The sequence below is a fragment of the Chiroxiphia lanceolata genome, chromosome 15 (assembly GCF_009829145.1).
Source record: "Chiroxiphia lanceolata isolate bChiLan1 chromosome 15, bChiLan1.pri, whole genome shotgun sequence".
NCBI classification, from domain to species: domain Eukaryota; kingdom Metazoa; phylum Chordata; class Aves; order Passeriformes; family Pipridae; genus Chiroxiphia; species Chiroxiphia lanceolata.
In genome coordinates, this window is record NC_045651.1 from 586056 (window position 1) to 708073 (window position 122018).

Consider the following 122018-nt stretch of genomic DNA (forward strand, 5'->3'; position numbering starts at 1 on the left):
ACATTAATCAAAGGTTAAAGAAAGCATAATCAAAATGCAGTTAAAGTAAAAACAAATGCACAAGGTAACTGTAGTAGTGATATTAAATTCTCTATCTAATTCAGTAATCAAACTGCCATGTGAGTTTGTCAACCTCAACAAGCCAGTCAAGGATAGACATCCCTTTATAAGCTACCCAGGTGAGAAGCACACTGAAATCAGGTGTCAGCTGAAGCCCCGTATTTGCTTGTCTCCAGCTAAGGTGATGCAGACTTATGTGTTCAGGTGATGGTCACCCCAGCCTGCCCAGCACAGGTAAATACATACAGGTTTCCAGTGGTAGTTTCTCTCTTTGAATTCTATCCCAAAGATGTGCATCTTGCAGGTCAGGAGTTAGAGTTGGGGTGATTTAGATGGAGAGGATCAGGCACTGTCACCTCCCCATGGCACTGTCCTGTTCTGATACACCAATTGCTCTCTAAATTGTCAGCTACATTTTCAGCTGCTGAAATAAATCAGCTGGGGGATGGCTCTCAAATATTTAAAAAAAAATATTAAGATAAATATGTTTCTACATAAGATCTGGATCCTTCACCTGCATTCACCTTTAACAAACCCAGGTGTATCATATCTGTGTATATGTGTACTACACTGATTTGAAAAAAAGAAGAATCAAATAGAACTGAGCAGCCTCTTGTTTGCTCTAAATTACACTGATTTTTTTTCAATATCGCCATAATAATTTTTAATACTGCTTGTATATTGTCATAGCATAGACTCTGGTGTCAGGTTAACTAACAGGAGCTGTCCCAGAAATGATTCTTACTCCTCTCAGAACATGCTGGGTGCCATGTAAGTGGCACTTAGCTCATGCACTGACATTCAGCCAGGAGAACAGAACAGGTTTGTTTCTGGAAAAATCCATTACCCTCATCATAACTTACAGCACCTGTTTAACTAACTTGTTTAAGCAGCTGATAAATAGCTGTCTGGATTTCATCAACAGAGGTGTGTGCTGCTTGATGGGCTTGGGGAGAACACTGGATGTCAACAAGATCCCTCCTCGCACAGCAGGACTGGACAACGGGGCAGACAGATCCCAGCCTGGTAACTTTTTGTTGTCTGTGGGGCAGATACCAGGTATCACACAGCACTACCTTAACCACTGTCACACTTGAACACCTTTACAGTTGGCTTTGAGAACTAGTTGAAAAAATCAGGTCCATGTAATACTTTCATAAAAATAGTCATTAAAAAGGTGCCTAAAAATGTATCTAAGAGTAGGGAAGGTAAACTTCGAAGAACAAAATCTAAAGAAAATCAATTATTTCTAATTCACAGACAGAGAACTGAAGCAAAATTTTGTGTCTTTTCATCACATCCCACCGTGTGGGATCAAGAATGGGAGCTGCATGAACAGAGGGGAGAAAGGAGAGCTGGTGATGGACCCGCCCTGCTCAGGAGAGGCTGGTTCTCTGCAAACAGGACACCTGACTCCCTCACCCTCCAGGAGGTGGGAAGTGAACTGAAGATCTCAAGAGCCTCAATGGATGTGGTTATTTCCAGCCTGGTTTTTTTTAACTTTCCTTTTTGTCTTGCAAAAGAGAAGTATGACTGTCCATCTGTTCTTGTAGGGACTGGGAATCACTGAGGGGCTCTGGCTGGAAGCCCACATGGCAGGAAGGTGCCTCCTGGCAGCACAAGGGCAGTTGTCATATTGACTGTGACATTCCCCTGGGGATTCACCTGCTGTCCTGTCCCTGGGGCTGCATCTGGCCAGCACACAGCAGCCAGGGCCAAGGGGGTACCAGAGTGATCTGCACTCCTCCTTCAGGACAGGGGCTTCTGCAAGAGGTGAGCAGTGCACAGTGGGGAAATGGGGATGTTTCCTTCAGAAACCTGGGACACTTCAAAACTTACTTGTTGGGATTTGCACCTACATCCAGTGGCCATGAAATGGAGAACAGGAACAGGGCTGCAGGAACAGGAACACTGCCATGTTTCACTTGCAGGAATCAGCTCTGGGCTCAAGTCTGGCTGCAGAAGATAGGCCTGGATGGTTACTGCCCTCACCCAGATGTGAGAATGAGCTTGAGCACTCACAGACCCTGTGACCTTCCTTCCAGGCACCACAGGTTTTCTCAGGACTGTGTTCCCACTGTCTCCAAACCTAGGCCCCAGCTCAGAACCCTCTGCCTGTGACTGAAGGGGCACACAAGTGATAAAGCCCCATTGCCACTGCCCCAGTGTTTTAGAGTCTGCACTTACTCTTTATATTTGCAGAGAGAGCCAAGGAGCACGTACACTGATGTTGGGAAGAATGGAGGTGAAAGGACCACTGCTAGTAATGTACACTCATATCCTTTGTTAAAATGTCTGTGGAAAGCTAGTGCTGATCCAGAACTTTCTAAAGGGTAGTAAGTTATTGGAAAGTGTTGATTTAAAAAAAAATCAAAGATTGATTTTGGATCACAGGGTTAAATTGACTTTGTTGACATTTTCACTGAAACTTATCCAACCTTTGTGTTCTAATTATCTTATTACTTATAAATCAATATAAATTGAAAATATACAACAGTGTAAATATACAAGAAGATAAATGTCTGCAAAATGTTTTCTGTCTGAACAGATATTCTAAATTTTAGAGAACTCAGAATATGAAGAAGTACCAGAGCCTTATGCTTCCTTCTCACAGCATGAGCTGTTACGGAAAAATATATGTTACCAACAGCTGTAAGAAAAAATATACTCATTATAGTGGCTGAGCATTGCACTGGTGCAGGCAAGACCTGTCTGTGCTGTAACTGATAATATGTAAAACTCTCTGGAAAAGCCCATGTGTGTGTATGACAAACTGAGTTGCAAAAATACTTCTTAGTTTTTCTTAATTTTTGTTTCAGACTTTTTAAAATTTATCTCATGTTATTTGCCTGATATTTGTTTTATTTTGCACTAAGCTGTGATATCTTAATGCTAAATCTTTAAGGACATCTGCTACAAACAAGTTTTTGAACTCCTTTCAGTTCTTTTGGTAATCAAATGAGGGAGCAGGGCACAAGCAAACAAGAGATGCTTTGAAATGCAAGGAGGGTAAGAGATTTCTATCTCAGCAATACCTTGTAGTGATTTCACCAATAAAATAAAATTAACTGAATATTTAAGCTTTTAATTTATGTCTAGCAGTGAATATTTAGTGTATTGCATAAATAAAAAATGGGAATATATGGTGTAGATTTTGGCAGCTTCAAAGTCCAAAAGCAGAATTTCAGAACTTGAAAATTCCCTTTTCTGAGAGCACTTTCAATCCCCATTTGGAACAGAAATCTCATTCCAGCTTGTGAAGAGGATATTCCAGGGCTCAAGCAGGCCCACTCAGCAGGGCCCAAAGAGATCAGTACAGAAATGGATGTGACATTGCAGAGACCTGCAGGTAATTTTAGATACAGTAAAAGTCATGCTCAAAGAGGTACTGTTCCTTTACTGCTGCTCTACTCTGGGTTTGGTACAGATTTACTGTTCCAGTGGGAGCTCTATGCTGACACTATGTGAGCACCTGGTCAGCTCCTGTGTGTAACTCCAGAGCCCCCAGCGAGGCCTGGAGGAGCTGCCTCATGCCCACCTTCCTGGCAGAGCTGAGTAGAGCCATATGACTGTGGAGGGAATTTTGACAGAGCTGGTAACTAAGATAGTCTTTCACATACTAGATGAGTCCCTGTGCATCAGCTATTCCTCTCCTACAAGGGCAAGTCCCTGTAGTAAGAAGATGCCCTGTTGTGGGGGTTTGGAGAAAGTTAACAGCGGTGTGCTAGAGCTCACCTGGGGAAAGAGCCAGAGGTGCCTCATGGCACTGACACAGTCTGGAAGGGACAGACAAAACCCTTCCTGGGTCTGTTGTTAGGGAGCAGAGAAAACACAAAAATGTGAGAAAGCTGGTCAAACCTGTTCCCTGTGCTGGCATTTTTGGGGGTTTTTATCACTTGACAAAGAGGGGGTGATAGTGTTTGGCTGGTCTGTGGTTGCACGACAAAGAGGGGGTGATAGTGTTTGGCTGGTCTGTGGTTGCACTCTTGAGGTATTTTTAGCACCCTGCTCTGTGGGCACCTGGGCCCTGGCTGTGAAGGTTTCTTCGATGTTCTCAAGGAGAGGCAGCACTGCAACTCTCAAACCCTCAGCTTCCACCTACTGCACGTGCAGAGTTGTGAATTAACCCAGAGGAAAACTGCCGTTCAGGGCACAGGAAGAAGCAAAGGGTCTGAGACTTCCATGGCGAATAGGCTGTACCTGTCCCATGGCTCCAGACACTTCCAAGTGCTCCTCACTTCCTGCATGGAGCTGGGAAAAATAGCCAGTATTGTCATTATGTGTCTAACATACTGAAGTATATGGATGTAAGGAACATAAGGATGATGTAACAAATTCTGTAGTCACAGGCTATACAGGCTGCTACAGGACATTTGGAGATCAAAGAGTCTGGAGTACTAGGAAAGGAGTCTCCAGTGAAAGTGGTTTGCTGTTGTAGAGCAGGGGCTGGCTGTGCCCTGTACAGTCCCTGCCTGGCAAATAGAAAACAAAAAGCCATGGGGTTTGCTCAGCACTGCTCAAAATGTTAATGAAATTCAACTAGAAAAAATGTGGTGGTAAATCCCCATGTATCCATCTTTATTAGACTTACATTTTCCATTGCAAATGTGACATGGCACCAGGTTTCTGTCTCTAGAGTATGTTTTGAGGGACATCACGGGGAAGAGTGCACAGTGTTCCCAAGGGAGCCATCAGTTTCCCCCAAGCACGTTTAGCACACACCCTGCAGAGATCCAGTTGGCCCCAGCCAAGGTGGCACCTGAGCCACCCCTGGGAGTGCCTGGGGATGCTGCTGGGGACGCTACTGTCACTTGTCATTCTCACCACGTGATGCCACCCAGCAGCTCTGAATGGTGAGTACAGTTCACCAGGGTTGCCAGCCTGAAACCAAACCTGTAGAGCATGTTGGGGGGGGTTGAACTTCTGCCATTAGCTATTGTTATGTGAATGGTGACTACTTGGATGTAGCACAGAAGCAAACTGTAAATAAGTGTATGAGCTATTCCTTCCCTCCAAGAACAAGGCCAAAATGGCACATCAGTTTTATTCCTTCTCTTGGGGATCTCCCTCCTGGTACAGTGCACACGTTCACTGGCAGGCAGAGGTATGGCCATGACCCGTGCAAATTCCCTGTGATAATTTCATTGGGGTTCTGCCAGGGCATCTGGGTATCATGGGGGACTTACTAGTCAGTACTTTTCCAGACGCCATATAACTTCTTCAGAGGTGTGTGATGATATGATGTGACCGTAGATGTAGCAATAAATAGGCTATAGGTCCTTTAAGGACACCAAATGTTTTATCTCTGTCAGATAGTTATCAGTCTTGTACCCAAGGGCATGTTCTCCATCAGCTCACAAGTATTTAAATGACTTTCGGTTATTTTACTTGCACCAGTGCTGAAGGTGCTTTATACTGTAACAAACATAAACTAAATCATGAGTGAAAATGTCAGATTTCTTCCTCCTTTTTTATGAATTCCCTTTTAGTTTCGTGTGTGCCTTCCCTGGCAGACAGGTTTATGACCCTGACACAGATCAAGACCAAGATGCCACTCTGGCATCAATCTGGGCCCAGCCCAGAGCCTCTGGGAGGCCGATGCCAGCTCTCCCACATGCAGAGGGGAGGGATCTGTGCAGGAAGCACCTACTGAACTGTGGATATGCTAAGACCTTTTCTATCCTCTGAAATGCAAAACTGAGGGTAAGTCTGCAATTTCTTTATATCCCTTTAAAGTATTTTCACAGTCTTTTGGGAAACCTCAGTCATATAAAATGTCTTTACTTCTCCTTATTTCCACAGTGCTCAAAACAATCTACTCCAAAGGGAAACATTTCAGTGAATGCTTCAGTAAAATGAAAGGTGTGTGTTGCGATACCATTCAAACTTATTTTTGAAGACTTCTCTGTTAATGCCCTCAAAAGAAAGTGCAGCAGTGTTTTTGTTCAGGTTATTTACATCCCATCAGAGCTCACAGCTGAGTTAATGTTTCACCTTAGACCGCAGTAAATTAGATAAAACAGTATTTCCTCATTCCCAGAGTAGCAGCAGTTACCCTTTTCCTTTGTCTGCACTGCTCTGTTGTGCTGATAAAGGAAAAAAACCCATTGCTTAATGCCTTTTAACAACAGTCGAGACTATTTTTAAACACAAAATATGTTTCTTTACTGCATTGCCTATTGCTGAGGCATTTTTAAGGCTACTAAGCCTTAACCCATGCTAGGTAACAAGAGCTGGCAAACCTACTACCACTGTTTTATAAGTTACATAGAAAGCTAAGCCCATGGAAATCTCAGGGTGAGTTTTCCACCTGCTTTTTTTTCACCCAAAAGCAGGAAATGCGTAGTCCTTGGACATTAATGTTGGAAATTCCTGAAGTGCTCTGTAAGTAAGCTTTTCAGAAAGGTCCTTTCCAGTGGAGCTCTCACACACACACCTGGGCTCAATGCAGCTGACAAGCCTGTACCTTTCTCCAAAGAGCATCTCCCAAGCCTGCTGTGCTGGAGCTCCTCAGCTGAGCAGCTGTGGGACTGGAGTTCACCTGTAACAGGGTGCAGGATCTTCAGGTAAGGCATTTATCTGCTCCCTTTTACTCATCTGCTGGTAGAGCACATACCCCATGGGAATAACATGAAGATAAGGTCTTCCACAAGCCAGAACTCCTCAGTAAGAATTACTGTTCTTAAATAGTGAAAATAACAATAGAAAGTGTTGTCTTGTAACCGACATCTGGCCACCTCAGCAGCCAAACGTTGGGATGTGTCCCTGTCAGCATTCTGTGACTGTTCAGGACAAAATGACAACCCAAAAGATTTAGGATTGGGTATATTGCTGCAGTGCTTGATGAGATGCAGAGAGGTGTGGAGGTCCCTGCTGCATCCTTCCCTCTGTGGCTGCTCCAGTGGAGATGCTGCTGTGCCACAGGGGGGTGGATCCCACTGGTCAGTGCCATCTCACTTGCAGAGGAGCATGAAACACTCAGGTAGTAAAGTGTTCATCCAAGTGTTTTGGCTTTTTTTTTCCTTAAAATATCGCCACCCCCCACTCCAAAAGAACAATGTAACAACATAGGCCTAGATCTCTTGGGGAGAAAGGCAAATATAAAAAAAGGTCTTTTTGTTAGGCTTCTTTTATGCTTATGGTGTTCAGAACAGTTCAAAAAGCCAGGTACTACCAAGAGATAACTTTCTATCTCTTGAATACGCAAACTAGAAACTAGTTTTTACTGCAGCTCATCAAATGAGTACATCTTGATCTGATCTGCTGTCTTGGAGTGTATTTCATCTTATTAACATAAAAATATGCAATTATTTCCAATAGATCCTAATCTACTGCAGTTAAAATATCTGCCCAGCTTTTGACAGCTGAAGGCACTTGTATGGATGAGATATTTATTTAAGAAGTTAGGAAGCAAAAAGGAATGACACCATATCAGGTAAGAGCTCTGGCCAAAGATTAAACCACATCTGCGCATTAATCTGAGATAATAACAAAAACATCGTCTACTGAAAACTGAGCATTCAATTAATTGTACGTTCCCAAATTCATTCCTATATCCGACAAGAGGAGCAGTTAAACCAACTTTTTTTTACATTCAAAGTGTATTCTTTATCTTTAAAACCAAGTTAAAAAGCTGTACAAGAGCCTAGGCATGAACACTGGGTGATAATGTGCACACAGATAACAAGTTCTCATCTTCTAATAGGAAATGTCACAGTGGAAATAATTAAGTGAGGTTTCAGATTGGAAAAAAGCATGACTGGTACTAGTTCAGAACTTTTGCTCTTGCTTGAAATGTTGCTTGGGTTCTGATATCAGCAGTACTCGCACATCAGCCCTGGTAGTTTTGGTGACAGATCCTTTGCTGTGAGCTTGGCTTGTTTCTCAAAGAGCAGCTGGAACCTGCAGAGTTTTTCACAGCAAGAGCTGCCTGGCCATGAGTAATGGGCAGTGGTGGGTGAGGTGCTGCACCTGGCTGCTCTGAGGGCTGCCCAGGGCTGCCTGGGTATGCTCGGCTGCTCCTGCAGACACAGCAGCTGAGCAGACCCACAGCCCACTTCCTCTGTGCCCTGGGCAGCTCCTGCCCTCCATGGACAGTGAGGATGGCATTTGAGGCACAGGGACAACAGGGCTCTGTGTGTGCTTGGTTTCCAGTTAAGAAATAAAATACACTGTCAATTATGGGGAGAAAAAATTGCTCTGTTGGCTCTACCACATAAATAATAGGAAAAAATAGAACTCCACTAATGGTATCTCTTATAGCTCTGGCTTTTAAGCTGTGGGTGGTACCTGCTGCATCAAAGTCCCTTTTTGAGTGCAGGAGAAAACAGCAGAGATGATGTGGGGAGGAGCTGAGCACCAAGGGTGTTGGTATGTCCTGTTCTGCTCCCATCGGGCACATGGGGAAGGGAAGGTTTGGGAAGGGAAGGTTTGGGAAGGGAAGGTTTGGGAAGGGAAGGTTTGGGAAGGGAAGGTTTGGGAAGGCTTGGGAAGAGAAGGTTTGGGAAGGTTTGGGAAGGGAAGGTTTGGGAAGGTTTGGGAAGGGAAGGTTTGGGAAGGGAAGGTTTGGGAAGGGAAGGTTTGGGAAGGTTTGGGAAGGTTTGGGAAGGGAAGGTTTGGGAAGGTTTGGGAAGGGAAGGTTTGGGAAGGGAAGGTTTGGGAAGGGAAGGTTTGGGAAGGGAAGGTTTGGGAAGGGAAGGTTTGGGAAGGTTTGGGAAGGTTTGGGAAGGTTTGGGAAGGGAAGGTTTGGGAAGGTTTGGGAAGGGAAGGTTTGGGAAGGTTTGGGAAGGGAAGGTTTGGGAAGGGAAGGTTTGGGAAGGGAAGGTTTGGGAAGGGAAGGGAAGGTTTGGGAAGGGAAGGTTTGGGAAGGTTTGGGAAGGGAAGGTTTGGGAAGGGAAGGTTTGGGAAGGGAAGGTTTGGGAAGGGAAGGTTTGGGAAGGTTTGGGAAGGGAAGGTTTGGGAAGGGAAGGTTTGGGAAGGTTTGGGAAGGGAAGGTTTGGGAAGGGAAGGTTTGGGAAGGGAAGGTTTGGGAAGGTTTGGGAAGGTTTGGGAAGGGAAGGTTTGGGAAGGTTTGGGAAGGTTTGGGAAGGGAAGGTTTGGGAAGGGAAGGTTTGGGAAGGGAAGGTTTGGGAAGGGAAGGTTTGGGAAGGGAAGGTTGGGGAAGGTTTGGGAAGGGAAGGTTTGGGAAGGTTTGGGAAGGTTTGGGAAGGGAAGGTTTGGGAAGGGAAGGGAAGGTTTGGGAAGGTTTGGGAAGGGAAGGGAAGGGAAGGGAAGGGAAGGGAAGGTTTGGGAAGGGAAGGGAAGGTTTGGGAAGGGAAGGTTTGGGAAGGGAAGGGAAGGTTTGGGAAGGGAAGGTTTGGGAAGGTTTGGGAAGGGAAGGTTTGGGAAGGGAAGGTTTGGGAAGGTTTGGGAAGGTTTGGGAAGGTTTGGGAAGGGAAGGGAAGGGAAGGGAAGGGAAGGGAAGGTAAGGTTTGGGAAGGGAAGGGAAGGGAAGGTTTGGGAAGGTTTGGGAAGGTTTGGGAAGGTTTGGGAAGGGAAGGTTTGGGAAGGTTTGGGAAGGGAAGGGAAGGGAAGGAAAGGTTTGGGAAGGTTTGGGAAGGGAAGGTTTGGGAAGGGAAGGTTTGGGAAGGGAAGGTTTGGGAAGGGAAGGTTTGGGAAGGTTTGGGAAGGTTTGGGAAGGTTTGGGAAGGGAAGGTTTGGGAAGGGAAGGTTTGGGAAGGGAAGGTTTGGGAAGGTTTGGGAAGGGAAGGTTTGGGAAGGGAAGGTTTGGGAAGGTTTGGGAAGGTTTGGGAAGGTTTGGGAAGGTTTGGGAAGGGAAGGTTTGGGAAGGGAAGGGAAGGTTTGGGAAGGGAAGGGAAGGTTTGGGAAGGGAAGGTTTGGGAAGGGAAGGTTTGGGAAGGGAAGGTTTGGGAAGGGAAGGTTTGGGAAGGGAAGGTTTGGGAAGGGAAGGTTTGGGAAGGGAAGGTTTGGGAAGGGAAGGTTTGGGAAGGTTTGGGAAGGTTTGGGAAGGGAAGGTTTGGGAAGGGAAGGTTTGGGAAGGTTTGGGAAGGGAAGGGAAGGTTTGGGAAGGTTTGGGAAGGTTTGGGAAGGTTTGGGAAGGTTTGGGAAGGTTTGGGAAGGGAAGGGAAGGGAAGGGAAGGGAAGGTTTGGGAAGGGAAGGGAAGGTTTGGGAAGGGAAGGTTTGGGAAGGGAAGGGAAGGTTTGGGAAGGTTTGGGAAGGGAAGGTTTGGGAAGGTTTGGGAAGGGAAGGTTTGGGAAGGTTTGGGAAGATTTGGGAAGGTTTGGGAAGGTTTGGGAAGGTTTGGGAAGGGAAGGTTTGGGAAGGGAAGGGAAGGTTTGGGAAGGGAAGGGAAAGGAAGGGAAGGTTTGGGAAGGGAAGGTTTGGGAAGGGAAGGTTTGGGAAGGGAAGGTTTGGGAAGGGAAGGTTTGGGAAGGTTTGGGAAGGTTTGGGAAGGGAAGGTTTGGGAAGGGAAGGTTTGGGAAGGGAAGGTTTGGGAAGGTTTGGGAAGGTTTGGGAAGGGAAGGTTTGGGAAGGGAAGGTTTGGGAAGGTTTGGGAAGGGAAGGTTTGGGAAGGGAAGGTTTGGGAAGGGAAGGTTTGGGAAGGGAAGGTTTGGGAAGGGAAGGTTTGGGAAGGGAAGGTTTGGGAAGGGAAGGGAAGGTTTGGGAAGGTTTGGGAAGGTTTGGGAAGGGAAGGTTTGGGAAGGGAAGGTTTGGGAAGGTTTGGGAAGGTTTGGGAAGGGAAGGTTTGGGAAGGTTTGGGAAGGTTTGGGAAGGTTTGGGAAGGTTTGGGAAGGTTTGGGAAGGTTTGGGAAGGTTTGGGAAGGTTTGGGAAGGTTTGGGAAGGTTTGGGAAGGTTTGGGAAGGGAAGGTTTGGGAAGGTTTGGGAAGGTTTGGGAAGGTTTGGGAAGGTTTGGGAAGGGAAGGTTTGGGAAGGTTTGGGAAGGGAAGGTTTGGGAAGGTTTGGGAAGGTTTGGGAAGGGAAGGTTTGGGAAGGTTTGGGAAGGTTTGGGAAGGGAAGGTTTGGGAAGGGACGGTTTGGGAAGGGAAGGTTTGGGAAGGGAAGGTTTGGGAAGGGAAGGGAAGGTTTGGGAAGGTTTGGGAAGGGAAGGGAAGGGAAGGGAAGGGAAGGGAAGGGAAGGGAAGGGAAGGGAAGGGAAGGGAAGGGAAGGGAAGGGAAGGGAAGGGAAGGGTCACTCCCCAGATTTATACCTTCCCTGGTAAAGGCATCAGTCGATGGGGATGGCTGACCTGCACTGCAGCCAGGGCTGGGACCAGGGCCTTAGGTGGGAAAGCACAGACCAAAAGCGGTTCCTGTGCAGTCCAAGTCCAGTTTGAGGTTTGTGTTTGCTTTATCACTTCACCCAAAAAGAGCGTACTGGTAATGACTGAGTGGGTTTTTTTCTCTGTTGCTGTAAACACCGTTGTCAAGTCATAGAGTTTGCTGTAAATAAGTCTATGGTATAAAATGGCATTTCTTTTCTCACAATGTCAGTTTTCTGCCTCCTCTTTCTACCCTGTCTTTCAGGCATTTATTTTGGAAAATCTAGAAAGATAAGTTATGCAGTGGTCTGGCTTGGCAATCACCATAAATGCTGAAATGGGGCAGGAATACTGCTGGCGTGATGGCATTTGGCTTCAGGTTGCTGCTGGAGCTGTGCCCCCACCTCACTCTGCCTATAGCTGGGGTAGTCTTTGGCAACAGTCCCACCTTTATCTCTCCTTGTAGCACAAGTGGGCATCGCTGCTGTTTTAAGCTGCCAGGAGCCCAACTCACAGCTACAGAAAATAAATGTGTTGTGAACTGATTGATTTATCTGCATTTTCTAGCTCAGCAATTAATTCTGCTTTTTTGAGGCAGGACCAAAGCAGCAAGCGGGCTGTAAAGCCAGATCAGAGCTGATTATGTATTTCTCCCTCTGTGGCCCTGTGCTAGCACAGAGACCAGCCTATTAAGGAATAATCTCCCAGAGCATTATCCGGCCCCCGCGAGGATCATCGCCAGCTGCACCGGGGCAGAGCTGAGCCTGGCAGTGGCTGGAGACACAGTGGGGACCCAGAGGTGCCAGGGACAGGACGGGGTGGCAGCAGGGGCTTGGAGGAGGTGGTCACCTGCTGCTGCCCTCCCAAGAAGCCACGAGGCTGCAGCCTGCTGCTCAGGGCTGGCAAGTCACTGCTCTAACCTTGCTCTTTGCCAAATTGCTTTGAATGTCATTATTGCTGCAGATATACTTTCCAGTCACCTGAAGACCTCAGTGGCCCTAAATGTAACACAGCCCTGTGCTGGTGGCTGGTGGTTTCTGCAAGGGTTGCCCATGGATAAGTGTTGGCCACTGGGGCCAGCAGGTAGGGCTGGTGGCTGCACACGGTTGGTAAATGTGAGGCCCGGGAGGAAACTGGGGCAGGTGGGAGGTTTCTGAGGAGCAGCAGTTGGGAAATGATGCCCACAGATGCTGGTGAGTGCCCAAGGGCCCCATGGTAGCACAGGCACCACAGTGGGCTCTCAGTCCCAGGGATGTGGGGGTCGGTGAGGAGCATGGGAGCTGTTCTTGCCACTGCTGGTCTCTGCCCACCTCCAGCCAGGCTGCACCCCCTCTCCCTGTTCACACACTCTCTGTCTCTCAATTCCTCTTGAGAGCTGCATTAAATTTATCCCAGCCCTCAGGGAGCTAAGAAGGGAATTCAGATGCTGTAAGTAAAAAACTACAGCACACACGCAGCATTCCTGCTGGGAGGGTTTGCATTAGCAGCTCAACAGCTCACTGATACATCCGTTGGGAATGCAACAGATACATGTGCAAAGTCAGTGCAGCAACGAGAAGACACAGAGGAGGAGGCCACTGCCAAGGCAAGGCCCCTGAGTCATTTGTAAAATTCCTTGTGTTTAAGGGTCTGTGTGTGACTTTTGATGGAATTTTTCTCCATATAAGGCAGAAGAAGTAAGCTGAATCTATGGTCTCTTCTACAAAAGTCTCTGTTTCAGTCAAGTGGAATCAGTATGGCTGTTTTTTCACCCTGAACTGTGTACTTTATGTGTATCTTGCAGCTCAGGGCTGAATTGTTCATGTATGTACAAATGGAAAAGTAAAAACCAGAAACATCGCATCCACTTTGAGGTATGCTCTGATGTTCTTAAGTCAGGGCCAAGAAAGTCATGTGAGCTATTAACCAGCAAACAACAGGTTGTCAAAATGCAAAATCTCATTAAACCAATACCTGAGCACAAAGAAAAGACAGATTTTGTCTTCCCTGTGGTATTCCTGTTGATTATTATCTGCAGAAGGCGTTTGTTTACTTGCCCTGTTTTAGGAATGCATGTGTATTTATGCTGTATTTTGAGCTAAGGCACATCCTTTGGGGAAATGCTGTCCAGGGTGGTTTGATCTGTGAAGGAGCAGGAAGCAGAGCGGAAACAGTTCCAGACATGGAGGAAGATATACAGCAATTGACAGGACTTTATTATATGACCTTACAGTTATTATGAGTACCCCTAGTGGTCTAGTGGTTAGGATGTGGCGCTCTCACCACCGTGGCCTGGGTTCGATTCCCAGTCAGGGAACTCCTCCGGGCAGATGGAGCTCGTCAGCCCTGTAAGGCCATCCAAGAGAAGGTCACTCTAAACAAACCTACGTCCTGAGGACCTCGCTGCCACCGTCCAAGCTTGCTTGGCCCTGGCAGATGAACCTTAGTATTAAAGGGTGGGCTCAGCTCAGTGCATACTGTGTCTCACCTAAAAAAAAATCCACTGCGCAGGCTGGAAAGGTAAAGACCTTTCCCAAATCTTCGTTCGTGAAGACTGGCCATGAAGGACAGTTATTATATGGAGTTTACCGTTATTATGTGGTTTCAGATATGTGTATTGCATTGTATCCACACTACACAGTGCACAGCCTGGGCACACCCGGGCTTGCCATGAGTTTTGCCTGGTCCCTGCTTCCTCACTCCCCTCTCTGATAGGCTGAAGAAGCTGCAGAGAGGAGACAGTTCCCATTCGCCCTTTCCTTCCCCGGTTCCTCCCATGTTCCTCCCCCTTTGCCTGTGTCCCTACCCCGATTTGTTCCCCCGTTTGTCTGTCTCATGCTCCACCCCATGTTCTAGCCCTTTCCCCGCCCAAACTCATAAAAACCCCAGCCCACCTCACTAAAACATTCCATTTGTACCTCTCCCTCGAGTCTGGATTTGTCCGCGCTGTGTCACGGCCCCATCCCCCCTTGGACCGTGGCATTGATCCTTAAGGACTGTGCAGATGGAGCTCAACAGTCTGTGCTCACCTGAGACAGTCATTTTCTGAAATGAGGCACTGGTACCAGAACAGGTTCTGTGTCTGCGTGTGTGTCTGTAACATCTCCAAATCTGGGGCCAAAAATGTAAATCTTGGGAGCACATCTAACAGCAAGCCAAGATATTGCTGTGCTGTTGCTCTGGATTCAGCTTGCCAGCTCAGAGATTTGTAAAAGAATGCAAAGCTGCAATGCTGTTCTTGGAACATCTGGGGCCTTTGGTTTGAGATTCAGCTCTCATTAAACGTGGTGGTGTGGCTTTCCCATCAGCATGGAGAGGGCAAATGTCATGACTGGGGCATGGGATGATGAATGGGCTGTACCTGTCTTTGCTCTGTTGAAATGACAAACACCTGCTGAGGTTGAAGCTTTATGGATGGGAACCTGGTGAACAGTCTTTGAGGCATGGATGAGTAGGAGGTGGGGGATGAAAGGCTCTTGCTGAAGAAACCAGCACCATGGCAGGCCTCAGGGTATGCATGTGGTATGGTCTGGGCTGGAGCCTGGGTGAACTGAGGCAGGTGGGAGAACAGTAGCCCTGGTCGGGCCTGGCATTTCTTCTCAGCATTACATGCATACTACAGAAACAGTTACACTAAGTGTTGCTTGTGTTCTGAGTAAGTGATGGCCAGGGAGCTGGTTAGAGCAGCAGAGCAGTTCTGCAGGGGTGAAAGGCGGCTGCTGCTGCACCCTGGCCCCGAAAGCAGCTCCCAGCTCCTCCCAGCGTGGCAGCACCGCGCTGCAGTTCTGTGCAGAGTGAGCTTTGTGCTCCAGCTGAGCAGCTGCTGAGGGGCAGTTCTGGCTCTGCCTGGAGTCCGGGTGCCTTCCCAATGCCGGCAGCAAGTAAAGAGCTTCTCTTTGCCAAAATTCAACCTTGGGACAAGGCAGAATGGCTCCCTCCAGCCTCAAGGATCCAGATGAAGTTTCTCAGAGCTGGTGGCCTGTACCCACCTCCTGTCAGCACGGATAGGAGTGGGGCCACCATCCTGCTCCTCCTCATGTCTTGCAGGGGTGTGGTGCCAATGGTGCTGGGCACCTCTGCCTGAGGAGCTGCCTTTGAAATTTGGAGCAGAGATCTGCGACTTTGCAGACCTGAAACTGTGCAGCCCAGAGTAAGAAAACGTAATAGTTTTCCAAATAATTCCCCCTCCCTTCCAAAAGAGGTGCCTTGAGTTTAAAACAAAGCAGTCCATTTAAAACAAAAGACTAATGAATATGGTAGCCCTTCCTCTTTTGCAAGTTTAAACACCTCATCTTTCCTCAGAGAACAGCTCTAAATCATTTTATTTGCAAGCCCTAAGCAGGAATTTGTATTCATGGTAAGACATTTATTGAGTTAATTTATTTAAGGCTGAGGCATAATTTCTAATAGTGGAGGAGTCCCTAGGCTCAGTGCAATTGTCTCCCTGATAAGGCATTAATATTTTAAGGGTTTATAATACTCTGTCAATTGATCTGTGTCTTTTAGAGAGTAGGTTAGCAGTTATTGATGGTTTATCATGTGAAGGAGTAGCTTAAATAAAGCTGGTGCTTGGCAGATCAGTGCCTGCCCCTGGGCCACTTCCCACACCAGCAGGGAGGGGGGCCAGGGTCTGGAGCAATGAGTCTCAACGGAATGTGGAGGGAAAATCACTCAGTGCACATCTGGAGGGTGATGCTGCTCCACACCATGGGGGAAGACAGCGGTGCCTTCGTGTGGATGGCAGCGCTGCTGTCCACCAGGATTTCCTGGAGAAATGTGAGACTGGGTATGATCTGAGCAATGAGATGAGATTGCGTATGATCTGAGCGAGGAGGTGTTAGCATGTGTCCTGCAGAAGGTTTGTTCATCTTGCCAGATAGTCTGCTACTGATGATAAGAGACAAATAACTTGACCTCTGAGTACCTTAATTTCTCTGTTCTTAGAAGTGGGGAACATTTATGCTATTTCTTGAGTTATTTAAAAAGAGGACAAATCCAAATAAAAAACAATTCTTGCTTGTTTTACTGCTCTATTAAATTCTATATTTCACTAAAAAACATGGTGCTGAATGGCCCTTAAGGAAGCAACGTGGAAACCAATCCAGATGAAATATCTTTCGGAAAAGCCTGTCTCAGGGAAGGGATGACAGGACCATTGAGGCCCAGGCAGAGCTGGCCAGGGCATGTTCAGATGCTCTGAGCCCAGGCTGAGGGTACTAAACTCAGTACTGAACTACCCATGTGGCAGTGCCGTGGCCTAGGATGGGGGACAGTGTGAGCTGTGAAGCTGCTGCCAAACTGTTGGCAAGACCTGACAAACCTGAAAGGATACTGAGGTGGTTTCAGAGCCTGTCACCTCATGTCTGGTATTTTGGGTGGACTAGGTTTTAAGTTTTCTTATAGCCCTCAGAGGCACCCAGTTGATGGAAGCATTGACTGCAGGAACCTGAGTGACAATTGAGACCATCTGGGGGTGGCTGTGTCGGGCCACAGCTCTGCCCCTGGGACACAGCTCTGCCCCTGGGACACCAGCACACATCTCCTGTGCACATGGAGCAAGCCAGAGGCAATCAGCATGTGGGGCACTTGGGTTCAAATCCAATGTCTTAGTGGCAACTGCTGTGGACAAGTCAGTCACAGCTTTTCAGTGCTGTGTCTGCTTCTAACTATCGTCCACAACTGACCCTGTTCGTGTAATGAGCTCTTTGCAGCTGTAAGGTCACCCAGGTAATGGGCACACGGGGACTGGGCTGCCAATCATGCAACCAGGTAATCCTGCCATGCCAAAGCACTGTGACAGCGTTACAGGTGTTTTAAGGAAGCGTAAATTGTTCACACTAAGATGCAGTGGCCTGTTGTGGGTGTGTTCACTGGCTTTGAGTAGAAGGTTTTATTTATAAGTTATACCTCTTAATGCAATAGGTAAAAGCTAAATTCTGCCCCATCAAATGCTGGAGCTTTGTGTTTCTATGTGCATGGCTTATTGTTTATATTGATTATTTATTGAGGAAAAATGGAAGTTGGTGTTGGAGGACATGCAGATGCAGTGCAGCTTTGATTGTGATGCTTGCAAGGTCAAAATAAATGTACTGGGTCAAAGTGGGGTATGGAGGTACTCGAGACATTATGTGGGTGTTTTACCCCTAAAAATTTCTCTGGGGAGGAGTGTTTCACTGCCCTGCAGAAACTCAGACTAATAGATGTGTAAGATGAATGATTATGTCTGAACTGTGCTCCTTGAGGCCCCATCTCCTGTTTTTTCTTTACATGCTCATTTGTCAGCATGTTGTCAAACCTTCAATTAATGCGTCACTGGCAGCTCTGTTCACCCTCACTCTCTCCCTTCAGCCCTGGCGGGTCCTTTCCCCTCCTGGGCAGGTGCTGCCCACGCAGACACACCCCTCCCTCCCATGCTCCCGGGCAGCAGGTGCTCAGCCAGAGACAAAATAAAGTGATCCTGTCCATCACTCCTTTCCTCCTCAGGGAGGTCAGCGAGTCCCTGCTGCTTTTCCTGCTGCAGGGGTGGGCCAGGGCACGTAGCAACTGCTCAGCTAAATGAATTCACTGCTGAACACCCCCACGGGCATGCCTGCCATCCACGAGGCAAAATCCTCCCAGCACAGGGCTGCAAGGGAAACTGGTTCCCTTTGTCAGGGCCACCAAAGATGGCCAAGGAAGGTAATCCCACATTACCCAGTGCATCTGCACAGCTTATTTTACATTTACCTGTTACCTGGAAAATTGGAAGAAAAATTTCCACATGTTCATTGAGGACTTTGTGGCCATATGTTTGCTATAGCTTTTTGGTGTATTGACCATGCCCCTGGTCTGATACAATGTGAAAATAATCAGATGTCTGAAATATTTTCTCTGTGTGTTCCTTTATCTTTCTGTCCCTCTATTCCATTCACTCTAAATGACACACTGATTCATTCTTTCCAAATTTGGCTCACATGAGAATCTTCCTGTAATAAGACCTTTTATTTCCCATTTCCTCCTCTAGCACACCCAGAACTGAGCAGAGCACTTAGTAAAGATCCTCAGTAAACCACCTCTGCTTTATGACGTGTACCCATAGTTGTTATCCTCTTCTCTCCATGTACAGTTTGGAGGTACTCAGGGTACACCACTTCATGTGGTGTGAGGGAGTTAATCTTGAGCATGCTCACCTCACCTGATAGGAACAAGTGTAATTATGTCTCACTTAAAATACTTGCACATTCACAATGGATGAGCCGCCAGGAGCAGAACTGCCGGGGTGGGAGGGACTGTGTATATATAGGGTTACAGTCACAGGGTTGGCAAGGAGAGAGCAGCAAAATTATAGAAAGCAGCGTGGCTGGGCTGTGATCTGTCTGCCTGTTGGAGGAGGGCAGGTGAACTCTCTGCTTCCAGGCCTGGATCCCTGCCTGCACTGAGGGGCAGGTTTGCCAGCTGACTGAACTTGAAGGCACAGCCCATCGTGACTGAGCTTGGGGATCTGCAGCCACGGGAGAGTGACAACTGCAGGCAAGTTTGGATTAGACCTGGAGTTAAGTTATCTAGAGCAGGCGAAAAAGAACTGCCTGTAGCATTGCAGATTTCTGTATAAAATTGTAATTATGTATAAATGTTATGTACATTGTATTTTTTCAAATTGAACAAATTGACCAAACAGAAGCCAAACTTGACATTTTGAAGGAAGAATTTATTTCATGTAAGTAAATCTCACAAATCTTCATTTTTATATAGAATTTAAGACTTTCTGTGTGTATTTAAGGAGTTCAGGCCTGCAAGCTGCAGCAGGCCTGTGTACTATGTTGGAGGAGCAGATGTGAGCACAAACTGCCACTTCCTGTGAGCAGCTTGAAGAATGAGAGTTTATATCTTGAAAACATAAATGCATTAGCCAGGCCTGGTTTCAACATTCTTACATAGGCACTGAATCTAGTTCTATGTAAACCCATGTATGTTGGAATTGCTTCTGACTTTTACTGGCATAAATAAGAGGGGAATCAGGCATGTGGTTTATGGGATGTCATAAATAACAGGCCAGGGTCTCCCCTCTCCCATATTATGTATGAAGGGTATGGATGTGAATGCACATACCACTAAAGATACCAGCAGGTATGAAACAAGGAATGGGCTCTGTATCTGCAAGTGACCTGGTGTTTGTCCCACAGAGCCTGGAACATCTCTGGGGGGCCAATGGCCTGTGGGGGCAGGTGCTGCTCCTGTGACCTGCCAGCCAGTCCTGCACAGCGCTGAGGTCAGCGGGGCCCAAACACAGCAGGGTCACCCCAGCTGTGCCCAAAAACGGCAGGGCTCACCTCAGCTGTGCCCAAACACAGCACAGGTCACCTCAGCTGTGCCCAAACAAGGCAGGGCTCACCTCAGCTGTGCCTGCTGCTCCTAGAACGGAGAGGTCATTTTTCATGTGATGTAATGGCAGTGACATAGATGGAAAGAATCTATTTTTTACCAAGAACAAAAGTTCACACAGGGTCTTGAAGGATTTCTGCAAGTACTACGAAGTCGCCTTTTTAATTGTCCATGATTCCAGATAACCACTCAGGTCTACTGACAAAAAGCAAATAGCAGAATAAAGCAGTTGGTGCCTGTCCCTGGGCAGCCAGGTCTCAGCACTGGGGTCCCCCTGCCACAGCCAGCACCTGCCTTGCTGGGGCCTGGGCTGCCACAGTGTCTGCTCCGGAACACACCTCCTGCTCTTCCAGGCAAAAATTGGCCAAATAATGATCTTCTAGTATTGGTCAAGTTATTAGACAACCTGGTTGAGTTTATATTTTCCCAGACAGGGAAACCAGCAGGACAGAAAAAGTGTCCAACCAAAGCAGAAACTTTCTGAGGTTTTGACAGAATACAAATGCATGTAAGACTTCAGTCAATATGAGACATTCCTTTCAACCCCAAATTATGTGCTTTGGTTTACCTTCTCTTATTTCACACACTGGAAGTCTTTTCTCAATATCTTGTTTTAGTCAGAAAATATTATAGGCATGAAAAGAGATTTTTGAAAGTAAAAACCAGAAACAGTCTCAGTGTTACCAGCCTGTGGGTTTCCAAGTTTCCAGGTTCTCCCACTCCCTTTACCTCCCCCAGCTTCTAATGTTCCCTTTTGTTCTGACCAGCCAAGGGCTGACCTCACATATCTGTTGATATGTGACAGGATCCCACCAGCTCTTCAGTTCTGTAATAATGGGATTTGTTTTTTCTGAATTTATTTTAGTGTAAAATAACTAACGTTCCCAGTAAGAGTGCTTGCATCAAAAGATGCAAAAATTTTTTCCTGTTAATTCAATTCTCTTCCTTGTAGTTGATTTGGATTTTCTTCTGGCCTGCCAAAATAAATATTCAGCATTCAGAAATTTAAAAAGATAGTAATTATTCTTTTTTCTTGGAAGAACAAGCTTTAAAGTTTAAAGAAAAAGTATTTCAAATTAAAGTTTAAAATTGCAGAAATTAAGAGGCCAGATCATTTTAAAGACTTTAATTTTCAGCTGATCTCGTGATTTGTGGGGTCAAAAGTTAAAATTTGAACAGCTCTCATAATATCAGTATACCTGATCTTTCACAGCAGCTGTCATGCCGAACCTTTCCTTACAAAATCCTCTGCCCATGCACTTTCCCAAAGCAGTTGTCTTTTAGGATCAGACAACTGCTCACAGTTGCCTTGTCCAGCCTGAAAAAAAGAAACTTTAAAAAAAAGAGAGACATTATATCTCTCTTAAATCACTCAAAACCTCTTCTAGACAAACAAATATTTTGAGCTGGAAGTGACGTTTTGGCAAAGCCAGGGAAGTCTGATTCCAGAGTGTGTGATGCTTTGTGCCTCCCCCATCATTTTGTAATTTTATGTGGCAATTATTACGTTCATGTCAGTGGCCAAAGTAAGCTCAGCACAGCACAGGGCAGGGCAGGGCAGCCATCAGGCAGCCAGGGCTGTGCTGCTGCTCTGGCACAGAGCCTTGGCACAGCCAAACAATGCCCAGCTCCACGTCTGGGGTGAAAACAAGTGTCCCCAAGTGATGACTGACAAACCTTGTCCTGGGAATCAAAGCACCTGTGAAAACACTCCAGTGAAAGTGGTTGCCTGACATTTCTGGCTGTGGTCTCACTGGTTTGGTTCAGGCAGGCTGCATTTCAGGAACGAGGGTGTCCCGGGGCCTGCAGGGCTGTGCTGAGGGACAGGCTGTCCATGGGCTGCCCACCCCCTCTGTGCCCGTGACCCGTGCCCATGGCACGCACAGCCTGAGGGTTCCCTGCACAGCTTTCGCTCCCAGTAAAATAATTTCCCTACGAGGGAAATAGAACAGACAAATTGTGCCTGAGTTCAGCATGAAAATCTTAACATTTTGTAATAAATAAAGGCATCACCTAAATGGGCAAATTAAATGCAATCTGGTTTTATTTCAGTATTTGTTTTCTCTTTCTCTCCCATCCAGGCTTTACTCTGAGACGCACGCTGCCTGTGCTGCACATTCTGCAATCAGAGCAATCTGGCTCCACTAATGTTTGACCTTGTGAATTATGATCTCAAGCCTAGTAAACAGCTCATATGGGTTTGGTTTTCAGGGTGGTATTTTAGCTTCTCATAAATGCTCCCTTTGCCTGGCACTGGGATGTCACCAGCCAGTGGAAAATCGGAGAATATGCCAATGTGCTGCTCTGTGCAGGGGCAGGGATGGCAGGTGGGAGGTGAGGCAGGGCTCCCTGGACAGGCCCTTATGGCTGTGAAGGAGCTGCCACTGTGGGTTACACTGGCAGTGGGGCACGGGAGCCTGGGGAGCACTTCAGGCCCCATCAGGTGAGCCTGCACATCTCTCTTACCTCCCACCCCATTCTCTATAAACAGAATTATTGATGCTGCTAGTGATTTTTCCTCCTTTTTTTGTTTTCACTCCTACCACCCCTTCAAAGACAGAGGAATAGAGCAGGATTAAGGAAGCACAGTCTGAGGTGTAGTGGCAGATGCATACTGCTGCTGTTAGGTGGTGTAACGAAGCTTTGTTTCAGGAAATTCTCTGGAAGCAGACACAGGCTTCCACAGAGGACTCGAACTGGATCTAGTTTGCTTCAAGACTTGCCTCTTTGCACGATTTTCACAGCCAGTAGGGAGAATACAGAGCTGAGTGGGCAAGTTATTATATTCTCAGGGTTTTCGTTCTGAGTCTACATAATTATTAACTATTCTATAACTTTGGCATTGGAAGCAGCCTTGGCACCAGTAGTACTGGTACTGCCTTCACGAGTACTGCTCTTCTGTATTGCCTGGGCCATGCTTTCACTGGCCAGACACAAATGTCTAGATTAAACTGTACTTAAAGGTATGTTTTTCTATTAGAATTAAATCCTTTTTTGGACAGAGAGAGACATAAATACACAACACATTTTAATTTCTTCACAGTATATTGTACTGGTAATCTCTGATGAAATCTCCTGTCCTATAAAAGCAGAATTGCCATTGTATTAACCAATATACTGAGTAGTGAAGAAATGCTGTGGTTCTATTCAGTTCTAGACACTGGTGTCACTTTTTTCTTGCCCAGGAGCATTTTGGCATGCCCAGTATTTAGCTCTCTTCAGTACCTACAGATCTCCCTTTCCCTGCCTCATAGTCTTTGATGTATTTATTATCTTTACCATCATCCTGTGCAAAACAGGTGGTCATGAGGGATGTTCATGAGGGGTTCCTCTGCTGAAGGTCATGAATTCTCATACTTTCAACTAAAGTCTAATTTGTAAAATTAACTTCTTTTTAGAAATTCTTCTTTAAACTACCTGGACTAATCCTCCCTCTTTTCCATCAAAATTGTGATCTGACATTGCTGCGAGTGGGTAAATAATTCTCTCTCTAGCCCTGCATCATCACATTATAATGAGGAGCACTCGATAGCATCTGGAAACACCTGAATACCATGTTCAAAGAATGGCCTAAAAGTGCAAAGCCTTGTTAGGAATTCAGATGCTGGACAAGTATTAGAGCGTATTTTGTTTGTTTTGAAAAAACATCCTTTCTCTACTGGGATGCCCCGCATTTTGGTGCTTGAATGTTCAGGGGTTTTACTGGCTCTGTATGGTCAATGTTGTTATTGTCTGGAGCTCAGCTGTCCTGTGACACAGCACCAGAGCACCAGAGCCATGCCTCCAGCTGAGGAGACAGTGTCCTCTGGGCTGTGGAGAGTTACCACAGGAAGAATATAACGCAAGCAGAAAATTCCTGATATTTGGGTTATTACAGAGCAGCCAGGTTGGAAGCTGAGGCCCTAATTGCCCTGTGTAATGAGAGAGGCCCTGAAAGAAAGGTGTGTGATTGGAGCAGCACTTCAAGCTGGGAGCAAAAAATCACAGTGGAGCAGTACACAGCTCAGAGCTGCCCACTGTGCCACCTGCTTCAAGGCCAGCATGAGCCCATGGAATCTCAGGCCAGAAGCCAAGACTTGGTTCCACTCCCAGAAAAGTCAACGAAACCCATTTAAAGTGAAATGATGTCATGCTGTACTGCAGGCTGAGTGACTTGGCAGCATTACTGTTAATAGCATGGTACATCCCAGGTACAAGTTAATGAAGCACAGAGTTACAGCACTTCTGTGTAGCTGGTTAGTGGAGCCTGGGACTAAAACATACTGAAACTGTCATCTGTGGGCAGGATTTCACCTGGCCTTCAGAGTCTGACTGCTCTGGGAACTACCCCAACATTTTCCTACTTAATAAATCCCTTCCCGTGGTGCCATTCTCAATATCATCTAATGGCCATCCCATACTGATAGAAGAGGAGCTAAAATTTATCAAGGAATTCAGGACCTGAGTTGTCACCAGGGTGTTTTATGTGGTAAGTATTAGGACAGAATGTGCTGAAAAATTACACTAGCCAGGAAGAAGGGCAGGAACCACTGTGTATCAGGAATGTTAAACATCACACAGTGATGGTTCTGACAGTGCAGCATTTATTTTCCCCGTCCCCTTCCCTTAAAATAGTTTTTCTTAAACCACAAAACTTTGCCTTTCTTTTCTGCTTCACAGACAAGCAGAGCAACTACAGGAACAATCTCTAGAGATGTTCTGCAAATATTTTTCCTTCTTCGGTCTGTGTCTTTTCCTTCCAACCCAAAGGTAAGTGGAAGGTTTGTTTTGTTTCACAGGGAAAATTTGAAATATGTTTCACATAAGTAATGCGGGTCAAAAGGAAACTATGCTTCCAGTTATCCAGCCCATCCAAAGGAAGCTGGGTGCAGTAAGGGATGTGGCATAGAAAAGAGCAACCTGCACAGGTCCCTAAACCACAATATGTCCATTACTAGTGCAACCCCTGATTTCCTGTTCAAAACCAGAGCACAGTTTGTAGGTTTTTGCTGGAAATGCCACCCCACCAGGGCTCCCAACTCTGTTATTACCATCCTTGGACCTACAAGTCCCAAATTTCTTTAATTCTTTGTGTATATAATGTGCAAAAACTGGTTCAGTTCTGCTGTGAGGTCCTGTATGGCCTTAGAACCTGCAGCCACAAGGCCTATTAACCCAGCTTTGAAGGGAGCAGAGGAAAAAACATTGGTAAGAGCTGTAAGTCCATGGCTGCTTCCTGCCCAGAGCAGGGGTCCTGAGACTGGGAGTGGCAGAGGCTCTGCCTCCCACCTCCTTCTGCCCTGCCCAAAGCAATGACAAACTCCTAAGGATTCACTCAGTGACGCTTTCCTCAAGTGAGCACGAGAGCACCTGGGGACATTGCACCAGAAAAGTCACCTTGTACAGTCCAAAGCCCCCATGTCTCTTGCTGTCTGTATGATAGTACAGATCTGTCAGCCTGACAGTGCCAGCTCCTGGCTCCATTGTCCAGTCACAAAGGGTCAGTTTGGACACTCAGGTGGACGCAGCTGGGGCGGTTCTGCCCTCAAAGCTCTGGGGGTGTCTCTGAAGTGCACAGTGCTCCACCTTTCCTCTCCCAGTGTTACTCCTGGCAGTAGCTGTGTGGAGCTGCCTGACATTCACATCTGAGGATGAAGCCTCTTTAGGAGACTAGAGATTAGGGAGGAAGAGCGGTTGGGCAGTAAGATTTGTCTCAGGTTGTCCTAAGCAGGAAGGAAAAAGAAATGCATGTTCCTTATATAGACGGTATGAGAAGGAGTGGGAAGGGGAAATTGGGGGTTATTGTTAAAACTTGTGATCTATAGACTTTGCTTGATATCTCTGTGATATTTTAGGAAGGTCCTTAAGGTACTGACTGTGTGTAGAACCTGTAGCTATCAGTGGAGGCAATTTGCCATTTTCCCACCTCTTCAAGGTGCTAATTATACAGCCAAGATAGCAATGTGAGCAAGTGCTTGTAATTTCAATTATCTACTTGTTTTTAATAACTATTTTATGCAGTTTGCTTGTTTGAGCACAAGCTGGAAATACAGCTGCAGCTGCACACCAGATGTGCCCAGCCCATGTGTCACAGTACGTATTTGTGTCCCCAGGAGGTGCTCCCTGGGTCACGTATCCAGCTTGCACAGCAGCGACACAACATCCCTTCCTGGATTTGAGAACCTCACCATGGGATACAACAAATACCTCCGGCCCTACTTTGGTGGTACGTTGGCTCCACGCATGTGAGCATTTCAAGAACAGCCTGTAAGGCTCAGGTGGAGGGGATGCTTTAAACTTGTTTTAGAATGCTGCAGTTTGAAAGGTTGTGTTTCTTTCAAATTAGGTGGTGGCCAGGGCTGCCCTTCCTTCCTGTGCATCCACTGTTGTCTTGAATACCTGGTGCATGTATGTGTGGGCCTTGAGAACATGTCCATCTCTGAGGCTGAGAGCAGGGAATTTATAAACTTCAACATCTCTAGGAAAGACCTGACCAAGTAACTAAATTCCGCTCTAACTGTACAAGCTTTTGTTTAGAGCCTGAGTCTTTGATTTTCTGCTTTACAGATGTTCATGTACAGCTATTTAGTAGATTGCAGCTATAGAGGAACGAAGGCACTCTTCTTGCCAGGAATATTGACTTTTGACACACCTTCTCTTTCCACTGAGACACAAATGTGCTTTAAACCCTGGTGAGACCGGGCAGTCAGGAGCAGGTAGGCATTTAGGAACTTGAGGCTCTTGACCAAATTTGGTGTCAGGTCTCCCACTTTCCAGATGAGTGCTGTAATCACACAGAGTAAAAGGTTTCTCAGAATGACATTCGGCATCTGAAAACTATCAATGAAAGTTTAAAAAACAGCTATGACCATTTTTTATTTCTATTAATTTTGTTTTTCTGCCAGAACCCATTAATGAAACTCTGCTTGACAGAAAAATTTCCCATTGACTTTCACAAGGCTTTGGATGTTTCCCATTGTAGACTGACCTGCTGCTACTGAGCTTCTTCCATTTTCTGACCATGGTAATAAATTTCTGTGACAATACAGAATTTGCTGTCTTGTTATGCCTGGAACATCTGACATCATGACTGACTAGTAAAGCTCCTCCAACTCTCGTCACACCAGTGAAGAGATGCTTCTCCATGATGAAACGGAGATCAGCTGCATCTATGGCAGATGTTGTACAAAAATGATCAGGACTCTGGTGTCACCTCCTCCAGAGGCCCGAGTCCTCACAGATTGAACCCGTGGTCAGTAACTGGATTGGGCTTCAAGAGTCCAAATAGACAGAGGGCATGAATGACACCTACATTAAAAAAATACATCCTTTGCAAATGAAACTTATTTTGTAACAGCTTAAAACAAATAAAACAAACAAACAAAGACAAAACCACCTGGAAAACGATTTAGAAATTGTGACCCTTGGACATTCCTAAGTGTCACTTAAATGATGAAACTGAGTTTTAGCAATCCCAAGGCATTGCTGTATCGCCACTTAGGCAGAGGCATGTCTTGGAAAGCCCTGCTTGGAGCCCCACATTCGTCCCGGAGATCGGACAAACCAGGCACAACCTAATGCACAGTTTGTGTCTCTGCGCTGGTACAGCATTTCCCTCTGCAGGGCCGCTGCTGGCTCCGGGCCCTTCCCGGCGGTGCCCGGGCCGTTCCCGGCTGCTTCCCGGGGCGTTCCCGGCGATTCCCGGCCGTTCCCGGAGATTCCCAGTCGTTGCCGGAGATTCCCGGCCGTTCCCGGAGATTCCCAGTCGTTGCTGGAGATTCCCGGCCGTTCCCGGAGATTCCCGGTCGTTGCCGGAGATTCCCGGTCGTTCCCGGAGATTCCCGGTCGTTCCCGGAGATTCCCGGTCGTTCCCGGAGATTCCCGGTCGCTCCCGGGCCGCTCCCGGCCGTTCCCGGGCGGTGCTGCCCTCTCGCGGTGGATCTCCGCAGTTGGTGTCAGCACTCCCCAGATCCAGGGCGAGTGCTGAAAGTTGGTTTGCAATTAGAACGGTCGGGTAGTAACTAACAAGAGGCAAAGGCTGTTGTACTTGCGGTTTGTTCCCCGGAAGCAGTGCATTCCTGCCTCCCGGAGCACCGGGACTGTCCATCGCTGCCGTGCGTGGGCAGAGCTGCGAGCAGTGCCCTGTGCGGAGTTACCGGCCGGGCCGCTCCGGGGAGGTGGGGGGGGGGAGGCTGGGAAGCAAGGGACAGTGGCCCTGTCTGCCCAGCCACCCACAAATGCCACTGAAATGCTGCTGATCCAAACTACTCAGCTTCACAGATGGTGCTGGTGGGTATTTGCCCTCTGCTACCAGCACCAGAAGAGAACTCCAGCTCCCTGAAAGTGACAACTGCATTTTGGATCATGTAATTTGCGAGCCTTTGGCCCTCTGTGGTTTTAGGGACAGCGTGTGAGGCTGGGGGCAGTGCCCACGCTGCACAGCATCCTGAGTGGCTTTACTGTGCCCTTCAAACTTCCCTTCTCTCTGCTGAGGCACTTCTTTCCCTCCACAGGAGAACCTGTTCAAATTGCAATGAGTCTGGACATTGCAAGTATTTCCAGTGTATCCGAGAGCAACATGGTAAGTGAAAGAATTTTTATTTTATGAGATAAGAGCCTGAGAGACTTGGCATGTATTCTGTGACCACAGAAATGGTCACTTGAAGCTACTTTGCTGTTCTGGGCTATTGACCACTTTCAGAGGTGTGATGAAAACAGGGCTCATCTATGACTGCAGACTGTGTAGATGCCGTAGTAATGTGGGCTTGCAAGTAAATAGAAGTGGCTCCAAAGGTCCTACTGGTCAAAAATTCAGCACCTCGTGGAAATCAGGCCCCTTGGGAATGGAAAAAATCAATACTGTGTGGCATTTCCTCTCCCTTACCTTTCCTCCATGTAGGAGCCCTTTGTGTGAGACAGGGATGGGCTCTGTTGGACGTGCTGGCACTGACTGAAATCCCAGACAGGTTTCTTCTCAAGGAGGAGAAGTAAGGCTTTGAGCTGAGACACAGTTTGAGGCTCAAAGGACTGGCCTTCCCAAGGAAAGAAAAAAAACCCCAAACATCTCTTAAATCTTCCCATCACTGGTGAGTCTGGTACATTCTGCTTCTGATAATTCATTCATGGCCAGTCTTTGCGAGCAAAGATTTGGGAAAGGTCTTTACCCTTCCAGCCTGCGCAGTGGATTTTTTTTTAGGTGAGACACAGTATGCACTGAGCTGAGCCCACCCTTTAATCCTAAGGTTCATCTGCTGGGGCCGAGCGAGCTTGGACGGTGGCAGTGACGTCCTCAGGACATAGGTTTGTTTAGAGTGACCTTCTCCTGGATGGATGGCCTTACAGGGCTGACGAGCTCCATCTGCCTGGGGGAGTTTCCCTGACCGGGAATCGAACCCGGGCTGTGGCGGTGAGAGTGCTGCATCCTAGATCACTAGATCACCAGGGGTCCTCGCTTCTGATAATAGCTGGATTTCAAACACTGATCACTGAAAGCTCCTGTTTCGGGTTGGCCAAAATCATAGGCAACTTGGGTAAATTCAGCAAATAATTTCAGTCCAAACAGTTAGAAGGTCATTCAGGAAAAATGTCGACACTTAATTTCTGCATTTTCAAGACTACCACCACTTTTTCTGCCTCCTTCCAATAAATTAAACAAGTTCACTAAATAAAATATTTCAACTTTGATAAAGGTATTCATTTTGGGGAAGGAGCAGAACCAACAAAATCAATTATTCACAAACTTCTCACTTAATTGAAGTGCCTTGTAAAATAGATCATGTTCTGGAGTTTTTCTGGATGATCCATCTAAATTTCTTTGACCATATGGAAAATATTGCAGAGGCTCACTCTGTGTCTTGCTCAAAACTGGAAAATCAACCAGGATTCTTCACTTTTGTCACTACTATAACTCACTGCACTGAAAGCCATAACAAGGCTTTGATTTTTTTTTTACTCCATCACAGGCCAAGAGCGAAATTTTAAAAGCTGCAAAAGCTAACACTGATATTCCTTAATTCCTTAGAGCATTTTAAAAACTAGAAATGGAATGAAGCAGAACTACTTGATCTTCCAAAGCCAGGCAGCATTTCTGTGGTGAAACAGTGACTTCAGGCTGTTAACACAACTGCCAGTGCCAGTCCGTCTGTGACAGAGATGTTCTGAAAATAAAAGGCATTACTGGTTGCATGTACTTGGACTGTAAGGATGGAAGTGAAATAGTCCAGTAGTGCCTGTGTGTGTCCAGAAGGCTCAGCAAAGCATTGGCTTCAGGGCTGAGTGAGTACTGCTTATTCTTTTCTGCTGGGGCTCTGTGAAAATGCTCCAGCCACTGCAGGTCGATTTTGGCAGGCTAAACACAAGTTAATCCCAGTGTCCTTAGATTCAAAACTCCTATTAAAAGAAAAGGTACCAGTTTAGTTTTTTTCTTTGTTTGGGGCTTTTTTAAGGCCTCAGTGAAGTAACAGGTTGGATTCACTTACCTTTTTTCCTCCAGTGCCAATGTGTCTTTCACGATCATATTTATACTGTGTGTGGAATTTCCCAGCTCTAGACAATGACTCATCTGTAATGTCAATGACTTACTGGGTGGCCTCAAGTGTGTGTTTCCCATATGTTTTCTTACCTGCACAATGAACACAAAAAAATATCAGTCACAGTAATTGCTCATTATTTTAAAAAAAGCACTGTAAGTATAATCTTTAGTCCTCAAACACCATACCTTAGAATATAGTATATTAAAAATATTACTGAATAAATAAAACTATGCTGAAAATAAAGCTTGAGGCTTCATTGAAGTTTGGCTGTGGCAGGTTAAACAAATGCGTGCCATGTCTCTTGTCACACGTGGCATGCCCGTGGCTGTGCTGTGCAGGTTCTGGACATGCATCCTCACAGGCTCTCCTCTCTTTCCCAGGATTACACAGCTACCATATCCCTGCGGCAGCGCTGGACAGACCCCCGGCTGGTCTTCCATGGCAACAGGAGCTTCACGCTGGATGCTCGCCTGGCGGAGCTGCTCTGGGTGCCAGACACCTACGTCGTGGAGTCCAAAAGGTCCTTCCTGCACGACGTCACCGTGGGCAACCGTCTCATCAGGCTGTTCTCTAATGGCACCATCTTGTATGCCTTGAGGTGAGTCACCCTTTGCTTTGGGGCTGAGGGGTCAGAATATATTCCCAGAATTACACTGGACAGCAGCAGATACCAGCTGTCACGGGTCAGGAGCTTAGGGTCAATGAGCCTACTGTGACCATACTCTTCCAATGCATTTCCCCCTGTTCTGGCCTCCTGCAAATGCCGGTCAAGGATCAGGATTTCTCATCATGGTATATGCTGTGTCCTGCACATTGTGCCCACTCAGAAAGCTCACAAGTTTCGGTGTCACCCAAGAAAAGTCGAGTCAGGTGGAGACAGCGGAGGAATGGAAAGAGGACATCATAACAGTGAAAGTTTAACTGATAGTGGAAACCTGTTTGTTTATCCAGTGCCATGTAGCAATGACTTCTGTTTTTTACCAAAAACTGTATATGTCTGTGTACTGCAGGAATGTGCTCTGTGGTTGTGTTGGCAGTTCCTACAGTGCTCTGTCTCCTTACTCACAGTAACTAGGTCCCAGTTACCTCAACTGCAAAGTAAAACTCATTTACCTCCCCATCAGAGCAAGCCAGAATATGTGTGCCGTTCATTAACGTGCCTTCACGTCACAAGTGGTGACTTCTTCAGATGTGCAAGCTGTAGCACTGGAAAAAAATGTGAATCTACACCAAATCTCCCACCAGAGCAAAGCAAAATTCCTGCTTGGGTTATATATTCATCAGGGTGGTTGCAGAGAGCACATGCTCTTAAGGAGGGTTCTAAATTAATTCATTTCATAGGCCTAATGACAGAGCAGAGTCTTTGTCATCCAGTTTGTTATGTAAAACAGGTATTTCATTACATGCTTTTATTGCAACTTTCAGAGTTCTTTCTCCTCCTACAGAATCACTACTACTGTTGCCTGTAACATGGACCTGTCAAAATATCCTATGGACACACAAACATGCAGACTGCAGCTGGAAAGCTGTAAGTGTAACATTCTAGAAAACTCTAACTTTAAATTTGTTTATTCATAAATAACTACATATCTTGAATATTTGGATTCAGTGCAGTGGCTTTCTGGAGTAGACTTTCAGTCTTGCAGATACTAATGTCCAAAAGAAAACAACTTTTGCATCATCAATTTTCAAATGTTTGTGTTAAAATCCAAAATCCAGAGAATTTCTGTCACTGTGCAGACTATGCAAAAAGAGTGATAATAATGAATATTTATATTGAAATGCAGATATTTCAATTTTGGATAGAAAAGTTGAAGTAATATTGGCTGGTTTTCCAAATTTGGTACCTTTTGAACACATAGCTTCTTCAAAACTAACTTGTGGGGTAAGTGCATGGGATGGGGTATGGCAAGTAACAACCTCTCACATTTTTAGGTATCTAGTACCCTTGTCAACAGAAGAGTCTCTGACTGGGAAGTCTCAAGAAAAGGAATTGTCAGTGAGTTCTGCTCTCAATGAGATTAAAAGTTCGTCTATGGCAATGCTGGCTGAGAAAGGCTCCAGGAAAATTTAGACCACTCCAGTGTTGTTAGCCCAGAGCTCAGCCAGCTCAGTGCTGCTGTGTGCTGTGAAGCTCCACAATGAGCAGGCTTCATCTCCTGCTTGATGGCACAAAACCAAACATCTCAGCACTGAAAACATCAGCATTTTAACGTCTGGGGTTGCAGCATGAAGCACCTAGGGAAGCACATATTATTTTCACATTAAAATCATATTAGTTCACCATGGTTAGCGTTATTACAAAGCACAGCTCTTGAAATAATAATGATTGGCCTCTTCTGCTAAAGCGGAGCTTGTTTGGGCCTGGTTTAAAAGTGATTGGGTCCTACATCATGTTGAGTTGCTGTATAATTCCAATGAAATTACATACACATTGCCCACTGGAGATTTCATTAGGATAAGTGCCCAGAAATAATGCTATTTAAATATATGCCAGATGAATTAACAACAATCTATCATTTATTATAAAATTTTCCTCAGTAACTACAATTTATAAAACCACTTAGAAACTTAGAAAAGTCATATGCTTAGGATTCTACTCAGGGATTCATACTCTGGACACCTAATTTAGGAGTTTATCTCGCTCAAGCTCCGGTAATTTGTGTCTAATAAGAAAACACAGTTAGATGAAAACAGAGCTGCAACTGCATCTGATTCCTCCTACCAGGACGAACGGGTTGTTACCAGAATCACAGTGTCCTTACGCATGGTCTCAAATAAAATAAAATAATTACATCAGTGAGACTGATGGGGTTGTTTTCTAAATTAAGTGAAATTTTTGAAGAGAATGGCAGGCTAGTGATTCAGTACAAGCTTTATCTCTCAGACTGAGGTATCCCTCAGTCCAACCTGAGGTTATGCCATCACTTACATTCCTGGAAGCACTTACTCGGGTGGCATATACGGAGTCACACTTCTTTGGAGGCAGGAATTTGGTGTTACTTAAATGTCATGGGCATTTATTTGTCCTCAGTAACTTAATGCCTTTGGGGATAGGAGGAATGATTTGTAGAAACAGTTGCCTTTATGAGCAAGTTTTCTGGGCAATGCGTATCCAGTCAGAGGAACCTAGTTCATAACCATGTAGCAGTCTCAGTTCTAAGCTTCTGACTGACTGAAAATGCATTTTCTCCTATTTTTAGGCACTTGAATAGGTGATTCAGTGAAATGTGCTTCTGCTCCTTGGTAAGGGACTCAGTGGGATCTGAATTCTCTATTTTTAAGCACTGTTTATCTCCTGCTCTCAGACTGAAGAGACTACATTTGAGGCTTACTTGCTGCAGTGTTTAATCCTGCTGCATGTAATCAAGCTGTGCATGACAGCAATTGATTATCTTTAAATCAGAAATACCCCATGTAAAGGATTGAAATAGACTCTCTGCAGGCTTGCATGTTGTGTGTCATTCCCAGAGGCACGTGTTCCTGTTGAAATCTGGACCAGCAGACAAAGTGCAGCAATGAAAGCACAGCCAAGGTCCACCCGTGGTCTGACAGCTCAGAGGGCCTTTGTCCAGCCTGCAGTGCCTGGACTGTGGCTCTGTTCCCCCTCAGGGCTCAGAGCAGGGCAGCAGCCAAGCTGTAATGGCTAAACCACAGTCAGACAGGTCTCTGTGTTCTCCTTAGGGGGCTATGATGAAAATGATGTCACCTTCACATGGCTGAGAGGAAACGACTCTGTCCATGGCATGGAGCAGCTGCGGCTCTCCCAGTACACGGTGGAGCGTTACTACACCCTGGTCTCCAAGTCACAGCAGGAGACAGGTAAATTTGTGAAAGAAAAAGGCAAGGAAAGTTCTTGGGTATTTCCCATCCCATCTCCACACATACCTGAAGAAACCTTCTCCCTTCTTTCTATAAAGTTACAGTAACTGCGAGTAAAATTAATTTTTAAAATATACTTTCGATTGTAAATTACAATTCTATCATGATGGAATAACATCTCTTTGTACATCAGAATTCAATGTCTTTTTCATTAGCAGTGTAAATACTCTTCTCTCCAATCACAGACACTGTGAAAGGGGGGCAAAACTTCCTCAGAATTACTAGGTTTTAAAAATAACAATGTTTTGTTGTTCTGTTGTGTACACAGCCCATGAACAACACAGACTTTGTTTCTACGTTTCAAAGGGAGCTATTGTTTAAACAGCAGAACTATATCCTGAAAACATTACTGATCCAGCCCCAGAACCCTTATGTCAGTATTTACAAAAAATTGATTTTAAAAAATTGACTGAATTTTTTTGAGCAGAAAAGGATACCATTATCAAAGATCACAAATTGCTAATGAAAACAGGGCATCTAATTCCTTGTGATGATAAGGTAGTGGGATGCTTTGGGATGTGAGCCAGAGCCTGCTGAAATCGAGAGACAAATCTTTTGCCTGTTTCTCAGCCATCAGATGAGCCTGAACTTGGCAATGCCCCTTCCAAGCAGTGTTGGGAAAAGTGCGCTGAGCTGAGTGTGCGAGAGCAGGGGACAGCACCAGCCCTGCTCTGCTCCCAGTTAAGGCACTGCTGTCACATATTTCCACCGGGGCTGAAGCCCAGGAACCCCTCTGCAAACCCTGCGTTGTTGGATGTCCCTGCCCTGTCAGTGCTGTGTGTCCTCTCGTGTGGGATGTGTTGGCAAAGCAAGCCCTCTGAGGTGAAGCAATGCCTCCTCCACAATCATGGTGTGGCTCTGCTGAGGTCCCTCAGCTGAAGGGCTGGTGCTGGGCTGTTCCAGTTTCACTTCAGGTGTCCTTGGGAATCTCATGCTCACTGAGTTTCTTCCTTTCATGATCAGGCAGTTACCCACGTCTGATATTACAGTTTGAGCTAAGAAGAAATGTACTTTACTTCATTTTGGAGACCTATGTGCCCTCCACTCTGCTTGTCATGTTGTCCTGGGTTTCTTTTTGGATCACATTGGACTCAGTGCCTGCAAGAACCTGCATTGGTGAGTTATTGCCTGAGGAATTGAGAAGACTTAAGCTGGCAGGGCAGCCTCTCAAGGTTGGGTAGATGGTCCTTTTCTTGAGCTCTCTGCTCCGGGATAAATAGTCTATTGACCTTCTGCTGTTGCTTGGGGCAGAGCTGGGTTAGCATGGAGGATGTGCTGTGGCAGGTACACGTGCCCACCTGCCAAGGCTCCCAGGAGATTCACAGCAGAGAGTAGAGGACAGAGCACACATTCTTTGTGGTGTGCTTTGGGAGGAGCAGGATGGGGGAATTTTTTACAGAAAGCCAGAAAAAGAAGAGAGCCAAGTGCTTATTGGAGCCAAGTTGTCAAGAGCAGGGAGAGCCTGTGTGAAACTTGTAGCTAGTGCTGCAAAAGCATTTCAGTTGCTGTGATGGATGATTTGGATTTGGTAAGAAGTGATATGAGCAACAACATGTGCAGAAGGGTAGGCCAGGACTTTTCCAAAGAGTCCACAAGACAAGGTATCTCTTTTTCTGCTTTCCAAGGAGTTACAACAGTGCTTTCCATGACAACTCTGATGATTGGCTCACGAAGTTCACTTTCAAAAACCAACTGTTTCATTAAGGCCATTGATGTTTATCTTGGCATCTGCTTCAGCTTCATCTTTGGTGCCCTTGTGGAATATGCAGTGGCTCACTACAGCTCATCACAAAAGTGTGCAGCTAAAGTACCTCAAGAGGTAAGGCTTGATAAACCCAGAGATCTTGGATTGACAGCAGTTAGTTCTCCATTAACTGAATAAGACAAATGGTCTTCCTGTTACAGGTACATTAACACTGGCTTCTCCTAAATGGCACTAAATCTTTATTTTTGTGTGCAGCAAGCACATGAATAGCTCTAGAGCACTGTGTCTCTGACAGACTTCTGAGCAGCAGCCTCAGCTGACAGTCATATTGGGTTCATCAGACCACATTCAGGAAGGCACTTTGGCCTGCCACCGGAATTGGGTCTGTGGCCCTGAACTGAGCTCATGTGAGCATGAAGCACCTCTGCTCCTTTCAAAATGCAGCCAGAGAAGACCCAGTATAACACACCTCTTTGTTCTCCTATGGAATAACTCTGATTAGGAAGGTACTTTGCTCTTTTTTTACAAAGGAAATATGAACCCTTCTTCCTCCCTTCCCAGAAGACACTACCAAACATCAGTCCCACCATGTTCCATGGGGATTGCGAGAGTGCATTGTTCAACTGCTCTGCTTAGTGTGAGAAATTAAAAAGTCAGCTATGACCATAGTCCAGTAGTCATCAAGGGCCCAAATCCTGTGAGAGGGAGAAGAGGTTTCCCACTTCAATGCTGTGTTCCCCAGCCATTAAGTTACTGAGTAGACATGAAGAGATGGATGTCCAGGAGGAGATGCATGTTGGGTTGCACTGGGTTGCTCAGTGACAGAGTGAGACTTGCTCAAGGTATAAAAATACCTCTAGAAATACAGTGGTGGAAACACAGGCATCTCTGGGACCTCAGGCCCTCCTAAAAATAGGGAGCAGCTGAAAGGTGTGTTTGAGTGGATGACCACATACAACCACTCTTTTATCTATATCCTTATGATTTCCTTCCTCTGCAGGAGAAGACGGATCCTAAAACTAACTCTGCACTCTTGTTTCCTAGGGGCCGGCAAATAAGATCACTAAAGAAATGGAAGATGTCAACATCACTAACATCCTCAACAATTCCATCACCAGCTATAAAGAGAAAATCAGCTTCACAAGCATTGAAATTTCCAGTGATAATGTTAACTGCAGTGATTTGACTACGAAAAGCCATGAGAAAATCAAATGTGTCTTGAGAAACAAAATGCACAGGATTATTGGTTATTTCACAATTCAGAACCCCGGCAATGTGGACCACTACTCCAAATTGCTTTTCCCTTTGTTTTTCATGCTGGTCAATGTGTTTTATTGGGCTTATTATCTATATTTTTAGTAGAAGTTAGTTGCTTCATCCTCTTACTTCAGCAGGAAAGGAATTGAGCCAATGGGTATCCAGGTATCTAACATCAGTGAATTCAATGTGGACAAAATGCTTGTGTCCTCAGGTACCCAGCAGAAGAGTGTGTGAGGTGTGCAAGATGCAACACTGACTCTGGACAGCAGCCTGTTCAGCTGAGTGGCTGTGCTGGGCCCTGTCACTCGTACCTGTGTTTCCTTCCAGCATCTCACCTGCTGGAGATGGGTGTGCAGGACTGCACGGGGCAGAGCACTACAGGTGGCAAAATTGTTTTGGTAGCCTGGAGCAGGTTAGAACCTTCAAGTTTAGATCTCCAAGAGAATGTATAAGATTATACAAACAAAAACAAAGCTGTTATTCTTTGTTTGCCAGAGATAACAGAGGGACTGTGATTGCTTCCTCAGTAGCTGCTCTGTTGCAGTGGGAGAAGCCGAGCGCAGCAGCACGCTGTGTGCTCGGGAGCGTTCCTGTGCATGGTGCTTCCCGGGGGCACGCAGTGCCAGGCCGGGGATTTTGGTCCTGCTGGCTGTGGTGTGCCTCTGCTTTTAACGCCTGTCACTCATTGAGGTAATCCTCACTTGCTGAAGTTCTCCCTCCCTCAGACAGACAGAGGGCTTGCTGTTTGTAGTGAGCAAAATTTTTTCAGAGATTTGGGAACACAAAATAGAGGCAGCAAAATTGTTTGGTAAACTGTCTCTTATACTCCTCCTGCTGTGCTGCAGTTGAACAGATTCTACCACCTTCCATGTCTTCCTCACACATTATTTTTCATCCTGGAGAGTGCTTCCTTCAGCTTTCACTGTTATAAGCAGTTCTCATTTCTTGCCAGCTGCAGGCTTGAGTGGCCCATTTGTCATCCCCTCTTTTATGTGGTTGTGCAGCTGTGGCAAGTCAATACTTCTGGGTGAAAAACACGTGTGGGCTGAGGGAGGGTAGTCTAAATCACCCTTTCACTCTCTATTTTAGCCTGGAAAAGTGTTACTTTTCTGCAGAAATTCAGATTCTAAGTGGGCTCTGGAAACTGCCCAAAGTCACCTTTGTTTATCCTGCAGTCAGCAGGATCCAGAGCTTTCTTTTAAAGATAAATTAAATGTGGTGCACACACAGTTATGTGCCATTTGGTACTGTGCAGCTTAAGGCTACTGGAAGTCTTTATTTCCTGGTTATAAAATTGACATTTTATGGCAGATTTCCCCCTGACCTTTTTTGGTCCATGCTACTTTTGTAACTGGGAGGGTGTAATCCTGCAGTTATGTGCGCAGGACTGGAATTGCCTGCAATGGCCGCCATTCAGCACAGTTCTGACTGAGTGAGGCCTCTCAGCAGGCAGCTTATATTACAGTGTTTGCTTAGTGTAAGAATCTCTTATTGGGGGTTCCTCTACAAGGTGGGCAGAGCACGCAAAACTATAGATTTTTTACTTTAATAACTTTTTATTGAACCACTTCACTGTGCTATATTGTGAGGGATCTAAACCTCATATTCATAAATCATAGCTTTTACAAAAAGCAGCACGAGAAAACAAAGGGGAACAGATTGACAATGGCAAGTGAATAAACACAAACTCCAATAATGAAATGTTGTCTTGTATATACTGGCATTTAAAGTCCATTCCATAAAATGTAATAAAGTGAATGTTTGTGATATGAACACAACCCCCCAGAGAGATACTCTATTAAAAAAATCATTACCTTCTTTCTGTATCAGTTTCTTTCTGTAAAACCCAACTAAAATGCCCTAATGTGCTCCAGCCACCAAATATTAATGTTAACAAAAGGAATTTCTTTGTACAAAGCCCTCTAAGATCAAGTCCAACTGTTCCCCCAACACTGCCAAGGCCACCACTAACCCATGTCCCCAAGTGCCACATCCACATGGCTCTTAAATCCCTCCAGGGATGGGGACTCCACCCTCTGCCCTGGGCAGTCTGTTCCAATGCCATCACCCTTCCAGTGAAGAAAGTTTCCCCGATATCCACTCCAAACTTCCCCTGGCACAGCTTGAGGCCATTTCCCCCCCTGTGCCTTGTTCCCTGGGAGCAGAACCCGACTCCCCCCCCCCTCCCCCAACTCCCCCCTCCTGTCAGGGAGTTGCAGAGCCAGAAGGTCCCCCCTGAGCCTCCTTTTCTCCAGGCTGAGCCCCCCCAGCTCTCTCAGCTGCTCCTCATCAGACTTGTGCTCCAGACTCTTCCCCAGAAAGGCCTCTTCCAGCCTGACCAATTCCATGATTACAGCAGACAGCCACCCTCAAGACTTGCTTTCATTACCTGCAGCTTTTGTTACAACTTTGCTGTTTTGACATTGTTCAGGACTTGTTCTAAGTTACACCTCTGTGCACTTTCTGGTGACCCAGCCTAGCCAACCACATGTTGTCTTGAAAAGTGTCAGCTCTGTCTATTCCAATTTATTGCTGATTTTGGCAACTTCAAGAAGGAAAGGAGGGACAGAAGGTAGTAGGGGAAGGAGGGTTTTTTCCAGATATTCAGACACATTCATATGAGAATCAGCCTTTCCCACAAAGGACTGGTACGTAACACATAATCTGCAGTGAGGACAAAGCCACAGGTTAAGCACTGCACACAGCTCTGTTTTGCTTAAGGGTTCAGCCTTGCACAGCTCTACTGGGAACAGGAACCGGTTTGAGTGGCAGCTTCCAACCTGATGGTTTCTGTGCTCGGAGCTGTTTCATCTCCCACTGACCACATCTGCCCTGTAGCTCTGAGGAAGCTTGGTAGAGGACAGAGTTATCCCTAAGGTTTACTATTTCACTGTAAATTCCACTATTTACAGGGTGCCAGTTTGTTTGTGCTCTTGGCAGAATGTGAATGTACAGAGGAAAAGACTGACTGGCTTTTTGAGATAATTCTGCATTGCAGTGATAGTTCTGGTCTGCAGAACGTTGCCCTAAGCTGCAGCTTCTGGAATCTTTGTCTCTTTTTAAGAACATTTGCTCTCTAAGGCTTTGAGGACAGATCCTTGTGAATGTTGACATGGGGAAGCAAGATGGATAGTGAACAGCATCAGGCAACACCGTAACTTGAGGCACTCGCGAGAGATGCAAATGCTTGTAACCCAGAGGTTACAAGCCTCAGAATATGCTCTGAAGAGTCACCCTAGCTGGCAATCAAAAACAATCTAGGAACAGCAGCATAAAGCACTTTGGGGATTAATTTATCCAGTAAAATATGAAGGAGCTGCAACGTAGAGGAGAGCTCAAACAGGCTAACAGTGGCTATTTGCATCCCTCCTCTAGAGCTAATACAGGTGTTTAGGGGAGAGAAACACCACAGCCCAACATTCTTTCTATGCCCTCCACCTGTTTTTCCCCTCACTGTTCTTGTGCCCAGTTCAGCCAGCATAAGCAATAAGCAGGCACTGGTCTTGCTGCAGCAGCCACCAGTCTGAGCTCACAGAGTGTTATTCTTCATTTTCAGGAGGATAAAGGGCTCAGTGGAGGAATCCTGTCATTTCAGAGCATGTGGTTTACATTAACATTTCCAAGAGGTATTTGTATACACAAACAGTACCATCTGCTGAAAGGAATAGTCTGCATTTTCACAAGGTTAATTCCATTTAAAACCAAGTGATTGAATTGGTAGCATAAACCAATAGTTAGCGTCCCAACACACAATCAGGTAGCAAGCCACATCTTTACAAGGAAAGACTGTTTAGTGCTGGTACTTGGCACAGGTTTTATCAAAGTTCTCACTGATACAACTTTTCTATTCATTAATGAATAAAAGCTGTTTTAAATTACAGCCTGTTGTTACACTTGGGATCAGCCAATGGGCTTCTTGTTAATCTGAGGAGCGTGTTAAGACTATAATGAATAATTTGATACATTTTCTTTCTTTCTTCTTACCTTTTTCATATCTTTGTCTCAAATCCTGCAGTTTTTCACGAAGTTCCTGTAGTTTCAAACCCTTTTAAATTGTTTTTTTACTCTCTTGGCAGTTCACCAGGAGAATTCAATATTGAACTGCAGTCTGCTTTGGTTGGGCCCAAAAATCTGTTATGTCTTACTTTCTTCATCAGATTAGATCAGAGGATTGCAAATGAGAAATCCGTATTTTAGAGCTGACATTTGTGTGCTCATCCCTGCTAGTAAGCTAAACGAACAGAAGAGTTATGAATTGTGAACAGGGAAGAGGAAGCAAATTTAGTTCTTGATATGGAGTTGCTTTTTTGTCCTCCAAAAAGAAAAGCTTTCGTATAACGTCAATGTACTCCCTGGGGAGATTGCAGATCCTACACCAAGATAAGTGTAGTGTATACTGGCACAGTTTTGAAACAGAAGAGATTTTCAGATCCAGGGTGTACCAGCATGATGAGGTTCTGATTCCTGTCTTTCAGGACAGAGCTTCAGCAGGGCCTGCTGGGCAGATGCATCAGCTTAGCACTGAACTGCCTGGAGGCATGGCCTGAGAACGTGGCACTCTGGAAGCCTGTGAATCCAGAAGCCATGTGGTTTTGGTCTTTCCAGTATGTCATAGGGGTTTTATTTTCAGTCACACTGGAGAGTCCCTCCCTTTACCCAAGCCTCTAGCAGAAGAGGGATTTCAGTGGAAATGGCCTGTGTCTGTTTCAATGTGGATTTTTTAGTTCCACTAAATTATAGAACATGTACAGCTTTATTAATTTGGGACTCTGTTATGTTTTTATTATGTTGAGACCTTTGGAAAACAAATCCTCAGACTTCAGAGAACATGGAATTAAAGCTCTGCAGGTAGAGTCAGACCATGTGGATGGCTCTCAACACTAAGACCAAGTCTTCCCATTAGTCCAGAACTTTAAATTTATCCAGTTTGAGATATATGCCCACTTGCGATGCCTTGTTTTAAATATAGAGATTATTTCCCTCCCCCTTTCCCAAGGAGACAGTAAGTTTTGGCTTTATACTATTGGTTCAGATCTTCCCAGAGATGTCCTGCCTTCCTCTTTTGCTGCAGCCCACAAACATGACTGGGTCTACCTTTGCCATGTGCTGTGGCACAGGAGAGCAGCCAGGCAGTGTCCTTTCCCCTCTACTACTATAATAAGAGCAATGCCCCCTCCAGCATCACTGCACACCTTTTAACTGGTGTTTGTCATAAGCAGAGAAAGTCTCTTTAGTGCAGACGTAGGTTCATGTCAGTTGTCATGAAATGTAATGACAAATACAAGATCAGACCAGGCCTTCAAGACTGTTTGTGCTTTCAGACATCTACTTTAGAAGAGCATTTAACACAAAACCATTCTGACTTGCAGTGCACACACAATGTTTGTGTTTGGTGTGTCCAGCCACGCTGCAGCTGGAATAGACTGAGACTTCTAAGGAGTGCTCCCATTAGCTTGGGAGAAAAACAATTCCAAGTATGCCCTGTTGGACAGGGACAAAGGTATCTGCCCTGCCAACTCAAACAGGAAGCCAGCTTAGCTGAAAGAAAGGACAGGGTGAAATCCTGAGCACATTTAAGCTAATGGGAGTCTGGCTACCAATTTAAATGGACACAGACCTTTATTTCTTAACTCATGCTCACACAAAATCTTTATTCATATTCCCTCACTTAATGGCCATTTCCAGCTTCCATGACTTTTATTAGGAATAAATGTGCAAAGCTAAGAGCTATCCCAGATGAGGTACCCTTGGTACTGTGACCCTTAGAAACATCAGGACAGTGAAGGGGATAGGACTAGCACTGGGCTTCTAGAGATTGGCAAAGCCCCCCCAGTGCTCTGCCCTATCTTGACCCCAAGAGCACAAGCATTAACGAAAGCAAATATCCCTAGACAAGCTTCATCTTCCCAGTGGCACAACATGGTTGCCAGCATTTGTGCCAGAGATCTGCCATTGATTGTTTGTTTGTTTGTTTTAACCTCCAAGTATTCAAAGAATCACAGACTATTCTGAGTTGGAAGGGACCCATCAAGATCATCCAGTCCAACTCCTGGCCCTGCACAGGGCACCCAAACAATCCCACCCCATCCCTGAGAGTGTTGTCCAAACACTCCTTGAGCTCTCTCAGCCTTGGTGCTGTGCCCACTACCCTGGGGAGCCTGTTCAGTGCCCCATCTCCCTCTGGGGGAAGAACCTTTTCCAGCCTAACCCTGCCCTGACACAGCTTCAGGCCATTCCCTCAGGTAATTGAGATGAATGATATTGTCTGGAGATTACTCCTTCATGACTTCTTCTGGAGGCATGAACACAAAAAGCCCAGGGTGCTGATCTGCAGGATTCTTTGATGCAGTCTTGTCTCTCTGTAGACAACACACAAAGTCCTGAGAAGAGCAGGAAACTAAACAGCAAGAGGCAATACCTGTGCTCTCAGTCCTTCTTTCAGGGCTAAATGTTGCTCCTTCAAGCTTGTCTCAAGTGTTGCCTTCTGTCCTTATTCACTCTAAAGATTTCTCCTGTCCCCTCTCACAACTTCCACCTCCTCCTGATGCATAAAGTCATGGGTGCCCAAACCATCTAAATCCAGCAAAGCCTCCCATCCCCACACACAGCCTGCATGTCCCCTCCTCTGGACAGCACAAGGCATCTCTTTGAAGCTCTCTGATCACAAGTGAACATAAACGTTTGTCAGAAGTGTTAAATTTTGGAACAATTCCAAACAAACTGAAACTCAGTGGTGGGAGGCAGATTCCTGCTCTCCAGTTTCACTGCCGGATAATTTTGACCTGAGCACCACTGCCCGGACACAACTTATTTGGACACTGTATTACCAGGGGTTGCAGCCTGAACCTAAGGCAGAGCTAATAGGGTCTGTGAAGAAGAAATGGAAAGAAGAGGTTGGAGTCTGATTTATGGTTTAGCCTGAGGAAAAAAGAGACTTTAGCCCAGCTGGTAGCTCCAGAAGGTCCTGCTCTGCCTTTCCAGGCTGTTGTGGGACCACAGGGACCCTCCCAACATATAGGCCTTACCGACTGCAACCCCTTTGCTCTGCACGCTCCAAAGAGATAAGGGAATCACTTGGAATATCCCATTTTTATTACTGTTCTGGCATAGAACAGGAAAGACTCACACTTCTAAAAACATCTTGAAGTTTCAATGGAAGTGCATCCCCTTCTGCACAGATCTCAGAGCAGTGCTGGCTGGGGGTCAGGTCTGGCACTGGGAGTGAAACTTATTTCCCTCAAGAGATAAGAGTAGTTTATGTAAGATCCATGTGCAGCAGAGACGAGGGGAGAGAATTTTGCTTGTATCACAACTTGATTTCTAGTTGCTTTCCTAGAGGAGGACTGATATAGGATACCTGTACATTTGATGTCATGAAGAACACTAATTTCCTCACTACTGCTGTGGGAGAAAGCAGGAGAAGCTGAAGGAGCATCCCTCAGGTTTCTTCTCTGTGCCTGATTTCTTGGCTGGTTTTAGGGACAGGTAGTTTTGCTACTAAGACTTTCCATTATAAAGTTTCCAGTGCTTTGGAAAATATTCACCTGCTGCATAGATCAAACAGGCCCTGAAGTTATAGTTAGAATATCCTAAGATTTAGTTCCCAGTAATAACAGGGCTAAACCACAGCACTGCTAGAGGCAAAACTATATTATTTGAAATGAAACTTCTCATAAATATCCAGCTATGAAGCCACTTTATATCAGCTGCTCTTATACAAACTGGACACGGCAAACTGCCCTATCCATCAACGTTTAAGGTTGCCAAGAAAAATGACTCTATATTCATTGTCTCCAAGTTTCAGAGATCTCTCTCTATTAGCTTTCCAGGAAACACTGTGGTTTGCCCCTTTTAAGAACTTTGCTGGTACATGTCACTAGCAGCACCATCAGTGTCAACTTTGGGCTTACACTTCCTGCTGTGCCCCTGTCTCTGTGCATCTGCTGGGAAACAGATGGACAGGTACAAACACACACCTGGGTCTCAGCTGCCAGAGCTAACGTGCTTTCAGTCTGTCAGGTAAAAGCACCTTGAAACATTGTCAAAGTCAGAACCATGTGGCTTTGAGGTTTTTTGTTTTGTTTTCTTTCAGCCTCTCTCCCAGTGCTTAGAGCACATTTATTGCAGGCCCTCTGATAGGGACCAGACCAGTTTCAGACAACCTGCTGAATGTTGCACCCAAGAGGGGCTGAGAATAGCAAGGGGCACACCTGGACATCGCTAGACACTTTAACACCCACACCAGCCATGCCTTGGTGACAGAGGTAAGTGGGTGCCACCCAGAACCCCGGGACAGGCTGGGGATCCCAGGGCCTTACCTGTAACTCCCACCCTTTCCTGCTAATTGTATGCAGGCCCTCCAGCCCCCTCACCCATTTCTGTCTTGCTGCTTGTGGCTGTCAGCACGTGAAAGACACACTTTCTTGTGCTGCTCTTTTATTGTCTGGTTTTGTGTGTTAAGGTTTGACACGTTTTCCCCAAGCTCCAGTGTCTTTGAAGCCTGCTGTACCTGAAAGCACTCCCGTGGCACTGTTGATGTAGACAGCAACTGCCTTTGACACACAAATAGTTTCACTCTGCATTAAACTACAGTGTCTGCTGCAGTAGAATATGACACCTGAAAACACTGTGTTCTGTGCAAAACAGAGAGCTAATGGAAAATAAAGGCAGAAGGTAAACAAACCTTCATGTCCCTCTCCCTCAACAGGAAGGGGAACAGTGGTGGCTATTGCTTCCATACTGCCCTTGTGATTAAAGTGTACACAGAAAGGTTTAAGACAAGCAAGTAAGATTTGCCAGGCTGGAAATGTGGGCAGGGCCTATGGGTGAAATGTCCTCCTGATACCTTTTGTGCAAGTTTCCTCACTACAGCTCCCACCTCGCAAAAGAATGACTTCAGTCTTGAAAGGAATCATTGAACTCTGTGTTAAAGCAAACCCAAGCATTTGGTATGGCACAGTGGTATGAGGCACTTCTTTGGTCTTTGCAGGTTAAAATTTGAATGCCTACAGTGACCAACAACAATGCTGCTGAAATGTGTAACAGGAGAAATCTGCGGCCAGCCACTGGTGAGCCACCAAAAGCCTGGTCAAAGCCTTTCATGGAAAGCGTCAGCTTACAGGCAGATGACAGACATTAATTTTGATTTTTTTCTTTTTTTTTTTTTATAAATTATATGTAAGGCCTTAAAAATGCAAAAAAAAAAAAATGAACCTCCATTTTAACTTTACACAGAAAATAATTAAAGCATTATTAAAATATGCAAAATTTATAATTTAATTATACAATTACAGAGCCTTATAGTCTAATAGCCCCACTATATGTTGCATATTAGCGAACAATTGCTTTCTTAAAGCTCACAGCAGAATCATTTACTTGATGCTGGAGAATAAGTTAATTACGGACCTCTTGCCTTTGATTAATGGATTTAATAATCATGTTACAGCAGAATTAACTTATAGTTCATGTGCTTACAGCCCTAATGATGAGATTCATGAAAGCAACATGTCAGCAAATAGGACTGGCCCCAGAAAAGGCATTGTTTGGAGACCCCAGGACTGCCTGAGCTGCATCACTGCCAGTCAGCACTTCTGGTAGGAACCTGCAGATGGCAACCCACCTTTCTCACGTCATCTGGCATTACTCACCCCCAGTTGCTACTTCAAGCTAAACACCTCCACTGAAGGTATCAATTCTGGATACCGTGGGGGTAAAACATCCCAGGACAGCAGTGCAGTGCCAGTAATGCACATACCCATTGGGCACAGCCAGTGGACTGCTCTGACCCAGTACAACAGCAAACATTCTTTTTCTTTAACACTTCTTTTGGGCACATAATACAAGTATAAGGTTCCTTAGATGGAAACACATTGAGTCAACCAAGATTTCCTCTCTCTAAAGGTACCTCAAGTACAGGTAGTACAACCTAAGAGACAGAGCACTCCAGTTCCAAACTTGACTTCAGCTGTTTAAGGAGGGGAACTAGAAAAGGTAAAGGAACACTTGGAAGGTTTTTTGTATTTTGCTGTTATTCGTCACAGGACTCCTGTGCATGTCTGTGTAAAACCAGATCTGCCAAGTCTCGCAAAAGCCACATCAGAAACCTTAACTTAATTAAGACTCAAATGGACACTAATAAAAACAGAATGAAGAGCTGAACGTTATTTTTTCTAAAGGAGCAGTACCTCAGGAATGACCAGCAACAGGATTTCAAATTGCATCAGCCATGTACTTTACCTATAACTATGCAAAGCAAAACAATGCAATACAAGTCAGGAGCTTAGCATAACACCAGGGCCCAAGAAGAAGGCAGGAAATGAATAGGAATACAATTTCCTTAACAAATCACTTACAGGAATTCTGCAAGACGTGGCCCGTGTCCTGATGGACAACACAGCCTGAGGGTACAGGAAGCACTGGTTGCCTGTCTTGCACAACCACCAGTGACATTAATCCACTGCTGCTTGCAGTTTTTTATGGGAGATATTTAGGGTTAAGATAATTCAAGGTTTGTGCTGAAAATCAACACTTTTTTCCACCAAAGCAAGCTTCAGGGATTAGAGACATATTAAAATAATGCCTATTTTATTACTGAAGCAGATGGGACTAAGCCTTTAGACGTGCCACTTCAAACCCAGCTATGCAACCTGATCTCTCTCCTTCCTCCCCCTTTATACGTCTTGCTCTGACTCTGCCACACATTCATCCAGTGTGGAGAGTTCTCCTCAGCTTGTCACCGCGGCCTTGCTAATGAAAGACACTCAGCTATCAGGCCATTTCTCCTTGTCGTACCACAATGCTTTAACCTCTCTTGCCCCAAGTTGTTCCAGGTGAGCTCAGGAATCAGTGGCCAAATAATATTCAGGTGCAGATCCTCTGCCAAGTGGCAGCTGTTTAAACGAGATCACAGGCATTCCCAGTTCTTAATGTAGAGGCTGAATACACCAAGAATTCAGATTACATGAGTCAGGTAAATGCCAAAAATGCTTTCTAGGATATCTGTGCTGGGTTTCCTCTGTGCCAGCTCACGAGGTACTTCCTTGCAATACACTGTTTTTTTAGCCCTCAGATCACAGGTTTCTTGGAAGACCCCAGGCAAAGCTCAGCCTTACCAAGTGCGGGGCTGGCCTGCAGACCTTCCTGCTTTGGCTCCACTTTGAATATATGGTTTCACCCCTGTAAACATTCTTTTACTTTATATGAGCCTTAGCAAACCCTTGTCCTATAGATACTCATCTCCTACAGATAATGAAATAGACAATGATGAGTAGACCTTACAATGCAAAACTAAATATCCAATTAGAACTCGATGAGGAAGTGTGAAATAAAACACATTAAACAGAATAAGGAGCTGGGACAAAAAAATCAATTTCCCATTAAATTTAGTGGTTATTATTTTTTTCTGACTCTCAATGTTAAAAGCATCAATTACACACACAATTTACTCCTTTACAATCTGATTCAAAGTTCAAAGCAAAAACTTGCACTGCAGAATATGAATTAGCCCAATGATCACAGGGAAAAAAGCAGTGCCTTGCAGATCTCTCCAGGTTGGCTTCGAGAAGTGTTCCACCAAAGTAGGCTGGGGGAAATTGCATTATATGTTGTTTGGGAGAAGGAAGTGATTACGAAGCAGCCTGCTACTTCACTCAAAGCAAGAGGTGCAGAAGGTATGAAGCTGAACTTGGGAAAAGCCATGGGAATATTTTGGGATAAAAAGTAAACGACCTTAAAAGATTTGCTTTTGTGGATGTGCCCAGAGGATGCAAGGCTGGTACAACAAAATGCATCCTTCACTGAGCTTATGTAGCAGCTCTGCACCATGAATAATAAAAGAAGGAGAAAAGCTGCTTGTGGATGATTTCAGGACAAGCATGACTTCTCTTTTATTCCACCTTGATAACAGTGTCATAATTTTATATTTTTAAACTGTGATGCACGTAGACTTATTTTAATCTAACCACAGAGACGCTTCATTTGTAGGCAGTGGTGATCCTTGACCCATAGCACTGAGCTATGCTTGTAGAGTCTGTAACTCCATGATGCTTCATTTCTACCTCCCACAGACAAGAAGATGCATCACTGGTGAGCTGTATGTGGTTTGAACAATGGTTACAGCAGCCTGTGGGCTACAGACACCAAATCTCATCAGCAGTGCAAGGGAGGGGAGATTTCTGCCAAGGAGGTAGGGAGCATGTCTAAATCCTGAGGTGGACAAAGAAAAGTGTAACACCTGGTGAACAATGACCCTGCAAAGCCATCTCCCTGAACTGGCAGACATATATATACAGAAAAAGCAGGGAAAGAAATCAGAGTTACCTCTTCCATTTTTCTTCATACCCCACAATGCAACTACATCTTAAGAAACTAAGACAGAGAAGAGCTATGAAAAGATGAGTGCAGCACCTAAAACTTCAGCAGAATCTTCTTTTGAAGATGCTGGAGCAGCTTGCCCATGTTTGTCTGTGTTCTAACCCTTTTGCACATTGCTCTTAGAGATAAACACATTATTTTGTGCTGCAAAGCACAGACACCTATGAACACTAAAAAGAAGATATATGGAGAGAGAACAATGGGTTTTTTAATGGTTATAGGCATCTTTCATCTTAAACCCAAGAGTTTAAAGTCAATTCCAGCTGTTTTGGATTGTCTCTTGCTTGTATAGAGCCTGTAAGTAAACTGTAAATTCAGAACCCCCTAGCTGTGATCATTAATAGATGACATTTGGTGTTAAACCAAGTCCAATTCTCTGGAGCACTGGCTCAGCCCTAGGGCACTGGGATTTTGGGTGCTGTTTTGTACCCATGTTTATCTTTTTGTGACCATCTTTTTCACCTGATGGAGGGCAGGGGCACTCACAGAAGTCAATTATTTCATTTTACACTTATTTACCCTGTTCCCCTTTCTACAATAGCTGCAGTAAAATGTTGTTTCAGTAGAGCGCTGCTTTGCAAATTTGGCTCAAGGAGCCACTGAGCAAACAGCCTTTCAGAGAGCTTCAACTCAGCTGTCAGAGGGGGCAGTTTGGTCTCTGTGCAAGCAATACTCACATTCCAAACTGCAATAGAGAAAAGCTGGTGGGGGTTTATGCATTTTTATTATCAGTTCCAGACTAGGAATTTTATGCTAATTTTTTCTTAAAGCCTGTGTTTGCAGTAGAGTTTATATTCTAAAACAAAGCCAGGATTGTGATGTTTTTCTCTCACTAGCTTGCTCTTCTTTATCTTTTCTTTTTTTTTTTTCTCCCCTTGGCTTTACTCCAAGGACCTTTTCTGCTTGTTTGTTACACTCTCAAGATGAAGCACTGGATGGTTACAGCAGTGCTGATAGCACTGGTACAGGTTTCTCAGAGTTTCCCTGCCTTGTACCACCGAGGTTGGTGGAGGCTGCTAAGGGAAGGAGATAGTTGTGGAAAATGCGATTTGACGCTTTGCTCTGAGCCTAAAGACTGTCCAGCCGGGACTGTGTTGGATCGTTGTGGCTGCTGTCTGGAATGTGGGAATGTGGAAGGTCAGATCTGCGACTTGGACCAGGGCAATCATTTTTATGGGCAATGTGGGGATGACCTTGAGTGCAGGCTGGATGCTGATGAAGCAAGGTTTGGGGAAGTCCCTGAACCCCAGTGTGTGTGCAAGTCTCAAGAGAGCATCTGTGGACCCGAAGGGAAAACCTACGAGAACATCTGTCAATTCAACAAGGCTTATGCTGCAAAAGAATATCAGCATGAACATAAAGGGCCATGTGAATCAGGTAATGTGTACAGAGGCACTTCCAAACTGGAAAAAAAGCTGATTCTTATTTTCAGATGTCTTACTAGCTGCTCTAATCTAGCTTTATTAAACTAATACGGCATTTTTTTAACAATTATTATTATTCTGTTATAATACTACTTTGTGTTAAACGTGGTTTAGCAGCTGGTACTTAATCTTGTATGTTATAAGCCTCTAGATTAGACTAGTCGATTAAATCACATGGTGACTAATAAGCCATCAATCTACAGACTGGCTCTTCTCTGAATAATCAGAGTATGATTATTATAATCAGAGTATGATTTTTTTCTACAAAAGTTGTCTGTGTAGTTGGGAATCAGTAAACAGATAGGATAGACTGGGAGAAACAGGCAAATGATTATTATTATAAGAGGACTAACCTAATTTTAAAGTGGTGATAGTAAGGCAGATCTCATTCATAAACATACATACACATACATACATGTATGTATATGTGTATATATATGTATGCATGTGTGTATCCACCAGTGAGTATATACGGTAAGCAGTGAAGCAGGGGCAATAGAAGATAGGGTTTAATTAACAGCTCTGTTCTTTTTACAAAAAAAAAAAAATCCAAAATAATCCAATTTGAGAATCATCATAAAATCAAGCTAATCCATGAAACAGAAATTCAAATATTAGAACAGAATAAAGCTGAAACAATTTCTCTAAAGACACAGCGCATGAACCGTTGTCTGTGATGATTGTTAGTGGAAGGATTCTTAGGTTGGTTTTCAGGGGAATACTGACTCCTGTTCATATGCTGTTCCCATTCTTCATATTATTACAAGTCATTACTCCTGAGCACCTTTCTCCTAAGACACATGAGTATAAAATGAAAATGTGAAGAGGCTTTTATTTTCTGACTGAGAAATTACTGGGGTTTTTTTAAGTAAATGAAATATTTTCTCAAATGAAGTAAGTAGAAAAGGTCTGCAGGTCATAAATGGGTCACAGTTTTGGGAATCCAAAATTGCAACTCTGACAAAGGACCACATATGGGAGTAACTCAGGTACATTTTACCCACTCCTCTCTAGCAGTCTTAGACTGTATGCTGTGTTTTATATTGAATGAACACTGGATATTGAACACTTAAAAGGAAAAGTGATGAACAGTTTATACCAGGCTTCTTTCCTCTTTCTCTGGTTGCAAGAGAAAGATCCATTAAAGAATCCTTTATTTGCCATCAGGGTATTAAGCTGGGAAATGAGGCTTATCAGTAACACGTGCTCACCAGCCTGCAGTACAACTGAAAGCCTGTCAGCCTCGGGTATGCATTCTTGTTTGGGATTAAATAGCACTGTTTTTTGTGGCATAACCCCTCCAGAAAGATTTCGGGTGGAAGTGCTACTCTGTTAGCAAGTGCTGGTGTCTTTGCAGCAGAGGCAGCTGCTCAGGCACACAGGCTTAAAGCAATGGTACCCCTAATTAATTTAACAGAACTGGCCATGTACAAGAAACTTTAATTTGGAAATATTACCACTTTTAATTGCTGGTGTTACCCACCAGGCCTCCAGTTGCCCCTAAGGCACATCACTGGCTGCTCCTCAAGCAAGAGGAATGAGCTTAGCTGCCCTGCATGCAGGAATCACCCCCAATGTTTTCCTGCTGCTTCCTTGGGTCCCCAGAAAGGCTGGACCCTCTCTCCAGGAATGCAGAGAAATATCTTAAGACTGCTCAGCTTACTGAAATGCACCAAAGCCTGGGGAATGTTCATAGCCATGTCAGTGCTGTGCAGAGTTGAGTTAAGAAAAGCAGGGCCCATTCCTTCGGCTGCTGGGGAGGACAGTGCCCAGCTGGTGTCTGTGCCGGCTGCAGCCTGGGCGGGGGACTGGACTGGCGGGGGGGACACCAGTGCCCGTGTCCCCCACCTCCCCGAGCTGCAGCTCACAGGCTGTGCTTTGGAGCCCGGACAGAGCCTGGGCCGTCCCGCGAGCAGAAGGGCCCAGAGGCGCTGCCTCGGCCCGTCAGAGCCGCAGTGCCAACCCGGTGTGTGCCCGGCGGCGCAGGGCCATGTGAAAGGGCACCGTGCTTTCTCAGGGCTGCAGCTGAGGACAAAAGGCAACAGGGAGCCTGGCTCTGAGAGCAGCGAGCTCTCTGTAGCACCGGCTTTACCCACACCAATTTGCATGTGAAACAAACACTGAGCGCTGTGGGCTTTTGGTACCAAGCTATAAATATAACTTTCACTCAAGTCAAAGTACTTCGTTTTGTTATTTCTCCTTCAAAGCTGTTTTCTATTGATGCCAAATAGATTAATTGTATACAGCAACCAATGAATAAATAAATAATAATAAACTCCTTTCATCAGAAGAGTACAGCCTTTCATCTTTCCACAAGAAAAAGGCCTAGGTCACTAAAGAAATACTGAAATAGCCTTTCCTGAAAGCTAGTCTTGATCCTATTTTGATAATATTTTACCAAAGTTACTAAGTACATTAATTATGCACAAATTCTCCATGCTTAAACCATCCCCATTCACATTCAAACCTCTCTTGCTGATAACTTAATGAACTAACAGAACAGTCTAGCAGTGATTCTCTTTATATTTAGCTGTGTCACATGATTAATTTTAAACGTAAATTTTGGAGTAAAACCAAATAAATAAGCCACAAAATTTTCTGCCATTTTTATCAAATCAGACATAGATTAGAAAAAAATAATAATATACAATATGAGGAAAAAATATCCTGTAAATTATGTAATTCATTAGTCAGGAGTGCTATTGGGTTGATTGCAAAAGGTGAAGCAGAAGCAGTATTTTGGCTTTTTCTGGCATCTTTTTTATGTCTTCTGTAACACATGGGGATCATTCATGACTGACTGGGACTGTAAAAGGAAAGAAGCAGCTCCCACCCATTCAGCTCTGGACGCTGAGACATCAGAATGCTTTCTATGGCTAGCAACAAAAATTTATCTACTCCAGGCATCAAAGTGACAGGTTATCTTAACAGGAAAGCTCTGTTTCTAATCAGTTATACAAAAAAAAGTACACACAGATACGCATGGGAGAATTTGTTTGAACACAAAATCTAAAACACTCAAAAATGAAGTTTATAAATTTCTGTTAAAATGGTACCTCATGACTTCAATTTTCTTCTGCAAATACAGCAAAATGGTGTTGTGAGACATGGAGTATTTTATTTCTGAAGGCACTTCAAGTTTGAGTAGATAAGGCAAGTATTTGTCAAGTGTTCAGATTCAGGAAAAGCAGTTTGGTTAGATCAAAACTACTGCTTGCTGTGAGTTTGATCTCACATGATGGCAGTCCTGGTCAGCCCTGTACTCAAGTGCTGGGACTCAGACCATACCCAGGCATTCCCAAGCTGTATTCTCCTCACAGTTAATGGCAGGAGGGGTATTTCCAGGGTGGAATTCATCCAGCTGTATGGGGGACAGTGCTGGACAGCACTGGGGTGGCCTCACTGGGCTGAGCCACAGCTGGGACTCAGTCCTTGGCCATGTCAGTGTTGTCAGGGGATGCACAGGGCACCCGAGTCAGCACCACAACAAAAATACTCACCAGGCAACGTCTGCCTCTCTAAAAAGTTTTTACACTGCCTCTGTGCGGGAGTAATTCAAAGAACTACTGTGAGTCAATGTAGACATTTGGTGGTTTTGGTACATTTTAAGCTTAACTAGATGTCTGATGAAACTGGATGTATCACTAAAAGGAGTGTGGCTGCACTGAGTTTTAAGATTTGAAGGGAAAAAAAATTCTCATCCAGATATTCAGTTAATGTTGATTTGAATACAAGATTTTTTAAATGATAGACAGATTCTGAATGTACAGTTCTCGTGAAAGAACATGCTTTTAAGGGTTTAAGTATCCTAGTTTGAAAAACCTTACTTTTGAAGAGCAGCAAGATTGTTTGTTGAGGCATTTATAAATGGGGAAATTGATAGTTTGCTGTATAATTTGTTTGCAGTTAATTTTAATCAGTATGCATTTCATATTTTCTGCACAGACACAAATCCTGAAAAACTGACAAATGTGTTAGAAAATATTGCTTGAAAACATGGAATGGGCTGTTACAATTTCAAATGCTGAAGCATAAATGCTGCACCTCTGTACTGTTTCAAATATTGCAGGTTTTTACTTATTAATAAAATATATTAGTAATATAAAATAATAACATATAATTTTATAATAATATATTAGTAATATATTAATTATTTACTAAAGTTTCTATTTCCAGAAATCTGGGATCTGTACAAAAATAAAATCGCTAATTAAATACAAGCCCAATGGCCCAGAAAATGAATTCCTTTTTGAGCACTGATCTGGAAATGGAAAACAGATTTTAGAAGGAAAAACATTTTTTGTTGACAATAGATCAGGGGGAAAGAAAGCAGAGATCTCCAAAACAGGAAATCCGTGATGACAGTAAATATGTTATTTTGCTCTTTGCGGCTAAATATCATCATCTCCTGTTAACACTTAGTATGTTCATACATGGTCATAGAGGAATATGTACTGAAATCATGTATGAAAGCATCAAGGGATGGTTTATTTTTTCAACGTCTTCAAGCCCCCGGGCTGGCTCCCTCTCGTGGTTACCGGCAGCTATTGCTTCGGGAAAAGGGAAAGCACAATTCAGAGGCAACCAATAAACAGTGGAGAGGGATGAGGGTAAGAGAACTATAGGAAACAAGTAAGTGGAAATGTAAGAGTTATAATAAATATCACATAGACCCTTACAGAATTAATTGAATTCAATCCTTTTCATTTGTTGTCTCATAACAAGACTATTGGATGAAATCAATAGCAATTGAGGACAAATGTGGAATGCATTAACGCTGCTGTTTTGTAACTTGTGGCAATGGGTTCCATGGGTGTGGGACAATGTTTTAGCAAGTTCAGGGCAAGACCAAAATTTGACAAGTTCACAATAGCTGTATTTTGGCCTTTAGCTAAGCAAAATGTAACAGATATTCAGAAGCACTATCATACAACCAAGTCACTCTGAGACTGTCTGCTACAGAATTTCTTGTACTTTCCTCTGAAGCCCAGTCGAGTACTGGTGGCTCTGCTGGTGGGCCTTGAGTCCAGTCCACGATGAGAGCTCATGGGCAAAATTAAACTCTTAATTTCAGCTCAAGTTTCATGAACATGTGCAAGGGGAAGGACAGATAGGTCCTTTGAATGAGCATTTTTAAAAAGCACAGGCACGAGGTGTTCTGAGCTTTAAAAAATGCTTGGAATCACATGGCTCTTCACAATGTGTGAGAGGCAAAGGTAAACTGATTGTATCACATGCATCAGGAATTAACGTTACGTGCTTTTGTGTTTGTGGTCTTTGGTGCACTGTCTTCTAAAACACCGCTGTTGGTTCTTTGCAGCTCCTGTTATTTCTATGCCACCTCAGGATGCCCAGAATTACACAGGCAATGATGTCATTTTTGGCTGTGAGGTGTCAGCCTATCCTATGCCTCACCTTGAATGGAAAAAAAAAGGGGAATAAAATGTTTCTGCCAGGAGATGACACCCACGTCTCAGTTCAGGTAAAACTTGAGTTTTCCATGGCATACAGTTTGGCAAGAGGAGCAGGGTGGTTAATCTGTGCATTCCTCCTACAAAACACAATACTGTTGCAATAAATAGATTCTCAATAGGGGCCCTCTGACTATACAAAAAATGATTATTTCAGTTAGTGCTTTGGCAGTCCCAGCAGAAGGAACAACAGCCAGGGTACCATCTGGCCTGCTTCAGGGAAAGAAACAATGGAAGAGTCTCTTCATGTAGGTCTGATTCTGAAAAAAACTGAGCAAACACATAAATGGAACCATTTAGGCTACTGCCTGAAAGAAGGAGCATTCTGGGAAGGATGGCTGTTTGCAGCACCTTTTCTACTCTTGAGGCAGGAAACCTGGTTCTGACAGGTATCTAAAGTTCTCCTGTGCAAGATGCTGTTTCTGAGAACTGTCATTTGGGTTCTGTCCCTGAGGCATTCATAAGGAAACCAAAGAAACTGGTTCATTTTATGGTGGCCTTGGTGTTTTAATCTGAGGGGAATGAGTAGAATGGCATTAGTATAGGCTTCAAGCAAGTCTAGAAATAGGCTGAAAGTTTTAGCTGAAACCAAATAAATCAAAATGTTAACGCTTTTAAATGGAAATAACATTCTGGGCTGGCAAACGATGCCAGCTGTACAGGCAGCCTGCAGGAAGGCTGAAGCCTGTACTAATGCATTCCCCAATGGTCAAAAAACATGAGCAGAGACTATGCAGTGAAATGCATGGCAAATTTTTGGATACACAGCCCAAAAGCAGTCAGATCCAATGGACATGGGGCACAACCTGAAAAAAAGGTAGAGAGGAAAAACATAGAAAAAGCTAATTAAAGTACCAAAAATACCAAAGTACCAGAAGTGGAAGTTATTTAGAAATTCTTCCAGAGGCAGAATGAACACAGGTGAGATTAGTGGATTTAAAGTTGCTGAGAGACAATGGTGCAAGGAGCCACATAGAAATGTTGGTCACCTCAGAGGCTAAACTGACCCCTGTTTACCTATCTCATTAATACATTCAGCATGAGAGCACCTCTGCTAACATCTCTGAATGGGTTTGCATTATTTGTTTGGCAAAGAAAGCTCACCTCTTTAGGAGCCTCTAGTCCAAGCCAGTAGAAACTGATTGTCATGAAGTGTGAAAGCTCCTGGAATGTCATGCCAATCCACTAAAACCTGGCTGCTGAGTGGCAGCTTGGGCAGGCCCCTTGGCCCTGAACAACTCACCCAGATCCACTCCCCGCTCTCATCCTGAAGAAATTACTGAGCTTGAGAACAGGGGGCAATGCTTTGAAGGAGCAGCAAGTGGTGCTGGGACAAGAGACAGGAGGAGCGCTGGGAATCAGCAGCACGAGAAGGAACAGGAATGAGAGAACTGTGAAGGGCAATGAAGCTGAAAGAGCAGAGATGGGAGCACATGAACCCAGAGGTGCAGAGCAGTAAGAGGGTAAAACATAGAGTAGGAACAAACAGAACCAAAGCACAATGGTGCTAAAAAAAGAGCAAAGGTTGTAATGATATTTAATCCATTCACAAAAATTTTGAGAAATATCATGGTGTCTCCTAGCTACTTAATTTCAAACATTTCTTTCCTTCTCAAAGGCAAGAGGTGGGCCTCAGAAGTATGGTGTGACAGGTTGGCTGCAGATTCAAGGACTCAAAAAGTCAGATGAAGGCATTTACGTCTGCCACACCAGAAATAAGTATGGTGCAACATATGCCTCTGCAAGACTGAAAGTCGTTGACGGTAATTTTTTTTATTTGGATGTAAAGAATATAAAAATGCATACAAACAGGCTGCAAAGGATGGGTTTGTCAGAATGCAGTTGAAGGATAGGAGAAATTACCCAAAAGTGCCATATTTTAACTTTTCTGTGTGCTTTTCTTTTACTTTATCCCCTAATGGGTTGATATTGTAATATTTTGCTGCAAATTATACCAGCTCCCAGAAAACAGAAAGCTGTGGATTAGAGCCATACAGCTGAGACACATCCTTATCCTACAGAAGTCCTTTGATATTAGTAGGACCCATAACAACAGCTGTTGTAGCTGAGGGAGTCTTTGAACCATGGCGGGTCTGCTTAGCTGTTTATTTTTCAAAAAATTAGGAAGGAAACAGCTTTTGTTCCTTAATGAGAATGATTAGAAAGATGTAAGAAATAGCTCTGCTGTTGTTTTGTATTGGGCCCAGACTTTCAGAATAACATCCTTCTTCCTCCGAGGAACTGGCTTTCCCGGCAAATTTAGAATAAGGATACATTGTCTTATATTTGCCTCCTGATGTAGAGGAGTTTGTCACTAATCAAGTTTCTGCAAGTGGCTTTCAAAGCTTTTCTGCCTCTGGTAATACTTGCAGGTGCAGAGGACCTGTAGAGGACTGACCTCATAGTTTAGTAGTATTGAAAATTAAATGCATTTTCAATATGTCCTCAGCACAGGAAAGATGTGGACCTGTTAGCGTGGGTCAGAGGATGCCACGGAAATGCTCCAAGCGTTGGAGCACCTCTGCTATGGAGACAGGCTGAGCAAGATGGTGGTGTTAAGCCTGGAGAAGAGACAGCTCTGGGGAGACCCCAGAGCCCCTTCCAGTGCCTAAAGGGGGCTTATAAAAAGGAGGGAGAGGGACTTTTTATACAGGCAGGACAGACAGTGGTTGGACAAGGTAGAACAGTTTTAAGCTAAAATATGAGAGATTTAGATTAGATTTTAGGAAGAAATTTTTGGCTGTGAGGATGGTGAGGCCCTGGTACGGGTTGCCCAGAGAAGCTGTGGCTGCCCCATCCCTGGAAGTGTCCAAGGCCAGGTTGGACAGGGCTTGGAGCAACCTGGGCTGGTGGGAAGTGTCCCTGCCCGCGGCACGGGGTGAATGAGATGAGCTTCAGTGTCCCTTCCAACCCAAATTATTCTGTGATTCCACGATTCTATACAGAAATTTGCTCCATGTATCACAAGCTTCAGTGGTATGAGGTCAAGTCATCAGATAAAACCCCTCTCCTTTTCATAGATAACAAGGATTCAGAAACACTGAACTTGCTATATGAATCCAAACCCGTACTTTCAACTTCGTTCCTATCTTCAACTATTTTAATCTGGATTCAATTATGCTTTGCAGACCCATCTGTTCCATTTGCATTTACTGCTGGCAGTAGAAGTGCAAGCTACAGCATCGAATATGAGGACTATTATGACAATTCTGATGAAGAAGATGATGAAGAATATGAATCCGGGGACTATGATAATGGAAACAACTCTGAATAATAGTTTTTATACATCTGTTGTCCAATACCTTTCACACTGTTATATTTACCAGTAATCTCTGTGCTGTAAACGGCTCCTCTGCTAACACATGTATATCCACCTTCCTGAAATTCAGCTTTGGATAAAGTGTATCATGCTACTCACCAGAAATAAGAACAGTTGTAACACCTCACATTTAAATTGTTAAACATAATGCTTCAACATGCACCTTTCTACTAGATATACCAAAGGCATCAAATTTTATGTTAATTTTAAAATTATTTTATAATTTCTTTCACACATTCGAATTTGTCTAGCAAAAATGTCAATAGTTAAACAAAATTTTTTACCTTGTATCAATTTCCTTTTTTTTCTATAATGTACTACAAAATATCAAAAGATTGTTCACATGGCAACAAGCGTTAAGTATGGAGTTTGCAAACTAGTCTTTAATTTCCTTAGTTCCTGTTTTCTCTTAAGTTTCAGCAAGATTTTCCTTCTCATTTGAAATGTTCCATGATTAGTCTCATCAAAAATGAATTATGTGTCTTTTGGGGGATTATTTTGTTTACTTTTAATAGATACATGAAGCAATCCCAGTCTAAAGCAAGTAAGTGCTGTTTTATTGGCAATACTCAGATATTCCTAGAAAAGATTCTTTGTGCATTCAAGCAGCTGAGCACACCTTTGAACTCCTCTTTGTAAGAGCTCCTGCATTTCTCCTCACAGTGCTGGCTCCTTCCCCCAGCCCAGGGAGCGGTTCAGAGCTTGGGATGGTTACTTCACTCTGAACAGGACAGTGTTTGGTGGCATCACTGCAGTTTAAAGGCAGCAGTGGCTTTGTAGCTCGGTGCCTGCTCTTCAAACACAGAGATCTGCCCTACAAGATCTTGTGCTGTGAACGAATTGCTCCTACTCGGACCCATCCATGCTATGCCTGACTAAAGCACAGCCAGCATTGCCAGGCTGCTGGAAACGGCGGCAGAAAAGCAGGAATCGTTCTTTCTGAAACCCACTGAACACATGCACATTATTCAAATCGATCCACAGGAACCAGACAGCAAAGGAAACAGGTTCAAAAACATGATACTTCCAAGTGTAGAGTGAAAAATTTCTTCAATTGCTTTTGTTAACTATTTACATGAAGGCTGGCTCTGAATTAACGTGTGACTGAAGACATCAACTATGAAACCCACTTCTGGGGGGCACTTACACCTCTGGTTCCTATGGGCTGAGGGCAGATGAACAGAAGTAAATTACTCAACATTTAGGACTAAGGAAGCAGAAGTTCAGGCAACTGCTTGGAAAGCCTTAGCATCTGCAGTCTTCTTCATCCAAGGGACAAACTCACATAGTGATTACTGCACACACCAAGGTAACCATGAGTTAAACTGATGGTGAAAAGAAAGCTTCGGGGCAATGCTACTGTATGCATACACGTGTAGGATTTTTATGCATATACAATACATCACAAATTCCTTCTTTAATGCGCTATTTGCGCCTTTTTTGCTATTAGAAAGATTTTTCCTTTCAATATGAATTACTTTAGGAAATTGGCTATAGACTGTGTTTGCCCTGAGGTATTACTGACCTTTGCCCAGGTAGCAAACAAGCAAAGAATAATTTATTTCGTTTCAGAGTTCACAGAGTATTGTCAACTTGTGACAAGAAAGCATGTAATTGTGTCACTGAAAAAGATTAATTAGTTTAAATTAGGAGTATGAAATGGCTTCATATTTGATTGCTGATTTTGCTTTTATGGACTCTTCCTGGTCTTCTTAGTGATATGTCTAGTAACTTCTTTTGTTTATCTACTATATATTAACTTGAACATAAAGTTATCTGGTAGAAATCACTGATTGTTTTTTATGAAACTATTTAATATATTCAGGATCAATTGTGATCAGCATTGCAAACTAATGAGTTAAAGTCATCACTAAATGGTGGTAATATATATTGGCATAGCCTGGTACATGGCACAGAAAATAATCTTGAAATCATTACCCATAGAAAGAAATTAGAATTCTTCAGGGCCTTTTGCTGTTGTTAATGTAAAATGAAAAACAGAAAGAAAAGAATGTCTGAATGAGCAAATATGCAGCACAACCAAAACAAATACCAGTCTGTGAGTGCTTGGCCTGATGGACTATGTCTATTTAAGAAAAGCTAACCTTCGCAGAACAAAGGATTCTAAATCAAATATGTTGCATTTCTCTCTGTATGTATTTTTTTAAATATATTTAACAAGTTGTTGTAAATTATAAGCCATTCCTTCAGTAAGAAAACTGCATTTTAGGAAAAATACCGATGCGATGCAAAAAGACAAGGAACACTGATACCCTACACAATTCCTAGTTCCTTTTTTATGGGAGAAGACAGAAATGGCTGGTTTTGTTGACATGCTTTAATCAAGTCATTTAACATTAAATTATAAAAAGTATGGAAAAGGTTCAGCCCTCTCTAAGCAGCATGGCAAATGAATGGATCTAACTGTGAATGGATTGCCTGTAGCAACAGATAAAATAAGAGCAAGTTCAAAAAGCTGGTTTTATTCCACCTAGCAGGAAACAAGCTGAAAACTATGCTTTAGTCCTGGTACTGTATCTTGTGAAGCAGACCTAAACCCTTGTTTGATTGAGCTTCCATTGAACACTGCAAGAATTTTGTTATTTTCCATGGAAGCAAGTCTGAATTTCATGGCACAGCTTCCTCCTGTCACATAAGCATCTTTACTCTGTCATCTCCCCCTCCCATGTAAAGGTAAAGACATTCTATAAAAGTTGCCAAAGAAATTATGCTACTTAATGCAGCTTTGTCCTTTGGCCTAGGACCCTGACATAGGCTGGGGTATTTTCACAATCTAACATTCTTACTGGCTGTGGTAAATCTCAGGAGTTTTGTCAGGTACTAGTCTAGGAATCCACTAATTCCACTAGACCAATTTTTTTCCTCTTAAAATAATCAGGCTATAGTTGACAGAAATCGGATATAGAAAGGCCATTGTGTTTCAGAGATTAAAATAATTCAATGATGATTAAATCAGGTGCAGTCACAGGGCTGCACTGTGCAGCTGAGCACAGAGCCAAGTGTGTGCTCCCTGCCTGTCCCTGGCACAAGCTTTGTGCTCTCCACTTGTCCATGCTCAGCTGTCACCACAAGGAGACCCAGGCTGGAGGGGGAACAGACGTTCCTGGCTAGGAAGAAACACACTTATTCCAGACAAGCTAGAAGTTGGCTCATCCTGCAGAAACCCCATTTCTCACTCACACTTGTGAGTACATGTGCTGTCCATAGACTCTGCTCCTTAGCTGTTTATTTAACTTATTCACCTAATTTCTGTTTTAATTTTGCTTCAGTCTCAAATAATTAACTGAGGTATTTTGTACAAAAGTGTATAGTTAAGTGATTCAACTGTGATAGCTCATGTACAAAGAAATTACTTTTCTTCTCCCCCCTATTAAATTGTCATAACTCAACCTTGCTACCAAAGATGAATCCAGCAAATTCATGTTTTCATTCCAGATCTAAAGCAATTTCTATTTCCTGAGTCATTCTACCACAGTGGGCCTCTTCTTTGGGGCTAGCAGGCTTCACATGGGAATATTTGCAAGGCAGGTGATGAAGCATCAGGGAAACATATTGACCTTCTTCTGTGCTGATTTACATGACATGTTTTTCCCACTAACCCTGAATTATTCCTTTAACTCTAGAATGTCTTGGATCAGACCCAGTCTTTGCAGTACTTAAGTAGTAAAATGTCTGTGGTAACTTAACCACGTTTGCTGTCACAGGCTCCACCTATTGTCTAACCACCAGTGGTTAGCAAAAATGGGATTCATCTCATTCAACTGGAAACCGAGATAACTCTCTTGTCTAAGTTTAATTTCCTTTATAGGCACCTATAGAAGAGGTTTCCCCCTTTCTGGGATCACAGTGTAATCTGTCCCTTTGGATGCAGATTTAACTGCCTGAGCACCACCTATTTGCCCTGTTGGATTGAAGCAGCGTTCCGTGTTTTTCTACTCTCAGAACACTCACTGCACTTTCCACAGCGGAATCCAACTCCCGGCTGCTGCGCTGGTCCAAAATCTGCCTCAGCAGCACAGGCATCGGTTTGCATCTTTTCAGTACAGGCGGAGCAACACCATGATGGCTTGGCCCGTGTATTGACTTTGTATTTAAATATAAGAAATTCATGCTATATTGAATTACTCCCATGCAACTTGTGAACTGCTGTCGTAAAACGAGAATATCCTTATAATCTCTCGCAGTCTGAGAGTAAATTCTCTGGAAATTGTGCGTTAATCTGCACCGCGCAAGGCCAAATAAAGATGTACGGCAGCACTTCGGTGCGGTGACTACTGAAATCCACGGCTCCGTTCGGCTACCGGGACCCTGCAGGACGAGCACAAACCCGAACCCGCGCCACGACCCCGACCTGCACAGACAAAATGGCGCGCCCGCGTGAGGCGGTCCCGGCCCGGCCCCCGCCCTTGCCCGCCCCGCTCCCCGCACACGCGACCGGCCCCGGCTCTGCTCCTGCCCCGCCCCGCTCCCCGCCCCGCACAGCCCCGCACAACCTTGGCGCTGCTCCTGTCCCCGCTGGGCCCGCCGCCTGTTCCCGGCGTCGCTCGGGAAGATGGCGCTGCGTGTCCAGGTCGGTGCGCCCCGGCGGAGCGGTGGGGCCGGCGGGACCTCGCCTGGTCGTTGGAGCGCGCCGGGCTGTGCGGGGCCGGGGCCGCCGTGGGGTTGCCCTGGGGGGCGAGCCGGGAGCTCGGGGCTGGAGAGGGCTTCTGAGGTACGCGGTGGAGCCCTCAGGTGGCGCGGGGCGGGTGCGGCCCGGTGGCCGAGCGGAGCAGGGGCCGTAGGATGCGGAGCGCCGACCTGGCAGCGGGGCGACAGGTGCCCAGAGCCGCCCTGCCCGCGGAGCCGCGGCGGTCCCGGCTGGGCTGTCGGCAGCGGGACACGCCGCACGGAGCCGGTACCGGCGGGCCGGGTTCGTGCTGCCATCGCCCCGCCGTGCGCTCCCCGGGAGCCGCTCTCGGGTTGCGGCGGCTCCACAGCGCTGAAACAGCCGCACCTGCTCCCCGGTGCCACCGCGCTCTGAAGGCGGCGCTGGGCTCCTCCGCCACTTCGCTGAAAAACAGAGGCAGCCGAGCTCCGGGACTTGTCCAAGACGAACATCAGCCACTGAAACTGCCCTCAAACAAGGGAGGAAGGAAAGGGGAGGCGGGAAAGGGCCTCGGGAGACACCGCGGTGTCAGGCGTGTGCCGTCATCTCTCACGGCTTCACTGCACTGGTGGCAGCAGGCTCTGACACTGTTAGAGAGGCCATTTTAGGCATTTATTTAAATACTTGGGTACCAGACACGGCACATAAAAGGACCACTAAAATATCCTCCTTTCCTTTCCTTTCCTTTCCTTTCCTTTCCTTTCCTTTCCTTTCCTTTCCTTTCCTTTCCTTTCCTTTCCTTTCCTTTCCTTTCCTTTCCTTTCCTTTCCTTTCCCCTTTCCCCTTTCCCCTTTCCCCTTTCCCCTTTCCCCTTTCCCCTTTCCCCTTTCCCCTTTCCCCTTTCCCCTTTCCCCTTTCCCCTTTCCCCTTTCCCCTTTCCCCTTTCCCCTTTCCCCTTTCCCCTTTCCCCTTTCCCCTTTCCCCTTTCCCCTTTCCTCTTTCCTTTCCTTTCCAACTGGCAATTTAGTTACGTGCCTCATGGTGCTCTTGCAAAAACCTGGTGGAACTTTCTTCATAGAGTGTTTTCAGTCAGCAAATTCTGATTAAAATCAAAACATCTGAGGGAATTTGTTAGTGTCAGCAAAACTTCGATTAGGAGCCTACTTGGTTTCCTGCCAGTTTGCTTGGCTCCTGGGCTACCTGGGGGTTTCTATGGGGCCAGGCCCCCAGCATTTCTGGCCCTTGGTTCTTTCACAGGAGAGTTGCCAGGGATGTCGGGGAGCTGGAGAGGTAGGACTAGAAGTATCCAGAGAACTTTATTCAGCATATTCATGAGTGTTATGAAAACGTGACAAGCGGGGGTGGGGGGGTTGAATCATAGTATCTAACGTTTTTTATTAGGATGTGAATCTGTTTCTTGGAAAAAGTTCCAGTTCTTTGTGATCAAAAATGCCATTTCTTATTCAAGTCTGTTTCTACTCCCATCTCACTTAAAGCAGCCAGCATCTGATAGCTGGATTGTCTCCACTGACACAGTTGTTTTCTCAGGAATCACCTTTCAGCTCTTGATCAGAGTTTGAGTAAGTGAGGTATCTGAAGGCATTTCTATCTCATATTAAGGAAGGTATTGTGGCAGTCTTGTGTTTCCTTAGAGAAAATACCTATCTAATCTAGAGAGAGCTTGTTTTTGACTTCTCATTGTTTTCTCCGATTATTTTTTTCTTAATAAAGTTAGATAATACCTCTGTTGCTCAGCTGAGTTGCCATCACACACAAGATGGTTGTATTTGCTGATTTCAAGTCGTATTTTTTGGTTTTGCTATCAGAATCAAGGAAAAGCAGCACATTTCCTCAGTGCCACACTTAAAATGTAACCTAGAGAACATCTAACAACTTCATTGACAGTCTGAGAATTCTGAGCACTTTGTGGCCATGCCTCCAGCCTGTCAATAAGAACCTTTGTCATAACATTCTCCTAAAAACAAACATGTCCAAATAAAGTATTTCAAAGAGCTGCATGTCATCAGTCTCAATATCCAATAAACCAGCTGTTCTTTGCATATCATTATCTAATTTTTGTTCAGGCCTTACTTTTTTTAGCTGTCCTTCATAATTCTAACTTGTCAACAAGAAGTGATCCTTAGCCTAAATTTCTACATTTTGGTGTAACCTGAACATATTAACACTATGCATTAAAGTGCACAGTGAATCCACTGTCAATTCTTTGTGTATAAATGGTTGTTTAGCCAACTTTTAAATAATTTGCTATTTTAATGTCAGTTATCGTAGAGGTGATTTAGACCTTGGTGATTGGGCTGAAAGTTTTATTCTGTACTTTCTCAAACTTGTTGCCAAATTTGTCCAGACTTGAAAGTCATATTTCTAATCAAATATAAGAGGGTCTTTAACTTTTGCTGACTATGACATGATAGTTTGTTTCGTGCTTCTTAGTTTGTATTGGGCTTGTTCCATTACGGAACGATGCATTGTAGTTATGTCTGTAGTTATGTACTCGTCTTTGCTAGATGTCCTTATTTGCAAGTTTTGTCCCAGTTGTGTGGGGTTTGTGTTGTATTTTCCCTAACGTATATGCTTGCATTTTATGAGCCTTAATGAGCTTTAATTGGTATGGATCTTGCCTCATTTAAAATTGCATTGCTGAGATTGTTACCTGTTCCTTATTTTTCCTTTACACTCTCTCAGTGTAGGAGAGGGGAAAACAAAAGCAAAAGAGGTCTCTGTTGAACTCAGCATTTGAGGTACTCAATCTGTTCACTCTAGGAGCAAATATCCTGTTTCTTAAAACTTCTCCAAAGGAACAAGTACACGGCTACTTTTTGATTGAAAATCAGGGACTCCTAAAATACCATCATTACTGAAATGCAGAAGGTGCAGATGAAATCCAGGGACTACCTGTGCACAACAAAAATGAGGAAAAGACGATGATCTTTTTTTAGTGTCTCAAGGAAATTACATTTGATTGACAAAACCAAATGTATTTTGGTTGCCAAAGACACTGTCTTGGAATTTTAAAAGACATTTGAACTACAGTATATGTGAGATAGATTGTGCTGAAATCCAGTCTTTTATTTAAAGTGCAAAACATATGTTTGGAAGGGCTGGTGAACAGGATTTTGGTTCAAACTTTTAAATGAGATTGGTGAAACACTATGTGTTCTCTTTTCTTTCTAGACCACACTCAAATCATGAAGTACTTGCCAGGTACCTTCTAATGACATGGCCACTTTAGGAGAGTTACGTGGGCTTTGGGAACCTGATGGATGCTAAAACTTCTCTTTGTGTAATGGTTCCTAAAGATGCTCAAAGGGTTCATCTCTCTTGTGAGACAGTGACTAGTAGATATAAATCATACTGCTCACATAGGAGGGAGAGGTTTCACACACACCCCTTCTCTACCAAAGAGAACTTTTTCAGCTTCTAAGCGGAGAGGAGATTTAGCTCTAGTCTTGCTACTACAGCTTCTAAATTGTCCCATCTTTCACTGATATTTGCATGAATAGATGCATACAAAGCTAATTTTTTCTAGATGTGGTAATTTGGTGAGTTTTACTGGTTTTAAAATTTGCCAGAAGTTTTCCAGGTAGCATAGCTCAAACTTGACAATTCTCCATCTTTTCATCTCCCTTTGGGCTTCCCATCTGAAGGCTCAGAAAAACAGATGGATTGAACCATAGTAAAAAATACTTTGATAGCTAAGAGAAGAAATGGCAGTTTAATTTCAGTTATTTTGCCTTCTTGTCACAGAAGACATCCTAATTTTTTATAATTGAATTGTGAAACAAGTGGAAAGCTGAGCATAGGTAACAGTTCATATTTCTGCTATGGTATCTAAAATTATAAACAAAGAAATCTTATGTGGCTGAAAAGTCTTTGTGGAAGTTTCAGTCGTGTTGTTCCCTTAAGAGAGTCTGGCAGAAGTAGAAGTACTCTGTAGCCACCTGTCTGGAGGAACTGATCCAGCCCAGCAAACGCAAGCTGAGAAGGTCCTGTCAGAATTTATTGATAGCCCTGAATGTCTCAGCCAACGCTGGCTGCTGTGGGAACGAGGCATGGTGAATGTCTGGGAGGTGTGTTATCCATGAAGGTGATTATGCTCGTGGAAGCTCACGTAGATTTCTCAGTCATGGGCCACTACTAGGTCAGGACAATTAAGGCAAAATGCTTTTCTCTTTTTTTATCTAAATGATTTTTATCTAAATGGTCTTTGTGGAAGTGACTATAACCTGCACCAGAGATGTCAGGCACAAAAGGAGGAAGGATCTCAGCTTTCAGTACTTTCAGAGGGGTTATAATCAGGGATTGTGTCATCTGTAGAGCAGTGTTGGGACACAGCATGGTATAATCTGGTGGTTCTCGTTTTGTTCTCGTTTCTAGCTATGAAACAAATATCATCCCATCAAAAGGGGTGAAAGTTGCAGGTCTCAGCTTTTTTATCACTGTTTTGTAATTTATGTTTAGTTACAATGAAACAAAGATAGTACTAAAATACACCTTTGATAAAGTTTTGGTACACTTAACAAAATGATTTATTCATTATTTATCAGGTTTTGATGTATTTTCCCTGCCTTTATTTCACTCATTTTTGAATAATACCTTCTGATGTGTTTTTGTGGATATCCTATGTGCAGATTCTAGCAGTAACGTGCCTGTCTAACCTTGTCAGCAGGGCTCCCCACTGCCTGTTGAACACAGAATTGACATTCATGAGTAATGTTTGTTGTTAAAATGTCATTATATGAGTTGGAGCTGAAACTCCGTTAAGCACAGTCTGGTTGTTCCTTCAGTTGTACTCACAATTTACCAAGCCTAGTTTTCTAAGGTGATCATTGTGTGAGAGTGAACGTAAAGGTGATTGTGAGATCTTCCATCGTTTCTCTGCAATTAACTCACAAATAACATTTTGTATTTTCAAAATTAAAATAAATATGTTTTACGACAGATTAGTGGGAGGGGGAGACCTTCAGGCCCTGGGAGCCAGCCCATTACCTGGAAGGTGAATGCTCTTCCCCCTGCCCCTGCCACGTGGCCTGATAACCCCGTAAGGAGCTCACAGACCACCAGGGAGGGATGGACTGCCGCGGTCCGAACGGGGGAGGGGAATAGGTCCGCGACATGGCACGGATCCCAGACACAAAGGTGGGGTGCAGGTAGAATCTTTAATCCAGCGTGCACATGGGGTTTTTATCCAAAGGGAAAGGGCCAGAACATAGGGTGGAGCAGGAGACAGACAGGTCGGGGGACAAACCGGGATTGAGCCGTGGGCAAAACAGGGGGGGGGAAAAGCGCAGGAGGGACCAGGGGAGGAGAGGGCGAATGGGGGCTGTGTCCTGCCGCAGCTTCTCCAGCCAGTCAGCAGAGAGGACAGAGGTGCAGGGGGGGGGGGTGAGCAGGCCGGGGCATGCCCGGAAGACACAAATTCGGGGGAAACACACAACGTGTAAAGTCCATTCAATCGCTGCACACATTCCTCCATCTCCGGAACCGTTCCCATTCCGATTCCTGGTCCTCGACAATGGACGAAAGAGGAAGTTTATTGTGGGGTAGGGGTTTATAAGGCTTTTAGGAGGGTCAAAAGGGAACCAATGACAAGTTCAGGGGCACACAGAAAAAAACAATCAGGTAAAGAGTCAACAGCCAATAGGAAGGGGTTAACAAGGACCAATGAGAAACACCTCAGGACACCTTCCCAGGACATTCCTGTATGGGAGACAAGTCCCTCACAGGGGCTGTCGGGAAAAGGGAGCAATGACTTTGCAAAAAAGCAAAAGCCATTTTGAAACCTGTTTAAACCACATTAAAAACTTCTGTTTCTATAACATTTGAGCGGTTTTCTTCTTTTTCTTCACTAGTCCATCTCTGACAGGACTTCTTCCATTCTACATATGGCAAATCCATTGCCACAATGTTTGCTCAGATTACTTCATATTTAAAAAAAAAGCTCATTTTTTCAAAGTAGACTTTGTATTTATCCCATAAGATGCTAAAGAGATTCAGCTCATGTTTGTAAAGGATAAAAGTTGCAGATATTTCTGCTACACTCGCTAGTCAGTCACGTCACGTTGCTGATGTTCAGCTCTTAATGTTTGTAAAAGTCGTGCCAGGGCAGCTTCAGACTTGCAGGAATAAGAACCTACATAGTTTTCCTTACTTTTTAGGATCTATGTTAAAGCCATTGCTATACCCGAAAAGAATGAGGAAGTATGTGTTAGGTCTTTAATAGTGAAAAGGCTTTGCATGAGAAGCTTATGATTCAGTTTGGATTTTTAGAAAATCTGCACTGTTGTGTCAGTTCTGTGGACAGCAGTACCCTGAAATACAGGGCTGAGAACCTGCTGCTTCTGATAAAAGTTTTTAGTGTTCTTTTAGGTAAAAATTAACTTTAATCAACTTGAATGTTATACATTTCAACAACTTTTGAAACAGCTTAAATTCCTTTTAGTTAGAACAGAGTTTCCACAACTGCAGTGTGTATTTCCCATTCCATGGGATGTTTGATGTTGAATTGAGAACATTCAGTAGGGACTCTTATCTGTGAAAACTTGTGTTTATTTTGAGTTGGCTGTGAGAGCTGCTGTTATGTAGTGAAATAATACCCAGTGTATGGGATTGTAATGAATAATTAGTGTTTTACCTGCTAGTAATTCAGTTCTCTGAATTAAAAAACTGTTGTCATGTGTCCTAGAGTAATGCTCATGTATGTAATGTACTTTGTGCTACTAAACATTCAGCTGGATTTAATGATTTAACAGAACTTACAGTTATTGTGCTAACTATAAGAATTCTTTTTTTTTTTAAATCCACAGCTTAAGTTTCTATTAGAATTATTTAGCTCATTTTCTTTACAGAAGACTTGTGTTGCTGATTTTAAAATGCTTTGTTACAAGAAATTACATTCTGAGCTATGTATCTTTTCAACCCAAACTGGCTCCTTTTGTCATCCAAACTCTTATTCAAGTCATTGCTAAAATTACAAAATTAGGATGGTTTGATGTATCGAAAGATCAGCCTATCTTCAGAGACATTATTGCTGATGTGAAAAAAATTTTGCAGGTAGGAAACAATTTTTTACTTCTGCCATTTTTTTTTGGTTTTGTTTGGACCTCTTCATTTATAGTTATTGGCATGTTATGTCACTTAGTTTGATACTTGGGTGGCAAAAGCACAAATAAAGAGCATTGCTTAAAGCAGAAGATCGCCCTGCAGTGAAGAACCAGGGTGGCTTTGCCGCTTGTGTGAGGTGGGGGAGTTTGATGCCTCACGGTATTCATGGTGCTGTCATGGGTTTTTGTTGGTTTTCTTTTTCCAAAACACTCTTTTGTAGTGTTGTTGTAAAATAGCAGCTCCTGTTGTCAAGCCATTCTGTTTAATGCCTTCATTTTTTTCAGCTGCTGTGGAGTTACATTTCTGATACATGTCTTTGTAAACATTAAGCCCAGTACTTCTGTTGACAAAAGTAATGGGAAAATTTAAGCTATTTGGCAATTTCCTTCCAGGATCATCCGTTATTTGTGTATGTGGGGGTGATCCTGGTAATACAGCAAGAAAATACGAAGTTAACAGGTTTTGTTTCTTGCTAATGAGTTTCGTCTTTGCTTTTCAGTCTTACTTTGTTTATAATACTGTTTGAGTTAATGTACTTTTTGAGTTACTTTGGGAATGCCTAGTAAAAGATAAGTTGCAATAATCTGTTTATTAAAAACAAACTCAAGTATACTTTTCTACCATTTTGCAGTTATTTTTATGAATGCACTATAATTGCAATTTGCATTTATTATTAAAATGATTGCAGTGTGACTCTTCAGTGTGCAGCTCATTAAAAACAGAGATTTAAATACAAAATTTAGCTTCTTAAGAGATTTCTTTAGTTAGATTAAGAATTTCTGTGGAAAAGAAAATTAAGTCATAGATCTAGTGAATTAAATTTTATACAAAAATTGAAGAAATAATCCTTAAACAATATTAGATATGTCAATAATTAGCCTTTGGTAGTTTCAAATACATATGCATTAGCATTCTGAATTGAGGTTCCTCCAGTGTGAATTTGAATGTGATTTATTATTGAGAAAGGGATTAGCAGTTCTTTTCCCAGCTCCTTTGTAATTAATCACACAGCTTTTCACATGTGATAATGGGGAGGTTGCATTTTCTATTTTTACATGTTTGCATGATCTAAGGAACATTCCTATGGACTATTTTAAGAATTTGAAATGTAAAGGAAAGTTGTGTTCAAATTACAGTATAGGATGTTTAATCTTACTGAAGGCAGATAGGGCAGCAATGTTACTTTTGACTGAGAGCTCCCCTCAGCTGTCTCTTCTGGTTTGCTTTTGTGCAAGTGATGATGCAAAACAGATGGCAGTGAAAAGTTAGACCCCTTGGTAAGTAGTCAGACTTTTCATTAGTTGAACTTCGGGTGATCTTCAGAGTTGTAAAAATGAGTGTAATTGTGACAAATAGCAGGAAAATTTTGACAAGGATGACTTGACATTTTGGACACGGGGGAGCTGAGGCTGCAAACTGCAGCTATGAAAGTACACATGGAGATCTTCCCCTGGCTCAATGGCAAGGCCTCATTGCAGTTGATTTTAGTTATATTTAACAAAGTAGATTTAATTTTTCTATCAATGCTTTGTGGTAACTCAGTGAAGACAGATTTTATTAATTATTTTCACAATTCTGCATTGTATCTGAATTTCAAAACATTCCAAAGATCTTAATTCCTGATGATCAGATCGTACACTCAAATGGAAATACTGAACACCTCCTCCCTCACTTTTTAGACACTTCCAACCAATGCATTGTAAACTACTGTAGAGGGAAGAGAATTAATTTGTTGACAGGTAGCATTGCAAAACTTTGTTTTTTCTGAGAGTACTCTGTGATCTTTTTCATCCATTCGTGGCTTAATTTTTTCTAATGGTTTGAATTTCATGCAGCTTGCCTTACAAGGACTAGAATACTGAACTTTGAGAAGTGTGTAGTAGTGACTGCAGTTACTTCGAGTCTGTTTTCAGATGGGGTTTTGTTATCAGACAATTCTTAAAATTTATGATGAGGGTTTTTTTCAGAGATAATTAGGAAGCTTGAAGGTCTAGTTCCGTTAATGCTGATGAAATTTGGCATGAAAGCCTTCTAAACAGCTTAGGATATCTCAGCCTAACAACTCCTCTTGATTCTAGAAATGTTGACAAATATTAAGTACAATCTGATTGTAGTAATGCTGGAAAATAGTAACTACAAGTGCTGATATTTGAGTAATCCTGTCTTTTTTTTCCTGTAGGGCACTGTGGACGTAGTACAATAGGAGTAATGCTCCTCTCAGAACTGATTCAGGAAATTAATCTAGTAAGCATTGGTTTGTTTTTTTCCTGCTGCAAGTGATGCTGGTAAAGCCGTGGATGTTTCAACCCTTCATAAAAATGGTTTGAGAAACATTTCTTAGACATCAAGGGATTAAAACACCTTCCTCCCCCACCAAAATACACAGAGGCACAAGAAATTCTTAGTACAGAGACTCTACCAGTACCAGATACGTTTCCCTCATCACAGTCACCAGAACTAGTAAAACCAAGTGAAGTGAACAATCAACTTTTTCAGTTGTATTTCTGCTAATGACTTTCTTTGCTTACATCTTACCCCGAGGAAGTGCCTCAAACCTGTCCATCCAGAAAGAGGAACAAACTTGAAGGGAAAAAAGGAGATGTGTCAGAAACCTGATGAGACCTGCATTTAGTGCTGGACCATCATTTTAATTTCTATTGTCAAATAATTAATCTGCCAGATATCCTCTTCATCTAGTTCGAGCAAGGAAGGGAGCATTGTTTATTCTGTCCTTACTTTTCTCAGGTTGATTATTCAAGACCTTCAGCAAAACATTGTAAAATAGCTGCCTCATTCCATGACACCTCCCTGAAGGACATACTGATGCTTGTGTGCTCTCTTCTGAAGGAGGTGAGGCCTTTTATAATTGAATCTAAATTGTTAATGTTATTATTGTCCCTTAATATTTTCTGGTTTGATGAACTCTGTGCTTGGATTACATGACACCCAATTAAGCTCAAGAGACCAAAAAGGATTCAAAGACAAAAATTTCTATCTTCTTCCTTCCCTGCCTCTCTTGTTGTCTCTCAATCTCTCTGTGCCGTCTCTCTCTTTTTATATCTTGCCGTAAAGGTTGAACTATCTAAATTCTGGGCTTGTCTTCTTTTTATGTTTTGCTGGGTCCTACCATCTCAGTATTTGCTAAAAGAATTAATTCACTGAACTGGAAGCAACCAAAAGGAAAGACAAATTCTTGTGGTTAGGCAGCGCAGTCAAATCAGGCCAAGATGTTTTTCTCCTTCACTAGTTCCCTCCTCCGGTCACTGATCGTGTCCCCCAGGGATCAGTGTTGGGCCCAATCCTGTTTAATATCTTCATTGATAATTTTAGATGAGGAGGTTGAGTCCACCATTAGCAAATTTGCAGATGACACCAAGCTGGGGGGGAGTGTTGATCAGCTGGAAGGCAGGAGGGGTCTCCAGAGGAACGTGGACAAGCTGGGCTGATTCCAAGGGGATGAGGTTCAACCAGGCCAAGTGCCGGGTCCTGCACTTTGGCCACAACAACTCCCTGCAGCGCTACAGGTTGGGGACAGAGTGGCTGGAGAGCAACCAGGCAGAAAAGGATGTGAGAGTTTGGATTGACAGGAAGCTGAACAGAAGCCAGAGTGTGCCCAGGTGGCCAAGAAGGCCAATGGATCCTGGCCTAGCTCAGGAAGAGTGTGGCAGCAGGAGCAGGGAAGTGATTCTTGCCCTGTACTCAGGCCACCCCTGGAGTGCTGTGTCCAGCTCTGGGCCCCTGAGTTCAGGAAGGACATGGACGGGAGCAACGAGGCTGGGGAAGGGACTGGAGCACAAGTGCTGTGAGGAGAGGCTGAGGGAGCTAGAGGTGTTCAGCCTGGAGAAGAGGAGGCTCAGGGGAGACCTCCTCACTCTCTACAGCTCCCTGCCAGGAGGTTGTAGCCAGGTGGGGGTTGGTCCCTTCTCCCAGGCAGCTATCCTGGGAGTAAGACAAGAGCACTCGGTCTTCGGCTGTGCCAGGGAAGGTTTAAGTTGGATATTTGGAAGAAATTCTTTACAGAGAGGACATTCAGGCATTGGAGTGGGCTGCCCAGGGAAGTGATGGATTCTCCATCCCTGGAGGTTTTAAGATGAAACTGGATGTGGCATTGAGTGCCATGCTCTAGTGACTGCAGTGGTAGTGGATCGAGGGTTGGACTTGATGATCTGGCAGGTCCTTTCCAACCAGGCTGATTCTATGATTCTATGATTTCTATTCTTTGAATTACTTAGGAGTGCTTGTTTACTCAGTTTTTCTGAAAACCAAATAATTAGGTGTTGAAATTTGGACACAGCTGTTTAGGCTAGAATTTAAACACAGGAGCCATCGCAGTGGGTCAGTAGATAGTGGCAGCAATTTCTTTTTGGCCCAAGGTGTAATTCTCAAAGTTGAGATATGTGATTGTGGTACTACTGTGAAAAATGAGATAAACTGTGTTAGCTTTAACTTGTTTTGCAGTATGTTTTTGGTCTAAGTAACATGTTTTACCTCACATTTACAGTAAGTTTAAGGGACATGTGGTCAGCTACCAGTGCTCAGGGGACAGGCAGTATATTTTTTTGGTACAGAATTAATTGTTCCAGAAATAATAATGTGTGAGCCCTCATCTCTCGAGAGGGACCGCTCTGCTACTCTGTGCAGGATGTTTTAAATCAGTGTTGGAATTGCATGTTAATGGAGAAATCATATGTAATTTAAAAGAAGAATTGGATACTTTTGGAGCATTCTTTTTAGATAAAGTAAATCCCATTACGCATTAAAGCATTAAATGGGTGTATGGGAACCTGTAGCCACTTTTCAACTTTCTTCAAGTTCATCTGGTCTGCAGGTACTTGAGTCTCTCATGCATTGAAAAGTTTGTCTGAGTGACATCACAGGGATTTCCAAACAGAAATATAAAGAAATTATAATTGCTGTCTTTCTAATGCCCACTTTAGTATAGGAAGCTGGTTTTAGAAATATTTCAGTGTGTGCATTACACTGAAAAATACACTCAACTACAAAGGTGAAATCACTAAAATAATTCCAAGAGTTTAGAGGTTAGAGAGGACTGCTGGCAGAATAGGTGGTTCCTATACAAGACAAGCAGAAATTGAAATTTCAAAGCTGAATTTATAATTTAGTGTCAATTCTAACGTGATGTAACAGTTGTTATCAGGTTAATGAGGCACAGTTGATATGAATTTCTGTCATCTGAATTAAAAAAGTTGTTGTTAATAAACTTGAGATGTGACTTTGAATCTAAATAAGGAGCAGATGAACTAGATAAAGTTGTTGAATTTGCATTTACTTTGTTTCTTTTCTAGACGATATTATGTCAATTTTCCCTCTAATGTTTGCAAACTGTGTCAGTGACTAATGATTCATGTTTTCAGTGTCTTTATATTGTAATCTTGAGGTAGTAATTTCTTTCAAGATAAATGTTATTTAAATTACTGTTGTTACAGAAGTGGATCGATAAAATGTTCTTACTTACAGGATTTAGAGTTTATGCTTCTGGACAGGTTGCTTTGCTTGCCAAGTCCCTTTTCATTTTGACACCAGAATAAAGCAGTAGAGCCCCTGACAGCTCTACAGCTCTACAGAGCTATATTGCAGATTACAGACTGCTCAGTTCATTGTTTTTTAAAGCCAGGTTTTCGTAGACTTCCAAGGAGCAGTGTGAGTATGCAGACTCTGAAACTCATGCTGTTTAGCAGCCTGGGCATCACACTGAAAAATAACCAATTGTTGAGGTACTTTTTACCGGTGTGATGTACAGGACATAGACTTCACGCTGCTCTGGAGTAACTGAACACAGTGAAACCTTGCAGTTTAGTTTTTGCAGTGAAAGTTAGCACTGTTTTACCAAACAGTATCGGTGACATGCTGAGTTTTATCTAGGTGTATTTTATGCAAAGGGATTATTTCACCAGGCTTTTAAAAATTATTTATAAGTTTGTGAGCTTTAGCTTGACATGGAAGATGTCTCCGAGGTGATAATAATGATTTTCCCCTTGCCTTTAAGGAAATACTCTGTCATTTATTGTTGAAGGATTTATTTTTCTCTCAGTATGTGTTCTCTTGCTCTGCATTTTGCAGCTTTATATCCAAACATTTTCCTTTTCATAAGTATTTTTAAAGCATATTCTGTGCAGGTGGCAAGATTTCTTTTCTCCTTAGCTCTAGGCAAAACCTTTAACCCTTCAGAACCAACAGCGGGAAAGCCTAGCATTGCAACTTTTGAAGCTTATACTAAACTGTCGTGATTTTGATTTCCTTGGAAATTCAGCTGATGAATCTGCAGATGAGCTATGCACTGTGCAGACTCCAACAAGCTGGAAAATAAGTAAGAAAGGATTGTTACTGTTTGTAGTCTGAGGTCTGTGCAACTTCTTTTGTCCTGATACTTGCGATTACAAAATAGCTTCTAATGTGGACTAGAGTTTGTTGCTGGTGAGTTACTGGTAAACCTTTTCTGCTGTTTCTCTCTCACTTTTCCTGTTGTTATTTTGACAGAATAAATGTATTCTATAACAGATATTCCCAGTAAATCAAATTATTTTATTTAGACGCTGAACACTATCCTTATTCCTGGCATATGAGCACCTGGAAGAGGTACAGTATTTGTAGTATGTTTGTTTTCTCTTCTCTTCTTCTTGATGAGAAAACTGTGATTTCTTTTTTTCACTGTGCTTGTTTGCTCTAGTACGTGAGCTTGTTAATGAAGGTATCTTAATTCTTGGGCTGTAGAGGTTTAAGTTCCTGAGCTTCTACAGTGCTTCTACTATAAGTGTGTCTGTGGTGGGTTGACCCTGTTTGGACACCAGGTGCCCACCAAAACCACTCAGTCACTGCCCTCCTCAGCTGCACAGGAGAGAGAAAATACCCCAAAAGGCTTGTGGGTCGAGATAAGGGCAGGGAAAGATCACTCACTAGTTACTGTCATAAGGAAAATGGACCTGACTTGGGGGAAATTAATTCAATTTATTACCAATCAAATCAAAATAGGGTCACAAGAAATAAACCCAAATCTTAAAATACCTCCCTCCCACTCCTCCCTTCTTCCTATGTGCAACTTAACTCCCAGTTTCTCTCCTCAGCCCCAACAGTGCAGAGGGACAGGGAATTGGGTCTGTGCTCTGTTCATCACACCTTGTCTCTGCCACTCCTTCCCCCTCAGGGATAGGACTTCTCACACTCTTCCCTGCTCCAGTGTGGGGTCCCTCCCACGGGAGACAGTTCTCCATGAACTTCTCCGATGTGAATCCTTCCCATGGGCTGTAGTCCTTCAGGAACAGGCTGCTCCATTGTGGGTCCCCTCACAGGGCCACAAGTCCCACCAGCAAATCTACTCCAGCCTGGGTTCCTCTCACCACCAGTCCTGCCAGCCTGCCAGGAGCCAGCTCCAGCATGGGCTCCTCTCTCCACAGGGCCACAGGTCCTGCTGCAGCGTGGGCTTCCCACGGGGTCACGGCCTCCTTCTGGCATCCCCTGCTCCAGCGTGGGCTCCTCCCCGGGCTGCAGGGGGGTCTCTGCACCCCCGTGGCCTCCATGGGCTCAGGGGCACAGCTGCCCCACCAGGGGCTGCACCAGGGGCTGCAGGGGAACCTCTGCTCTGGGGCCTGGAGCACCTCCTGCCCCTCCTTCCCCGCTGACCTTGGTGTCTGCAGAGCTGTTACTCTCACACAATCTCTCTCCTCTGCAATTGCTGTTGTTCAGGTTAGGTCTCATTTGTGACTGGGGCCCTCAGAAGCTACCTGGATGAATAAGACTACTGAAGATAAAAGTATCATGTTTCTCAATTGAAATGTCACACTGGGGTGCTTTAACAGAAATATGTTTTGTTTTCTTATAGCACTGGGAGTTTGCTCCAAACAGTGTTTGTTACTCCGTAGCAAAGGATGGTGGGTCTGTACCCTTTGTGAAAACAGCAGAACCCCACCTCTTAGAAACGTATGCACCCCAGATAGCAAAAGCTTACATTACTTCTAGACTGGAATGTGTTCCTCAAGTTGTAAGGTAAACTTGTAATTGCAACTTTCAGGCTGTAATATGAAGTGTTTAATTTTCTGATTTATTGGCATATTATGTTTTGGTATAATCTGAGTATGCTGGTTCTGATTATCATGGTGATTTCTTTAGATTGTCTTAATGGGCTGATAACATTTTATTCCTTTTACTTATTAAATTTAGGCCAAAATCAAATGTAAATTCTAGCTTTTTTTCATTTCATGGGCCTTTGCTGACTTTCTAATGGTTCAAAATCATGAACATTTCTATCATCTCAGGAACAGGAATCACTAGTACCTAGGGGAGCTTCCAGTGATCCAGGGCTAGGACAGGGAAGGACAAGCAGCTCATTGCGGGTGCTGCCAGTTTTCCTGGGCCTTCTCTCAACCAGCTACACTTCTTTTGGCATCTTTAGGTTATTTTCTCTGTTCAGCTTTCCTGTAATGGAATCTCAGGGTTGAAATTTCATGTCTCGGCTTTTTTCTTCTGAGTAGGACTCAGTAATGCTAAGCTTCTGGGTCAAACGGTCTGGCTTGATCAGCTCCAATGAAATGTGCTATTGCCTTCATCAGCGTCACCATCAGCACTGAAAATTCACTTTCTTTCTTTGGTACTGATGAAAGATTCTTCTTGATGTCCGTGTTACATTGTGGAGGAGTAAACTTTCTAACCTGTGTAGAAAGCTAACAGGGAAAAGATGAGGAAAGTACTGACCTTCTCTTCTACCAGTCTGTATCATTCTTAAGACAGTCTTGGTAGTGCTGTTTCCATGTATCCCTCCCTGTCTCCAAGTGATTTGTATTCCACTCTTGTGTTGTCTTACTCTCTTACATGATGGAGATCCTTAGTTGTGGCATTTCTGTAGACAGCAATATCAAATGTAGACTTTATTATCAAATGTCCAGGCCATTCCTGAGAAGCATGGGTTGTCCGGGAGCTAATTTCATAAGACTTCTTTCATTTGCTCCAAGGAGATTGATACATTCGCAAACAAATCCTGTTTTCCGGAGTAACCATGTTTCTTAAAAACCAGGGTAGTTGATAACGTCACCCTCCATCCTGGAGCCATCCATCAGGTTCTTTACACAGAGAAAGAGGTAGGTTGGAACAATGAAAGGAAAGTCACTTTTGCCCTTTTTTAGGGGGTTTGAAGAGCTATTCTCCCTTTTGAGTAAGGGTGAGTAAGGAACTAGTGATTTTTCTACAAATGGTCTACAAGAGGATGCTTCTCTACAAACTCGAAGGAGATCTTTTATTTCAAGTATTTGTAAATACCTGAGAAGAAGTCTGTTTCAGCCCATCTGGAACATTATGATTTTCAGCTGCTGTGTATCTTTCAAAGCTTGGATGTTATTCCTGTTGGTTTTCACTTTTTGTCTGTAGATTGTTTGTTGTCTGTGCAGCAAAACATAACCTTCTGATGAATAAACCTTTCCTTTTGTGATTTGTGTAAGGAGTATCAATGCATTTTATGGCAAGAGCTATTGGTTTCATAATTACAGGCATTCCATAGGCACTTAGCTGGTTTACAGCAGAATAGAAGGCTTATAAAGCAGTTGCATGAAATTTTACTAAAGCTTGCTTGTTGCCTTTTGGTATCATGGTCTTAAATTGATAAATATGCAAAATCTGTTTCTACTAAATAGTCCCTTATTTCCTCCCATCATCCTCTGAGAAAGATGCTCTTTATTAATAGGCTGTTCAGGCACAGTGGACCTTGGTTATTCAGGTTTTACATTTCTGAATTCATAATGCCAACCTCATCTCCTCTTTTCTCTTTAAAATATGTTAAGAGGAAGGCTTAAGTAGAATACTGTAATGTGTTTGTTGGATGTGTATGAGTACGTATGTAAATAGACTGAGATCTGTGTCTCTTGTATTCACCAGCTGCAGTGAGTTCAGCAGTTCAGTGACAGTGGGACAAGATCTGGGTGGGAAAACAGCCTTTAAGCAATAGTGGCTACATGGTTACTTGTTCTCTCTATTCTAGAGGTGGCTTAGCAGATCCACTGGATGATACAGCAAGTTTTTCCAAAAGCAGGAGCAACTTTGCACAGTTAGCAGGCGTGAATACCAAAAGACCTGTACGCTTCTTTAACAGTTGTTTGACTGAAATGCACATAACTACCAAAAACCATTGCACTCTCCTAGTAGGAATCCATTAGAAATCACAGTTCAAGAAGGTATTTAATTTAGTTTTTAGACTGTTTTATGTGTCAGTAACTATATACTTGCATATGAAAAAGAGTTGTGATTTTATGGCAGATATAACTAGGCCTTTTCTCAAACAGGCATTAATGATCTAAATCACCTCATACCACATTTTCGCTTGTTGTCTTTGTATTAAACAGGGTACATTGGCATTGATGTGTTTGTTTTAACATGTTGTTACATCTTTAGAATATAGGCATGAGAGCTGTAAAAGCTTTTTAATTGCTGAAAATCGACAATTTCATGCCTCAGGTGCCCTCAAGGGAACCAGCTGGAAGATGATGAACAGTTTTTGAATTAAAATGTTAGTTTTATTCCTTTTGCACTTATCTGTCAATAAAAATAAGTGCAACATTAAAAACCTTAATTTATTTTATATTTCTCTGTTAAGATGTATTACCTAGTTTTCAAGAAACTGAAATTATTTATTGTAATGTAAGTGGTAAAAATATATATTTTCATATGTTTTTCATATACTTATTTTCATCCCCTCTCATTTACATTGTCTTTATAACTACTGGCTCTTTCCTAATATAGTTATCTTGTGTCTGTTGCATTTTAACATGGATAAAGTGTATTGTTTTGAAAAGGTGAAACAGGTTAGTGCATAATATACAGCTGTTTCTTTACATGCTTTTAAATGTTTGTGATTTATTTTGCTATTCTTTTTTAGAGTTTGAATATGCTGATTTTCTTCTATGTAGCAGCCATTTCATCATTAGTTTATAAAAGACGTCCTACGTACCTTTTTATTAGTTCCACTTTCTTCCATGCACCTATAGACTTCTCTTTGGGAGAACTGTGATTGATGACCTGGTGTCATGGGATGGTTGCAGTCTGGATTGACACTGCACCCCCCAGTCGTGGGAGGCCCAAGGGAACCCAGCAGCCGGAGTCTGTCAGTGTCAGTGCTCTGAGGATTGCTGTTACCTGTTAGTAAATATTCAGTGTGGTTTAGATACTGTTGCTTTTCTACAAACTAAACATTTGTTTTCATATTGAACAACTACTGTTATATCCCCGAGATATACATAGTTAAATTTACATGTTTAACGGCTTTTAATGTTACAAAGTAAGACAATGTAATATTAAGATCTCGTTTTATTATACTACCTTGCTCTCTGTATCAATAGTGATGTGGTCATGGTTTACTAAAACAACAGCACTACTTAGTGATCACTTGTGATCTATGGTAATGACTGATTTCTTTGCGATTTTTGCTGTTACAAAAGATAATTGCAGGTTATTACAGCAATAATCATTTCCTAAAACAAAAGATATCTGCCTCGGAAATTGCAAAAGCAATTGCACTGAAAATTTTAAATAGTGAAGGTGCGATAGAGGGAAAGAAGTTGTACCAGTTACTTGGTATTGTACTCAGAGAAGAGGGTTACCATCACAAAAATAACTGCTTAAAAATGAACTCCTGCAGTTTGTAAGAAGGAAAGCAGGATTTTATTTTAAAAAAGACTGTTGGCCACAGGATTGGCTGTGCTGTGCTCTCTGAACCAGCTGGCACCACTTCACAGCTGCTTTGTGATACCCTCTTCAAATGGCCATTAGTAGCCGTTAATGCTAAATTCATTTGAGCAATGTCTGTTCTCTGAGACACTTCAGCTCCTTAGTGTTTTGCTAATGATGGTGCAATCTCCTAGTGTCCTAAATGAATAGCTGTTTGTGGTGCAATGTGTGGTGTGTTTTTCCTTGAAAGTGTCCTTTTTGTCAAGAAGCACAGGTCTCAAAACTGGGAAATAAAATAGGTTGGTTTTTGGAGAGCTGATACTGCCCCTCCAGGTTGTTAGGAATGACAAAGGAACAATATGAGAGATATTTAGTAGTCTTCCTCATTTATCTTGTTTTCTCTCAAAAGTCAGTGCTTGTTCCCTGTCACAGTGTTGGCTGTTACAGATCTCAGTCTGTATTACAGTTTTGTGTGGTATTTAAAAAAAAGACTGAGATTTAAAACAAACCGGAATGCTTTCTGTACTTTTGCTGGAATCATCTGCGTGTTATTCCACACGTTGTGTATATTTGTCTCTGCATCTTTTTTATGTATAGAACACACTGTGCTATTCATGGCTAGGCTTCGCGAACGAAGATTTGGGAAGGCACTATCCACATTTGCTACAGGCACGCTGATGGCTTATGAGGCCAATACGTGACAGACATATCCGATTGCAAAAGGCACAGCAGAAAGACTCCTTAGATGGTGTAATCTGCAAGACACGGTTCTTTCTGCGTTGCCTTTTCTCCTCGAGAGTGATCCTGCGTGTGTTCTCGAAGGAGACAGCTGCATTATAGATGGTGTGTCTCCAGGCCTCCCGATTTGAGGCCAGAGTAGACCAGTTATGGTGATCAATATGGCCAAGGCTGAGATGTTGTTTCAGGGAGTCCTTGTATCTTTTCTTCGGGGCTCCTCTCATGCGGCAGCCAGTGGCAAGTTCACCATAGAGCAGGATCTTAGGGAGGCGGGAGGTCTCCTTCATCCTGGAGATGTGCCCTGCCCAGCGCAGCTGTGTTCTCAGCAACATGGCCTCAATGCTTGTGACTGCTGCTTGCTCTAGAACAGATGTATTGGTCACATAATCTGACCAGTGGATGTTAAGGATTGTACGGAGTCAGCATTGATGGAAGCGTTCTAGGAGACGCAGGTGGTGGCGGTAGATGACCCATGATTCGGAACCATATAGGAGAGTAGACAACACTATGGCTTTGTAAACACCGATCTTGGTGCTTTTCTTCAAGTGTTTATTACGCCATACTCTTTTGTGGAGTTTTCCAAAAGCATTATATGCCTTAGCTAACCTGTGGTCTATCTCTCCTTCGATCTTACCATCTGAGGAGATGAGGCTACCTAGGTAATTAAACTGTTGGACTGATTTGAGCTCTGATTGGCCAATGGTGATGTGGGGATGATGGAAGACTTCTTGAGGTGCAGGTTGATGGAGGACCTCTGTCTTCTTTAAGCTGACTTCCAGCCCAAAGAGCTCAGCAGCATCTGCAAAGCAGGATGTTAAACGCTGCAGGGCTGCTTCTGTGTGGGCAACAAGGGCGGCGTCATCAGCATAAAGCAGCTCCCGGACAAGATGGTTTAAGGTCTTGGTGTGGGCCTTCAGTCGCCTTAGATTGAATAGACTTCCATCAGTACGGTATCGAATATAGACGCCATCCTGATCATCGAGGTCTGCTGTGGCCCTTTGGAGCATCATGCTAAAGAAGACGGTGAATAGGGTAGGAGCAAGAACGCAGCCTTGTTTCACACCATTCTTAATTAAAAAGTGCTCAGAAAGTGTGTTGCCATATCTGACTTGGCCGTGCTGATCCTCATGGAGTGAGATGATCATATACCTCTAACTAAAGCAGAATTACTTATAGTGTATAGTCTGAGGATACTGGAACCCCTCAGAACTGTTGAAGGGGATGGAAAGAAAACCCTGTGGTTTGGGTTTTTCAAAAAACAATAGTGCAAAACATAAGGGAGATTGAGTGGAGTTTAACGTTATGTACATGTAGACTAGTTTATCAGAGATTTAAAGAAACATGAAATAAAATCTCAAGACTTTAGGCAGATACTATGCATGTCCTGATATGTATGTAGAAATATCCAAAATATAATACTGTTTTACAGTCGTAATATGATTTCATTGGTTTATCTGTAGTTTGTCCTTTATATTAAACTTAAGAATGAATTTGCAAGACACTGTATTCGTCAGGGTATTGTCTTCAATCTTGTAAGTTAAGCTGTTATCACTTTGTAAAATCCTAGAAATGAGAGCAAGACATCATCTAGTTTATGTAATTCACTTATTGAGAAGCCTTGTTTGTAGCTTAAGTAGAAACCTCTAAAAATGGTCTTTTCTGTGTTGTAATTGACACCCACTTTTAATTTATTACAAAGAGTATTTTACCAAATGAAGGTGGAGTCTAAAGGTAACTTTTGCTGTAGTCTCATTGCCTTTCATTTGAGGAAGAAACCTTTAGCAGCATCCTGAAGTTTTAACAGGTTACTTTGCTATTCAGGTCTTCGTTTTGATCTTACCTCGGGATAGAATACTGCATCCTTCCTGAGAGAAGATGCCATTAGTTACTGGACTCACAGCTCAAAAAGCTAAAGCAGGAAATCTACGTGGCTTCAGTAGGGTCAGGAGGTCAAACTTAAAGATATTCTACCTTAATGTGCTAGAGAGATTAAAATAACCCATGTTTTGCAACATGGCAATTATTTTCCAGCAGAGAGAGGCCAAAAGAATTCCTCTGAGTTCAGTGTTTGTAAACTGAAGAGTTCCATATTTATAAAGAGGGATTTCAGTATATGAAAGTCTGTACAAACTATACCACATACACAAACTCAATGAGTTATTTATAGAACCTTAGTTTTAGAGAAATTACAATCCTTGTGTTGCACTTTACTGGAGAAGGACTTGGCCACTGGATCCTGTAAGTGCTATAGTGGAGACTGACAGCTGAATAGTCTGGAAATTGGAAGGCATGACAGCATAGCTTGGAATCAATGAGCTCTGTCTTTCAAACCCATTTAGAAGTAGTCCACAGAGACTTTCAAAACTCTGTGGTAGTTCAAAGACTCTTTTGTTGAAGGATATGTCTGATTTATGGCATAAATATTTTTTTATGTGCAAATCACTTTAAATAATATCTTAAAATTACAAAGAATTCTTTATTTGAAATAGAACTAAGAAACAAATAGATTGTGGGGAGACTCCATTACTTTGTAATGCTGTGATAACTAGATGTAACAGTCCCACTGTAGGTAAAATTGTTCCATTCCTTGAAGTAACTTGTAGCAGGCAAGTGAAGATGCTGGATTAATTGCCTGTTATCCAGGCTGAGTTTGCTTAGTTTGTATTTTAAGTTAGTTCTTTGGTGTTTTATTTATAAGCATGTCTAAGTTAATGGACTGTTTTAGTTTATATGGCAGTTGCGCTCAGAGTTTTTTGTTAGTTGGTTTGTCTGGGTGGATTTTAGATGGGTTAAAGGGGAGAGCTGACCGTTCTCTTGGCAGTTTGATGTCGTGTAGATCTGTTCGTACCTCATGGAGTGTATTGTACTGGCATCAGGGCTTATCATCATAAAACTGTTCTTTCTGTTTAATGTAGGAGTGCTGGCATGGCTGGTCTGTTCTGTGTGTACGTTTCTGGGAGGACAGTTAACACACACTGGTACTGATGGGCACGATGCCCTAGATGGGGAGTTAACCTGTTGGGAAGTAGGACTTTTTTGTAATTGTGATTATTTTTTTTTAATGATGTGTAGTGTCAGCAGATATTTGGAATTTAAATGTCTCCATTTTTGTCCAGTTCTTGGATGGTGGTTGCTCAAGGGCTGTACTGACTCTGTGGATTGAGACCATTTCACTGGCTTTGGTCTTTCTTGATTCATCATCCTGAGCAGTGGAGTCACTGAGGCTATCATTTCAAAATTGTTTCAGAGGAAGGGAAGGGGAGTAAAGGCAGAGATATCTCTTACTATAAGCAGTGTTTAGCTGTGCTCATGCAGCTGCCTGTTTTCGTTTGTGTGTTACACAAGTGTAAGTTTTGTAAGTTCTGAGTTCTGGCTGCTGTTTTCTGCAGCACTTCCTTTGCATTAATTATTGTGAGTGAAGAAACGCAGGGGAGCTGCTGGTTGAAAATTTAGACTGATTTCTAGACTAGAGCTTGGAATAAAAAGAAGGCTCTAGATTTAGGAGTGTGCATACCAGAGTCCTCTTTCTGCAGTGAGTTGGGTATTGTTACGAATGACCAATTTCTTGTGGCAAACACTCTCTTAATCCTCATGCATGTTTGATCCTGTTCTTTACATCCACTATCTAATGCATGAAAAAGGACGTGCAACTTAGAATTGGAGAAAAAGCTGTGCATTTTCTCCTTTGTTTCTTGCCTTCCTAATCTACCCTGGGGCTCTGTGGTGTTAGCAATCTTCCACTGTGTTTTTATTAAAAGTGAAAGGTTTTAATATCCAGACTTACAGATGAAGTATCTACTGACTTCTAGTCCAGTGACTATATATTTCAGAATTGACAAAAGGTGGGAATTAATTTTTTAATTGCTAGGGAATGGGAATTTCAAGGAATAGATAGTGGAAGAACACTGAAAATTAAATAACAGAATATCCCTTTAAAAAAAATTAATTAAATTTTCTTAGCTGACATAGACTGAAATTGATTCTTTGAAATCAGTCCTGATAATATGGAGATATGTATCAAGTGAGGGTGTTTTAGGAGAGGCAGAAGTGGGAAGAAGTGAGACCGACAGTGCATCCATTATATAGTGCATATGTAAACTTGTTTCTAAGTACAATAGTTTCAGTTTTCAGGGAACCCAAACAGCTCTTATCTTGCGCTTGCAGTTTGAGCCCCATGCTTCTCAAATTTCTGTTTCTTTCATCATGGAATGGATGGTCTAAGAAAAAAAAAACACTTTAGCAAATTCACCACAGTTTAACATATGCATCTGAGAAAATGTCAAGTGACAAAGTAATTAGAAAAGCATTATGTTGATGTTCGGAGAGATAGACAACAGGTTAGCTAAGGCGTATAGTGCTTTTGGAAAACTCCACAAAAGAGTATGGCGTAATAAACACTTGAAGAAAAGTACCAAGATCGGTGTTTACAAAGCCATAGTGTTGTCTACTCTCTTATATGGTTCCGAATCATGGGTCATCTACCGCCACCACCTGCGTCTCCTAGAACGCTTCCATCAACGCTGACTCCATACAATCCTTAACATCCGCTGGTCAGATTTTGTGACCAATACATCTGTTCTAGAGCAAGCAGCTGTCACAAGTATTGAGGCCATGTTACTGAGAACGCAGCTGCGATGGGCAGGGCACGTCTCCAGGATGAAGGACCACCGCCTCCCTAAGATCCTGCTCTATGGTGAACTTGCCACTGGCTGCCGCATGAGAGGAGCCCCGAAGAAAAGATACAAGGACTCCCTGAAACAACATCTCAGCCTTGGCCATATTGATCACCATAACTGGTCTACTCTGGCCTCAAATCGGGAGGCCTGGAGACACACCATCTATAACGCAGCTGTCTCCTTCGAGAACACACGCAGGATCACTCTCGAGGAGAAAAGGCAACGCAGAAAGAACCGTGTCTTGCAGATTACACCATCTAAGGAGTCTTTCTGCTGTGCCTTTTGCAATCGGATATGTCTGTCACGTATTGGCCTCATAAGCCATCAGCGTGCCTGTAGCAAAAGTGGATAGTGCCTTCCCAAATCTTCGTTCGCGAAGCCCAGCCATGATGATGATGTTGATGTTTATGTTCAGTACTGGTCAATTAGCATAATTAGTGTCTAAACAAAACAGAATCTTAGAAGAAACTTAAACTTGGGCAAACAAAAAATAGCTGATCGGTTCCTAAAGAAATTGGCTGTGACAATACAATTTTATTTGAGAATTCTTCCTGAAGATATTTTTTTCTGTCATTAAGAATTTTCCAGCTGATCTCTTTGATAGATGCCAGTTACCCCCCGTGTAGTAATGAAAAAATAGAACTGGCAATTCTGTGGTTCTTGGATCAGTTCTGTAAAACATATGAGGGAGACCAGCTTCAGCACACCTCAGAGGTCAATATTGGCTGTAAGGCACAACATTTGAACTAAAAAAGTCTTGTGCAGAAATCGACCTGCAAATATATCTTACACATAAAAGCTCTTGAGATCAGCTTGGCTGGATGGAGAGAGAGAACTATTTGATGTGATGTTCATCTGATCAGGCCTCCTTCCATGACTGCTTTGGAGTTTTGGCATGCAAAGAGTTAATATTTTAACAGCTATGTTCATTAAACAATTTTAGGTTACTTTGCATTTCAATTTTTTATTTCGAACATTTAACTCGTTTCTGCTATTTTGTGTTATATTTCACAGCTGGGTACACAAGATTTATTCTTTTAATAGTTCTGTTCTTTTGACAGTTATTCATTTATGTGGTTTCCACTGTATTTCTCACATTACTTGGCTTTTCTGCATTTTAAATAGGGAAGAGGGAAAAGTAAGATGCATTTTTGAAGAAGAAGCAGTTAATTCACCTTAACTGTAGGGGACAGTCATAATATAGATGTTATAAAGAGAATGTCAGTAAGATGAGATCAATTGATCTTGAGAAAGAATTCTGTTAGAGCCTCAAGCAAATCTTTAGCAAGAATTTTGACATTGACTGAGGTTTGCTTTTAGTTGTGTAGCACTCCTTCCTTGCGTTCTGGTGGACGGTCCCAGTCTCCAGAATTCTTTTACCCCTTCAGGTTTGAACTGTACTTCAACTTTATTAAATGCTTTCTCACTTAATATTAAAAATAAAGTTTTACACTGTATTGAATTACTTTTTCATTAAAGCGATGTGTTCCTTTCAGTTGTCAAACCTGATTTGTTATTTTTAAATATGGTGGACTGCTCTAATACTAAGGAACAGGAGGTACACAGTGAAAATGTACTCATGCTCCAGGTATTTTCATGAGCAAAATTCCTACTGATGGAATTCAAGGCAGTGTCGCTCTACAGTAGTTGTCATTGTGATCTGTAATTTCTTTTTATTATTATATTATTATGTTTTTTGTTTTATTCCTTTTTATATTACATATTTTATTATATAATTATACTCTTATTATTCTTTTTCCTTATCCAATTTGAGGGTTTCTATTTCACCTTATATTCTGACTGATGAGTTGTAACTGTATGGAGAAACCCCAGGATTGATATAGGAGATTGTATCCGAAGCTTTTTATGTCCATCCTTAGAGAAAGCTGGAAGAAGCATTTGTATGTGGATGAATCAGCAGGGAAAGACCTGAAGTGCATTATTTATACTTCAATCGCCTGAAGCTCCGTCATCAGTAACAAAAAATGTCCAAGTTGAGCCTTTGCCAGCTAAGCAATGTGCTGGAATGACCATAAGCCTGGCTCTGCCATTGCACTTTGTGGGGAGGGTTAAATGGTTAATTATTGAGTAAAATGGTGGCTAATGTTTCCATTTGATTTATTGAAGAGCACTTTGAACAGAAAGAATGAACTGGTGCTGAAAGGACTTGGGGAAAACCTGCAGGATGAACTTAAGAAAATGGTTTTGTGTTGCTTTATTGTTTCAGTTTTTTCCCCCTACCCCAGTCAGTGGACATGAATCAAACTGGTCATATATCATATTTCATATATTGCCTTTGCTAATGGCATGTGCTTGTATGGAACCAGACTGGGGCAGTGGGAGTTTTACAAGGCTCCCATGGTGCATAACTGAGTCTCAAACTCCAGAGTTCATTGCAAATGCATTTTTGAAGTGTTGTTTTGTTGGTTTTTTTTATGGTTCGATTACATTATCTACTAGTATCATTTAGTTTGCAGTCAAATTACACTTTCTTTTTTGTCTTGATCTGTTAGGCCTGATACAGCAGCCCCTCATTTGCATGGATAGAATCCTGTGGTCCAGAGCTCAGTATTTTACCAGCTATCCTAACAAAAGCTGTGTGTAAAGGCATTTGAGCTCCCAGTTTTGGTGGGTTTTTAAAACATTTTTAATAAACTGAGCTGTTAGTGTACATTCTGCAGAGAAGAGAAAGGCAGAAGGCAGCACTGGTCTGGTTGCTGTGTTTCTCCTGCTGTAGCAACCCTCATAGCAGCAGATGGCATGCTGCCCCCATGGTTGTAAATCCTCCCATACAGGGTCTGGCTGGCAGCTATCTACAAATATGCAATAAAAAGGCTCACACTTGGAAGCAGAAACATCAGACATATATCAGATGACTAAGTTAATACACATTTATATAAATATTCAGGATTGCTTGAATCGTTTTATTTGCAGAATGGATAATGGAAAATCTGCATGCTTCAGCCATGTTGAAAGGATTTCTCTGTTTGCTCGTGTGCTTGCATACAGACAGACAATGGTTAGAGACGGGTGAACAGTCTAATGAAAATGTAGAACAAGTCTTCTATATAAATAAACAAATTTTTTCATTGATTAACTCATATCCTTAAGTGTGTGCATGTAATAAAAGCAAGCTGATTACAGAAAAAGAGAATTGGCTAGGTAAGTGAATGTATCCTTATTAACCAGCCCACAGGGGCTTGCTGTCTGAAGAAAGATAGCAAAACCTTGGCAATTTCTTCCATGATGCTGTAATACACTTTTAGTGCCATAACATTTCCAGTACAAAAATAATGCATACTGTCTTTTGGAACAGACAGACCTTTGAATGAATATATATTATATATATATATATATATAAAATTTCTGTTGAATACTAGACTGGATTCTCAGGTTACAGTACAGCACTATTATTTGTCTGTCAATTGACTATCAGTACATATTTTGTTTTAATGGTGATATGACTTAGCTTTCATAGGGTCATTGTTTTGTGGCATATTGCTGGTTTGGATGCTGGCAGGGTTGTAGGAATAAATTGTCTGGGAAAGCACTGGGGTGGCTTTACTGAAGTTGTAGTCTCAGCTGCTGTTTCTGGCATTACTGTAGTGCCACTGCTGTGACTAGTGTAAAAGTGCACTGAAATCATCAAACACGTTATTTATCAGACAAAACATTGCTGGTTGGAGTGAGACTTTTCCTTTGCATTACTCTTAAAATATCAAAAACTATAAGAGTATTTATTTCCAAGTGACACTGGAGGAAATGACTACAAAGGACAGGATTCGAATTCAGAAAGATCTTCACAAGCTGAAGAAATAACCTGAAAGTTTAAAATACTGGTGAAACACCATGCTTAGGAATGAAAATTCCCTCTTAGAACTGCCACTGGGACTTCTCTGGCCAGACAGTGTGTGATAGTCTAGGCTTCCTGGAGACTAGCTTGTACCAGGGAAGTAACCCTATGTTCCCAGTATTCATGCTATCCTTTACATGAACAGAGGTATAAATAAGAAGAGTGAAGAGAGCTTGCTCTATCTCTTCCAGTGAGGTTTCAGGAAGAGTAGGTCCCTGCGTTGGTCTTGCTTATCTGGAGTTGAGGCCCACAGTGTCTGCGGCTGTCTGCCACGCAGGAGGGGGACAGTGCTGGCCAGTCTGGCTGTCCTGCTTTTCTCAAGGGAAGTGGTGAGATTTCATTTTGCTAGTCTTAATTTTGCTAGTTCCTGGGTTTTTTGACTGTGCATATCTGTTTTTGTTTTGTCCCTTTTTGTCCCTTTTTGTCCCTTTTCTCTTTTTTCCTTCCCCTTCCCTTTTCAGGACCTGTTTGGGGATCCTGTGTTTATACGTACATAGTATTCTCACTGTGTTTGACAGTGATATATATAAAATATATATTTTTGCTATAGCTTTGGCTGTTCGGTTTTTTTTCTTCCCTCTCTGGGAAGTAAGCTTTTTCGATGAGTCTTCAGCACTTGGTGGGAGCCAGCTGCCAAACTTGCTCAGTGTTACTTCAGAAAGGTGCTGTGAATGTGAGCAGGGGTAACTCAGTAGTATGAGTTGGTTTAGCACACAAGAAAATACATCATCTTTGTGGCTGAGAGTAGCAGGAATATTGTGTCAGGTGCCGAATTTTTTTATTCCATTCTGAATATTTGGCTCTGATTGGGGTTTAGCTTGAATAATGTGTCCAGTTTTTGGCACTACACTGGAAAAAAACTGCAGACAAATGGGAGAGTAGGACAGCACAAATGAATGCAGAAGACGTTGCTTTAGTTTAGCTCAGAAAATAGAATATTGAAAAGGGCAAAAATCAAGGATGTCAAGAGTTGTTTTAGAAAAGCTGATGGTCAGATGTTTTCAGCGCCCTTCAAGGGAAAGATGGGATGAAATCGTTTAATTTGTAGCAAGGAGGATTCAGGGAGTGGTTTTTAACTATGCCAGTAAGGGGGTATTTGTGCGTGTTGCCCAGATGTGATGGGGCTTTAGATTGATGCCCAGGTAGACTTAATCCATGCATCCTAATGTACAGGATAACACAGGAATCCTACTGCTCTAATCTCCTTCTTCATAATCAGACTGTTATAATTGTTCATGGTTGTTTGCTTTGGCTTAGCCAGTGAAAAGCACTTAGTAGGGATTGAGCCTTCCTGTTTGTAGTGTGTATGTCGTGTCCATCAACCACTCGTGAGGAATTTTTCTGTTATTTTGGGGATGTTCATCTTAGCTTGGCGTGTTTCAAAGCATTCATTACGGTGCATTTTAAAAGGGAAAATAATAGTATTACTAAGAGTGAAGAATTAGAAGAATTAATAGAAGATTAGAGTATCTTGAAAAGGTAGAGTTGGCAGAGAATTGACTCCTTTTCCAGCTCAAAACATGAGTTCATACCTCCTATCCATGCTAAGGAAGAGTTCATGTCCAGTTATCCAACCCCATGTGGGATTTTCACTAGATAGCCTGCAGTATAGAGACAGGCCTGGTACATCTCTGCCACATTGTGTAACCTCCCAAGGCAGCACAAAAAAGAGTTGGAGGTGCTGAGAAGGTGAGAACCTTGTTTGTGTGGGGGTAGGGCAGAGTTGGCACTGAACGGAGCAGGTTCTTCACTGAGTTCCATGCAAGTTCTTACCTTGCAAGACTTGTCATGTGGGACCTTATCCTGCTTCCAAACACCTCAGACCAGTTGCCCTTGGAGAGATAAAAAAGCACCAGGAGGGGGTCGTAGCCTTCCCTGGAGCAGTTCAATGTGCAGCGATTCCCAGCTCCCCTGGGAGAGGCTGGATCAGCAGCTGATGGCAGGGGCAGGCCTGCTGGCCTCTGACTGTCTCTAATTGGCCCTAAGAGATTGCCAGGGGTCAGTAAAACTGGTGCTGCTCTGGTAAGTCTTGCCGATTAATGTATCCCAGGCATTCAATAGAGCAAAGTTAATTACTAAAATTTCTTAAGTTCACTTAGAATCGTTAACTTGAAACAAGTTTACACTAAAGTATCTTCATAGTCTAGAGGTCCCTGACACTTGTAACAGTGTTATTTCATATCTACACAGTTACAGTGATTGTACAAAAGATGATTGCTTTGGTTGAAGACTTTTCTCTTGAGGTCCCATTAAGAGTTATTCTAATGGTGTGGCTCTTGAAAAAGGTATGCATACGTAGTTCCTTACATAGTTCCATACATACATAGTTCCATACATAGTTCCTTTGCATCTTGTGCAAAGGAACTAGAGTGTGAAGTAGGGTTTAGCGTAAGAGTCATGTCGCTTATTACACTCTTTTTTTTTGAGGCGTTGGCCGAGGTTCAGGATTTTAGCAGAGTTGTGCCCGTGCCATGTTTCCCGTCTCCAGCGTGTGGAGCTGTTGGACCGGAGTTGTCCCTGCGGCTCCCCGTCGCCAGCTCCGGACGTGGAGATCCCGTCGGGGACCAAACACAGCAGTGTTTGGGACCGAGCTCCGCTTCCAGCACAGCCTGAGCACGGATTAAGGCTGCAGTTCCGTGTTCAGCTTTTATAAGCAAAGTAATTTTTAAGAAATGTCACCCATAATCGTAACCAGAATAGTTGCATGTGCAAGGGTTGAGTTTGTTTTGTCTACTAAAAAGAATTTTTTGATTAAAATGCATTTAGTTAAACTCGTTACTGTGAAGCGAATAATGGTTCCCTGTTCAGATCTTTCTAATCCAGCAGTAGCCCTGAATGAGTTCAGAGAAGTCTGGAGGTGGGTATAATATATCCCAGGTGGCTGCAGTTTGAGGGGTCCCTCCAGAAGGGAAGATCTCTGGCAGTAGGGTGTTGCAGCAAGCCATGCTTTTAGGTAGGACAGTAGGAAATAGAAGTCTGACTCCTGTGTTGGGAAACAGCCCCATGCATACAGGGAGAGGTGCAGCCATCACTTCGCACTGGGGGTTGTCGGTCATATAGTTTGGGGAATCTGCTCTGGATTGAAATCCAGAGCAGGTGACAGGGAAGAAGGAAGTAGGAGTATGCATTAATTTTTCATAAAGAGCCTTGACAATTACAAGTTGAAGCATTATAAAGTGGGGCTGGGATGTTGCAAAGGGCACTCCTACTGTATCCTGCATGTATTTTATTTGCTTGTGTGGTCAGTATAAAGAAGTCACTGCATTAACATACAGGATTGCATCTCTATGTGTTTTTAAAGCTTTCAAATTACGGATTTGACTTATGAGGTTGATCTGCATTATCATAAAAAAGTAGCTGGAGGGTTTCAAATTTAGACTACAGTGTATTTAGAGGGGAGGAAAAAATAGTTTTCTTGCTGGATGGTGTTTGCAGTAGCTGAAAGCCAAAAGTGTGTGTAACCAGGTATTACCTCACCACTGAGCGCAACCTGGTCTTCTCACCTGGAGTGGGTGTTCTCTTAGGTTATTTTGATGTTTCTTCAGTATAAGTATATTTCTTTGATTGCATTGCCCACAGACACAGTAGCATGATCTAACAAAAAAGAAAAATATACTTAGTTGTGCAGCATGTGACCGCTTTTCTCCCTGTGCAATACGAGACCAGAGATCTGTAGCAGTCCCACTGGGGATCCTTGCAGGTGAGGGGGTTCAACTGCGAGCGTCTCATCAAAGATGCTGGGTCCAGGCGTCTTCATGATTAATGATATCTTAACACTTATGAATGATTATCCTTTCCTGAGCTGTAAAATACATACACTGTTTTATTTCATTACCATGAGGTGACGATCCCAACACTGACAGGTGCTGGGCATTAGCAGGCAGTTTTGAAATTGTTCTGTGCACTAGAAATTAGATCTCATTTTAATTCAGCTTTTCCAAACTAGTAAATGAGGTTAATGCCATACATATTCAGCTGATATGGATGAAGAAATTGATATAAAGTAGATCAACATAGCTACAGGGCCACTTTAATTTATACGTAAAAAGGCAGTGATAAATGAAAGTAATGTAGTAGTGGTCACTAAACTCCTCAGCCATCAGGGATTCAATAGTGTTAGCTGCTCATTAAAGACATGGTTGGGGTTACCTCAAATAGAAATTTGAAAAGAAATAGCCAACTAACCCTTAATTATCAAAACATAGAACATACTAATTATGCCTTAATTAGCTTTTCTTTTAATGTACTGAAATTGTTACTTTTTGTGTAGCACAAATGGATAGTTATATCAACAATAAATAGGTTGTTTTAATAACTTTCTTTTACCTCTGGGAAAACCACACTCCAATTTTTAATATGCAATAATGCTTCTCTGTAGCCTGTAGGAGATGAAAATTATTAAGTAGCTTTATTTTTTGAAGATCTTAGAGCAGCTTTGGGAAGAATTATTTCACCATGCATCAATTATTTTTAATTGAACTGAATATTTTTCAGATTGCGTGAAATGCCTCTCATTTAAGTTGAACATTTAGAGTATGTTAAAGAAACACCAGAGTGAGAATTGGGTACAACTTTTTTCTGACATAATCTAGGAAGAATAAAGAATGGTTGTTTCAGAAGAAAAATACTGTTGCTGGTATTTTTCCCTTCATTGGGCCAAATCTTACTTTTCCTCTCTTTCATAGCTCCATGCTGTTCTCATCCGATCCCCTTGCAGTTTATATAAGAAAAGAAAGTAAGGATTGACTTCAGTGGAATGGGATCCATTTGGTACTGATGGAAAGCTTCAACATCTGCTGCACAATTCCTTTCCTGCTGAGGCAGTGTTACCTTCCCTCTGTGGGTGCATGTGCAGGAAAGGAATGGCCCAAGCACAGCTTCATTTGGTTTGTCCAACACAACAAGTATGTGCTTTCCCAGCTAAATGAAGGGAGGAAAGCACTGCACAGTGCTGGTCATAAAAAATCCAGATTCTTTTAACAGTCCGTGCTGAATTAAATAGAAAGTAATTGCTAGTACAGAAGTCAAAATAAGTAGATATTATTGACCAAAGATTGTAAGTTTTTTCCAAACACATAGAAATTACAAACATCTTTAGAAATCTTATTAGTGACTTCTTGTGAACTTCTCCTTTTAAATATTTTTAGCCTTAAAATAGAGTGAGTGTTATGCTTACCTACAGAAATTTAGATGTTACAGGATACCAGCTTGCATTTCAAAGAGATTTCAAACATTTTTCATACACCTTACATTCTGTATGGTCAAAATTCAGTATGTAAAATGAAATGACAAATACAGTTTTATTATTTGATAATGTCCAGATGGTTTTAGTCATACTTTTAAAGAAAAAAAAAAAGTCTTGTTCCCAAAACTTTAAAGGCCAAAAATGAGATAAGAACATTTAATGTTTCTTGAATGAAATATCTGTTTCCAGTGTGGAGACAGCTACAAAACTAGTCAAATCTGTAGCTCAAACTTGTAAGTGTAGGATCTTTTTTGTGGGATTGGAGATGTCAGTTTGGCAAGCAGCAGCCAGTGCTTAGATTGATCAGGTTGCTTTGGACAAAAGAATTGGAAATGAGTTTTTCTAGTCCACAGGAAAAATGTTGTTTCATGCGTGTGTATGAATTCTTTGGTTCCCTCCTCTTTGAGGCTCTGACTTCTTGACTGACTGACCAATTTCTAGCAAGTTTAGGAGCTACAGATTTACTCAAGTAAATGTTACTCAGGCAGATGTCCTTTCCTGTTTTTATCACAGTTCCTATTCTGCCATGAGAAGAAAAACTTTCAGTAAATATTCCTAAACTAATACTTGAACTTATTTAGTTACCTAAAGATTGGACAAGCTAAGTTAATTGTGCCAGTGCTTATAAAATCATATTGTTATTTTTAATTCTGGATTGTGGCTTGCACTGACAACCATCTTGCTTCATGTGAAAAATAATTGGATTTCCTTTGAAGAAATCTAATACTTTGGAGGATTCTCTAAGTACTTCATGGAGAATTTTTTGGTCTTCTGTTTTTAAATTTAAAAAATGACAACAACAAACAAAGTGAGCTAGAATCTATGACATTATAATTCATGGGACTAGACAGCAACACTTACTAACACAGTCTTGGCAAACTCTAAATCACAACACACCGTGTCTGTCCTTTAACTGCTTTTGGAAATTTCTGTGCTGAATTTCTCCATTACATGGAAACTCTGTACAGCCAAAAAAGTATCAGGACATGCAGTCAAACACGAAGAACTTAGTGGAGTCATAAACATTGGTTTCCTCGTCAGGTTGAGTTGTAAAGTATTTTTCATTTTGCATGTCCTCAATTCTGTCATTTTTTGTGTGGTACTTTTGTGTGTGAATCGAAGCTTTTCGTCTTGAATTATACAGCACGTTCCCTTCTGTATTTGCTTGGGGAATTTTTGTTATGCCTTTTCTTTTCCCAGATTTTATGTGATATACTCCCATCTTCCTCATTTTCTTAGAATACTGTTTAAAATATTTAAATCCTTAAAACCTCATATCTTGGGGTTTTTTCGTTCTTAAGTCTAGTACTTTTGCTGCTCCGTTTTTTAGACCTTTGTCTCACTAACTCATTATCTTTTGGGCCCTTGCTCTTGACAACTAAAACCTGCATGAATCTTTATAGACATATTCTTTAATCATGTTTGCAGTTAAAGCACAGGTTTAAGAGCTGTGCTATTTTATTTTAGAATTTTATAACACAAATCAGACAATCCTAGAAATAAATAATTAGCATAGTTCAGTTCTTCACTTGGCTGTAGCTGAGCTTTATTTTGTAGCTGCTAATAAAGGCACATTATCATGTTCAGGGATTGCAATTATCATTGAAATGAGTACGTCCATTAACTGCAACATTAGGCTGAGGATATAATTACTGTCTAGAGCCAATATTTGTGTGAAGTTATGTCTGTGATGCTATTAAGCTATAAGCAATATTTGTAAACTAATATTTAAATGTTTCAGAATTGATACCATCACTTGCGGACTTAAAAACTAATCCCACTTCAACTCCAAATTATTGATAATTTAAATGCTTGGGTAATGTATTATTGAGTTATTGAATGTGAGTATAATTTGTGATATGAGAGACACTACTGTTTTTCTCATAGCAAACGCCCAGAACAAACTGAGCTGGTGGCAGGAGGAGAGAGAAGCTGTGGTGACAGCAAAATCTGATAAAACAGTCATACAATGTGTCACAAAATGCTGCAAACAGAATTAATTTTTCTCAGAGTTACATTTCAGACAATTTAGTACAGCAATTTAACTACAGAAAAGCCTGTCACACGCTAAGAAGGGAATAAGGAAAAGACTTTCCTAATAATGTTACAAGTATTTTGTAAAGAGGAATGAGGTTGAGTCTGTTCATTTATTTGCTTTCTGAAAAATTTGAGTATTTCTGCTGACAGAAGAACATGAAATTGCCTGTGAAATTAGGTGGATAAATTTGCAAAACTAGGCTAAGTCACCTGTGTAATTCCACACATGTGGAAATGTTTAGATCTGTAACGAGATGCCCTATTCTATGTTTTATTTTATATGCAAAATAACAAAACAAAACTCCTATGTGTAGTTTTCTGTTGGATTTCCTTGATGTGTGAGTGATAGCCACTGCTTTGGTTAATTTAGTTACCTGTCTCAGAAGTTATTATTTAGGGAATGCTGTTTGGGGGTAAATGTTAAGAAAATCAGTCTTCCAGAATTTTTCACCTTATTTTGAATGCAAGTGTGCTTAAAATTTTTCTAGGAGAGAGGAACTATTACATTGCTTAGAGATTTTTGTCTGCTACAGCCTAATACACTTCCTTTTTCTGCTTTACAAAAGTAGTTTTGAATTTAGCTTTCATGTGGCTTTATGGCTTACCTGCCTCTGCTCTGTCTTTGATGACTGGATTTAGTTGTAATGACACTTCTTATGTTTGCTGTCCACATCAGTAAATACTGCTTTTTATTTATTATATTGTTTGTATATATTATGTTGATTATGCTCTTTGTTTAAAAATTCACTTATCATATCATCTCAAGCAGATTCTCTTCTCTGAATAACCTCTAGCTGCTGGACCTTTCCACTCTGCTGTATATCCCAAATCAATTTAGCGAGAAGGAGTAAGTAGTGAATAGGGCATCTTGAGATTAAAAAAAAAAAAAAAGGCTAACTTGTGACTTACTCATCTAAAATATATTGGGCTTGTTGCTGTATGTTGGCCTCATATCCTCATTATTTAAACAGCTTAATGAATTAATTTTCCAGACCTTTCAGTAAGTAAATTAACCATCAGAGTTCAGAGCAGAGTGAATAATTCTTTAATATTAGACTATGGCAATTTTTATGACTCAAGTTAAACTTAATTATGAAACTGCTTATTGCGTATTTGTGTAACTCGAAGAGAAAAAATATGCAAAATAACACACAGTAAGTACATCTGTCAAAAAAGAACAAACCAGTAAAATCCTAGGAGGTTAAACAATTCTTGTTGATACTGGTTGAGTTACCCACCGTTCTGTCCAGGTCCCGTGTCTGTGGTGTGCACTGGTCAGCGCTGCTGAAGGGGGTTTGTGTGATTGCAGCTGATCAGCTGTTTAGCCTCTCCTTCAAATTACTGAAGAATTGAATTTAGTTACCAACAACTATTGTATTATTAAAACAGCCCTCTAGATGGTCTTCTAGATTTTCCTTTAGAATAGTTGTTGTTATCTTAAATTTATAAAGGGAAATATGTATTTGTATTTGTATAGCAGTTGTAGGAGTTGTTCCAGAGCACTAACATCAGTTCATTGGAATTATTTTTTTTCTAAGAAAATATTTAACTCAAGTAATGATCTTTCCAGGTGGCTTTATGCACTGACTGTTTCTATTCTTACATGTGAAATACACGTGATAATTAAATAGACGAAGTACAGAATTCCACCCTTTGTGACCTCAGTTGGTAGGTTTTGCCCTGTATTAAACATTGCATGGGAACTGTCCATCACTTGGAGTATTTTCTGCTGATTTTGTTATAGACATAAGTTCTGGGATAATCCAGAATTACAAAGAACATGCGTTTCTCCTTTTACCTATTACTCCTACACCATTACTCCTGGTTCTTTAACTAAATAGGATTGGATAGTTTGCATTCCTATTGTGGCTTATTCGTATTTTTTTTCATGCTTTTCAGAGTTATTTACAAGTATTTGTATGGAAAGATCAGTGATGGCCTGATCAGCTGTTCATGGAGCAGCATGTACAGAACCTTTGTCTCTTCCCTTGAAGCTGTTGTCACTAAGCCATCCAGCCTTACCATCACTTCCACTCCAGAAGGGGTAAAGTCAATGGAGCTTGAGTTCCTAACGACTCTTTCCTTCAGAACAGCAGCAGTCATATCCAGTATATAGCATGAGAAACCTTTGAGGCTTCAGCTACTTCCTCTATTTTGCAGTTCCTTTGATCTGGAAACTTTCTAGGTGGATGAAGTCATTAGACTTCTGAATCAATTTTTTAAAAATTTTTTATTTGGACTACCCTTGGCTTCACATGACTTATGTGGATGGCCTGAAACGCTGTCTGAGTGTGTCACATAATGGAAACTTCCACATCATGGTAAAATACTTCATGATGAATTAAGTGATAAGACTCCTCTGAGCCAGATGAGATGTTGTACCGATGTGCTGCCTTTTGCACATGTACAACAGTAACTTTATCAAGAAAGGTCTTCACAGAAATCTCTGCAGAAACTGCATTTTGCTCAGTCAAGGAAAGAGCTTCCAGCAAGCACTGCTTTTCCTAATTGTGTTTCAGCTCATTCAAACATTTTGATAAGGCCTGCACTCTGATCTTTTTTTTTTTCCCCTTTCTACTAAATATTTGAATCATTTGCGCTTTTCATCCCATTTTACTGTACCATTAGGAAAAGCAGTAAGGTTTCTCAGATAGATCCAATCCTTTCGTTGTCTTAAAGTTTAAGAAATGCCAAGTTTAACTGGGAAAATACGTGAAAAATAATAGATACAGATGCTATTTTCATTTATGTGGTTGGCTTTGATGGTGAAAATCTAAAGACCATAGAAGGCATGGTGTTAGAGGGTACCCAGATATGTTTTTTCTCTCCAAGAAAAGGAAAATGAACCCATTGCCACTGTATTGTTTCCTTTTTCATGTTGCACAGGAAATTGGCATCTTTCTGGAAAATCTTGTGCAAACCAACCTACGTTGGGTCATCCTCTTCCTTAAGGAAGATTTGTCTTGTCACTTGCAGTTCCAGGACCGCTCACAAAGGTCCAGGTGACAGGTCAGTGCCTGTAAGTGTAAACTATGAGAGGAGCAGCTTCCGTTTAGAAATCTGCAGTAGTGTTGGAATAGATATTTTGAAGAAACCTGATTCTTCAGAAGGCCAAACTGCTTAGGCTAGAAACCTTTTCTCATCTCTTGTCAAACATTTTGAATACATTTACAGTATGAACATGTTAAAGGTTAGGAATTCCCATAGTCTTCCTTAAATATACAGTCTTCTGCTCTTCATTCAAACAGAATATTGGATTTGTAACTTTGTCTAAGGAGACTCATGAAGATGTTCATAGCATGCTGTGAAATACAGTGATTTCAGCTGCAATCAGGAGTGAACTCTTTTCCTGTCTGTGCTGTCCATGATCTTGGGCATGGACAATTCTCCAGGGCACTGGAAAATTTTCCAAAGTGGAAACTATGTCAATTTGTCATTTTCTAGCAGAGAGCAAGCTCACCAGTAAGTTTCCATGAACTAGAGATTCCCACTCTTGTAGTAGTTGCAGCACACACATCATTCTCCTTCACACTCACTGTTGCTGATGTTCAGCCACAGAATGAAAGACTTCTTGAGAGTCATTCCAAATCTGCTGTTCCTTTGCACGAGAATCAGATGTTCTGCTTCCTATTGCTGGTATGAAAATGCCATCTTCTATTATAGAGACATAAATCCCAGATATGGGTTTTCTGATGGTCTCATACAGAGGAGAGGAGCTTTTGTGTGGATCTACCCCATCTAAAAGACTTCCATGTTTTCTGGAAAGTTGGTATAAAAAATTCCAAACTAATTATGTTTAAACGAACACACACATCCTGTGAGTTGTAAGAGAATCCTGATTTCATGAACATTTGATTAAAATAATCACATACCAACTTACTGAAGAATTAGTTGTTCCTAGATCAGAGAAGGAGTTTTAGAGTTTTTACTAGAAACAGTCAGAGAGGAAGTAATTCACTAGCACTTGTGATTCCTTCTGCCTGTCTCATAGATAGACATATCTCCTATCTTCCCTTGCAGATGCCTATAGTAGTGTATTAGTATATTACTGTATGAAGCTTTTTGAACCGGTTTATTTACTTAACCATGCTTCAAATCCTTGTAAATTATGATCCCTGGAAATTCTAATGCAGTGAAGTGGGAGTTGCCAGTTGCTTCTCTGGATTCTCTCCTAATGCTGGTGATTTCCTTCTTCTCATAGTGGTCAGGACTTTCTGAACATGATGAAGTCATTTGCTCCGTATCAGTCACTTTGAAATTCATTGAGATGTGATAAATGCTGCTTTTTTCCTGAGAATCATCATCTTTTAGAGAAGTTGTTTGCTGAAAGTATGGCTATAGTCTTCATAGACAACAGTTAGAGACTTGTTCTAACTGCACAGGCTTTGCAACTGCCTTCAGTTTACACAGCCCCCTGCATGAGTGATTTCTGAGTGTCATGGCTCTGTGGCTAAATTTAGTGTGGTACCAGGACTGCTTTGTAAAGCTGCTGGTGCCTTTGGAGGCAAAGGAGGAAAGGTGATCTCCTGAACTACTGGGATTTCAAGGAAGTTCCTACTTGTCAAAGTAAATCTAGTGATTTGTATTTGTTAGTACTTGTGGTAATCCTTTTAAAAATAGTTTTAACTGTACATGTTGCAAAATCCACCATTTTTTTAATAAATAAATAAATCGCATCTTTTGGGAAAGTATGGGATGTGTGACAGGCAGAAGGTCAGAGGGAGCACAACAAAACAAATGGAATTGTGCTGGTTGTGATGTACCGGAGGTAGGAAACGTTCTGGTGAATAATCAAAGTCATGTTTGTTTTGTATTCTATAAAGATTTAATCACAGTAACACTTTCATACTACCAGTGTGAATACTTAGATGGTAAATGATATGAAGTTATTTCTAGAGGTGCCTAAAGCTGTCAGGTAAGACTGAGCTGTGATATGTAGGGGTATTTCTATTGCCAACCTTGGATTACTCTTAGCAGTTCAACCTTGTTCCAGTTTGCCTTTTGCTCTCCTCCCGTGCCAATAAACAAGTACTTGTGCAAATGCATGCCTCCTGTTCATCCCTGGAGGGCCAGGAGGAGGGGAAGCAGGTAGGTGGAGGCTTCTTGCTCTGCAGTGTTTCCAGCCCCAGGTTGCGGGCGTTAAACTTCCTTCTTTCCTTGATGCTACTTCGGCCCAAAGCAAGGGAGAAAATATTTTAGAGAAACATATATTTCATTTTTAAACATGCTTAACCTTAATAATTATGACAGATTTTAAAAAATCTTTGCATTTGAGACAACATTAATAATTCATGTGTGTTTCATTAAGAAAAAGAACAAACTGTCTGTAGGGTCATTAAATTCTTACTTGGCTAAGATCATCAAAGTTTAGATGACCTAAAATGGTACATTGTTGCGGTCATAATATACCACTTGAAAAAAAAAATACCCTGTGATTTAGTTTTGATTCTGACAATACTCAAAAGGATTTGTTATCTTACAGACCTTTCTGCAAACTACTAATGGGATGAACACAATATATCACTTTTATAATAGTGAGCTATTAAAGGCAAACACAAAGCAGTCTGAAGCCCATAAGTGCTGCCAACAGCTCCTGCTTTAATGAATTCCCTTTTAGATGTCCATTAAATGCTCATGGCAAATGTACTCATAAGGAAATGGCAAATCTAAATGGGTTAGACTATGAATAATCCTGGGAGTTTAATTCTGTTTATGATCATCTTCACATTTAGTTTTCAAGACCACGCAGTTTAGTTTTCATTACAGTTTGGAATAAGAGACAGGAGTAATTGATTGCTTCAAAACGATTAAAATCAATGGGTTGCTTTTCAAAGAGCCCGTTCAATGCAGTAATTCAACTTTAAACATTGATTTAGGAAACTCAACACAAAATGTTTTGTGCCGTGGTGAACTTTATGTGGAAAGACTAATACTATTTATATTTCTATATATCTGTATATAGAAATATATAGAGGTTGTTATCAGTATGTGCATGGGTAAACAGTGATCTATATTAAGTTATTTTGGTATTATTGCACTCATATAATGAATCAATGAGATTCCGTCATCATTGGGATACTGTTTGTGAACCATTAGCACACAGAAATTACAACCCATCATACATCATTACTGTGATTGAGGCTTTATTACCATATTCTCAAATTGCTTGCTTGCTATAAAACTAAATAGACACCAGACAACTATAGGTAGCCAATAGACTGTGCATTATTGTACTGGAGTAATGAAGGATCTTGCAGCATAATGGGACACAACTTATGAGGAAAATAAACCTGGCAGCAAAGAAAGCTTGAGTGTTTTTAATGTTTGTTGTTACTGCTTTAAAGGTCAAATATATTTGTTATGATCGAGTTACTGTTTCCTTATTTCACGAATCATACATTTTTTGTGTTTCACATAGGCCTCATTTTATATTGAAGCATTTAAGAGGCAGGAACTGCACTGCACCTTTCAATTCCAGAGGTGGATTGATGTACAGCTTTGGAAGCAGTGGTGTGGTTGTGGAAGTGGTGGGGTGGCTCAGAGGATGTGTCCATAGCTCTGCACAGACATGGCATTGTTCTGGAAAGAGACAGAGAGGAAAACCTGCATCAACAGACAGCAGCTGTTAAATGTGATTAAGTTCTCCAAACAGATAGAGGCAAAATAGGAATTTTGGGTGCTTTAGTGAAAGGGTTCATGATATCTTCAGTTTTGAAGCTGAGAAGACATACTGAATTTGGACCTTGAGAGTTTAACAATCTCTTGTGACGAACTGGGGCTTTACTGTAACAACATCAGGATTTGCAAGGTATATTCAAGGTGTTACTTTCTCCAGCTACAAAAAAAAAATCGTATGTTAGAAAATTAAATTGCTTCAATTTTCTAAACTTTGGAGTGAGTTTAGATCAACCCGGTGTTAGTCCCAAGACTCAATGGAGAGAGAAACTGCAGCTCCAAAAGCAATTTTGTATCATCCTTTGGAAGTACCTCAAGCCCACTCACCTACTTCCTATATCCCCCTCCATCCCCACATCCTGGCTCACACATTTCTCTCTCTGCTTCCTCTACTGATGTTTCTCCTGCTTCTTTCACAATAAATTCCTGTGATACCTGTCTTCAGTGAAATTGAAGTGATGTGGGATACTCATTCAGAATCCTTGAGGTTTTTTTTTTTGTTTAGTTTGTTTTGGTGTAGAATTTAAGATCTTCCCTAATAGGATTATTTCTGATTATGTTGGGGATCAGTGTTTGGCTGAGGAGTAATGGAAACATTCCAAGTTTCTGAAGGGGTTCAGGTTATTACCATGATTGGTGACTTATGTTTCAGTAGGACCTACAAGCCTTGATCGTGTTCAGGTACCAAACTATTACTCTGTGTATTTGGGAGAGTTTGCAGTAGCACTCCTGGCTTTACCAAGGGATGTCATCAGCCCACAGTGAGAACATAATGACTATTTCTTAGAGCTTGTAGGTGAGTAATACAGCAAAAGACTGGATCCTTACAACAAACAGAAAAGGAAAATAAGTCTAACTGTATTCCCCTGTACAGTCTAGGAGTGGGATTCAATCTCTGGGAGCATTATTTTATTAAAAACCTGATTTTGGCTGCTGGAGTGATGACAAATCTAGTTTACCCTACTACAGCTTGTCTGTGATCTCGGGGACTCAGTTGGTGCTCCCAACTCCTGTTTTTATTCTCAAGTACCAGTAGGTATGTTGATTAGCAAGTGTGAATAAGGCTTTGACTGTATTAGCAAGTCTTTTACAGAGGTAAATGTTTTCTTTTAGTTTGGGATTTGTTTTGTTTTTTTTTTTTCTTTTCCCAGTAGTGGGATGTTTCCTGTATAGTTCTTGTGAATGTATTTATTGTGTAAGTGACCTCACAGGTGTTACAACATTTTCCTTATGAATATTTGTTGTTAAAGAAGGAACATATAATAGCCTTTGAACTTCTGGCATTTCATGTGTTGCTGTCCTGTAAGGAAACAGTCTCTTTTCCCCAGCACAGTCTGTGACAGCACCCTCTGCTCCTACAGTCACACGGGGAGAACATCGGAGGGTGTTCTCACACCCTGTTCTCTGTCATCACCACTGCATGAGTAGGAGTGAAAGGCAAAATGTGCTCTTAGCTCTGTTTAAATTCTTTTTTTATAACAAAGTCTTTCTTCTTGTATTCTTTCAATTCCACCTCTGGCCTTCCATATCATTAAAGTGTTCCAGCTTGGTCACCTGTCCTGCACTGACAACCCAACTGAAGGCAGTTGTCTGCCCCTTCTGAGGGAGGCATGACCTTTGAAATATAGGTGTGTTTTCTTTATCAATTCTAAGATCTACATGTCCATATAAGCCATATTCGTTCTGTGACCTTGAAGAGAATCAGATAATCTTTGGGATTTTCTTCTTAGAAAAATGTTGATATACTTCACTGTAGGTAAGTGAAAAATTGAAATTAGCCTCTGTACTTTCTGGTAAGCTGAAATGATTGTTAGTCTGCTTAACAATAATGATTGTGATCTTGTCCAGAAGACCTTGCTGTTTTCTAGAATCCATCCCCATCGTTGCTAAAATGAAGGAATAGTATTCAGCATTGTCCAAACTGTAACATGGATGTGGTTCTCCACTCTAAAGTCTCTGTCCATGTGTGCGCTCATTTATAACATTTCAGCACAGACATCGAGGTCTTAAGCTTGTAGTCCTTTGGTTGCTCTCTCAGATGGCAGGTTACAGCAAAAAAGTTCTCTCTCGCATCTTTTGTCGGAAAGGTTTTGCCTTCTAAGACCTAAAGTTTGAAGTACTCCACTGCTTTTTCTGAAAACTCATGTCAGGGATGGTCGGTGGCTACGTGCTGACAAAGCCATGTATCTACGAAGTTTGGGCACCACTGACTGTAAGGAGTGCTTTAGGATGGACATGGGGATGTTTTCACCTCTCTACCTTGGTGTGACAAGGTCAAAAAGTAGTTTCAGTTCTCCCTATTTACTGGTAATTGATACTTAGGGCTTCTGGCTATGAGACATTCAGAGAGGTAAGCTTCTGTTCATGTTCCTATAAGACTTTAAAGATGGGTTCTGAAAGAGAAAAAACCATAATGGTCTGTTATGGTGGCAAGAAGGTGTCAACATCCATAATCCTTTTTACTCGCCTCGGAAGGATCCAATCTTCACACCCTTCTAATTTGTACTGTCTATTCTATTTCATCAACATTTGATTCCTTCTCTGTTAGACTTTTTAGAATGTTGCAGCAAAAATGTGGTAACTGTTTCACATTTTAGGAAGGAAGAAACATGTTGTTTCTGCCAGTTATGATTAGCTGAGCAAGGGCTGTAAACCTTTGGGGGCTGAGGTGTTGGGAGAGCAGACTTCTAGAGCTGGTTGTCTCCAGGCAGAGATTGCTGAAAAAGGTAACAGGCAGTGTTAAAGCTTCTCCCCAGGCTATGGAAAACAGAGCCTTGTCCATTTATCCCAAGACTTTATTCCAGAAATAAATCTATGTTTCCACACAGAAAAGTTTAGTCATTCTTCCTTGTAAACCGCTACCCTGGAGCTTTCTATAACATGTGTTACTGCTTGGTTTTTCTCACTATATGAATATCCATCTGAATTATTAGTTCAAAAAAAGAAGAATTACTTACCAGTAAAGGAACATTTGAGAAGCATAGTCCAAATACACATGTACTTCTTATTTGTCTTCCCTTTTTAAACTCACTCATCTCTAGCACTCAGGGAATGGTGCTGGGCGTACTTGCATTAAATAGCTTGTCACACGTGCAGCAGTCAAGGTTTGAGTCTAATTCTGTAGATCTGATATGTTTACCTTAAGTAACAGCTGTAGGACACTCACAGAGAGACACAGAGTGGGCCTTGCAGGGTTAAGGGCCTGGGAATGGTCTCATTTGACTAAAAAGCTGCTTTTGTGCTCAAAAGGTACTGTGGTGGAACAGGATCTGTTGGGAGGGGAATCGATGTAGATGTCACAGCTCCAGGACTCACACTTAACGAGGATTGACAGTACAGTTTCATAGTCCACTTAACTGCAGCTGAAAAGGTAGTTCTGCTGTTCTCTGTCCTGCATTGTCGTTGCTCTGTGTGTGGCTGAGTAGGGGTTGCTGTCTCTTCATGTCAGGATTGGTTTTTGCTCCTGGCTGCAGAATTGCCAGTGGGAGCTGCTGTAGATGTGGCTCTCTTGTGAAAAAACAAAAGATTAATCATTCTTCTCTACTAGTTATTTCTATTGTACTACTATTCTCAGGCACATGTACTGCTGTCAGAAAGGAATTTTTAAAATATATTTACTCATTTCAGAACTTTGTTGTAATTTTAATTACAGGTTTCCAGTTAAGTAACAGATATGAATTGGGAGTTATAATGAAATACTTATGAAGTTCTTCCTGTTGGATGCATTACAACTGAGCAGCTGTTGCCACGAAAAAAATTCTTGAGATGCCCATGCTCTATAAAAGTACACTGCAGCACTGATGCATCAGGACTTTGTATTTATAAGGCAGTAAAAGCATTTAAGTACATGAAGAGTTCTGTTGAGTTCTGTAAAAAAATCTGCTGTAAGTCAATGTAGTGCTACGTGCCTGACAATTCCAGTTTTAATAACTGTGATATTCCATATTTTTGCATGAAGGCTTCTGGGTTCCTAATGGGAACCAGTGAAACCATCAGGGGTAGAGTATGCAATGACTGAGAGGCAGTGAGCAATTTGATGTGCAATCACTTTTGCCAGGGGTTTGGAAATACATGGTTTTTAATAAAGTACATTTGACCTTTCTTTTGCTTCTATGTGGCATGAATTTACAATGTCATTTCAGATCTTAAAGTAGAGGCAATGTCTGTAACCATGATACATTATTATACACCAGTCCAAACAGGAGGTAAGGATAGGGAAGAAATGAGATTTGTTGTATTTCCATAGGTGTTTGACCATAAACATGTATTAATATATTTTTACAAGGATATATACAATAAGAGCATTCCAGATTGAGCAATGGTCACGACACACTGCTGATATGCAATCAGTATACAAAACCATGCTTGCTTTTGTGAGTAGAATGTGTTACACCTGGGAAATGTGAAGAGGTTTTGTCAGAGGTTACTGTGACACCTCTGGTGGGGTCTCAGTGCAGTGGTTGTGTCCTGCTGAGCCCTGCACACACTGCTCTACTGTCACTGCAGTCCCCCTGGTCAGACCAGTAGGTTTCTTGTCTCAAGGAAAAAGACCTTTGAAGTAATAATGAAGGTTCTAATATATTGACAGAAGTTTGTGTACTTCCATTACCGCTTGTAATGGGCTTTAGCTTCGGTAAAACTTTCCCACTGCCCTCTGGTCCTTTCATCAGAATCTGGTAATGAGTCAGTGTCTTATTTCTTCAACGAGGGCTGTCTCGTTAGGAGGTTTGAGTATTCTGGGAGTATTCTGGGAGGTTGAGTACTGTTACACAATACTCTTTTCTTGAGTTTAAGGACTCAAACTTATAATTAGTGTAATTAATGTAATTATAAACATCTCACCAACTGGGTTTTTAATAGACATGATTCCTAATAGCAAATATGTTCATCTTTTAGGTTTGAAGATTCTATTTCTATTACTTTCAGGCAGTTCTTTCATGTAGTTGCAGAAATGGTCTCTATGGCTGTGGTAATTGCCATTTTTACATAATAATGCCTTTTTGTCTAGAATGCTAGATGAAACCACTTATTTTTATTTAGGTTAAATATCTTCATACGTATTTGATGACAATTCATATATATGTGTTTTCAGTTAGTCAGTGGAAATCAAATAATTTGTTCATTCTCAGAAATGTGAGGTATGTTTGATTTTTTTTAAATAATTTAAATTATTCTGGTTTAACATATTTTTTTAAACATTTCATTTGGAAGTCCACTCAGGTTTTTGACTATTAGATTTATACGCATGATTGCATTTGGTTTGCTCATCAAAAGTGGAGAACATTTACTATTTATTCATAACAAAAGTATTAGAGAAGCTGTCAATAAATTTTCTGTCATAATTGAATCATAGGAATCTAAATTGTTGAATAATATGATCTGCTCGTTAAAACAAAAGTGTCTGGAGAAATGATGGATTAATGACTGATGGCTAAGGTTTCTCTCAATATAATGGTTACCCAGTTTGATTTGATTTGTGTAAAAATACTTTCTCTAATAAACAATTTTCTCAGAGGCAATAGAAGAAATGAATGGTTATCAAACCAAACTTAATTAGTCTCTCATAGATTGATTTACTTGGGGAGTCTTCGTTTTATTGTGGAGAGCTGGATATGAAGAGTTTGGTTCATTATTTTTTCTGTATAAACACTATTGTGTAACTACTATGGAATATAACATGTAAATTCATTTTAATAAATGCTTGAAAGTGAATTAGCTAATTATGCCAGGCTAAAAATGATCCTTAAGTATTTTTAGATATTTACTAGTACTTCAATTTTATTATTGTTAGTCTGTAAACGTAATTTGTATTAGCTCTGCCAAAACTAATTAGAATATATAACTTAAACAGTTTCAACAGTAAATGTAATGCTCATAATGTTCTTTTCTCTCAATAACCCATTTTTGTTTTTAAAAAAAAATTAAAATGATGAAGAAATTTTTGATGTAGATTTTTAAATGTGAGGAAGAATAACTTTTTCTGAAAAACCTCATTTCAGAAAAGTTGGTATGGTTCAAGACTCTGGAATAGTTGTCAAGAGAAGGGAAAATCCCGGGCTTTTCCTCAGAGACGGGGTCAAACTAAACAAAATCATTAGTAACAATTTTATGAGATTCCAGGTCATTAGATTATCCACATATAATATAAACCACACATACGGTCACATTCCACTTCTTTCAGAGGTTAAGCACATGCTAATTGCAGTAGAAGGTGAAAATGTGAAAAATCTGCATTGTTCAAACTAAGAAGAGTTAGTCTTAATGGCTTCCAGTTCACTTAATGTAAATAATTTTCTCTTTCTTTAAAAAAAAAAAAAATTCAAAACATCTGTAGAAGAGTTACAAGATTTTTAATATAAAATGTACATGAGAGGGCTGGTGTTTGAAGCTGAGTAAGTGTGAAAGAAAGACATTAGTGAAGAGTATTTAGATGTTCTTAATTATATTCCTTCATGTTTAATCTTGGGTTTTATAAAACCCAGAATTAATCTGGTTTATTGTTCCTTCTCACACATGAAGTTTTCATTTGACAATCCGTTACCCTCCGTTTTCCTTTGTGTAGGAAACTACATGATAGCTGAAATGTGGGCAGGAAATGAGAAACGTCCTTTAGTTTTGTCTGTATACAATCATTGAATGTAGGTGTGTGCTCTAACTTTGGGAAATAGAGATTTATGTGCAGAAACTGCTGCTATGAAGCCAAGTGTCCTGGCACCATCCGTGTGAGTGACAGGAAACCTGCTGCAAATGCACCTTGGCCTATCTTTGGAGCAGAAACAGGATCAAACACAACCTTTGGTGTTCTCAATAACGTGTTCTCAGGAATTCTCTCTGAGATATGGGCACTTGCTTTTCCTTATCTCCTGACTGTCAGCCATCAAAGAATAGATTCTGTAGCAGCTGTATGTATATATAGTATATTCCTCGCTGGTATGACTCACTGTGGGTCTCAAAAAGGATTTTGAGAGCAATATACTGAGAATGTATAGTAGTCTTTGGAGTATTGTGGGTTGATTGAAATAAACAGTAAAGTCTAGCAAGTCCTGGACACTATTTACGTATCAAACTTTATCAGTTAAATCTCATAAATTCAGTGAGAGTCTCACAAGTACCTTCATGTTGAACCAGCAATTTCACTTCAGGATTTTGGGAGTTCTTGTTATATGGTGCATCTCCTTGTTTGTAGTGGCACGAGAATGTCTCATACCCCAGGAACTAAAGGAATTCTGTGCTAATTCTGGAAGTCCAGAACTAAATCCTACTCTTTTCTCAGATTGACAGATTTTTTTTCTCTGTCTTGGGAAAAAATGACCATTACATTTTTTTTTAAGCTTGGTATGGTTTGATTTCTTTATCATCCAACATTAAATATATGCTAATTAGGCTGTGAATTGTACCTGTGGGTGTCCTTTCTGCTGTGACTCAGTAGTGCAGTAGGATAGGCCATGTGGCCCCAAATCAAATCCAGATGCAGGATTCCTTGAATACGTGAACATCACCCTACTGAAATACTGCGTTGTGTTGACCCTGATGTGCTGATGCCATGAAATCTCCTTGTTAGAGAACTCAACCAGGGGCTGAGTCTTTCCCAAAAATGAAAAGTCTTCACAGCCTACGTAGCATAAGACTTGCAGCTTCAAGGACTATCCAAGAACCAGAGAGCAAAGAAATTGAGAGTTTCTTACATGGGCAGCAGTTTATTTAACCTAATGAGCAGGTTGTGTAAAAATTAAGGTTGAAGTTTAGACTCTTTGATCCATCCTAGTAGATGGACTTTCGCTCTGAATCCTTGTAATAGGAATTTTCTTCCACAGCCTTGCAGCATGTTTCTGTATCCTGCCCTTTTGTACAGAACAGCAGCTGAAGCTCCCCCAGTGAGTGGAGCCTCTTGGCGGGTTTTGGGGGGCGGGCTGTGTCCTGTGGGGTGGGGCCCCTGAGTGCTGGACCCCAGGGGCAAGTGGCCCCTGCTGCTCTTGTTCTGCTGCTCTTTCTTGCAGACAGAGCTGAGAGCAAAAGAGCTCTGTACACACGGGTGTTCCTGTCCGGGGGGCAGGGAGGGCATCAGGAATGTCTGTTTAACACTGACTGATTTACAGATAAAATCAAATGATCCTGAAGTAGGGATTATAACTAATTGTGGAAGGCAAGGACATGACAGGAAAGAGTGTAGCAAGATTGTGTGGCAGTTCCAAGTATGATGAGGAATTGTAAAGATTCTTAGCAATAATTCCTTTGTTAGGTAAATTGTAACATTTTTCTTCACAGTCATTATTTCATTAGGCAATTTTACTTATTCTGAAATAAGCAAAAAACCCAAAAAAACCCTTGTATACAAATTTGTACCTTACAGGCAGGAAATAAAGATTCTTTAAGTTTTTGAAAACCTTTAAGATTCAAGGTAGTTAGTGATTTTTAATAATAAAGAAAACAAGTATAGGGCACAGAAAAAAAATGCAAGGTTTTTCCTAAAGCGTTTATGTATTGATATCTGATTTTAAGTATTGAGGACATATTAAACAGTATACACATGAATATAGGAAGTGATCTTGAAATATCTAAAAAACCCTTAAAACATGAAAATTATTTGTGTTATAATTATATTAAACTTCTACAATGTTTAATCTTAAAGCAAGGGTAAACACAGTTTTCAGATCACATTTTCAAGTTGTAATACTGCAGAGATGTGTGTAATATGCTTAACTCAGGCCATGTGCTGTTCGTTACATAGGCACTATTATGAATTAGAATATTTCACTTCACTGACCCACATGGGCTAAATATTTGTAATCTCTATTGTTGCCCAACCATACTGTGTATAGTTAGATAGACATGTATAAAATTTCATGTTCTGTTGGTGTTGCAGTTAATATACAACCACAATGTACAGCAGAACTCACGATGATTATTTTTTAGAGTGTTTAATATTTTTATTGTGATAGCTTCAGCTACAGAGTTTCAACACACACTTAGTTGCGTTGCCCATTGTGCTTCTCAAGGAGTGTTTTCTGGGAACACTAAATTCCTCATTAAATATATCTCAGAACCAATGCAGAAGTTAAGGGTTCTCTGCATTCTCTGTTCTCTTTGTTACAGCCTAACCATGGCTAACAGTTTGTCCTGGATTTCCTGTCTGCCAGACAAAGCATATGAAGCAAACACCTTGTGTCAATGCTCTGTTTTACAGCTGAGGTCCTTCTTGGACCCTTCTCAAGACTCCTATCAGAGTCTTGTGGGAGCAAGGTAGAACTCCAAAAAAAAAAAAAGAGAGAGAAAAAAGTTGACATATAACAACTCTTAATTCCCTGTGTAGTAATTTTAATTTGAAAGTAATCAGTTGGTTATTAATTAGAAGAGTAACAATTTTGGTTTTACTACGCTTTGTGGGTTTTTTTATGATCAATGGTGAAAACTGATTGCATTTTATTAATATTCCTAGCTTGATATTAAAGCCTGTCACGGAATCATCATCCTTATTCTCCACTATGACGTCCTGCCACACCTCCGAGCATCTCTCAGTGCAGTAACATTGACCTGACTGTACACGTAGCACAGCTCTGACAGAAGCTGGGCTTAAAATGGTTGTTCTGAGCCAGCTTGGTTAAGAGTTAAGCAAATCCATATTGCTTATGCAAATCCATATGCAATACTCTTATTGTCTTAATTGACTTCTAGGTAGGTGCACAAAAAACAAGCCTAGTTCCATAGGTAAAAAGTGTGCATAAATAAATGTTTGCACTACAGACTGGGAATACTCTGTAAGTGCTTGGCAGAGCACTCACTGTTGTGGCTTGACTCCATCCAGAACTCAGCCCCCAAACAACCTCTCACTCGCTCCCTCCTGGTGGGACTGGGGAGATAAATGGAAGGCTAAAAGTGAGAAAAGTTGTGGGTTGAGATAAGAATAGTTTAATAACTGAAATAACATAAATTAATAACAGTAGTAGTAGTAATAATAATAATTTGCAATGGGAAGTAAAATAATACGGAGAAATAAATTACCCAAGAAAGAAAAATTATGCGAATGACAACAACTGCTTGACCCCAGCCACACTATGGGTATAGGGTGTGCCAGTCCCCAGGCAGCTGCCTCCTGCCAGTATCCCCTGTCTCCCCAGTTTATTGCTGAGCATGACATCCTGTAGTCCAGAATATCCCTTTGGTCAGCTGAGGTCAGCTGTCCTGGCCGTGTCCCCTCCTAGCTCGCTGGTGGGGTGGGATGAGGAGCAAAAAGGCCCAGACTGTGTGTGAGCACTGCTCAGTGATAAGGCAAACTTCCCTTGTTATCAACACTGCTTTCAGAACAAATCCACAATAGCTTTGACTGGCTACTGTGAAGGAAATGAACTCTATCCCAGCCAAAGTCAGCACACTTAAGGTGACAAGGTTGAAAGTCCCTTACATATGACATTACAAAAGCATAAATGGCTTCAGTTTTGTCATTTAGAAGCCAGGGAGTATAAAGAGATCCCTTCCTCATCCTAACATCTGTGAATCTCTCATTTATGTTGTTAATGTTTTCTAAACCAGAGCAATCTTTTCTAGGTCAGTTGGCAAGCTGGACCAAAACTTTAAAGTTAACCTGCTGAAATAAATTCTGTTAGTTACACCAAACCAGTGGTTACACTTGGCCATCTTCGTACCTTATTTAAGATTTACCTTCACAGTTTATTATATAGTTCCTTGTGGGCTTCCAATCACCCTGCAAGTTTGGCTTTGTACTTGATGGTTTCATGCTTTTCCTCAGCATATGAGTAACTGTTTAAAAGGTTGAAGAAAGTAATTAGTTTTAGGATTGAACTTGATAAGTTTATGAATGAAGTAGTATGGTCTGGCTGCCTGAAGTAGCAGCAGTCTGGATAAAAAGCAATGGGAAACCTCTTTCAGGGCTGTGTTCTGCATTCCTGTATTCATGTATGTATATATGCAATGGTTTAAAATACTGCATAGATAATTAGCAATAAGTTTGGCTTTGATTTAGGAGGTTGTTAGGATGCCTTTTGGTTACCTGTGTACTGCCTTTGTATTCAGTAGCAGCTGTAAAAATAATCCTTGCTTCCTGGATGAAGTTCAGAATGAAATAAAAACAATCCTTGTAATACTTCAGTCATATAATAAATGGCATTTGGGGGTAAATAGAGGAGACGACTGCAAGCTTTAATGGAAAAAGGATTTTTAAAAGGATTGTGTCAAACATAGTACAATAACTCTAAGGTAAGAAAGGGGGTTAAAGATGCAAAAGGGAAAGAATGTGCTCTTACCTGTTGCCAAGCATTTTTTCATGTATGCATTATAGCTCTTTTTTGTAATGGTCAGTATTGCCCTTATTGTGTTCTGTTTACATGTCTGACTTCTTGTTTGGATTTTACTTGGTGATTTGGTATTAATTTTTAATGTGAAAGCACTTAGCATTAGGAGTTTGACATTTTGTCTGACCTTAATCACCAAGAGGATCGCGAGAGGTTTATTCAGTGGGAAGAGAATTGTTACAGCTCCAACAGAAATGATGGGAAATAAGTAAACAGCCTTTTAAATCTTCGCCAGAAATCAATAGAGTTTAAAGATGATGGACGTTGGTGTTTTCTGCTGCTTAAGGAGTTCAACCTTTTACGGGAAAGTATCTTCTCTGAGTGTCAGCATTTTTTTGCCCAGCATCATGAATCACCACTGCAAATAGAACACTCTGCATAGAGCACTTCATCATTGTTATACAGATGATGTTATAGATCTGCCTCTCTGTGATACTGCAGAGGTGTGGTGCTACTTCATAACATTGCTAATTAATGGATGGTCAGCAAAATATGTGTATTTGATAATATTTAAACTGATGAACTCCTGTCTTTATTCTGTCATTGTAATGGCTGCTGTATAGAACTTTTTAAGTTTTAGCTCTTTTCCCCATGTCAGTAGGTACCTTCATTTAAGTGAGAGTTCTCAACTTTTAATAGCTGGGAGCAAGAACTCCTCTGAAGTCTTTGCATCAGCAGGCCTTTAGAGACAGGCAGGTTTTGAGCAGTTGTACAGCAAATTGTGTACTTTGGCTTTTCATGAATGATTTATTAGATGTTAGGCTGATACAGTAGTTAGCAATATATCCAGAAACAGCACTGTTCAGACCCAAGTATTTGTACATTTGCATCATCATCAATCATTTGTTGTGCTATTTGGGGTTTTATTATACAGTATTGGATTCCATTTTAGAACAGCTAAGTATACAGTAAATTATATTCAAATATAGTAAAGTTGCTGTTAAATAGTAATTGAGAACTTGACTTTCAAGCTTTCAGTTAATTTGTTTGTATCCTTATGTAGCCATTTACTCTGAATAAAGTGAAGGGGATTTAATTTTGATTTATAGACAACCTTTTGTATTGAAAATAACTGTAGTGACTGTAGTTTTATGCTAATATCTAAGCATGCCACATATACTCTTAGACAAAATTGTCCCTTAAGACCTCCTGATATGAAGTGATCTTTGATTTAAGGCTGCAGTACTTTGGCTACAAGTGTGTTCAATGATTATTAAACTGGAGTTATTACATAGCAGCTGATGGAATATTTTCCGTAGTTTATCTCAATTGATTAGCTGTATTGAGTACAGAGTGGCAAAAAACATTCAGAGCCATTTCTTGTGTTCCTGGTGCAGCAGCTAGGCCCTGCACTGTTTGGCTTTGTGCTCTCCTGGGATTGCAGTGGTGGAGCTGGGATAGAGCTGAAGCAGAGGAGTGGGGCTGGGAAACCTGACCCTGGGCAGCTCAGTGCTGAAGCTGAAGCCCTCCCGAAATCCCTGGGATTATTTACCTGCATGAAGAGTGTTGTGTGTATGTACAATGAGGGTTTGTGTTGTCTCCTGAGCCAGCTAACACATTGCAGAGTGCCCAAATGTGAGAACAGTGCATGGAAGATAAGAAAATCTTCCAAACAGGACAGCTCTGTAGACATTTTCCTACATCTCATTCGGTGTGTGGATTTTTATGGTAGTAGGTAGTCTCGCTCTTTAGCTCACATTAAGTAGTTGGGCTGATCAGGTCCTATATTTGCCACTGTTAAGTAGATAATTTTTTCTACTGTGTAGTCAATTTTGATGTATTCAGGGAATTCTACTCTGTGATGGCAGGCTGAAGTTTTGCCTTTAATTATTTTTCATTATTTTAAGAAGGAAGACATAGATGCTTGTTGCTGGGCCAGAGATATTTTTTTCAGGGCTAGACATTTGGACTTCTTTGGAGGTTTTCCCTGGATAGCAAGCACTTCTCTTCATGTTTTTCCACCCTTTAGCATCATTATACTTTTTACTATTTTAATGTTTGTGACAATTAATGTTGATTATGGATTTTCTTTACTAGCCTTTTTTTGATGTTTTTATGTAACTTTGCTAAAGATGAATAAGCTTTCAGTGGATTGATTAACCAGTGAATGCCCCAGTAGCAAGCTGCAAACTTTATTTTTATCAATATATTTATTGTTTCCCTTTTTAAGCCCATTTATGAGGCTCATGTTACCTTCAAAAATGCCACCTCCTTTAGCCTGTTCCGTTGCAAATGTGAAGTACCAACTGTGTGAGCGCCCTGTGTTTTGCCTGTGGTTGAAGCTGCTTGAGAGAGATCCCTCCAAAGCAGAAGAAGTGTGCAGTAAGGCTGTTGGCATCAAATGGAGCCCTTGCCTGGGTCTTGGGTGAGCCCTGGAAATGAGGGCTGGGATGGGATGGGATTAATCGCTCTAAGTGTGTGGGGGGAATGGCAGGGACAGGGCTAAAAATGCTAGGGAGATAAAAGAGCTTTTTAAACTAAGGATGCTGCTGGCACAGGAGCAAATGGATATGGCTATCAATAACCTTTGGCTAGAAATTCAAAAATGGTTTCTTCTCATCCAGAAGAGCCTCCCAGAGGGGGAATTATGGAGGGAAAATTATTAGCAGATTTCAAAATGAAATTTGAGTGATTTATAGAAAGATTAAGGGACTTGGTTGCCTGTATTTGTATTCAGCATCCACAAGGTCCCTTCTAGATATTTTAGGTCTCTTTATAGACTTCACTGTTCTTTAAAATGATTGAATCATGTAGAAGTGAATTTTACATTTCCCTTTAAAAATCTTGTGTTAATACTTGTGAATCTATGAATATAGAGTGTAACCAGTGAGATTTCTGTCTCCTTTTTCTATCTGAAAATAAGCTCTAAATCACATATTCTCCAGGAAGGTAGGACTTGTGCAGAAGGGAGTGCATTCCTGCCGATGGAGCAGCATCACTGAGGAGATGCAGCTGCTGCCCTTGTCTTTGCCTGATTTACCTCCTGAGCTGGCAGGGATTGCTGTTTGCGTGAGTGCAATGCAGGAGTCAAAAGGGGATTTTATTCATCTGTGCTCTGTAAGTCAGGTGAAGTTTAAAAATACTATTGATGTTCTCCGGTGCACCCCACTAGGTGAGTGTGGTGCTGAGGATCTGAGATTGCTGTGGTTCCTCAGCTGCAGTTTGCATGGAGGCACAGACTGAACAGAGCACACTGTGTGTCTGCAGCACATTCCTGCTTGCTCTTTTTTGGAGTAATGAAAGTGGCTGGAAGTGTGGGATTGGTACAGCAGCTGTAGTGCTGGATGGGATGCTTGGTCCTGTGTTTTTTCTACTCTATCACATCAGATTTTTGTTAAATTGCAACTCCTCTTCTTCTGCACTGCAAGTGCATGTTATGTATGGAGTGTGTCAGAAGATCTTCCTTTTGCTGATCTTCTGGATTAAATCATTGAACAGATCATTTATGATGTAATGCTTATTTTATCTGCCCTTGTTTTGTAAGTGGTTTGTTATGGTAATTTGCAGATGGCTTTAACATCCATATCTATTGTATTTGCATGTCATTAAGACACCGAGACTCATTTGTTGCAGTTGAATTCGGTGTTGCAGAGGAGGAGACTGAAAAACATAACAAAGTGCTGATCCTTCCTCAGTGGTAATTTTGTTGGATATTAATCAGTAACTCGTTTTGGATTGACACACAAATATTGATCCCTGGATTTAATAGAATAAAAAACGTGAAGCAAAAGGCACTGGAAAGGACACACAGAGCAATCTGTTTTCTGAATGAGCGAGGGACAGGGCCATAAGTTCGAGGCTGCCAGTTAAACTGACAGGGTGGATGTTAATGCCAGTTGTGGGGTGTTAGAGGTCCCGCTCCCATGTCAGGAGCTGCTGGAATCACACTGTACATCTTCATCAGCCAGGCATGCAGCGAGGAGCCTCGTGTTCCCAGTGAGCTGCGGCCAGGCCATCATTAACCTTGTGAACCCGGATTTGTTACAGAATGTAAAACCAGCTTAGGTTATCAATTACAGTCACACTCCATTGATAGCTGCCCAAAGAGGGCTCCTTAGGAAGAAAAAGACATTATGATTTGCTCATTTTCTCAGAAAGTAGCAAAAGAGGTTACAATTCGTTAAATCAGAAATAAAAATAATAGCTAATCCATAGATTTAATATCATGTTATTTTGGTGCATTACTCACAGGAGGTCATGAGCAGTACTACGTCTGTCATTAACAAGGTTCACAAGTAATTGTGTTATAATACTGAATTAGGAAATATTTTATAGAAAGAAATTAATATTCTTTAAAATGAGGGGATTTTATCAATTATTTGAGATTTTAATATAAATGTTTTGATCCATATTGCAAATGCTTAACCCTTGAGTCTATGGCAGACTGGTTTTACATAATTCAGGGACTTCAGAGTCCATATATTTATAGTAGCGTTTAAGCGTAATCATGAATAAAAACAATATTTGAGATTATTATCTATTTGAGATTATT

The 122018-nt window shown here is 42.0% G+C and overlaps 3 protein-coding genes and 1 long non-coding RNA gene across 7 annotated transcripts; all 4 read left to right on the forward strand.

Annotated features, from left to right (window-relative positions):
- Positions 1–19035: 19035 nt before the first annotated feature.
- Positions 19036–38798, forward strand: GABRP (gamma-aminobutyric acid type A receptor subunit pi). 4 transcript variants are annotated; one of them, XM_032703298.1, is made up of 10 exons: positions 19036–19405; positions 24320–24409; positions 25753–25865; positions 28153–28220; positions 30552–30769; positions 31617–31699; positions 33856–33993; positions 35017–35169; positions 35679–35872; positions 36803–38798. In XM_032703298.1, exons 1-10 carry the CDS (start codon positions 19359–19361, stop codon positions 37115–37117), a joined length of 1419 nt encoding a protein of 472 aa, XP_032559189.1. In that variant the 5' UTR covers positions 19036–19358; the 3' UTR covers positions 37118–38798. The 4 variants fall into 4 exon arrangements, with proteins under 4 accessions (XP_032559189.1, XP_032559192.1, XP_032559190.1 ...); XM_032703299.1 differs by lacking the exon at positions 19036–19405 and adding an exon at positions 22817–24128; XM_032703301.1 differs by lacking the exon at positions 35679–35872 and having other exon boundaries at positions 36803–36930.
- An 11177-nt stretch (positions 38799–49975) lies between these two features.
- Positions 49976–63777, forward strand: LOC116794538 (kazal-type serine protease inhibitor domain-containing protein 1-like). Its single transcript, XM_032703278.1, is given in 5 exon segments — positions 49976–50767; positions 56135–56238; positions 56240–56296; positions 57904–58048; positions 59414–63777. Coding segments are annotated over 5 exon segments (906 nt in total). The 5' UTR covers positions 49976–50313; the 3' UTR covers positions 59560–63777.
- Positions 63778–64127: 350 nt separating this feature from the next.
- Positions 64128–79337, forward strand: LOC116794574 (ran-binding protein 17-like). Its single transcript, XM_032703345.1, has 4 exons — positions 64128–64195; positions 73512–73576; positions 74078–74182; positions 79170–79337. Exons 2-4 carry the CDS (start codon positions 73541–73543, stop codon positions 79335–79337), a joined length of 309 nt encoding a protein of 102 aa, XP_032559236.1. The 5' UTR covers positions 64128–64195; positions 73512–73540.
- A 1990-nt stretch (positions 79338–81327) lies between these two features.
- On the forward strand, positions 81328–91507 carry LOC116794320. The gene is made up of 2 exons (XR_004359753.1): positions 81328–81507; positions 90185–91507. It is a non-coding gene; the product is annotated as an uncharacterized LOC116794320 (long non-coding RNA).
- Positions 91508–122018: the final 30511 nt, after the last annotated feature.

Bases quoted from the DNA above. Each gene is read 5' to 3' on its own strand.
- GABRP (XM_032703298.1), top strand. From the start codon at position 19,359: ATGAAGGGTATGGATGTGAATGCACATACCACTAAAGATACCAGCAG. The intron at 28,221-30,551 runs GTAAGTGAAAGA...TCTCTTTCCCAG, and splicing joins GTGTATCCGAGAGCAACATG to GATTACACAGCTACCATATC. The intron at 35,873-36,802 runs GTAAGGCTTGAT...CTTGTTTCCTAG, and splicing joins CAGCTAAAGTACCTCAAGAG to GGGCCGGCAAATAAGATCAC.
- LOC116794574 (XM_032703345.1), top strand. From the start codon at position 73,541: ATGCTCCTCTCAGAACTGATTCAGGAAATTAATCTA. The intron at 73,577-74,077 runs GTAAGCATTGGT...TACTTTTCTCAG, and splicing joins TGATTCAGGAAATTAATCTA to GTTGATTATTCAAGACCTTC. The intron at 74,183-79,169 runs GTGAGGCCTTTT...GTTTTCTTATAG, and splicing joins TGTGCTCTCTTCTGAAGGAG to CACTGGGAGTTTGCTCCAAA.